Source organism: Gymnoscopelus microlampas, assembly GCF_963454915.1.
Source record: "Gymnoscopelus microlampas genome assembly, chromosome: 22".
Lineage (NCBI taxonomy): Eukaryota > Metazoa > Chordata > Actinopteri > Myctophiformes > Myctophidae > Gymnoscopelus > Gymnoscopelus microlampas.
Window position 1 is genome coordinate 30,124,469 of NC_139959.1, and position 144,179 is coordinate 30,268,647.

The 144,179-nt window shown below is 42.0% G+C and overlaps 4 protein-coding genes across 4 annotated transcripts in view; 3 read left to right on the top strand and 1 right to left on the bottom strand.

Moving 5' to 3' along the window:
- Window positions 1-18,154: 18,154 nt before the first annotated feature.
- On the top strand, window positions 18,155-28,317 carry spag6 (sperm associated antigen 6; the record flags this gene model as incomplete). The annotated part of the gene is made up of 11 exons (XM_084048158.1): window positions 18,155-18,179; window positions 18,525-18,620; window positions 19,852-20,018; window positions 21,466-21,649; window positions 22,387-22,592; window positions 23,171-23,344; window positions 23,797-23,949; window positions 24,275-24,466; window positions 25,433-25,549; window positions 26,974-27,119; window positions 28,251-28,317. The coding sequence occupies 11 exons, from the start codon at window positions 18,155-18,157 to the stop codon at window positions 28,315-28,317; spliced, it is 1,527 nt and encodes a 508-aa protein (XP_083904284.1).
- Window positions 28,318-40,246: 11,929 nt separating this feature from the next.
- pip4k2aa (phosphatidylinositol-5-phosphate 4-kinase, type II, alpha a) lies at window positions 40,247-110,249 on the bottom strand. The gene is made up of 10 exons (XM_084048636.1): window positions 109,468-110,249; window positions 71,041-71,138; window positions 69,422-69,518; window positions 65,723-65,875; window positions 61,574-61,720; window positions 60,080-60,118; window positions 44,230-44,343; window positions 42,520-42,760; window positions 41,473-41,576; window positions 40,247-40,915 (listed from the first exon to the last, which is right to left on the bottom strand). Exons 1-10 carry the CDS (start codon window positions 109,606-109,608, stop codon window positions 40,835-40,837), a joined length of 1,215 nt encoding a protein of 404 aa, XP_083904762.1. The 5' UTR covers window positions 109,609-110,249; the 3' UTR covers window positions 40,247-40,834.
- A 10,791-nt stretch (window positions 110,250-121,040) lies between these two features.
- armc3 (armadillo repeat containing 3) lies at window positions 121,041-139,371 on the top strand (the record flags this gene model as incomplete). Its single annotated transcript, XM_084048159.1, has 17 exons — window positions 121,041-121,088; window positions 121,197-121,314; window positions 121,939-122,064; window positions 122,868-122,936; window positions 123,487-123,662; window positions 123,880-124,077; window positions 125,156-125,342; window positions 128,422-128,577; window positions 128,797-128,905; window positions 131,446-131,698; window positions 132,134-132,270; window positions 133,516-133,684; window positions 133,841-133,935; window positions 135,524-135,589; window positions 136,656-136,850; window positions 137,986-138,148; window positions 139,165-139,371. 17 exons carry the CDS (start codon window positions 121,041-121,043, stop codon window positions 139,369-139,371), a joined length of 2,472 nt encoding a protein of 823 aa, XP_083904285.1.
- A 2,549-nt stretch (window positions 139,372-141,920) lies between these two features.
- msrb2 (methionine sulfoxide reductase B2) overlaps window positions 141,921-144,179 on the top strand; it is a gene marked incomplete at both ends in the record, with an annotated part of 5,666 nt that continues 3,407 nt past the window's right edge. Inside the window, 2 exons of the mRNA XM_084048160.1 lie at window positions 141,921-142,041; window positions 142,928-143,025. Of these exons, the coding sequence (XP_083904286.1) occupies window positions 141,921-142,041; window positions 142,928-143,025 (219 nt within the window). The remainder of the gene's footprint in view (window positions 142,042-142,927; window positions 143,026-144,179) is intronic.

Below are 144,179 nucleotides of genomic sequence, written 5' to 3' on the forward strand. Positions count from 1 at the left end.
ACATAATAATAATAATAATAATAATAATAATAATAATAATAATCACATTACTGGTCGTAGGGTTAGGGTTATATGTGATGTGGATTTATGTGATTTTGTGATTATTTCACGACATTTGCGGATAGCTCGTCATTCACATCGGTCGGCAATTTTTTCTTTTAGGCGAGGTACACGCCGTTGTTTACAGTAGGTCAGAACAGGGAGAGATGTAGGGCCATCATTCATATCATATGCATTTAATGACTTTGGTTATTCCTGTTGCTTGTGTTGTATGTTGTGTATTAATGTCATTCATAGTGTTGTATATTGTGTACTAATGTCATTCATAGTGTTGTGTACTAATGTCATTCATGCTGTTGCTGTATTGCTGACAAATATTGGCACAATTGATTTTGCGTTGCGTCATTTGCGGTAAAGCTTAATCACGCCAATCCACATCGCATATGACCAGTATGTGATGTGAAGGTGTTTGACGGATGTCGGCATGTGCATCACGTATAGTTACTCGTTATTTGTGCCGTCATTTGCGAGTAAAGCTTCATCACGTCAATCCACATCACATAATAATAATAATAATAATAATAATATAATGATATAATATAAACGATACATACAACCATATTACCAGTATGTGATGTGGACTTCGTTTCACGTTGTTTGCGTACAATGCTCGTCATTTGGCCGGAGAATAATGAAGAAAATGGACTGATGCTGGACTGAGACTGATGCAGAGAACATGAAACAAAGAATGCTGCTGCCATTGCGTCATATGCGCCTCGTATGATTTATGTCAATCGTTCACAAATGATGTAAATTATACGAGTCTCTCTATCTATCCCTCTCTCTGTCTCTTCATCCCTCATCTCTCTATCTCTCCCCCTGCTAAGTATGTTGGTGAATGTAATGCACATTACAAAGTGCTTTGGTTAAAGGTACTATAGATAAATGCACCATTTAAATTGAAACTTTGAATTGAACTCATAGGCATCAGCTAGCAACCACTGTGACACTGTGTAAGAGGCAGTTCAGTCACTGTAGACTGTATTACTTCTGGAAAATAAAATAAACATTAGTCATAACTGTGTGATTGCATTCTAAACATTACAGTCATAACTGATGTCATTCAAAATGTGTAAGCTCTATATTTAACAGCTAACAGGCATTGTGCCACTGCAGAGGTTCCCAAACCTTTTAGCTCAGGACCCAAACTAGTGAAGATAATAGATTTGCAAGCTCACAACGAGCATGTAAATCTATTTTCACAACCTCTTTTTTTTGTTTGTTTCTAATTTATTGCTTAGATTTGTTTTCACGAAATAGCACATGTTCTATTTTGCTTGCTTCTTATATGTGCTTTTAATTAATTTTCATTTTACTATTTGACCCCAGAAAAAATTGTCACTGTTTGAATATGGATCTGAAATTATCAATAAACAAGCAATGGCAAAAACACACTGGAATGTAAACATTTCAGTGTAAAGATTTTCATAAGGTTTTAGCTCGAGACCCAAAAGAGAAATGTGATGTCTCCCTGGGACCTAGTGAGAATAGCAGATCTACAAGCTCGGCTTGTAGATCTGCTATTTTCATTACTCTTATTTCAATATTTTAAATTGAATTTCTTTGATTTTTGAATTTTTGATTTTTAAATGTATCGGGTTCTTTTGAAACATAAGAACGTTTTACTACTCTAAATATTGTATTTTATTCATGTAAAACAAATGTAGGATGCTAAAAGGAAAGGGGAATATTCACTGACTGATCTCAAAAACAAATTAAAACTGGCAGAAATAAAGACTCACTCCATAAAAACCTTAAGGAAAACTCCTCAGACAGAGACTAAGAACATATATTTTTATTTTATTTTTTCTATGTTCATAAAGTGCTCCAAGTGCTCAAAGTGAAAAGTCAGCGACACACATTTAGGTCGTAGGACCATCGTCAGTGCAATTAAAGCTTCATCACGTCAGTCCACATCACATAATGACCGTAATGTAGTGTAGTGTAGTATGTGATGTGGATTTCTGTGTTGTCATTTGTGGGTAAAGCTTCATTATTCATGCCGGTCAATAGGCGAGGCACTGACGATGGTCCTTTGACCCAAACGTTTGCTGCTGCACTTTTCACTTTTAGCACATGGAGCTCTTTATGAGCATGAACAAATAAAATACTAATATATTTTTTTAGTCTCTGTCTAAGGTGTCCATTTGTTGCCTTAAATGTATGAGGTTCTTTTGAAATATGAGAACTTTTTATTTCTGTAAGTGTTTTATTTTAAAAAAAATGTAGGAAACTTAAAGGAAAAAGAGAAAGATTGATAGACAGATTAAGAAAATCTATTTTTGTTTTATTTGTTTCATGATCATAAAGTGATCCAAGTGCTCAAAGTGAAAAGTGCAGCAACACACATTTAGGTCATAAGACCATCGTCAGTGCTATATCATCAGATCTAATCATTTGCGGTTAAAGCTTCATTACGTCAATCCACATCACATAATGACCATAGTGTGTGTGTCTGGTGTAGTGTAGTGTAGTATGTGATGTGGATTTATGTCTCGTATCATTTTGCGTAATTTGATTTGCGTCTCGTCTTATCATTTCACGTCACTTATAAGTCATTTGCAGGTAAGTCTTCATCACGTCAGTCCACATCACATATGACCATAGGCGCTGTATGTGATGTGGATTTATGTGTTGTCATTTGCGGGTAAAGCTTCATTATTCACAGCGGTCAGTAGACGATACACTGATAATGGTCCTTTGACCCAAACGTTTGCTGTTGCACTTTTCACTTTTAGCACTTGGAGCTCTTTATGAGCATAAAAAATTAAAACACTAATATATTTACTTAGTCTCTGTCTAAGGAGTTTTCCATAAGGTTTTTGTGGAGTGAGTCTTTTCTTCAATCGGTTTTAATTTTTTTAAAAGATGTTAACATAGCTACCCATTTATGGTCTGTAAATGATTACATTATTACAAATTTTAAAAATATAAAATTGGTTGGAGGAGTCAAGATTTGATTTCACACTTGTAAGTTTTGTGGACATTTTTGTTTTTTGATAACAAATATGATCTATATGACATTTACCCGATTAAAAGCATTATCAGGTTTTTATTAAAACAAAGTAAAACAATGTCCACAGAGCTTTAAAAATTGTTAAATAAAATAAAGTTCCTCTAAAAATGTCAATCTTAATTGTGAAACTTAATTACATGTTGCTCATGTACTTAATCCATAGGGTTAGGTTTTCATCTGCCGTAGTTGTAGATCTTTAATTAAATGTTCATGTACAGAGTGTTAATCCATAGGGTTATGTTTTCATCTGCTGTAGTTGTAGATCTTTGAAATGTGTAAATCAGTGGTTCTCAACCTTATTCTGGATCTGACCACTTAACATGGCAGCCGTGTTAAGTGGACAGATGGGTGGGCCTTTTCAGGTCATGTTTTAAAGACCAATCAATCCATTGGTACTAACTTAGTATAAATTATTTATTTAGTATAACTTTTTTATATTAAATCTTAATGTTTTTGCCAAATATTTAGGAGGAGAACCACTGGTTTAAATTTCAACTAAATGTAAGTTGTATGTTAAACAAATGATTCCCCTACTTTATGGACTTGCTTCTTTTTTAATTTACTTTATTAAATTAGTTTGAGCTTGTAGATCTTCACTCTTGTAGATTTTCATTATTTTCTTTTCTTTATGGAATTTCTTATTTAGCATTTTCCTAAATTACATTATTTTGAATGTTTTTCTTTATTTTTGTGACATTGATCTTGTAGATCGGCTATTTTCACATTGTATAATGTTTTTTGGACATCAACAATATTCCAATATGTCATATCTGCTCTATTCAGAACAAACCAATGTCATTTTCAAATGTATTTAATACATTACAATGTTCAATGAACCGTAATCCACAGGCCAATCACCTGCTGGAAGCTTTGATTGAATACTTTATTAACAGGTTCGGGGGAGGGGGGGGGGTTTATTTACTCATGACCCAAGAAAATGTGTCCACGACCCATTATTGAGTCCCGACCCATAACTTGGGAAACAGTGGACAAGGGTCCATTTTGTTCCATGTTTCCTTAAATATATGAGGTTCCTTTGAAAAATAACGTTTTATTTCTGTACATTTCTTTCTTTTTTTTTTATTGTAGGAAACTAAAAGGAAAAAGAGGAATATTTACTGACTGTAGCTGGTCTCAAAAACAAAGCAAAACTGGCAGAAAAAAAGACTCCTTCCACAAACTCCTTAGACGGAGACAAAGAAAAGCTATTTTTATTTTATTCGTTTCATGATCATAAAGTGCTCCAAGGGATCAAAGTGAAAAGTGCAGCAGCAAACATTTAGGTCATAGGACCATCGTCAGTGCTATATCATCAGATCTAATCATTTGCGGTTAAAGCTTCATTACGTCAGTCCACATCACATAATGACCATAGTGTATGTCTGGTGTAGTGTAGTGTAGTATGTGATGTGGATTTATGTCTCGTTTCATTTTGCGTAATTTGATTTGCGTCTCGTCTTATCATTTCACGTCACTTCAGTCATGTGCAGGTAAGTCTTCATCACGTCAGTCCACATCACATATGACCATAGGCGCTGTATGTGATTTATGTGTTGTCATTTGCGGGTAAAGCTTCATTATTCACGGCGGTCAGTAGGCGAGGCACTGACGATGGTCCTTTGACCCAAAAGTTTGCTGCTGCACTTTTCACTTAGCTCTTGGAGCGCTTTATGAGCATAAACAAATAAAATGCAAATATATTTTCTTAATCTCTGTCTAAGGAGTTTTCCTTAAAGTTTGTGTGGAGTGAAAACATGGCTACCTATTTATGGCCTGTTCATGAATTTTCCATGGCCAGTCATTTGGGATCAATAAAAGTAGGACAAAAGTCTGTTATTCTAGTCCGGACTTGTCCTTTAACATGGCAACCTTGTTAAGTGGATAAACTAAATTGGTAAATGGATGAACTGTGACGGGATAGATGAGGGAGGTCAGCAAGAGTTTTTTTTGTGCAAATATTAATTTGAATATCTGTTAGTTTATTGTATCTTATCTGTATTTTGTTTTAGTTTTTCTCCTTTTTTATTGTAATGTTAATTATTGACATGTATTTTGGGTTATTGTTTTCCTGTTTTCTTCTTGGTCGTCATGACTTCATAGGCTTGTCAAAATTACATAATAGCATTAGTCTTGGATATGGATAATATCATTGGAAATGATGTAATATTTGCACAAAAAATATTTCAGTTGTAATGTATGTTTTGTTTTAACTTCCATTTACTGTATTTGAATGTGATTGTATTCTATGTATGTGTTTACCTTGTTTATTGTGAGTCACTCTGGACAAAGAGTATAGATGAATATCTACATTGAAAATTGTGAAGTGACTTTACTGTTGAAATGTAAATGAGTGAATGTTACCATGATTTGTAAATAACAACATAAAAACAAAGGCTCTGGTGTGGTTCTCCTGGTTTACCGGGATGGGGTTCAATTCCCTGCAGTGCCCTACTCATAGTGTTGTATTTACCATTTTATATTGTCTGTTTTATTTATGTTCATAGTGTTGTATTTACCCTTTATGGTTTTATGTTTTATTCTTTATGTTCATTGTGTTGTATTTACCCTTACATGGTTTGTTTAATTCTTTGTTCATAGTGTTGTATTTCCCCTTATGTGGTTTATTTTATCTTTATGTTCATAATGTTGTATTTACCCTTACATGGTTTGTTTTATTCTTTATGTTCATTGTGTAGGGTTGGGATCCTTCATTATCATTATAATTGTTGATGACCAAATGGACCATTACAGGTCTGTAACTCTTTAGTGTACAAATGGAACCAAATGGACCCGTTCGTAAAAGTTTGAGGACCACTGGTATTGTAATGGTTTATCAGACGTGAAGTCCACACACCAGCTCTTACAGTGTGATGGATACGGTTCCAAATGCTAACGCAGCTACAAGCTCTTAGCCTGTCTCAAAGTGGGGTCCTTGGGGGGATTTCAGGGGGTTCCCAGCTAGAGTAGTTAAGGTAGCATCATAAACATTTTAACCACTTTATCCATTTACTAGAGTCTCGGGGGACTACGCCCCCCGAGACCCCAGCCGTTGCGCGGGGCTTTGCGTTCGCTGGTGCCTACGTGTGTCTGTCTTTGTCTTAGTGTCGCTGTAGCACAGAGTGGGCATTAAGACGGGATGTATGCTCCTTTAAGGGAGGTGGATCGTGGGATTCTGTTGTTTGCAAAGAGGCGTTGTGAATATTGGCTCATTGCAGACTCACCTTATTGCCACCTGATCGTGTGAGTGAGTGTTGAGTGTACGTAGGGCGGAATAGCTTGCAAGGTTGTGTGCTTTTTTGTTTGCTACTGGGCCTTGCATAGGAATGGATATTTTGAAAAGATGTGTTGTGATGACATGTGAGAAGGAAGTGCAATAATGTGAGATAAATGACATAGACGGAATTGCATGTGACGAAGTGAGGAGTTTATTTGCATGAGATTTTGTATTTGTAGAAAATGATGTAGGAGTGAGCAGGTGTTGCAGACAGTGGCAACGTGCTGAGGACGACAGCTTGTCATGGCTGGGCCTGCGGAATGGGAGAGAAGGAGAAGGCAGGAGTCAAGCACGCAGTCTGGCATGTCCATCAGGGAACAGGTGAAACGTAAGCTAGTGGTGTATTAGTGAAGTGGTGAGAAGCATTGTCTGCATCGGTGATGTGGTTCAATGAGATATGGAACAGGTGACAATGCAACAGATGTACCTAATTTGTGAAGGAGTACTTCCCCATGAAGGAATGTTGTGAGGGATGCAGTTTCCATCGATGGCATTCATGGCAGAGCCAGCAGAATGGGAGAAAGGCAGGAAGAAGGACATAATGTGGATGGCCAGCATAGAGTATGTAACAGTAAAGGAAGCGTCTTTTGTGTGAAGTGGTAGGCCTTGACAATTATGTAGTGCAAGCATAAATGACACATGGAAGAATGCAACAGATGTACCTCAATGGAGAAGAAGCAGATGTCCATGATGAAAGGAAGTTGGCACGTCATCAGGTTCCAGAGATTGGCAACGCAGGGCCTGCAGAATGGGAGTGAAAGAGCAGCCAGGAATCAACCACACAATGTGACATGTTGAAGAGGGATTATGTGAAAGGAAAGGCAGTGATATGTGTGTGAAGTGTTAAGCAGCAGCACTATTAGTTATGTGGATTTATGAGAAAGGAATGTAACAATGCATGAACCTTGCCTCAAGGGGGACGAAGCAGTAGTCCAGGAAAGAAGCTGCAAGGCCGGCAGGTGGCGCAGGTTGTCATGAGAGGCTCTGCAGAATGGCTGAATGGCAGCGGTGACTTTGATGACAGCGGTTGTGGTGCTGTGTGATGAGCAGAAGGGGGTTGTGACCTATGTGGTGCCAGAAGTTGTTGGAACAGTGCGGGATAAAAGTGTATCCCTGTATCACAACGACTTTGGCAACCACCAATTAGTCAGCTCATCGTCACGTTGATTAGGGGGGAAAACTGTAGTAATAGTAGTGTTTTCAAGTGGATTGTTTGTTTGACGGGGGGCCACTGCAGGTGGTGGAGGACTGCTGTGAGATGGTCTCTGGAACGGGCGCTGGTGTGCGGGCAAGGCAGTGAAATGTCTGTGAAGTGGTAATTTGCGTCATTGTCAGCAGCACTTATGTAGATGAATGAGAAATGGCACATGTGACAATGCAGCAGACGTACCTCTTTGTGAAGGAGCACTTGACCATGAAGGGAAGTTGCAACGGGCTGAGGTTACACAGATAGTCATCCATGACAGAGGCTGCAGAATGGGAGAAATGGAGAAGGCGGGAAGGAAGCACACAATGTGAGACGTCCACTATGGATCATGTGACAGTGAAGACAGTGATTTGTGTTTGAAGCGGTAGGTATTGTCAATTATGTAGAGCAATTACAAATGGCACATGGAAGAATGCAAGACTTTTACCTCAATGTGGAAGAAGCACTTGTTTGAAAACCACATTTTCAGTGTGGTATGTCTGGTGCGGTATGGCAAACGTCATGGCTGCTGGGTCACCCGTCCTTGAACTGGCAAAATAAAGCTGTCCGTGGCTGAAGACAGGGGACTGTAGCCAGACTCCCGCTCTTCTGAGGGTCTGCCCTTGGGACTTGTTGATGGTGGTGGCAAAAGCAGTGCGGATCGGAAACTGTCGTCTGGCCCAGTCAAAAGGGAACTGTCCAGCTTCAGGAAGGAACTTGATGCGAGGGATCAAGACTTCCTTTTGTGTGGCTGCGATTGTGCACAGCAGGAGCTTGTTGTTGAGGGACCTCTGGAAGAAGAGTTTGGTGCCATTGCACAGTCCGTCTTTAGGGCTGATGTTGCGGAGTAGCATCAAGGGCATTCCAGGCTTGAGGGTGATGATGTGGCGGGGAAATCCACTGGGGCAGAGGGTGTTGAGATATTCGATGGTGAAGCGCATACCATCTTGGTAGTCCACCAGGGTGTCAGCACTGGTGAGCTTGGTAGCCATACCTGGCATCCAGGTCTCCATGATGTCATTGATGGTGTCCACCTCTTTGTTGGTAGGGGCAAGCAGTGATCTGCCGTGCAGCCAGTCAGTGCGTGCGTAGTTGGTAGGCAAGGCTGGAAACACTGTGTTGCAAAATTCTTTCATGGATGTGGCCTCTGCGACGTTGTTGCGATCTGTGTTAGGTTGAATGTGGAAACGCATGCTTTCAGGGATGGAGACGAAGTCGTTGGCATCATTTGCTGTGCCATCGCCAAGGATGAGGGTCCACGTGTCGAAGTCCTCCAGACGTGGGTCTCCACTGGCCTTGACGCGCATGTTTTCTGTGAGGGAGCAGATGGAGAATTTTTCCCAGAGTGTGGAATTGTTCAGGCAGCTGTCTATAATCTGGCCCTCATTGGCCCCTCGAATCACTGGGAGACACTGTCGGAAGTCACCTGCCAAGACAATAATTTTGCCACCAAATGGAGTGTTTGGCTTCTGGAGTAGGTCTTGCAGTGAGCGGTCAAGTGCCTCTAGCAGGTGGCGGTGCATCATGGTGGCTTCATCAATCAGCAGGAGGCGTGAGCGGCGTAGTAGTTTGGCCAGGCTGCTCTGTGCTGTGATGTTCAAGGTAGTGTTCTTTGTGAGGTGGAGAGGAGCTTTCAGGCGCGAATGGAGCGTTCTGCCGAGGTGAAGGAGTTGGGCTGCAATGCCAGTGGTGGCCATGGCAAGGGCAATGCAGCCACCTGGTTCCAGACTCCGCACTGCATCTAGGAGGGCATTGAGCAGGAAGGTTTTACCGCAGCCTCCACGTGCAGATATGAAGACTTGTAGGCTTTGTTGTTGTGTGACAGCTGACATGACTGTGTCGTAAATCTGTTGTTGTGCTGTAGTGAACTTTGGTATTGTTGCCTCCACAGTGGCGGAGATCTCGCGCACATCGTAGTTCATTTCTTCACGGATGAGGGCGTCTTCCATGTTGACCAGCCCATGGACAGTGGCCTTTTCAGCATCAGTCATTGGTTCCAGGAAAACGTTGTGGAGGTCCTGGTGATGTGACTGGAGTGAGGCTTGTAGATCCACTCGGACCATGGTTTTCAGCTGGTCCTCAGTGAAGGAGAGATTCCTACGCTGTGCTGTGCGCTTGAAATCATCAGTCCACTGTGACCAGTTGTCGTTGAACAGTGTTTTGGGGTCAGCTGGTTGGCAGAAGAGGAGGATGATTACGAATAAGAGACGCATCTGTGGGCACAGCTGTGTGATTGCAGCCTCAGTGAGGACAGTGGCCCACTCGTTGTCATCATCCAATAGGCCGAGCTCCCTGCACACTTCCTTGTAGGTTTCCAGGGTCCTGCCATTGAGGGAGTAGAGGTCGTCAAAACTTGTTTTCCCTCTGCAGTGGTCATGGTGGAGTAGCATTCTCAAGTAGAAGACGTCGCCTGCCACGGGGTTGACGGTGTGGACCCGACTGCCTTTTTTTTCTGAGCTTCCATTTTTTGGTTTGTGGTAGGTAGGTGTATTTCTGAGGCATGTCAACATAGCGCGGCATGGTTGTAGGGTCGAAGTGTGGACCTGCGAGGGCTTTCTGTTTGTCATTGTTGTCGAAGAAAGCAGTCAACTCTGTGGCCCTCTCCTGCTGCACCACAGTCTCCTCATGACCATGGGCAAAATAGACTTGCTGCTGCTCTTTCAGATGCAGGCGGAGGGCTTTGACAGGAGGGTGGTTCTTTGATATGTTGAAGGAGAAGAGTTTCCAGCAGGCCTCACTGGATCCAACTGACCGCATGTCCACATACTCGCGAATCTCATCACGTGCCGGTTGGACGCCATCCGCTTCAGCAGATACCATTGCACGGTCAGGCCCTTTGGCAGGCAAATGTAGATAGGGGTGTGGGTGGAGAGAGTAGTACATGCAGGCGTTGCATGTTGGTGTGTATGTAGTGTGGTGTGCTGTTTGTGGAGGGGGAAGCAGTGTATTAGTTATAGGGCATGTGTGAAATGACTCTGCCGTCATGTGGAATGTGAAGTGCATGGAAGTGCAGAGGAGGGGCAACTGAGGAGCAGAGATAAGGGCAAAGAGGGCTGTGTGTTGCAGACAGAACATGCACACACACACACACGCACACACACAATGCACAGGGAGACACATACCCAGACTGTGTGCATGTATGTGGTGTGTGAGTATAGGGTGTATGACAGTGCAGTGGAGAGAATGTGTGCAAGAGTGGAGAAGAGCATAAGTGTTTGTTTGGGAGACAGCTGCAAGGAAGGTTGTGCTGTGGCTGCAGCCTGGCGCAAAAGTCTCAAGGAGCGTCTCGGTGTGTTGGGCTGCGGTTGGTGCTGCTGGCAGCGTGTGTTCTTTGCGAGGAGTTGAGCTGAGAAGTGAAGACAGTTGGCTATGAAGTAGTGTGAGGAGCAATTATGCAGTGTGGATGAGAGGTGCGTGAATTGGCAGTAAGGCAGTCTGTGTGATGTAAGTGATAGATATTGGGGGCTGGTGTAGTAGGTAGCTAGTGTTCAGTGTGAAGATGTACACTGCTCAAAAAAATAAAGGGAACACATAAACAATACAATGTAACTCCAAGTCAATCACACTTCTGGGATATCAACCTATCCAGTTAGGAAGCAACACTGATTGTGAATCAATTTCACCTGCTGTTGTGCAAATGGAACAGACAACAGGTGGAAATGAGAAGCAATTTGCAAGCCAACCCCTAAAAAGGAATGGTTTTGCAGGTGGTGGCCACAGACCATTTCCCTGTCCTCATCCTTCCTGGCTGATTTTTGGGTACTTTTGCATTTTGCCAGTGCCCTCACCACTAGAGGTAGCATGAGGTGCTTTCTGCAACCCACAGAAGTTGCTCAGGTAGTGCAGCTCATCCAGGATGGCACATCAATGTGCGCTGTGGCAAGAAGGTTTGCTGTGTCTCCCAGCACAGTGTCAAGAGCATGGAGGAGATACCAGGAGACAGGCCAGTACACCAGGAGACGTGGTGGGGGCCGTAGGAGGACAACAACCCAGCAGCAGGAGCGCTATCTGGTCCTTTGTGCAAGGAGGAACAGGAGGAGCACTGCCAGAGCCCTACAAAACGACCTCCGGCAGGCCACATGTGCATGTTTCTGCTCAAACTGTGAGAAACAGACTCCATGAGGGTGGTATGAGGGCCCGACGTCCACAAGTGGGGCCTGTGCTCACAGCCCAACACCGTGCAGCCCAATTGGCATTTGCCAGAGAACACCAGGACTGGCAGATTCGCCATTGACACCCTGTGCTCTTCACGGATGAGAGCGGGTTCACACTGAGCACATGTGACAGACGTGACAGAGTCTGGAGACACCGTGGAGAACGTTCTGCTGCATGCAACATCCTCCAGTATGACCGGTTTGGCGGTGGGTCAGTGATGGTCTGGGGAGGCATATCCTTGGAGGGCCGCACAGACCTCTGTGCTAGCCAGAGGTACCATGACTGCCATTAGGTACCGGGATGAGATCCTCAGACCATCACTGACCCACCGCCAAACCAGTTTGAGCAGAAACATGCACATGTGGCCTGCTGGAGGTCGTTTTGTAGGGCTCTGGCAGTGCTCCTCCTGTTCCTCCTTGCACAAAGGACCAGACAGCGCTCCTGCTGCTGGGTTGTTGTCCCCCTACTCTGGGCCCTATTCCTACTCCTCCCCCTACTCTGGGCCCTATTACTCCCCCGGGCCCTATTCCTACTCCTCCCCCTACTCTGGGCCCTATTCCTACTCCTCCCCCTACTCTGGGCCCTATTCCTACTCCTCCCTCCTACTCCTCCCCCTCTTTACTCTACTCACTACCTCCTACTCCTCCCCCTCTTTACTCTACTCCGCCTACTCTACACACCCTCTATCTATCTCAGTAACTGAGACCGAATTGGCCAGATTCGGTCTCAGTTACTAAGGTGGTGACTGGATTTGAACCAGGACACTCCTACAAGTTATTCTACGGATATCAGTCAATTTATGCGCTGCCCCAATTACCGGGGACTTGACGTTCGTGGGAATCGAACCCAGGACCGCTCGGTCCTGTGTTGAACTGGATTTGAACCAGCACACTCCTACAAGTTATTCTACGGATATCAATCAATTTATCCGTTGCCCCAAGTTACCGGGGACACTTGACTCGAGTGGGAATCGAACCCACTCAAGTCAAGTCAAGTCATGTTATTGGACAGACGCTCTACCAGTTGAGCTATGCTGTTGGCTGAGAGTTACAGGTTTCCTTGTGGTTTTAACTTGTTTTTCTAGAAGTTAGTCTGCAAAGGGAAGCATCACTAAGGATATCAGTCAATTTATCCATTGCCCCAAGTTACCGGGGACACTTGACTCGAGTGGGAATCGAACCCACTCAAGTCAAGTCATGTTATTGGACAGACGCTCTACCAGTTGAGCTATGCTGTTGGCTGAGAGTTACAGGTTTCCTGGTGGTTTTAACTTGTTTTTCTAGAAGTTAGTATGCAAAAGGAAGCATCACTAAGGATATCAGTCAATTTATCCGTTGCCCCAAGTTACCGGGGACACTTGACTCGAGTGGGAATCGAACCCACTCAAGTCAAGTCAAGTCAAGTCATGTTATTGGACAGACGCTCTACCAGTTGAGCTATGCTGTTGGCTGAGAGTTACAGGTTTCCTTGTGGTTTTAACTTGTTTTTCTAGAAGTTAGTCTGCAAAGGGAAGCATCACTAAGGATATCAGTCAATTTATCCGTTGCCCCAAGTTACCGGGGACACTTGACTCGAGTGGGAATCGAACCGACTCAAGTCATGTTATTGGACAGACGCTCTACCAGTTGAGCTATGCTGTTGGCTGAGAGTTACAGGTTTCCTTGTGGTTTTAACTTGTTTTTCTAGAAGTTAGTCTGCAAAGGGAAGCATCACTAAGGATATCAGTCAATTTATCCGTTGCCCCAAGTTACCGGGGACACTTGACTCGAGTGGGAATCGAACCCACTCAAGTCATGTTATTGGACAGACGCTCTACCAGTTGAGCTAAGCTGTTGGCTGAGAGTTACAGGTTTCCTGGTGGTTTTAACTTGTTTTTCTAGAAGTTAGTCTGCAAAGGGAAGCATCACTAAGGATATCAGTCAATTTATCCGTTGCCCCAAGTTACCGGGGACACTTGACTCGAGTGGGAATCTAACCCACTCAAGTCAAGTCATGTTTTTGGACAGACGCTCTACCAGTTGAGCTAAGCTGTTGGCTGAAAGTTAAAGGTTTCCTGGTAGTTTTAACTTGTTTTTCTAGAAGTTAGTCTGCAAAGGGAAGCATCACAGTAAAGACACCAGTGGGATTTGAACTCATGGCCTCTGGATCATGAATACTGCGTCTCAACCCATTGAGCTAACTGTTGGCCAAGAAATACAGCCTTCCTGGTGCTTTGACTTGAACAACAAACAAGACAAATACATTTATTTTTTCCACCATTGTGTCACTACCGAAACGAAAGTTTGTCACTACCGAAACGAAAGTTAAATCCGAAAAAATCACTAAGTGTGGAGGCCAAAATCGTCCCCCCAAAAACCTGTTAGGAGTACGTTTCAGGCAATTTAGAGTTGATTGGCAGTACTTTGTAGTGGAGTAAAAAAAATGTTTCACCATTGTGTCACTACCGAAACGTTTTTGTGTCACTACCGAAACGAAAGTTAAATCCGAAAAAATCACTAAGTGTAGAGGCCAAAATCGTCCCCCCAAAAACCTGTTAGGAGTACATTTCAGGCAATTTAGAGTTGATTGGCAGTACTTTGTAGTGGAGTAAAAAAAATGTTTCACCATTGTGTCACTACCGAAACGTTTTTGTGTCACTACCGAAACGAAAGTTAAATCCGAAAAAATCACTAAGTGTAGAGGCCAAAATCGTCCCCCCAAAACTTTGTAGTGGAGTAATTTTTTTTGTTCACCATTGTGTCACTACCGAAACGTTTTTGTGTCACTACCGAAACGAAAGTTAAATCCGAAAAAATCGTCCCCCCAAAAACCTGTTAGGAGTACGTTTCAGGCAATTTAGAGTTGATTGGTAGTACTTTGCAGTGGAGTAATTTTTTTTTTCACCATTGTGTCACTACCGAAACGTTTTTGTGTCACTACCGAAACGAAAGTTAAATCCGAAAAAATCACTAAGTGTAGAGGCCAAAATCGTCCCCCCAAAACTTTGTAGTGGAGTATTTTTTTTTTCTCACCATTGTGTCACTACCAAAACGTTTTTGTGTCACCACCGAAACGAAAGTTAAATCCGAAAAAATCATTAAGTGTTGAGGCCAAAATCGTCCCCCCAAAAACCTGTTAGGAGTACGTTTCAGGCAATTTAGAGTTGATTGGCAGTACTTTGTAGTGGAGTATTTTTTTTTTCTCACCAGTGTGTCACTACCGAAACGTTTTTGCATCACTACCGAAACGAAAGTTAAATCCGAAAAAATCACTAAGTGTGGAGGCCACAATCGTCCCCCCAAAACTTTGTAGTGGAGTAATTTTTTTTTCTCACCATTGTGTCACTACCGAAACGTTTTTGTGTCACTACCGAAACGAAAGTTAAATCCGAAAAAATCACTAAGTGTGGAGGTCAAAATCGTCCCCCCAAAAACCTGTTAGGAGTACGTTTCAGGCAATTTAGAGTTGATTGGCAGTACTTTGTAGTGGAGTAAAAAAAATGTTTCACCATTGTGTCACTACCGAAACGTTTTTGTGTCACTACCGAAACGAAAGTTAAATCCGAAAAAATCACTAAGTGTAGAGGCCAAAATCGTCCCCCCAAAAACCTGTTAGGAGTACATTTCAGGCAATTTAGAGTTGATTGGCAGTACTTTGTAGTGGAGTAAAAAAAATGTTTCACCATTGTGTCACTACCGAAACGTTTTTGTGTCACTACCGAAACGAAAGTTAAATCTGAAAAAATCACTAAGTGTAGAGGCCAAAATCGTCCCCCCAAAACTTTGTAGTGGAGTAATTTTTTTTGTTCACCATTGTGTCACTACCGAAACGTTTTTGTGTCACTACCGAAACGAAAGTTAAATCCGAAAAAATCACTAAGTGTAGAGGCCAAAATCGTCCCCCCCAAACTTTGTAGTGGAGTAATTTTTTTTTCACCTTTGTGTCACTACCGAAACGTTTTTGTGTCACTACCGAAACGAAAGTTAAATCCGAAAAAATCGTCCCCCCAAAAACCTGTTAGGAGTACGTTTCAGGCAATTTAGAGTTGATTGGTAGTACTTTGCAGTGGAGTAATTTTTTTTTTCACCATTGTGTCACTACCGAAACGTTTTTGTGTCACTACCGAAACGAAAGTTAAATCCGAAAAAATCACTAAGTGTAGAGGCCAAAATCGTCCCCCCAAAACTTTGTAGTGGAGTAATTTTTTTTTCTCACCATGGTGTCACTACCGAAACGTTTTTGTGTCACTACCGAAACGAAAGTTAAATCCGAAAAAATCACTAAGTGTAGAGGCCAAAATCGTCCCCCAAAACTTTGTAGTGGAGTAAAAAAAAAATCTCACCCTTGTGTCACTACCGAAACGTTTTTGTTTCACTACCGAAACGAAAGTTAAATCCGAAAAAATCACTAAGTGTGGAGGCCAAAATCGTCCCCCCAAAAACCTGTTAGGAGTACGTTTCAGGCAATATAGAGTTGATTGGTAGTACTTTGTAGTGGAGTATTTTTTTTTCACCATTGTGTCACTACCGAAACGTTTTTGTGTCACTACCGAAACGAAAGTTAAATCCGAAAAAAACACTAAGTGTAGAGGCCAAAATCGTCCCCCCAAAACTTTGTAGGCTAGTGGAGTATTTTTTTTTTCTCACCATTGTGTCACTACCGAAACGTTTTTGTGTCACTACCGAAACGAAAGTTAAATCCGAAAAAATCACTAAGTGTTGAGGCCAAAATCGTCCCCCCAAAAACCTGTTAGGAGTACATTTCAGGCAATTTAGAGTTGATTGGTAGTACTTTGTAGTGGAGTATTTTTTTTTTCACCATTGTGTCACTACCGAAACGTTTTTGCGTCACTACCGAAACGAAAGTTAAATCCGAAAAAATCACTAAGTGTGGAGGCCAAAATCGTCCCCCCAAAAACCTGTTAGGAGTACGTTTCAGGCAATTTAGAGTTGATTGGTAGTACTTTGTAGTGACTTTTTTTTGGTCCCTAACATTCATCGAGCTCTGGACTTAGTACATTTATTTTTTCACCATTGTGTCACTACCGAAACGAAAGTTGGTCACCATCGAAACGAAAGTTAAATCCGAAAAAATCACTAAGTGTGGAGGCCAAAATCGTCCCCCCAAAAACCTGTTAGGAGTATGTTTCAGGCAATTTAGAGTTGATTGGTAGTACTTTTTAGTGACTTTTTTTGGTCCCTAACATTCATCGAGCTCTGGACTTAGTACATTTATTTTTTCACCATTGTGTCACTACCGAAACGAAAGTTGGTCACTACCGAAACGAAAGTTAAATCCGAAAAGATCACTAAGTGTGGAGGCCAAAATCCGAATCGTCCCCCCAAAAACCTGTTAGGAGTACGTTTCAGGCAATTTAGAGTCGATTGGCAGTACTTTGTAGTGGAGTAATTTTTTTTTCACCATTGTGTCACTACCGAAACGTTTTTGTGTCACTACCGAAACGAAAGTTAAATCCGAAACAATCACTAAGTGTGGAGGCCAAAATCGTCCCCCCAAAAACCTGTTAGGAGTACGTTTCAGGCAATTTAGAGTTGATTGGCAGTACTTTGTAGTGGAGTAATTTTTTTTCCCACCATTGTGTCACTACCGAAACGTTTTTGTGTCACTACCGAAACGAAAGTTAAATCCGAAAAAATCCCTAAGTGTAGAGGCCAAAATCGTCCCCCCAAAACTTTGTAGTGGAGTAATTTTTTTTTCTCACCATTGTGTCACTACCGAAACGTTTTTGTGTCACTACCGAAACGAAAGTTAAATCCGAAAAAAACACTAAGTGTGGAGGCAAAAATCGTCCCCCCAAAAACCTGTTAGGAGTACATTTCAGGCAATTTAGAGTTGATTGGTAGTACTTTAAAGTGGAGTATTTTTTTTTTCACCATTGTGTCACTACCGAAACGTTTTTGTGTCACTACCGAAACGAAAGTTAAATCCGCAAAAATCACTAAGTGTGGAGGCCAAAATCGTCCCCCCAAAAACCTGTTAGGAGTACGTTTCAGGCAATTTAGAGTTGATTGGCAGTACTTTGTAGTGGAGTAATTTTTTTTTCTCAATTTCCCAGAATTGCGACGCGTCTAGTAATTGTTGAGATGGTAACAGGAAGAGTGGGCACCTCGATGTAACATTGGCTATTTGGTCCAACATGTTAAAAAAGAAAATATTTAGAAAACGGTCTAAAGTAATGTAAAGTAGGCTACACGTGATAAGATTTAAGCATTTAAGATCTAATATTTCTACAATTTCTGCAAAAATAATACAAGGCAAAAACTACCCCTAGCACTAGTGCTTCCGGTTTGTTGCCAAGGCAACAGTAATGCCAACTAAAGCTTGAAAGGAGAGGAGATCTGCGTCTAGTCTAGCCTGTTATAAACGCTCTTTTGGCTAAATTGGTGTCAAACAAATCCAATTAAACGTAGTTTTAACATTTAACGTATTCAAATAAGTGTTTGTTTGAACTTATCCTGCAATAATGACTCAGAGACAGATTTTACAAGGTGAGATTTACAGCAATATTCTTTGAACAGGAGGAGACATTTTTCTATGATCTCTTGAGCAGTGGTGGATGTTTTGTAATAATAATAAGAATCTACAAAGTAACTATAGCCTCGTTCCCAGCCCATGCAAAGTAACTAGTAACTAAAGTTTTCAAATAATTGTAGTGGAGAGAAGTGTAGTAGAAGTAAACGTACAGTACGTACTGCAAATTGGAAATACTCCGGTATAAAAATGACCTCAAAAGTAGGCTACTTAAGTAAATGTACTTACTTAGTTACTTTACACCACTGCTCTTGAGATAGTTGACGTGTTCAATGCCATTGATTTCCATCTCTGTTGTGCAGCTTTTGAGCAGTATCAGCAGTCCAGGATGCAGTTTGTGCAGACTGTTGCTGAACTGGCAAATAGACCGCAGAACATACAGACGCTACAAAACGCAGGTAAGAAACGAGTTTGCCCAGTGGTGGAAGAAGTACTCAGACATTTTACTTTGGTAAAAGTATCAATACCACAATAAATAAATAACATACTCTGCTGCTATAAGTAAAAGGCCTGTGTTCAAAATGTTACTTGAGTAAAATAGCTACAAAAGTATTGGCATCAAAATATACTTAAAGTACCAAAAGCAAAAAATGTACTAACATTTTTTTAAATAGCCATGTATAAAATAGGGCTAAAGTGGTTAATGTATGTTTTATAATATAATAATGTATATCTGCAAAGTAACTAGTAATTGAAGTTTTCAAATTATTGAAGTGGAGTAAATAAGTTATTTGCCTCTGAGATGTAGTGGAGTAGAAGTAAAAATAACTAGTAACTAAAATAACCAAATACGTTTTTGAAAAGCTTTGACATTTTCTTCAATGTATTGACATTGTTGGATTTGAAAAAAAAATGTTTTGAAATGATTTGCCTATATATAATGACATGACCAAAATAGGGACGACCGGTTGAAAGTAGGCTAGTTAATGCTCGCAATTGGGCTCTACACACAGCTGCTATATATTGGAAAGAAATTCACAGGTGTTACCATTTTGTGCACTCTCAGAGTTATGGGGGTCCTTGAAATAAAAAAAAGTTTGAGAACCACTGTGGTACACGAAATGGAACAGAGCCTTCATTAGTAGGCTATCATTGGTAACACCTGTGAAGGAAGTAAGGAAGAGGCCCAATTTCTTTCCAATATGGCTGTTGTGCACAGAGCCTGTTGTTGAAATAGGCTCTATGCACAGCAGCCATATTATCACTTCCTTCACAGGTGTTACCAATGATACTAATGAAGTCTCTGTTAGTCTAGCACAGTGGTTTCCACGACCCCCATAACTATGAGAGAGAACCCTTACAGGTGTGTAACTCTGAGAGTGTAAGTTACACACCTGTAAGGGGCCATTTGGAAGCCCATGAGGGTCCCTGGACCTCAACTGTAGACCCACTGGTGTAGCAGAGTGTTTCCAGTGAGCCAACATGCACAATATCAGCACCCTGACTCTGTTTGACCAGAATGGAACAGAGCCTTCATTAGCACCGGCTTCGAATGCTATCAATACATTGAATGGGAGATTATCACGTTTTAGGTGTAATTAGTATCATTGGTAACACCTGTGAATGTCTTCATAATATGGCTGCTGTGAATAGAGCCTATTTGCCTCCTCTCCTCTCCTACTGCTCCAGGTGTAATGTCCCTGCTGCGCCCCCTGCTGTTAGACGTGGTGCCCAGCATCCAGCAGACAGCAGCCCTGGCCCTGGGTCGGCTGGCCAACCACAGTGATGACCTGGCGGAGGCCGTGGTGGAAGGAGACGTCCTTCCTCAGCTGGTCTCCTCACTCGCCTCGCAGAACGTCAGTGTCTCGCGTTGGGCTTTTCTTTACAGTTGTAACTAACCCGTAACTCTTTACAGGATTATATATGTCCTCCTGTCTACTATCCGGGATTTGAACCCGCAGGCGGGTCCCCCACCCACGCAAGTGGCATACTTTCTACTGCTGAACGCCTATTTTGTGCAGAGAGCACTGTTTCCCAAACGGTGGGTCGGGACCCATTTTCGGGTCGCCGGCCCATTTGTATATTAGTATTTAATATTGCTTTATTTTTCGTTTCCTACGTTTTGTTTTTTAACTATTAACATAATGTCAAAAGATTTTAAAACATATTCCCCAAAAACATGTTTCTTTTCATTTATACTTTTTTTCCCAAAATATTTTGTATTAATAAAAATGAAAAATAAATAAAAGTAATTCCATAAATTGGAAAAAACTTAAAAGTAGTGAAACTAGCAGATCTACTAGCTCACGACTCCACGTTGTGGAAGCTTGTAGATCTGCTATTTTCACTAGTTTGAGACATCAAATTTGTCTTTTGGGTCTCGAACGAAAAAGTTTGAGAACCACTGTGGTACACGAAATGGAACAGAGCCTTCATTAGAATCATTGGTAACACTTGTGAAGGAAGTAAGGAAGAGGCCCAATATTTTTCCAACATGGCTGCTGTGCATAGAGCCATCTTCTTGTTGAAATTTGCCTCCTCTCCACCTCAACCACCTCAACCACCACAGCTGTGTTAGATAGAACGCGTTAACATGCTCTTCCATTGTGTGTGTGTGTGTGTGTGTGTGTGTGTGTGTGTGTGTGCGTGTGCGTGTGCGTGTGTGTGTGTGTGTTGATGATTGGCTGGGTGGATGTTTGCCCACCCACTGAGTGAGGTCAACTTATATTCTGTGATGTTTATTGTACTACACATATAGGTAAATGTAACGATTATAATACACTCCATTCCATAAGCGTTCACCCAGACCAAGAAGGGGGGGGGGCCTAGGGTTAGGCGTTCACGTTCAGGTTCTTGAATAGAGTTGTGCCAGCTTTGGCATTTTGCCTGGGAGCCACTTCAGAACTCAAGAGCCCTTTGCTCTTGCAAAAAAGAAAGGCTAAGCCTTTCTTTTTATTCATCTCTGAGTTTACGTCTCTCTGACTCTCCTCTTCTCTCTCTGTATCTCCCCCCTCCTCTCTTCCTTGCACAGGCCCTCTTGAAAGCGTATTATAATTCATAATGTTATTTATTTATTACCATCTGATTTGGTCTCTGGATCCAGAAATGTACAGAGGATGCACAGAGGATAATGTGCCTTGCCAATAAAAGTACAGATAGGTAAACTTTCTGATTTGAGATTTCTTTTGTGCACTGACAAATGTGTGCGTGCGTGTGCATGTGTGTGTGTGTGTGTGTGTGTGTGTGTGTGTGTGTGTGTGTGTGTGTGTGTGTGTGTGTGTGTGTGTGTGTGTGTGTTTGCAGAGGTTTTATAAGAAGGCCGCAGCATTTGTGCTCCGAGCGGTTGCCAAGCATTCTCCAGAGCTAGCCCAGGCGGTGGTGACCAGCGGTGGGGTGGATGCTCTGGTGCTCTGCTTGGAGGAGTTTGACCCCGGGGTGAAGGAGGCCGCGGTCTGGGCTCTGGGATACATCGCACGACACAATGCACGTAAGACAGAGCCCACAGACATGTATGTGTTATAGTATAGTCCATATCTGCCTTTACCGTCTACGACAGTGTTTTGCCAAGGACCGCCCATACCTTCTTCTTATTGGTTAAAATGAATGAACAGGAACTGGCTGTTTCTACCCCTTTCTTTCCGCCGATTAAGTACGTTTTTTGTCTGCGACAGAGGCGCGCTGTCTGAAGCAGACTTGAGACTCGAGAGGCCGGGCGAGCTCAGGTGAATGAGTCGCTGTGCTGAACATTGCAAAGTCTGCTTCAGCCGACTCAGTGCCGTGCAAGTTATGTTCCGATAGAGACAGAATCATGAATCATGTTTTGGGGTGAGCGTTCGGCACAACTGCCAATCAAAGTGACTACTGGCCAATGACAGCGCGTCTTTTCCGGGACTTGGCAAAACACTGTCGTAGATTGTATATACGTATAACGTATATAACATCATAACGGAACGTAACATAACGTAGCCTAACGTGGCGTAGCGTAGCGCTACAACATCAAGGATATGTTAAGAAGGAGAGGACATTTTCAATGTTTGTGAGATAATTGGTTCAGGAAAATAAAAAGAAGGCTTCAAAAATAGAAGCTCCACAAGCTCGAAAGCTTGTAGATCTGCTACTTTTGCTATTTTTGAATTTGAATCCTGAAAAGTAACAGTTTCGGACATATGAGGTTTCCACCCAACAGAGATGATATCATAACACGTTTCTCCCGTCCCTGCGTAGAGCTGTCTCAGGCAGTGGTGGATGCGGGTGCTGTCCCCCTACTGGTGCTTTCCGTGCAGGAGCCTGAGATGGCCCTCAAACGCATCGCGGCCTCGACCCTCAGTGACATTGCCAAACACACCCCAGAGCTGGCACACACCGTGGTGGACGCCGGAGCCATCGCCCACCTGGCACAGATGATCCTCAACCCCGACGCCAAGCTCAAGGCAAGGCCGCTAATATACAAGGACACGCGACTTTCATTTATATGCCAAATGTAACTTATGTACAAATAACGAGCAATGGTTTTTTGAATTCCTATGCTTCCTTGTAAAATATCGATAAATCGGAGTAATTCTCTGCAAATTCATTATTTTATTCATTTCTGGGAAGCACATTAATACTGCAATTTGGAAAAGCATTCTTCTTCTTCCACAATTTACAATTTAGGCATTTAGCAGACGCTCTTAATCCAAAGCCATTTACAGTAAGCAAGGAAAACGCAAGGTAATACATCAAATGCATAGAGACAGTGTAGTGCCTCAGTAATTTAGCATCATAGGTAAACCAAGAACCTCCCATCAGTCTAAACATTATTGTAGCAAAAAAAAAAAAAAAAGTACATTGAAACTATACAAACTATAAGATGTCAGGTCAACAAATGAACCTGGCATCTGTCTAAATTACATTTTAACCTTTGCATAAGACTAGTGCTACGGGCTGAGGTGGAGTCTGAAGAGGTGAGTCTTCAGATCCTTCATTTTATCATCATCCTCATCGTCCTTCTCTCTCCGCCTCCGTGCAGAGGCAGGTGCTGTCGGCTCTGAGTCAGATCAGCAAACACTCCGTCAGTCTGGCGGAGATGGTGGTGGAGGCAGAGATCTTCCCCGCGGCACTGGCCTGCCTCCGGGACCCCGACGAGTACGTCAGGAAGAACGCCACCACCCTGATGAGAGAGGTGGCGAAGCACACGCCCGAGGTACATATCTAACACCCAGCATCCCAAGGAGGAATCCCCCCCCCTACAGCTTCGGGCAGGGATTCCATTACATAAACACTGTCAGGATTAAATTAATTCTTAAATGAGTGAATTGCAAATAGAAGTACAGTGGAAGTGGAAGTCATACCCGAGTAAAAGTAGGCTAGAGATATCACAACGCTCACCACGTCTCGCATCGCGAGGCGTTGTGAGCTTGTAGACCGGCTATTTTCACAATATTTCTCTGTGTCAAACAAAATTTAAGGCCTACAATTCCAAGTGCTTGTCAGGGTGGGGGGTCCCCAGTTCAAATATGATTATTTGAACTGGGCCTGAAAAGGTTGAGAACCACTGCTATACGCCACTGAAGACACAGACATTAATCTGTGTGTGCGTGTGCGTGCGTGTGCGTGCGTGTGCGTGCGTGCGTGCGTGCGTGTGTGTCCATCCAGCTGTCCCAGCTGATTGTGAATTGTGGCGGTGTCGCGGCGGTGGTCGACTACCTGAGCGATAGCCACGGAAACGTGCGTTTGCCGGGGATCATGATGCTAGGATACGTAGCAGCTCACACCGAGACCCTTGCTATGGCTGTGATTGTCTCCAAGGTTTGTGTATCTCTGTCTCTGTTACTGTGTGTGTGTGTGTGTGTGTGTGTGTGTGTGTGTGTGTGTGTGTGTGTGTGTGTGTGTGTGTGTGTGTGTGTGTGTGTGTCTTCCATGTGTGAAATGTGTGTTTTTCTGCATGTGTATGTATGTCGTGTATAATGGTGTATGTATGAATCAGGCTTAAAAGGATCCCTGATGAGGGCATAGACTGCTCTATGATTAATCCAAGAACCTTGTGAGAACATCAACACACTTGAGTTTGAGAAACCAGTGTGCCTGTTGTCAATTAAACCCTTTGTGCTGTGTGTACCCTCCCATCCCTCAGGGGGTGCCCCAGCTTGCCCTGTGTCTGTCCGAGGAGCCCGAGGATCACATCAAGGCAGCCACAGCCTGGGCCGTAGGTCAGGTGGGGCGCCACGGCCCCGAGCACGCCAGGGCAGTCGCCACGGCCAACCTGCTGCCCAAGCTGCTGGAACTCTACATGGACGCCAACAGGTCAGAAGACCTGCAGGTCAAGGTGAGACAAGACAAGACAAGACAAAACTTTAATTATCCCTGAGAATTCTTACTGTCAAGAAAAACGTGTCATCAGGACACCTACGGTCATTTTGGTAGTTGTTTCCCATCCTGTGGCCTGGCGCAAACAATCACAGGAGGGGTGGGGGTTGAGGCCTTGTCTAAAATTTGAAATATGGCTTGCCACCAGGGCAGGAATTTCAGGGAGGCCACGAAGGCCATGGTCGTCGTTGCCCCTCAGTTTGGCCTTGTGCCCCTCAAAAGAATGGCATGCCCTGAGGCCACAGTGGCCTTAATGCCCCAGCTGACTGTACCACTTTCTCCTCTGTCTCTTTCTTGTCAATATGTAGACACCAGTGTCTCTTTCTTGTCATGTAGACATCAGTGTTTTTCGTTGAGATTCTGGAATTCTTCTTCTTCTAATCCCCTGAGTCCCCATCTTTAAACCAATCCAGTAACTTTGATTGGTGCAGGGCTGAGCATGGATCAGATTGTAAATACCATAATGTATTTATTTCACTGCAGATAGTCTACATATTAAATGTAAAATCATCCTTAACCCTTGAATCCAATGAATTATTTCAATGGACTAAAATCTTGTTTTATTTGATGGCATTCCCGCCCTGGCATTTGGTCTTTGTGCCATCAAAACATATACAATACCAAAGACCAAGTGGCATTGCCCCTAAAATGTTGTGAGCTTATAGATCTGCTATATTTGTATCTGTCATACAAGAAGTATTATAGGGCTTACAGTAAGTGGTTAATGTCTGAAAAACAAGTGTGCGTTCGTGTGTGTGTGGGGTCTCAGTTTGTCAGATCTAAGAAGGTGGGCTCCCAGGAAGAAAAGTTGGGAAACACTGATTTAGGTGGTTAGAAAAAAAGGGGTGTATTTGTTCCACAGAATAAACATGTGTGTTTTGTCATGTTGTCTGTGTAAGAAGAGTGTGTTGTGTGTTGTTGTCAGTGTAAGAAGGCTCTGAAGGGTGTCCTGCAGAAGTGCACGTACCTCCCAGCCCTGGAGCCTCTGCTGTACGATGCTCCCAGCAACATCCTCAAACATGTGGTCTGCCAGTTCAGCAAGGTGGGTTCCACTGCATGCATTTCAGGTTGGTGGGTTCAACCAGCGATGGAAAAAGTACTCACTTTCCTAGTAAATCAAGTAAATTTCACGTAAATGTAGCAGTACAACGATGTAGAAATACTCAATATTTTACTTGAGTGAGTGTTGGCAGCAAAATGTACTTTTAAGTACCAAAAGTAAATGCAGAATGTCACATTTCTTCAAAAGTTTTCAGAATTTGTAGATGGGCTATTTTAAAATTGCCAAAGAATAAAATAGGGCTTAAGTGGTTGGTTTATATATGGTTTTATAATAATAATAATATAGTATCAAAATCAATTTAACCACTTTAACCTGGGCTATTTGAAAAAAGCTGATGTACAAGCTCAAAAACACCATGTGACACGTTGTGAGCTTGTAGATCAGCTACCGGTATATCTTTTTAAATCATGAAAAAAATTAAAGATTTTGAATATTTCTGAAACATTTTAACAACACAAATCTTGTATCGAGGTTCCTGGCACAAAACATTTTCAGAGGGAGAGTGGTTAGTCATCATCCCTTTGTAGTTTATTTGATTTTATTAAGATAATAGTTATGAAAGCTGAGAAGGAAGGCATAGATGGAGCAATTTGTAACCCTGTTGTGGAAATTGCTTTTAAAAGGTACTTTGTACCTTCGCCTCACTGATGGCTTTGAACTTTTCAAAGCATTGGACCATCAGAGACAGACAGATGCTTTAACAATGTCTCAGAAAAACATACCTCTATAATGCCTCCTTTCTAAATCGTGTGTGGCTAGATTTGACCCAGGCAGAGTACCCCCGGAAGGGGGTGTTTTTCAGCGGATGATAAAAACCTGCCTCAGTTGCAATCCTGTAATACAAGGGAATGATTCACATAAATGTCAGAGCTTAAATTGGCACGCAAATGTGAAATACATATAAAAATATATATTTATTTCTACATCAGCCGTTCTCAAACAATGAGTTGCATTGGCAACTGAAAAATAGATTTTCTTTTTTATAAAGAAACGGAAAAAAGTGTATAAAGACTTTTATTGTAGGCTGTTACGTACTGCTAGGTGGAGTAGAACTAACATCTAGCCTGTCTCGGGTCTGTAATATCTCGGAACAAATCAATCTCCCTTACGTAAGCCCATGTTAACCACAGAGCTTATAGGCATTTAACCAAAAACTCATAAAAAATATTGAGAACCAGGAGGTGCAAATGCTAAATTGTTTCCAGATTTTGGTACACAAACTCTATACCAGTGGTGCTCAAAGTGGGGTCCGGGTCCTTATGGATCGGTTCCATAGGGTCCCCAGCAAAATGTGTTACAATGGCTATATAGCTTGTACATCTGCTATTTTTGAACATTTTAGAAAAATCGTTAAAGTGTTTGGAAGAATTTGTATAATTGGGTTTGTCTCGTGTCCTCTGTAGGTGCTGCCTCATGACAGCAAAGCCCGCCGTCTGTTTGTGACCAGCGGGGGTCTGAAGAAGGTCCTAGAGGTCAAGGTTGAACCCGGCTCCGCACTACAGGACTACATTAACACCATCAACGGCTGTTACCCCGAGGAGATCATCAGGTTGACACACGCACGCACGCACGCACGCACGCACGCACGCACGCACGCACGCACGCACGCACGCACACACACACACACACACACACACACACACACACACACACACACACACACACACACACACACACACACACACACACACACAGACAAAGCCTAGCTAAGCCCCCCCTCGAACTGTTTACTGTACGTGTTTCAGTTTTTCTGTTTTCAAACTGTTTTTATGTTTTGAATAATAGTGTATATCTGTCTGTCATTAAATTTCTCTATGAATTGAGTACAAAGGACCCCAATGGAAACAAGCCATAGGCTTTCTTGGGTTTTAAATCCTCTTAGCTGACCTTGTATTGAACTGTTCTTTACAGTGCTTTTTTTTTTTGCAAACTGTTAATAAAGCATTCAATCAATAATAATAATAAAAAAATACAATTCCCTGTTTAACAATAATAATAATGATAAAAAGCAATAAGAGGCATAAAAGCGTGAATGAAGCAGAATGGCAGAATAAGGTTTATTCATAGTATAGCTGTGCAAAGTCTGACTTTTGGTTTAGACTGACCTCTGGTGGCCGTTTCTCCTCCATCCGTCCATCCATCTTTTTTGTAAGACTTTTATGTCTTATCCTTTTAACCTTAATGTCTGACTGTACCACGTGCTGTTTATATTTCTGACTAATAAAGTATTCAATCAATCAATCAATCAATCAATATATCTAGCCATCTATCTATCCATCTATCTATTGTGTGTATATAGACTAAAACAACAAAACATTGGAGATAACGAAACCCAAGATCTTTTAAAATGTGAAAGCAATTACATATATAGCAATTTTAAGCGAACATTTGTAACTCAAATCTTTGCTTCTGGGGGTCCCTGGAACAAAATATTTGAGATGGCCTCTGCGGCTAAATACATGTAATTTTGGGGGTCCTTGACATGAAAAGGTTTGAGAACCACTGCTCTATAGGCAGTGAAAACTCAGCGATAAAATGTGCTTTAATGAAAACCAAACTTGTGTTTAACACTCGTGGGGCTCTGCATCAAATAATTACTATTCTCTGCATATTATAGGCCTAATGCATGTACATTGTGGTGTGTGGGCCTATGGTAACATTGACTGTTGTGTTGTTGCAGGTACTACTCCCCCGGCTACTCAGAGGTCTTACTGGCCAGAGTGGAGAGCTACCAGCCGGGAGCCTGATCCTTCAGTGTTTTTTTTTATTTCAAGGACCCCCGGAACTCTCAGAGGAATACTAGAATGCTTGCCCAAAAACACGCTTTGGCGTGTTTTTGGGCGGAGACCTCAGAACGGTCGCCACCAGGTATTCCTAAGCGTAACCTCAGTGAAACTATGCCTGTATCTAACCTTATTCCTAAATGTAACCTCAGTGAAACTATTCCTAAACCTAACATTATTTCCTATACGTAACCTCACTAAAACTATGCCTAAACCTAACCTTAAACCTAACCTTATTCCTAAACGTAACCTCAGTAAACTATGCCTAAACCCTAACCTTATTCCTAAACGTAACCTCAGTAAAACTATGCCTAAACCTAACCTTATTCCTAAACGTAACCTCAGTAAAACTATGCCTAAATCCTAACCTTATTCCTAAACGTAACCTCAGTAAAACTATGCCTAAATCTAACTGTTCCTAAACGTAACCTCAGTAAACTATGCCTAAACCCTAACCTTATTCCTAAACGTAACCTCAGTAAAACTATGCCTAAATCTAACTTTGTTCCTAAACGTAACCTCAGTGAAACTATGCCTAAACCTAACTTTATTCCTAAACGTAATCTCAGTAAACTATGCCTAAACCCTAACCTTATTCCTAACCTTAACCTCAGTAAAACGAATACAAGAGCTGCTGGGGGCGAGCGGTCTGCGGAAAAATGGGGGCGAGTGTGTTTTGGGGCGAGCGTTCTGGTTACCTTTCAGAGTTACAGACCTGTAAGGCTTCATTTGGAACACGCTCAAGGACCAGCCTAGACCCCACTTTGATAACCACCGGTCTAACACCGCCCCCCCCATTTCATTTCCATGTTACGGACTATGAAGAGTGATGTATGTATGTATGTATGTAGTATGTATGTCTCAGCCTTATATCCATTAAAGCAGATTCTTTTTTTCTTTCAGCTGTTTGCGTTGTGAGCCATTTGTTCTGCAGTCAGCTACTGTTAAGCTACAGTTTGTTTTGCAGTATACAGCAGGTCCAGTGGTCACCTAAACCTTGTGAGAACCTCAACATTAAAGCCTCACTATGTAACTTTTTTTTATTGAATACATTTAATTTGTCCAATCTGTATGGTAGAGTAGGCTATATCTTATACAATTCTGGTTGTATTTTGTCTCCCTGCTCTTCTATTGAGACATTTAGATTGTGTAAAAGGTCATGTCTCACCTGAACACAGGATCTGACACCAATTTTGACCTGATGGTCAAGTTTCGATTTATCCTCTGAGCAAGCAGGCCGACTCTATTAGCTCAATGGTAAAAATGTCAGAACTTAAGCAGATAACCAGGTTCACATCTGGGGTAGAAGAGGAATGTTACATAGAGCTGATTCAAATTAGCTGTTTTCTACTAAATGTAAAAAATAGGAATATATGATTTGAACCCCACAGTAAATCATTATTCCTGAAATTACTGGATATCAGTAATCAGGTTTTGTAGCAATTTGCAGCATTTTAATATTGGGCCTTAAATTTATATAAAGAAAAAAATATATATATATTATGTATTTGGCCCCTCATTTATAAAATGAATGTAAAATCAAATATAAAATGTAAAATACAAAATCAATGAATGTATTTTTGAAAAGGTGCCCAGAAATACCAGGTTCCCACTGTTCCGGTTACCTTTTTATATGGGTTATTCATGCATGCATTGGGTATATCTAGGCCAATAGTGTATATCTGCACATTTCTAAAGTGACAATAAACATGTTATCACTTGATTTGTTATAAGATTGGCCAGCGTTGGGAGCTTGTAGATCTGCAATTTTGAAGTGTTTTGTAGGCTACTAATAATAATCAAAATCCACAAAGGCTAAATAGTAACTAAAGTTTTCAAATAATTGCTGAGATGTAACGGAGTAGAAGTAAAAGTACTGACATTTGAAATACTCAGTACAAATACCTCAAAATTGTATTTAAGTCATACAGTACTTGAGTAGGCTACGTGGACTTCTTTCCACACAGTGCTGTTTGATTTGTGGGTGAGACTGCCCTCTGTCGGCCGTTCGTCACCATTACATCTTAACTGCAACAGCTGTGGCGCACATGGCGACCTTTCTTTGTTTATTGTCTCCAGCCGGTTTATATGGTTGTCTTTGCTTGTTCTGCAAATGGTTCTGACGGGGGAAAAGATGGTTCCGAGGGAGTCTGGGGTCTATTAATGTGTTCCCTGGTACATTTACACTCACCCTAACAACAACATTATGATAGAATGTGGTTCCACCCCCGTCCACGGACCGAGTGGTTTTGGAATCAGATTTAGAAAGTAAAGTGAATTATGTCTTAATATGGAACCGATACGGTTCATCAATCTGTGTCTGAACGGATATAGCCGTTTTTCATCCTTTCAAAAACAACCATAGGTTGTTTGTTGTGATAGGCTTGTATGCCTACTATAGTAGTGATTAGCTGAGAATATATGATGCTCTTATTATTCATTTATCTATAGCAGCCTACCAAAAAACATTTAGCTTACAGTTTATTCTATATCTAAAATATAATAGGCTAATAATAATCATTATAATAATAGGCCAACTGAGTCCATCTGGAATTGTGCCTTCCTTTTGCTCTTTAAATGTTAAATAAAATAAATACCCTAGCTATCTATTTTTTTTTTTGGTGATATGTCATTCAAGGTGTTATTAGGCTACTGTTGTGAACCTTCTGAGTGTGTGTATTGTTTGTACATTTAGCAGGCTAGTATCTTGTGTAGGCCTGTATATTTCCAACACACACATTATATCCTACTTTAAAAGCTATAATAATAATAATAATAATAATAATAATAATAATAATAATAATAATAATAATAATAATAAATAATTAATATAGGTAGGTCCAACAGTGAGGAACATGAAATAGATAAAAGCATGAGTCTACCGCTGGCTGTCAGATTATTTATGACGTGGTTTGATCAAACACGCACAGCTGTAGCCTGTTAGCCCTGATTTGATCTCTAGGCTACTACACAAAGGTCACCCTCACTATGATGTCCACAGTATTGGTGGAATAACAATTAGCCTGCTCATCTATGTTTTACTTAGGTAAAAGAAGCAATACCACAACCACAATATAAAAATACAAATAAAATAACTGTATTCCCAAACTTGAGTAAAAGTACAAACGTATTGGCATCAAAATACAGTGAGCTACAAAAGTAAAGCACTTTTTTTCGAATAGCCCAAGTATTAAATAGGGTGATAATGTTGTAGTGAAGAAAAAAATATATAGGCCTATATATTCCTCAGATTTAACCTAGTGGAGTAGAAGTAGCCTATAGGCTACAGTATCAAAAGATGGAAATACTCAAGTAAAGTACATTTACCTCAAAATTATACTTAAGTAAAGTAGGCTACTTGAGAGTAGGCTATAATATAGCCTACTACATCTATAGAGCAGTCACAGTGGCATTAGATGGAAAAAACAGCGGATTGATAAAACAGTGTCCCACGTTAAACCCTCCTCTTTCATAGCAAACCAACACCAACAGCCTACTGAGACGACGGATATATTATAACTATTACACATCTGCAGATTTATTATTGTTTCAGGGTATTTGATCAAAAAAGCTTAACGTTAAAATCTGCGTAGCCTATTGGTTTACATTGTAGGCTATTATGTGATAATGGAGAAAACAGTTCATAGAATCTGTATCATATAGCAAAGGTACATTGCTTAAGCAACGGATCGATCGAGGCGCTCCTCTAAAAAAAATGCATTAAAAAATAACATTAAGAAAGAAAAAGAAAAGATTGGCTTGACAGATTCTGAAAGCTTGCATCGGGCATCAGTGGTGTAAAGTAATTAAGTACATGTACTCAAGTACTGTATTAGTACAATTTTGTGATACTTTTATTTACAGGGGTATTTCAATTTCTATACTTTTACTTCTACTCCACATCATCTCAGAGCCAAATATTGTACTTTTACTCCACTACAATTATTTGAACATTTTAGTTACTTACTTTGTAGATTTTGATTACTAAAACACTTACATTAACAACTTCAGCCCTATTTAAACTTTGGCTACTTGAAAATAAAACGATATATTTTTTTTAAGATAGTGAAAATAGCAGATCTACAAGCTCACAACGGGTCACATTGTGAGCTCATAGATCTGCTATTTTCAAAATATTGTAATACATTTTAGACATATGATACCTTGTGAAATAATGAGTACTTGATCCCAATACTTTTGTACTTTTAGTAGTCTACATTTTGATTATCAGACTTTTACTTAACAGAGTATTTCTACATTACAGTATTGATACTTTAACTTAACTCTTTAACTGCCAGAGTATATACATTAATATACTTACCCACTGCCAGTGATTTTTGTGTTTTATAACCTTTTCAAGTAGTCACAGAATATTTATCTCCAGTATAATCAATCCCCTGATGGTTGCTAATCACTGAGGGTTTCACTGTGTGGTTTCACAAATGTCAACTAGGTCATCGCAACCTCGTTGACATTTGTTGTCTGCCTTTGAAAATAGCATGTCTCGACCAAAAATACATAGTAAAAAAAAAGTACACAGGAGCCGAGATACAGGATTTTTATGTAATAAGTTAACCAGGGAGGGAATGGAGCAGTAAATCTTCAGATCGCGTTATCTGTGGTTCTGTGTGACATTTTTTTTTTTTTAAATACATTTTCGTCCTTGGCAATGAGAGCCATTGCAGAATCGGACGGGAATTCCCGTCCTTGGCTTAATAAGTAAAACATTTGAGTACTTTTCCACCACTGTCGGGCATGTGTGTTAATAAGCCTACAATGTGTTAGAATTTTGTCTATAGGCCTATTTCACAGCGTGTGTTTCACGTTCTATCTATTCATAAACCTATTGACTCATGATGAAGAATCTCGTGATGAAACAAACTGGATTGACACAAAATAGCCTAATAACGAGAACAATATCTGATCCAATAAATCTAAAACAAGACAATCATTACCACCAATCCCTGACGTCCTCGTTGACATTTTATTTGAGGCATTGCGTTTCATTTACTTAATGATACATTTACAAACATCTAGATTATTTAACTGAAGGTGTCAGTTGGTTCCATTTCTAGAAATACATCTGACAGGATGTTGTTTTATTCTTCCTCACAAACATTGGAGAAAGCACGTGACTAGCGGTAAAGCAGAGGTTTTTACTTTAGGAAATGGACAATATTCTCTCTTAGCTTTCCTCTTTGGTGGGAAAAGGACTCAAATGTTTTACTTAAGTAAAAGTATCAATACCTGAATGTAGAAATACTCTGTTACAAGTAAAAGTCAGGTAATCAAAATGTACTTGAGTAAAATTACAAAAGTATTGTCATTAAAATATACTTAAAGTACTAAAAGTAAAAGTACTCATTATGCAGAATTTCCCATTTCACAAGTTTTCAAATTTATAAAATGTATCTTTAGAAAAATAGCAGATCTACAAGCTCACAACGCATTGCATCACGACACATTGTGAGCTTGTAGATCTGCTATTTTCAAATGACTGAAATGCATACAGAGCTGAAGTGGTTAATGTATGTTTTGTAATAATAATCAAAATCTATAAAGTAACTAGTATCTAAAGTCAAATAATTGTAGTGGAGTAAAAGTATAAAATTTGCCTCTGAGATGTAGTGGAGTAGAAGCAAAAGTATTGAAAATGGGAAATTCTCCAGTAAAGTAAAAGTACCTCAAAATTGTACTTATTAAGTACAGTACTTGAGTAAATGTACTTACGGTATTACTTTACACCACTGCTGTCTTCCCTACCATCTCATAAAAAAGAAACGTTGGATTAACAGTAATGTGTATTCTAAGGGATATTTAAAGAGTCATTGCATCCCCTGCAATGACTCCTATAGAGTTCGTGGACCCCCTGTTGAATAGCCTCAGGGTTTTTTGTTTTATCCTTTTAGCATTATTGTATAACTGTACCTCTGTACTTCTTGCAAACTCTTAATAAAGTATTCAATCAATCAATCAATAAACTATTTCTAAACGGAAATTCAAATGACAGCATGAATAACATTTGAGAAAACTAGTTTTAGAGCCTCACTATCTAACTTTTTCATAATGAATAAAATGTATTTTGTCCAATCTGTATGGAGTATGTAAATACAATATCATTTATACAATTGGGGTGGTTGTATTCTGTCTCCCTGCTATTCTATTGAGACATTTAGATCGTGTCAAAGGTCATGTCTCACCTAGCCACAGGATCTGACCTGATGGTCAAGATTCAATTCATCCCCTGAGTAGGCAGGCTCCATTAGCTCAATGGTAAAAACATCAGCACTTGTGCAGGAAACCGGGTTCAAATCCGGGGTAGAAGAGGAAAGTTACTTAGTGCCGCTTTAAGTAGGTCACAGAAAAGAATAAACCATGCAGGCTACAATAAATCATTCAGGAAGAGAGAGGTTTGATTTGGTTATATGGTAATCCGCCGCAATTATGATGATTTAGATGCAGAGGACAAATTCCAGGTATATGCAAACATACTTGGCAAATACTGAAACAACTAAAGGGGACACAATTATTATAATACATTTTTTCTCTTGATTATGCAGTATAAACATGAGCCAAAAGCACAAACCACCTCACTAGACTTTGCTTTGAGCAGAACAAGTGCTTTAATTGGTTTGAGTGAACGCTTATGGAATGGAGTGTATTATTATCGTTATATTCATCAATATATGTGTAGAACAATAAACATCACAGAATATGAGTTGGCCTCTCTCATGGGAGAGGGAACGTCCACCAAAACAACCATCATCTCAGACCACGCACGCACGCATACACACACACACACGCGCGCACACACACACACACACACACACACACACACATACACACACACACACACACAGCAATGTTAGCTCTGGGGAGGCATAACCTATAAGGGGGTTTCCTTGCCCAAGTATCTCACAAGTTTTTTTTTGTGCAAATTCAACAGTTTCGTCTCCAATAACATTTTGGAGACATTTTTGTTTCGTAAATCGGAGAGGGCCAAAGGAAATTGCCGCAGCCCTGCCAGATTTTGCCTGTCCCCCCGGTCACCTATAGTATGTATTTACAGTCTCCATTAATTCCCTTAAGCACTTGACAAATTAAATCCCATGTCAAACACACACTTTGTTCCCTGTAACTTGTACAAATCCCACCGTCTCCCAAGCAAGTACACGTTAAAAAAATAAATTCGATTCAAACAAACATATACATTACACACCGTACGATATTCTTCAAGCTAAATGTAGGTTACGTGGCAGAATGCTCGGCGGTTAGGTCAACTCGGGAAGATTTCAGCCCGACTCATACTTTGTCTTACGATGGGGGGTTTGCGTGTCAAAAAATAGCAGATTGTGTGTTTTTTTTGGGCGCTCAACAACACCATTGTATGACGGAGTATAAATTGTCAAGACTTTGCGAAATTGCGAAAATAGCCGATCAACAAGCAAAGACCCGCTACTTTTGCCATTCGACGTACTTGAACCCCAGTGTCCATATTCTGGGTGGAACATTAGCCAAAAATAGCCGATCTACAAGCTTGTAGATTGTCTATTTTTGACTGCGATATCGGGTGGAGACGGAAAAAGTGGTCACGGTACAGTCGTAACTCAAGTCCGGTTCTCTAAGACTACAGGGGGTTCAAGTGAGGTTAAGCACTAAATGAACACTGAGCATTTTGCGGCGTAGTTTTGACTCGTCAAGTGGGATGGATGCTGGTTCAGAAGGAGGTGGGGGGTGGGGTTGCGGGTGGTGCGGTGAGGGGGTGAACACGGGGGCGGTGCTGATGATGAGTGCAGCGGGGCAGGCGAAGGGTGTGTGTGTGTGTGTGCTGCACTGTAATTTGCGTGCAATCGTCCGTCATTTGTGTCCGTTGACGTCCGACTGCCTTCTTTTCCACCGATGCATCACGACAATACCCATCCGCCCCCATCCCCCCTCCTCACCCCCCCAACAACGCTTACAAGAAAAGGGAAAACTCGCTCTCCCAGCATGCACTTGGCTCTGTTGTTCTAAAAAGTGAGCTTGCACATTTTATTTTTGTGACTACAGGAGGCCTCCAGGGCCAAACAGAGCAGCAGAGTGGGACTGGAAGTCACTTGTGACCCTTCTTGATGTTTATAGTAATTGAGTAAAAAAAAACATAAATAGCCCGTTTTAGTGAAAGCCGAAAAAGAAAAGCATCCAAGCACAGACTTCAGGTCAGATGTTTCTTGTATGAAACGTAGCCATTCACAGGGCGGGCAGGCAGACATGTGATCATCTGGACAACATGAATCCAGGTTAAAAGTAAAAGTGCAAGAAGGTAAAAAAAGAAAAACAACAGTTGCAGTTTTTGTTAGCAATAAAATGTGGTTTGAGTAACACGTAGGAAAACCCCATCCCTGATGCGTGACATTGTCATCTGTGGCTATGCCTGTACAGTATGTGGAGATATCAAGATGGCGGATAACACACTAACACACACACACACACACACTCGGACAGGGGTTTAACATGAGCACAGAAGCTGTGTCAACGACAACGGAGGTAGACGATGTCCGCAGATGAACTGAATGATCAGATTGATGAATGGCCACAGGATTTACCTCAAAACAACCACTAAAACTGAGACCTGAGATCAGACCTCTGAACCTTCAATTCACAGACAAAGACAGTCAACTCCTTTTCGTCGCCGTCGGGCAGAATCCTCTTATCACCATATTTTATTCCCCCGTAAAATAACGCCCTACTTGATCATACTACCAGCATCACACAAAAGCATCAAAAGTATCAGATCCGCAAGCTTAAAACACGGCGCGAAGCGCCGTGTTTTAAGCTTGGCGATCTGCTATTTTTGCTATTTTTTAATTTGATGAATCCTGAAAAGTAACAGTTTAGGTCTAGGAGATATGTGGTTTCCACCCGACAAGAGACGTATTGCTTGTTTTGTTTAAAACATAATTGTCATCAATGCCTTTTCTTGTTGTTGTTGATCACTTTGATTAACATGAACGCAAAAAAAAACTGAACACATACGTTCTGGAACAATGGGGGGTGGGGGGAGCTGGGCGGGGCATAAAGTCGGGAATAATAATACATGTTAAAGTAAACACCCTATTATTAAAATAACCTTTGTTCAAAAACAAGAAGAAAAAAAAAGAATACAAAATTAAATAATTCTTGGAGTATAAAGGCACACCTCTTCCACAGTGTATACAATGAAAAACAAACAGTTATTTAAAGCATGGCAGGGACTGATTATTATCATCAATATTATTCATATTATTATTATTATTATCATTACTACACTGAAGAGGACACAGAGAGGTTAAAGTGGTACAGATGCAGGAAACAGCCAACAAACACAGACTTGAGGGGGGGGGGGGGGGGTGCAGGAATCTTCATCCTGCGACATGCATTTTTTTGTTTTACTCTGAATTTTTTTTTGTCTGCCTTTTGTTTTTAAACTTTACAGTACATACAGTATAATAGTAAGCCATTTCAGAACGCTTCTTCATTTAAACCACGACGCCACATTCACTCACAAAGATGGGTTCGTCTTTCACTTCTTTTACATTTTATTCGTTTTTTTTGTTTTTCCACTCGTTTTTAAAATACAACTATGTTACACGACTAAAATTGCAATGTAAAAATATAAATGTGGATATAATCTGTGATATCTGAACTAAACGTGGCTGCGGATGGAAGTTTTTTTTACGTCGTTTATTTTTTTGCTTGTGTGTGTGTGTGTGTGTGTGTGTGTGTGTGGGGTTACAGTCGTTGAGGGAGGACACCAACATTAACCCATTAAAACCGGGAAGGTCGTCTGTGTCATTTTAGATTTTAGCGTTGGCTATTCAAAAATAGTAGATACACAAACTCACAGCGTGTCACCGCACTGCGAGCTTGTACATCTGTTATTTTTGAACTTTTTTGAAAAAAAAGTGTGAGAACTGCTGACTTTTGGAAGGCATTTGTAGAATCGGCCTCGGGTCTTAATGGGTTAAATCCCGTCGACTGACACACGCGCCAAAAGGCTCTCCTCACGTACGCACAGGTAATATTGCATTTCCCTTGTTTTAAGACCACATGGACCGATCGGGATAATCATATGCATAAACATTTGGTTCCTTTTCCTTTTGTGCAAAATATACATAAAAACCAAAACACACGCACACACAGAATCAATCGATTCATAAATCCACCAAATTCAAAAACACAGGGTAAACCACCTTTCAACAACAACATCATCATCATCATCAACAACACAAACATCGATGAAGAACACAAACTCACAGCCAGGTTAGAGAAGAGGTTAATGGGGGGTTGGCGTGACATAACCGCTTTAAAAAAAAGAAAAAAGCCTGATTCGCAAAATAGCAGACCTAGAAGCTCACAACGAGTTGCATCCGCAACACGTTCAGAGCTTGTATGTTGGCTATTTTTGATGCGCAGTGCCGGCATGCGATTAGGCTGAAAACACCTATATTGTTCCATTGCAGACTTCTACTCTGTCCTTCCGCTCTCTGCCCCTTTTTCTTGCCATCTTTTCTCCTGGAACACTGACACACACACACACACACACACACACACACACACCATCGGCTGTCATCAAAGGCTCATGTATACTGGGTCATACGACTCTGTCGTATGTCAAAAAATGAATTTTGTTGTTGTTCAAATCATTGTCATTTTTGGTCGGACAATGCGGTCATTTGATGAAGTTTAAATGAGCCTCGTTTTGTGTGCCGCGGGTAACAATGCTGGCGTTAAAGAGGCGTTTGTCTATCTTGGAAGCACAGAGTGGCGTGGCGAAGTGGGGTCTGGTCCCCCACTGTCCCGAGATTTAAATGAGCACTCAACAGGATTTGAACGTGTACTCGCCCTATCAAATATTGCCATAAAGTTTATTCCATCCAGTCCTTTCAGACGTATATTAATGGTAGAAAGGACGGCTGGGCCTGCGAGATTGTATTATAGAAGCGCTACTCTTCCTTTCGCTTGGCGCTTTTTGCCGCGGTTGCACGTAACAAGAGCTCCTATCCTTTAACAACTCATTTGGAAGAAAAAAAAGTGCAATCTTTTTGTCTTTTATTTATAAGGTGCTGAAGTCAATGGAAAGTTAAGGGGCTGATGACGTTTCAAAATGAAACCCTACGATGAGACGACCTCAAACCAGTTACTAAACCAAACCCCCGTGGCCTGCCAAGACTTCTGGGAAGTTTCCCACAGTTACGAGGAGCAGAGACCAGTGCCAGCACTATGACGGCGTTCATTTCAAACTTTGATATCACTTGCACTCACTGTGAAGCTCGGTTAATACTTCGTTTGCACGATGCGACGCGGTGTGAGCTTGCAGGTCTGCTGTTTTCGGCGCGTGACAACGTCGTGCGACGAAGCAATAAATGAGTCTTAAAGCTGCGGTCGTTCCCTCAGTGTCACAGTAAGGCTGCGCAACGCAACGAGACAGCAGAGTCAAAAACACAGAGACACAAATAGCTGCTATAGACAAGCATTACGGTATGACTCGCTGGACATAATGGACAGCAACTTAGTAGAGGAGGGGGTGTGCGTTTTGAGCGCAAGTGTGTGTGGCAGGACAATAACCTGGGAGTCTGATCCGGCGCCAATTGTAAACGGGCGAGAGAACATTTTGTCAGGGAGGGGAGGTGCTAGCAGGTGATTGGTGGGATGAGGGGACGAATCGTTTTGGCTGAGAACATGTATGGCGATTGGGTGGGGTTAACTGGCTGTTGGCCCATTGGAAGACTGCTTCCTGCTTCCCTTGACGCGAAGCGATTGCATTGGACGAGGCTCAACGTAAACGCCCTACTACTACTCCTACTTGCTGCAAAAAAAGTGACCTCTGAACCCCCCCGTTGACCTCATCCCCCCCTCCCCCAACATCCACCTCACCTCGGAAGGGAAAAGACAAACAACAACAAACGAAGCGAAACAAAACAAAACAAGAAAAAACACTCCATGGATGCGGGACGTCGCGTTAGAGGCAATAATAAAAGCCATATTTCCCAAACATGAACAATCAAGACAGACAAAACAAATTATAAAAATTAAACAAAAAAAAAACATGACTTGAACAACCCACAGCTCTCCTCATCGAACGTAACAAAAGATAACCAAAAAATGAAACAAAACAAAACAGAGGAGAGGAGAGGTTAAATGTAAACAAATGATGTTTTTTTTTTTCCCTCGTAGCTGCAGAGCGCGATGCCCCCCCTTTTTGAAAGGAGAGAAGGATGAAAGGGACAGAGGGAATGAGGGAGAGATGACAGGAAGAGGAAGAACAGGTTGAGGGAGAGAGAGAGAGACTGATACAAAGACCATCACAGCACCTAATCCTCTCAACGTGGGATGTGTTTTCCTCTCCTTGCTCCCTGCTTTTCTGTCCCCGTGGGTGGCGACCCCCCCCCCCCCCCAACCTCCGGGAGCGGCGGCCTCCTGTCGCTCCTGTCGTGGGGGGTTGGGGGTTGGGTGTGCGGGGCTATGACAGGATAGTGGTGATGAAATCGTAGAACCTCTTGGAGTATTGCTCTGGGTTCACCGTGGAGATCTCTGCTCCAGCCTGTGGGACAAACACACAAGAGTTTTTTCTTTTACCAGTTATTAAAGCTCAGTGGTTTTCAAATGTTTTTCCATGTCAAGGACCCCCACATTAATATGTATTACTATTAAGCGTATACTTCTGTATGAAATAATGACAGTGTTTAGATTTTAAAACACATTGGTGGCTGCCATGCGGTACGGAAACGACATGCCACAGTCAGATATATATATATATACATATATATATATATGTATATATATAGATATATATATATATATATATATATATATGTATATATATGTATACATATATATATATATGTATATATATATATATGTATATATATATATATATATATATGTATATATATGTATATATATACATAATACATATATATATATATATATATATGTATATATATATATATATAATACATATATATATATATATCTATATACATATATATATCTATATAATATGTTGTGTACTCCTTTCGACATGACGGCCCTGAATACAGTACTTGCGCTGCTTCACTGGCGCAAGTAATGACAGATAGCACAGGGCTCCATACATACCCCATGTTTGACGGTCTTGGCAGCGTGGGCAGCCTTCTTCTTGGCATCGTAGTGCTGCAGGATGTCTATGACCGCCATGAAGTACACCTCCTTCCTGGGAGCATCTGGAGATGTACACAAGCAACACGCATTACAATTTACCAGTCTGCACTAGGGCTGGGCAATTCGCCGAAAAATATATCAAAACCCATATTTAGAACCAATAACCGACTTGTAACCGTATAATGGAGAAGCACGTTTTTTTTCTTATTATATCAGCAAATCAAAAAAAATATATATAGTACATTTTTCTAATTGACTACATCGATTAGTCTGATTAACCACTTAACCCTGTATTATACTTCATTGTACAATGGTGGTGTACAAAAATAGCCGATCTACAAGCTCACAATGCATCACAATGCGTTGTGAGCTTGTAGATGGGCTATTTTCACCATCAAAAATATCGTTTTTTAATCGTAACCGAGGCAAAAATTTGAAATAATCATGATATTGATTTGAAGTCAAATAGCCTAGCCCTAGACTGCACGATACCACCAGCAGACCTGATACGCAAAAGAAGGTTTGAGCACAGCTGAATCTAAAGAGTTTCAGTACAGAATCGAGCAATGGATCAGGAGGTAGAGCGGTCCGCTTTGGAGCCGGAAGTTTCCCGGTTTGATCCCTGCAAGATCAGCTATTTTCGCCCAGCACAGTTTTACAACATAGGTTGTAAGTGGTTAATCAGACTAATAGATTCCTCTTCAGGTTGTCCTCGGTTTATTATATACATTTTTTTACTGATTACCTGGTATTCTATAGTTTCAATGTACAGATTATTATTTTGATCTATTGTTTGGTCTATTGTTTAGACTGATGCTAGGTTCTTGGTTTACCTGTGATGCTAGTTTACTGAGGCACTATACTCTGTCTCTCTGCATTTGATGCCTGTGTTTACCTTGCTTATTTTAAAATAGCTCTGGATAAGAGTGTCTGCTAAATGCCTAAATTGTAAATTGCTAATTGTAATCGGTGAGAAGATCATCGCTAAAGCACAGTCACACTCACTGTCGTTGCTCTTGATGGCGTATACGTCTATGGTGGGGTCAAACTCCCCGGGCGACAGGGGCTTGGTGCTGTCCAGCGTGTTGCTGGGGCTGTCGGGGGGCGTCCCGATGCCGCCGCCGTCGCTCTCGCCGTCGTCGTCGCCCTCGTTGTCCTCGCTCTCCACCTCCTCCTGCTCGGCGCGCTCCACGTCGTGGATCCCCACCAGCAGGCTGTAGTCCATCAGCTTCAGCTGGGCCAGGAACTGAATGGAAAGGAGAGCGAGAAGAAGCCACTTCAAAATACTACTCACCACCTACAAGCCACCGGTGTTAGTTTTAGACATATTTTAGTCATCTGAAATGTTTTAGATTTCGTCTAGTTTCAGTCGACTAAATATCATAAAGATTATAGTCGACTCAATCTGCAGTTGATTCAGTCGACTAAAATGTATTTTGGTGGGACTTGATGGCGTTGTAATGGCTGATTTTACACTTGGTTGCGTGCTGAAAATAGCCGATCTACACGCTGCAACGCGTTGTGAGCTTGTAGAGTGCAACCAAACATAAAATGACTTGCCTTTTAGTTCTACTGGATCTCTTCTCCAGTCGTCCCTCACTAACATTTTAGTCAAGTTTTGATTTGTTGAAATATATTTAGCTTCGCTTTTCGTCAGTGAAAAAAGGTCGACGAGCATTTTTCGTCATAGTTTTAGTCGACGAAATCAACACTGCAAGGCACTGAACAATCTGGCTCCCCCCTACCTCTTCAAACGTCATGTCCCCTCCCACACCCTCAGGTCTGGTAACATCAACCTCCTTGAGGTCCCCAAGACCACATACCTGTACCTGGGGCGATAGGGCTTTTGCTGCCCCGACTGTGTGGAATGCACTCCCCATTACTATCAGAGAAGCCCCCCCCCACCCTCCAATCCTTCAAAACTGCTCTCAAAACCCAGCTCTTCAAAAAGGCTTTCCAAAGATAAAAGCACACCCTTCTGTTTCAGTGATCCACTGTTTTGATTTTATTCCATTGGGAATAAAATCTAAACAGCTGGGGATCCCCCAGGGTCTTAGCTTTTCTTTGTCTTTTTCCTAATAATGTTGCTTTTCTTTTGTTGTTTTCTCCTTGCACCCCCCTCCCCACACATGTAACGCGTCCTTGGGCACTTAGAAAAGCGCTATATAAATTTGAGATATTATCATCATTATTATTATTAGAGGAGTTGGGAGGAAGAGGAGATATAGGCTCTATTCGCAGCCATATTATGAAGACATTAACAGGTGTTACCAATGATACTAATGAAGGCTCTGTTCCATTCAAGTCAAACAGAGTCAGGGTGCTGATATTGTACATATCTACAGTTGGGGTCCAGGGACCCTCATGGGCTTACAAATGGCCCCTTACAGGTGTGTAACTCTGAGAGTGTACAAATGGAACCAAATGGACCCGTAAGGTTCCATTTGTACACTCTCAGAGTTATGGGGGTCGTGGAAACCACTGTGCTACACTAAATGGAACAGAGCCTTCATTAGTATCATTGGTAACACCTGGGAAGGAAGTGATAATATGGCTGCTGTGCATAGAGCCTATTGGGGCAGAGAGATGATGGCTAAAAGTACATAGACAAGTGTCATCAGTTTCACATCAGTAAAGAAACTAAACTTGATGTACATATTGTGCGTATCTTTCCCACCTTAAGTCGGTCAATCTAACCAAACGCATGCATCATACCTCCACGTCTTTCCTCAGCTTCTCCAGGAATATCTTCTTGTTCTCGTCGTCGATGTGGATCTTCTGGCCGTCGTTGATGAAGTCGTTGTCCTTGTACGTGGGCAGCTCCTTGGACTGGTGGATCCGTTAATAGTAGCGGAGCGGAGACGGGAGGACCACCCCCCCGGTGAACAACAACACACAGAAGCAGTCAGAACCATGACATCTTTCACCGTTCAGACCATCCTGTTGGTTGGTCTGGCAGGGAGGGAGGGGGCTCTGCAGACCTGGGTTCAAATATAGCTCGTCCCCGTTGCCGACACAAATCTGTAGCTTCTAGGGGTGCAGCGGTTTTATCGATCTAATAGGTTTTGATCCGACTACAAAAAAAAAGAAGAATTGATTTGAATGAAATAATCGATTCTGGGAAAACATATATTTCCGCCCCAAAAAGGTTCCAAAAATAGGCGACTAAAAGCTCAGTTTCAGGACTCCAATCTGTTAGCATTAAAATCACTCATTTAACATCAAATCATAGTCCAAACTCCCATCAACATATAAATCCATGCACAGGGAGTGCACATTAAAATCGTGAGGCCATTTTTCTCACGTGAATTTGAACACTCAGGATTTTACTGGGTAGTAACAAAGCCAAACCCAAAAAACTAAAGCGGCGACAGCATGATCCATCTAAATCATCATGCATGACGTTTTAATCGAAAAGTATATCACTATATTAGCCCAGGTCTGGTATAGGCAGCATGGAAAACATATGCAGAGGCGTGGGATTTCAAGAAGCACAAACTACAAGTCAGCTAGATGCAAAATAAATGAATTCTGAATTTGTATTTTAACCAATTAAACCCTATATATTTAGTTGGCTGGGGGTCCCCCAGGGTTCTACACTTGGTCCCCTCCTTTTCCCCCTCTACACCAAATCTCATTGCCAAAAATAGCCGAGCTACAGTAAAAGCTTACTCACAATGCTACGGGTTTGTGAGCTTGTACATCTGCCATTTCCGGCAGAATGAGGATGCTACTGTATGGTTCATGTTGTTAATTACTGGATCAAATAAAAACATACATTCAAATATTTGACATGATGCTCCATGGTTACCTACAGTAGCCGACTATGTATTCATGCCTCATTGAAACCCCTCGCATATCGTTTTGTTATTATTACATACACCTGTGTTTTATTGATTATTAACATGCGTGTCTGTTTCAGCCAAACGTGTGTAGGATAAAAACAGAAGTTCCAAACTGCCAAACCAAAGCTTTGACCTCGTTCCAGACCGGAACAGAGGAGGCTTGTGGAATGACTTCACGTGTTCACATGCATGCTGCATGCACAAGTTTAACGCATAGATCCACCTGGTGCATTTTTTTCATACTTAAAAAAAAAAGATAAATGTTTTTAGCATTAGTGTGAAACAAACTCTGAGCATTATTGTTGCCTATCGTTGCTGTCGGGCAGAAACCTCTTTATGTCCATATTTAAAAAAAATATATTTTTCCATAAATGAATACCCTACTTTCTTCATGCTACAGTCAGTGTCACACAAAAAAAAGTAGCAAAAATAGCAGCAGAAATACAAGCTCAAAACGAGTCACATCGCAAAGCGTTTTGAGCTTGTAGATGTGCTATTTTGGATATCTTGGGCATCTTTGAATTTGAATTCTGAAAACCAATAGTTTTAGACATATGAGGTTTCCACCGACAGACGCTAGGGAATGTGTAGAGATGTCTCTGTAGTTTTTCTTTTACATTCATTCTCTGTGTTCACATCCCAACGTCCCAGCTGGCTGACAGGTGTCATGCCAAAAGGTGACCGTCTGCCAAAAAAAAACAATCGGCCAGTTTACGTACATATGTCTACACCTGTGCTTTTATCTCGATCAAACCTTCGTGATGTGAAAACACACTTAACTTCCCGACCTCTGGGGTAATAGCAATGGTATGTCTTTGTGAAACTCAAAGCCTGAAACATACTCCGTTGCAAGTAAGTAAACGCTTCACGCCAACGCAAGATCGATTTCACGCGTCGTTGCGTTCAGGAATTTGTCACCAGAAAAATCAGAACGCCACGCCAAGCTTGCAGAGATGGTTTCTGTAGCAGGCAATATCCTTGTTTCGGCCTACGTTTGGAAACTAATCTGAAAATGCATCTGCCAACATAATACTATAGTACTGCCTTTAATAACATAAATGCCATGTCTGAGTGTGCTAGAAACTGCAAATACAACATTTGTGATTATTCAGTGACAAGAAACATTACAGTTTGAAAAAGACCTACATTTACTATCACCACAGACATAAAGTGATGTGCATTTACACATTTGATCCAAATGAACACAGCTGTAGACATATGAAGTACATATAAATCATTTTGTCTACAAAAAAAAAAAGGCATCTGGTGGAACCGTACACTTAAGCCAGATTTATACTTAGCCATGCGGCGGTGCCGCGCATCAATAATAGCCGATCTACGAGCTCACAACGGGTGGCGAGCTTGTAGATCTACCATGTTCAGTGCACGACGCCAGCTCGCAACAGACTGTAAATCAGGCATTAGCTGATGAAAAGCCATCTGAATGGCGTGAAATGTCCTCATTTAAAATTTTCCTGGGTTCCCAAGAGCATCCAAACTTATAATGTATACATACAGGGACGAATGTCAAGATAAGATGCATTTGGGGAAACCAAGCTTGTGGTTAATTTTGTTTTGGCCCCTTTATCAAAAAGACATTTCACAGTTCAGATAATGTTTGGCAGGAACTCTCTAAGTCCATAGTGTTCTCCTACATCCCCCACATCGTTCAGCCTAACGAAAAGCAAGGCTGAAGCCGTTTTAAAAAAATGTTCTTCGTTGCAATACCGCCAATGGCCTGTGGAGGGCAGATGTGTCATGTGAGGTAGGAAGGGGGCGTACGCTCTGAGGCTCTGAGGAAGTAGAGAGCAGGAAATGAGGTAACAAGGCAGCAGTTTTTTGCCACTTGTAAGCGGGAGAAGGGCAGTCACACAACAAAACAGCACTAGAAATGAGCCCGAAATGACAGAAACACACACACACACACACACACACTTCTCACACGGACAACATACAATACACAGGGACATACAAGTACACAAGACAACACAGATAGGACCTTTGAGCACATATATACACAGACATAGACCTTGGATTGGGCTGGGAACGAAAAGAATGTGATGTGGTGCGACTCACTAAGGCTGAGATATTGAATAAACAAAGGTAAAAAATGTGAATGCAATGCAAGGCTCGACTGCAAGGACTGCCGCAGACAAAGAAAAAGCACTTTGCAGAACTGTCACCTCAACTTGACAGTCTATTTCACTTATTCCAGACGCTCTCTCTCGCTCTCTCTCGCGCTCTCCCGTTCAACAGTCCTCCTATGCATCCATTCATCCCTCCTGCCATCTGTATTCTTTTCTGTGCCGTGGGCGCTTAGGACTTTTCTAAACCCCTGCCTGTTTTTAATTCCGTTCTTACATTTTTGTTCTCTCTCAGACAGGCGTGGGATTCGATCACCCGGGGAGTTGTCGTTGATTTTCCTCCCTTACACTGACTTGCTTAAAAAAAAATAAAAAAAAACTTCTGACTCCAGAGTCGTGTGCGAAACAGAGATAGGTTGAGACAAAAGAACAAGACAAGAAATGGAAGAGAGACAGGAAAAATCAAAGGCACTGTACTAAAAATAAAATACAGAGAGACAGGAACAAAGGGAAAGTTCGGGAGTTGACAGACAAAGCTCTTTTTATACCTGGTGTAAACTGTGTGATGTGACAACAAACCGAAGTCGAGTTGAAGTTGAGAAAGCCCTAGAGTATAACAGACGAAAACCTCTCCGAACATCAAAAGCGTATTTCATGTTGCTACTCTGGCTATTTTTTAAAAACCCTATATGAAAAAAAAAAAGAATAATTTATTTTGGGGGTCCTTTGCACAAAAAAGTCAGAGAACTACTGATTTAGAAGGAATACATAATTTGTACAATCGGCCTCAGGTCTTAATGGGATTTTTTTGCATGAACCCTTGATGATTTTACATAGGCTGTTATCTTTTTTCCTTCTTTTCCCCCCAGCACATTTGAGAGTGAACTCTCCACACAGAACAACAGTACCAGGACGCTCTGAATCATGTTTTCAAAGCAGAACTACACTGTAGGATTCAGGTTGATGAAGTGGCCCTTTAGATCAGTGGTTCTCAACCAGTGGTCCGGGGACCATCAGTGGTCCTTGAGGGGGTTCCAGGTGGTCCCCAGCTAATATGTCCAAAACTGTCACTTTCCAGGTTTCAAATTCAAAAACAGCAACGAGCTTGTGGAGCTGCTACTTTCGATGTTTTCGTGTGACACTGTTGAATGAACATATATGGAGATAAAAGATTTCTGCCCCGACAGCAACAATAGGCTCTATTCACAGCAGCCATATTATGAAGACATTCACAGGTGTTACCAATGACACTAATGAAGGCTCTGTTCCATTCTGGTCAAACAGAGTCAGGGTGCTGATATTGTGCATGTTGGCTCACTGGTGCTCACTGGTGTACAAATGGAACCAAATGGACCCTTACGGGTCCATTTGGTTCCATTTGTACACTCTCAGAGTTGTGGGGGTCGTGGAAACTGTGCTACACTAAATGGAACAGAGACTGTTCCATTTAGAAACAGAGCCTTCATTAGTATCATTGGTAACACCTGTGAAAGAAGTGATAATATGGCTGCTGTGCATAGAGCCAATATGCATTTGGCTGCATACCCCCCATTTGAAACCCAAAAATATTTATAGGCCCCCCTCAAGGATCCCTGGGGATCCCCAGACCCCACTTTGAGAACCACTGATCTGTGTCAACAGTAGTTGGCGCTATTTGCTGTGTTTTTTTTGCCTACTAGTTGACACAGCCACCCATCAGCGTCATGTCAGGCTGTCAATACAGAATCTGGGTCAGCCGCGACCCCTGAGCTATAGAACTACTACACTCACATACTGTACTGTCATACAGATATAATTAACTGTTTGGGTGAGTGTGTGTGTGTGTGTGTGTGTGTGTGTGTGTGTGTGTGTGTGTGTGTGTGTGAGCATGCACATGCATTGCTCAAGGCTGTTTTGCAGTTGCAAAAAGATTGCAACATGGGAAGAGTGTGTGTGTGTGTGTGTGTGTGTGTGTGTGTGTGTGTGTGTGTGTGTGTGTGTGTGTGTGTGTGTGTGTGTGTGTGTGTGTGTGTGTGTGTGTGTGTGTGTGTGTGTGTATACTGTACATGCAACAGTGGTACTTAGATTTCATTTTGTTTCTTAACCCCATTCAATCCGGGAACGCATATACTGTGTCATTTTAGATTCTAGCTATAGCCACTATTTAAAAATAGCAGATCTACAAGCTCATAGCACATGAGCTTGTAGATCTATGTAAAAGTACACATATGGCCCATTTCACAATCATATTATTGGATCGTTATTAGTTATGTATTAATGTGCTCATCACTTCACTGTTGCCAACTGGTAAAGGTGTGGCTGATTTGAATGACTTTATGTGATGCTGGGTAGCTTAACCTATGATAAAACATCATCATTTATCATGTTTTGTATTTGTAAATCTGAAAAGTAACTAGTAATTAAAGCTGTGTCCAATATGAGTGGCGGGAAAGGCACAATATCTGCATCGGAGATGTAGTATACGTTTACAGAAAAGTAAAGTATCACAAAATGTAAATACTTAAGTAAATGTACCTCTAAACATTACTTCCGTACAGTAATTGAGCTATTGTAACTTAATCATTTTCCACTACTGTGTGTCTAAGGCACTTGGTGTGAAGTAGATGCAATTATATCTCAATGGCGTAGTCCTTACCCCGACAGTGACACCAATTTATGGCAATTACCAAATGTCTTCAATTTGAATGATTCAATTATTGGTGACCGAGTGGCACCAGAACAAACTTGTGCATAATGTGTGCGCAACTCGCCAACACGAGTTTGCAGGAAATGCGGCACAATATTGGGAGTGTTTCCTAAATAGCAGTCTTGTGTTTAAACTACTGACATCAAAATAATACGTTGCTGTTGGGCGGAAACCTCTTATCTCCGCATTTTAAATGTTTGTGGTTTTTCATAAATTAATGCCCTACTTGATCATACTACAGCGTCACACCAAATGTATCAAAAGTAGCAGATCTACAAGCTCGAAACACGGCGCGAAGCGACGCGTTTCGAGCTTGTAGATCTGCTACTTTTGCCATTTTTAAAATCAGAATCCTGAAAAGTAACAGTTTTGGACATACAGTATGAGGTTTACACCCGACAGAGACGAATAATGACTTGATGGGTTCCTGAAGCATTATCATATCTGTCGGGCAGAAACCTTGTATGTGTCAACTTTTTATGTTTTTTATTAAAAAAAAATTGTGCATTAATGCCCTATAGTCGTAAGAGACGAGTGTTGCACAAAAGTAGCTTTTTCCGCGGTTGGTTAAGTGTATCTGTTGGGTTTTATAAATATTTAATTGAAAAAGAGCCTGTGCCAAAATTATAACTACATTGGATCTATTGGAATATGTCCCCATTTCCTGAAAAGTAACAGTTCAACAGTTCGCCAAGTGACGTAATACTGACTTCTTCAAAATCCCCAGGACTATAATCAGTATAACAGCATTTTAGGAGATTCATTCTATTGTTGGTTTGCTTTTTTTCCCTTTGGAGAAAAGCTCTAGTTCTAACTCTTGCCTCGAGGAAAACAGTAAATGACTAATCTCTTAGTCTGGGCTCGGAGCTGTTTGTCCTTAGCCAACAACTTGTTGACTGTGAAATAAATATTGCATTGCAAAACAGAGTGTGTAGGCGACAGTGGATTGCGGGCCAGACAGCCAAAGCACATTAACGGTCTCATTTCAACACTCCTCCACGGCAAGGGACCTCTCCGTTTAGCGTGCCAGCATTACAGGGGCCAGACAGAGACACTAGCGCAAGCTTTTTAACTGACTTACTTCAAACTTTTGAGGGTCAGTGCAAGTGCATTTGTGGGTGTGTCTGATCTCTTGATTGGCTGATTGACACAAAAGCCAATCAACCAATCAAGAGCTCTAGCTCTCCGACAGTTTTTCTAAACAACGATCTCCATTTCATTTACTCACTGATGCTTCACATGTTTGTTTTGTTTTTTTCTTTTCTTTTCTAACCATCCATTTTATTATCACGATCTGTCTCCTCTATCACCCACCCAGCGATAAGATGTCTGAATAAAGATGCTGACGTCTGGTGCAATTTGTTCGGTGAAGAAGAAGAATGAACTGTCGGGCGAGATAAATAAAACAAGTAGACGGGGGTGGGCTGACAGAGGAAGAGCGACTGCAGATGGGAAACAAAGGGTGTGTGTGAGAAGACGTGTCTTTTTTTAACCCATTAAGACCGGGAACGCATCTGTGTCATTTCTAGATTTGATCTGAAAAGCATTATTTTACACTTTACAAGCTCATAGTGCCGAGTGCAGCGCTACGAGCTTGTAGATCTGCTATTTTTGAAAGATCTTGACAATCTGAGCAAATCTTTGAATGTACTGTAAGTATGTTTTAAAGCGAACATTTTTAACTCAAATCTTTGCTTCCGGGGGTCCCTGGAACAAAATATTTTGAGAAACCAATTACCAATTATGAAAAAGCGTGGGAACGACTGATATTGCAACGTACGCTTTTTAGAAAACATTCGTAGAATCGGCTTCAGGTCTTAACGGGTTAAAGTCACAGCTGCGTCCGCTTGGGGGAGGAGGAGGAAAGGTTTGGGAGGGTAGAAATAAACAAAAAGGCGATAATAACACAAACTTTAAATTCTTTGATATAATAATAATAATATAGATCATGCCTGGTATATGAGCCCTGGTTCCCTTACATCTCTTACGTGTTTCATAGCGCAGTAAAAGCGCGTGGCGATCCGCAGCGTTTGCAGCCTTTGCTGAACGTTACTCGATTTGGGGCGCAGGGGCGCATCCTCTGGCGGGCGCTGAGGCTAGAGAGGGGGGGTGAGGGTAGGTGTCGGGGGTGGGGTGGTGTTTTTGGGGGGTTGGGGGTGGGGGCGGGGCAAGGGAGGGGGGGTGTAGGAGAGCAGAGGACAGAAGAAAGGGAAAGAGGAGGAAGGGAGGAAGGAAGGAAGGAAGTTGGAAGTAAAGGCAGAGTGTTTAAGAGAAATACAGTGTACACAACCGATTATGGAGACGAGAAGAAACAGAGGAGGAGGTTTGAAGTTGTGGCTGGCCTCGAAACTCCCAGACCTCCAAGCCGCCCCCGATGGCTGGGAGAACATGGAGAAGCAAATGCCCTCCTTTATCGACAAGCACAGAGAAAAGACACCTTATTTATTATCTTAATGAAAAGAAAAATGAAGAAGCAAAAAAAAAGGTATCTAAACCGTAAAATTCTTGATCTGGTTTTGTTTTTTCATCCAAAGCAGTCAAAGATGTTGCTCATTCACAAAACAAATGTTTCTTGTGATCCATCAGTGATGTTTTCTGCATGCATGGATACTTTCCTGTCTGTGTGCATGTGTGTGTGTGTGTGTGTGTGTGTGTTTGTGTGTCCCTGCAAGTTTTTTTTGCCTATGCTGTAAGCGTTGCTGGCATGGACGCCCGGCCCGGCAGAGAGAAGCTGGCAGCCTGGCACATGTCCAGTGGGAAGAAGCAGAACTCGGGTCCACTGTGCTTACAACCGGGCTCATTTGCATGGAGTGAACCTACTGAACCCACAGCACCCCGACATTTAGCAAAACTCTACCAGGGGTCTTCAACAAGGATCCAACATGAATTGCTGTCAAACAAGTCTATTAAGCTATCCATGAAATCTATGAAACGCTTAATCTGCAACACAATTTTATACAATATGTAGTGGGCGAGGGGGGGGGGGGGGTGGGGGTCCCTGCTTCATCTCTATCAGCTAGGGGGTCCTCGGTCTGAAAAATGTTGAAGACCCCTGCTCTACACACAACCGGAGGTGGTGAGGTATTTTAATTCTATTCGATTTCGTCACTCAAGACCGATTCCCCTCGACAAAAATCTCATGCCGTCGCAGTGTGTGACACAGTTTTCAGCTGAAAATACGGCATTTGAGTGGCACTTGCCCAAATGGTTAGCGGCAAGCTATATCATGTAGCTGTTTAAGACGGAGAACAGATCACACGCACCGCCATGTTAAAGGAGTAATTCACCCCAAAAATGTCTTATTTCCTATAAATTACACACATCATGAAGCCTTGAATGAATGGAGATTGTTTTGTTTTTGTCACATTCCCGAGCCAGTAATTTGATGACTCAATTGAGTCCCCTACTGAGCAGCCACCTGGTCCTCGGGATTATTGGCTTAGGAATGCGACGAAAACAAAACAAAACATTAATTCAAGGCTTCATGGGGTGTGTAATTGATAGAAAATAAGTACTTTTTTGGGTGAACTACTCATTTAAATCCATGAACCCGCACCAGAGATGCCAGCCGGCCGGCGGTGGCATGGCAAGCAAAGGGGAGCGTAAACAACAAATAAGCAACAACAGCAGAGAGCTACAGAGCTGAAACCTGCTGCAGACACAGGCGGTGCTTCATAAAGCATCGACCGCATACAACAACAACAACAAAAATAATCATCTGCAACTGTTCCATAACCACTTAAGCCCTACATACTTTGGCGTACGACGAATAGCCAAAATAGCCGATCTACAAGCTCACAACGCCTCGTGATGCGATGCGTTTTGAGAGTGTAGATCGCCTATAAATGACCTGCCCCAAAACAGGGACAGCAAGTTAAAAAGTGGTTAAAGACTATTCTATTTGTTGGGGTTTGAAAAGGACCACAATGAAAACAAGCCTACAGGCTTTCTTTTTTTAATTTTTTTATCTTAAATTTAATTTTCAATAAACTGCTCAATCAATCAAACAATCAATCAATATCATGCATAAAAAAACGTTCTTGACAAATAGTAGCCAATATCTGCTGAACACCATTCATTTCCATTAGCATTGCTACAGAGCGCCAACAGTCTTCCGGCGGACATTTCACAGCAACCGTCGTGCCGATTGCGAAAAATGGTTTTCAACCGTTTGCCCGGGACCTTGGAATGCGCGATATCAAACACAAATATAAAAAGACTGAACTATCCCTTTAAAAGCTGGGTCGCCCCCCCCCCCCCGGAGCTAATCATGTCCGGATGGTTGGGCGCCCAGTGCCCACATGAAAAAGCATTGGTATGTTTAATTAAACTAATTTTGGTGTTTGAGCTTGTGGCCTAACAGCATACGAATAAATGTACCCTTACTGTACAAAACAAGCCAAGTCGCCATGGGGAGTAATGTTGTCATAAATAAAGAAAAATAATAACAGACCCTAAGCGGAGGAGATGTAGAGTAGATGATTAATTCGATGAGTCACATAAGTCAATGGCAGCCTTGCTTTGTGAAATACTAGGCCTGCAGTAGACCGAGTTGACCTCGGAGCAATCCGCTGCTATTGGCTAGCTGCGCCCGGGAGCGCCAATAGGCTCTATTCACAGCAGCCATATTATGAAGACATTCACAGGTGTTACCAATGATACTAATGAAGGCTCTGTTCCATTCTGGTCAAACAGAGTCAGGGTGCTGATGTTGTGCATGTTGGCCCACTGGGAACACCAGTGGGTCTACAGTTGGGGTCCAAGGACCCTCATGGGCTTCCAAATGGTCCCTTACAGGTGTGTAACTCTGAGAGTGTACAAATGGAACCAAATGGACCCACAAGGGTCCATTTAGTTCCATTTGTACACTCTCAGAGTTATGGGGGTCGTGGAAACCACTGTGCTAGACTAAATGGAACAGAGCCTTCATTAGTGTCATTGGTAACACCTGTGAATGTCTTCGTAATATGGCTGCTGTGAATAGAGCCAATTACCGAAAACCCACATCTACTGTATATTTCGTGGTAGAAATACACCAAAACAAACAGAGTATAGATAAAATACTGTACATGTTGTAAGTGAAGTAATAATAGGACATGTCCACAACATGCAACACGATGTGGTTGGGGGAAACGGGTTTACAAATAGAGCCACAGATATAAAGGATATATACCGTGCACACGCATGCATGGGAGGGAGTCAGTCATGCAGTCAGGAGAGAACTCTGCTGTGCTTGTTGTGTATTCGTGTCTGTGTGTCCGTGTGTGTGATACAACACCGACACACACTGCACAAAACCCCCCAAAAAACAAACGCATATCCATATTCTACATGGCACACACTACTGTTGTATGCTAATCCTCACTTTGGAAGTACAGTGTGTGTGTGTGTGTGTGTGTGCGCGCGCGCGTGCGTGCGTGCGTGTGTGAGCGAGCCGCACTGACAGGCAGGAGATCTATGTGAAAATGCAACACATTTTGCAACGTTGCCAGTGGATTATCAGTGCGCGAGTTGCTGTGTGTTGTGCTTAGCTGGCATATTGTGTGTGTGTGTGTGCGTGTGTGTGTGTGTGTTCGCGCATGCTCACGTGCATGTGTACTGTATGTGAAAGAAGGTAGTGTCCTGTGGAGAAGCAAGCTGTCACTTTTCCATTCTCTCTCATGTGATATCTAGGCCCTTAATAGTAGTTGTGTCTTGAAGGTCATTATTAAACCAAAAATGCCTATATCTATGTTGCATAATGCATCCTTAGTTGACTGGTTACTGCTAAACACTGTGGATCAGCAATTATCATCGATAATGACTACTTCGTAACATAATTCATAACCTGTATGGTTAGCAAAAATAGCTAATGTAGCATAATTCATAACCTGTATGGTTAGCAAAAATAGCTAATGTAGCATCAATTTAAACACTTTATCCATTTATATGCTGGCTATTCAAAAATAGTAGATCTACAAGCTCACAGCTTGTACATCTGTTATTTTTGAGTTTCTTTTGAAAGAATATCAAAAATGTTTGGAAACTTTTGAATGATGTAGACTTGTTTTTAACATGAATCTATGTTTTCTGAGGGTGTACCTGGCACAACACATTTTTGGATGTCAAAAGCAGAGCTCAACCACAGCAATTATCATGGATAATGACTCATTAATAACGCAATAATTCATAACCTGTATGGTTACTGGTTAGCATCACTTCAGAGTCAGTGGCGATCAGCTCTATGTGTCCACAGTGTCTCTCTCTTTCTCTCTCTCTCAAACACACACACATTTCTATCACTATACTATACATTTTTTACCATAAGCCTAAAGCCGAAAAATTGCCCATCTACAAGCTCACAACGCGTCGCACTGCGACGCGTTGTGAGCTTGTAGATCGGCAATTCTTCGGTGCACGGACTCCAGCGCGCAACTAAGTGTAAATCCAGGCACAACTCTTATCTCTAATCCCTAAACCTAACTTCTAAATTAGGGGTTTAATAATCCTCAGGTGTTCCAAAGCCTTAAGCCCTAAGAATTATTTTCATATTCTATAGTTGTGCGGAAAGTTGGTCCTCACAAGTATAGTAATACGCGCACACGCACACACACACACACACACACACACACACACACACACACACACACACACACACACACACACACACACACACACGGGGATTTAATCCTCAGGTGTTCTGTAAGTATTTAACCCCCCCTCCATTCTATGTTTAGCTTCTATTTAGATGGAGGGGCAGGGGGGGGTGGGTTTCCCCCTGGAGTCTGCTCTATGCTCTGCTGCTCCCAGATTAAAAGCCCCCTATTACAGTAACAAGGTCCAGTGGAAAGTTAAGACCCTTCACGGTCAAACCATGACCCTGCTCAGAGAGACCCACTATAATATTCACAACACAGCCAGTCGAACAGACACCAAGGTTATTATGGCTTTCCTTTTTTCCATTTAGTTTTGACTCCGTGTTTAGCAATTTCAGTTAGTTTAGATTGTTAAAAGTAGATTTATTTTAAAGCAGGTGTGCTAGTTTAGTTTAGTTTATATTAGTTTACATTTTGTGAAATAGAAACAGATTAAAATTGCAGTCAACTAAAAGGTTTAGTCAATTAACTATAATAACTGACAGCCAGTACATTGCACACAATAAATCCCAAAACAGCGAATGATCTGCTTCTGGAAATCATTTGATTGAAGCATTTCCATGCATAGCATTAGTGTGATTATGGCAATAACCTGGGTTTACGTGCTTTACTCTGAAGTTGTGCTTGTAAATTCCTTTGACAAGTTTACCTGCATTCTATTAACCACTTAAACCTACGGTACTTTGCTGACCGGGATCTCCCAGGGCTCTATAGTAGATCGGCTAGTATTTCCCTCTACACCGAATCTCTTCGCCGAAAAATTGCCAATCTACAAGCTCACAGCGCGCTAGCTGCGATGCGTTGTGAGCTTGTAGATCGTCTATTGACGCCGTATGTTCGCACCAGAATAGAGACGCTATAGGGTTAATGCTTTCTTAAGGATGTGATAGGAAAAGTCTATAAACTTCCTGCCTGATTGTTCTGCATTTTCAGCACTGAGTTTCCATTCTTCATTTCAGTAAACATGAAGAGCTTCCTCTTCAGTCCAAAAAAAAAAAGATTGTTGCCTGTCAACATGATGTTTGTTTACTGGGTCCGTCCAGTTAGATTCGAGCACATGTTTGTGCACACGTGGAAACTAAATGAGCCAAGTGAACAGTACACATGCACTGAATCAGTAGGAGAACCTAGCTTTGGTTTCACATGATGGGATAATACTGGCCTTTAATACTGTAGACGAAGAACAAAGCACTGTGCAAAGAGCTTTGTCCCTCGGGTTATCAGAGCCCAGAACAATTACCTCACTGCCAGGTCAATTAAGCAATATTACACGAGAGGGTGTGCGTTACCGTGAGTATTGACACGACAGTGATGTGGTCAGGAACGAGCTTGAGGCGAAGAGCCAATAATCCGATAATCACGGTAAAGCCACCCTTGAATGTAATATTGCGAATATACAAAGGTTACCATCAAAATAAAACAAATACAAATGTATTCATATTCTGCATGTGTTGTCTCTATTATCCTGGAAATACATGTTGTGGTCTGACAGAGACAGAGTCCCTGTTTACTCAGCCAGTCCAGACCCAACATTGAGATGGTTGTGCGCTATAGACAATTTTTCCCATCTGAACACATAAAGAAACAAAAGTGTCAGCTCAATCTCATTGTAATTAAGATATCTAATAGAAATTCAAATAGTTTTAATGGCAGATTTAGCTGCAACGTCTGCAAACTTCCAATGCAAAACTGCTAGCCTAACCGCTTAGCCGCTCTGCTCTGCCGAGCACAGCTGATTTTCATATTTTGATTAGTTTCATTTAAGAACGGCTAGGTGTGCTGTCATGCTCGTTTGAGCACGGGTAGAGAGCCCATTTCAACCAACCAGAGTGCTTGGTTGGAACTACCTGTTGTATAACTGTCTTTAACCTGTAAATACTTGCTCACCAACAGAGCACACACAGTATTTTTTATTCAAGAGGTTTATTCTTGACTTAAGCGGTACTCTTGTCGGTACGTTATATCCAAAATCCAATGTATCCATTTGTAACTGTAAGCTGGCAAAATGTGTTTTCTGAAATTGGCCAGGTTTCCAAAAACACTGAGCAATTCAGACGTGAAAGGAACTACTGCTGCCTCAGTGATTTCAATGACATCACTTTCTGGAGACAGATGGCTCTGTGACCAAACCACTCCATCAAACTCAACGACTTAAAATAACCTTCCTCCAAACTATGAAACATTTCCCAGTGCTGTAAACCGCAAACTCTCTCTCACACACACACACACACACACAAACACACTCACATATACACACACACACACACACACACACACACACACACACACACACACACACACAAATGAAAGCACGGTTACGTTGACACAGTCATCCAACCATTCTGTGGCATGGTACAATCACCGTACACTCCACAGTCAGGGAGGACTCCAAATCAGCACGCACACAGGCACGCACACACACACACACACACACACACACCTCAAACCACTTTCAATGTAGTGTTTTTAAATTATTTTCCAAAAATAGCCGATCTACAAGCTCCTGACACGCTGCAACGCATCGTCGGGAGCTTACATCAGCTATTTTTGGACTTTTGTGAACAAGGGCTTAAGTAGTGGTTAACACACTCAGTGTCCCCACACACACACACACACAGAGACCACAAGCAGAGGGACTCATGGGAGACAGCTGAAGCACAGGTTCAAAAGCAAGGAACGGGGAAAAAGGGGGGGGGGAGAGACGACACACACACAACGTCACCAGAGCGTGCAGGAGGGCTGGACACAAAGAGAGAAGAGAGAGAGGGAGAAGGAGAGAGAGCGAGGGAGGGATGTGGCACAATGAGTGGTGGCATGGCTATAAGGGATGGCGATGGATATCTGCTAAAAGGGGATGGAGATGGGTATCTGCTATTGTCATCCCGTGCCAGACGTTCGACGGTTCCGTTCTGAGAGTGATGACAGTAGACACGGGCGGTGGTGGTCGTCTACTGTAAGAAAAGCACAGACGCTCCCCCATGGCTTTCATATCGGAAACATGGAGTGGCGGGCAGTTCATCCACAATCAATGACTTTCATTATCAGTGTAGCTTGATGGGCACACCCAGGCTGACGGTTGAGGATTGGGTGCGTGTTTGTGTGTGTGTGTGTGTGTGTGTGTGTGTGTGCGTGTGTGTGTGTGTGTGTGAGAGAGAGACCGGGGAGGGGGGGAAAGGATGAGGTTAAACAGGTTAAAAAGTTTGTGAGTCAAGTACGTTTCAAGGTGTGTGTGTGTGTGTGTGTGTGTGTGTGTGTGTGTGTGTGTGTGTGTGTGTGTGTGTGTGTGCGTGTGTGTGTGTGTGTGTGTGTCTGTACCTTCTCCTTGTCGCTGGCCTCTCTCGCCACAGTGGAACCCTACACCAAAAGGCAGGAAAAGAATACATGAGTCATGGCGGCTGAGATGCTGTTTGGGGGCATGGGGGGATGCTTGCTTTCCTCTCCTGACTCATTCCTCCCTTCTTCTGTCTCTGGATGTGAGGACTACCGCCTGCCCGCCCTGCAGCCATTTTGCCAAGTTTTATATATCGTCGCTGTCGTGGCAGAAACCTCTTACAGTATCTCTGTATTTTATTTTTTTGTGTTTTTTTCCGTAAATTAACGGCCTACTTAACCCATTAAGACCTGAGGCTGATTCTACAAAATGTCTTCTAAATCCCAACAATTTTCTGAAAAACCTATGTTTCTATAGCAGTGGTGCTCAAACCTTTTCATGTCAAGGACCCCCAAAATGATATGTATTTGGCCGCCGACCCCCATCTCAAAATATGTTGTTCCAGGGACCCCCAGAAGCAAAGAGTTGAGTAAAAAATGATTGCTTTAAAAGAATATAAATATATTAATTTGCACATATTTTCTCGATTTTTCAAAAATAGCAGATCTACAAGCTCGTAGCGCGGCACTCGGTGCCGCGCTACGAGCTTGTATATCTGCTATTTTTGAATAGCCAAAGTGTAAAATAATGCTTTTAAGCTCAAATGAAAATGTGACACAGATGCTTCTTCAGATCTTAATGGACTTAATCATACTACACACGTCACAGAAAAGAATCAAAAGCAGCAGATCTGCAAGCGCGAAACGTGCCTTGAGCTTGTAGATCTGCTACTTTTTGCCAGTTTTGGACATATGAGGTTTCCACCCGACAGAGACGATATATTATGTATTTTGTGTCTTTATTTTTTAGCGTTGTTTTGCTTATGATTTAAATGTTGAAACTGTGGTCAAGTACAGCGCTCTACAAATAGGGATGAACGGCATCGGACACAAAAAAGCTGTCATCGGTTGGGCTCTTGGTTTGTCGTCTGCCTTGAATTTGTGTCGGGGGGGGGGGGGGGGGGGGGGGGGAAGGTTATCAGCTAAACCCCTGTTTTCCAAATTGTAGGTCGGGACCCAATTTTCGGTCGAGGACAGATCTTTATGGGTTACAAGTACATTTAAAAAAAAATCTAAAGATTTTCAAAAAATAAATTGAAAAAAATTCAGTTTTTTATACATAAAAAATGAATTCAAACCATTTTCTAAAGAATAAAATTATAACAAAATAAATTCCACAAATGTAACTTTTAAGCGGAAGTGAAAATAGCCGATCTACAAGCTCACAACCCGAATTTCTGTGAATTTTTGTGAGCTTGTAGATCTGCTATTTTCACTAGTTTGGGTCCCGGGGAGAGACATCAAAATGTCTCTTTTGGGTCACAGGCTAAAAAGTTAGGGAACCACTGAGCGAAACAGTCAATGGCAGTAATAAACCTCAACAGTCATCTATTTCTCTGTGAGCCTCCACCCCCCCCCCCCTCGGGCCGGCCGTCTTACCTTGAGGTCGTATTTCTTGAAGACGGAGAGACGGTGGGAGAACACGTTGCGCGTGACGATCATGTAGGACTCGTCTCCGTCCACCGTGAGGCGGTACATTCCCAGGAACTGAGGCAGCAGCGTGTTGCCATGGCACTCCACGATGAACTGGTGACCACGGGAAAAAAAAAAAAAAGACGAGAAAGAAAATAACAAACACATCAAGATTTTCAGGAAATTTTCACAATTTTGCAGATCTACAAGCTGATAATGTGCTGCGATGCATCCGCGTTGTATTTATTAAGAGTCTAATTTCTTCTGTATATCTGTGTGATGTATTGTTGACGTGTCGTGGGTTTGTTATGCTGACATGCTATGAAAAAGGTCCTCGATGGAAATAAGCCCTCGAGCTTTATTGTGTTTTCATCTCGGTGATACAATGACTGCGTGTCGGAAAGTGCTTTTGTGCTCTTTTGTTAATGACACCAAATAAAGTCAATCAATCATGCTTGTACAGTAGATCTGCTGTTTTGAACATTTTGGAAATGAGGTTTAAGTGCCTAAAAAAGGAGGACTTCAGTGTGTATGTGAATGAAACTTAAGAAGAGCGAGAGAGAGAGAGAGAGAGAGAGAGAGGGGGACAGAGAGAGAGGAGAGAGGAAGAGAGAGAGAGAGAGAGAGAGAGAGATCTGCTGTCTCATGATTCATCGATCAGCAGCAGAGGGATATGGGGTGTTGTTGTCATTAAGGTTGACAGTGCACCACCAGTACACTGCACCGTCCTACGGAGCTGCCTGAATCCCTCCCTCCCTCCTTCCTAACGTTACACCCACGCACCGGTGCACCCTGGGAGCCCATCAGATTGTGTGTCTGTCCGTCGACCATAAAACTGGGGGTTTTAATTATTTTTTTGGGTGGGGGTCCCCAGATCATTAGCTTATAATGTGCAACACTGTTTTCCACTCCCATTTCCTCCCAACTCTCTCTCTCTCTCACACACACACACACACACACACACACACACACACACACACACACACACACACACACACACACACACACACACACACACACACACACACACACACACACACACACACACACACACACACACACACACACACACACACACACACACACACTCGCTGATTGAGCTCTGAACTGACACTTGCATAATCCAGCTGGTACAGCATGTACATGAGGCTAATAATAATAATTATTATTATTATTAACTGTATTTATATAGCACCTTTCATGACATGAATGCAGCTCAAAGTGCTTTACAGAGCAAACAATGCGGTGAAGCAGCATTCGTAGAAGCAGAATGCTGCTTCGCCGTGTTTTTTATAAGCCATTGCAGGCACTTGGAGCAGGTCAGCACTGGAGGACCTGAGGGGGCGGTTTGGAACATATCTAGACAGGCAGTCATAGAGGTAGGAAGGGGCCAGACCATCAACATTCTTATATCATTGGGTGTCGCAAACCCAAACCCTTGCTGTCGCAAAAGTGCTTGCTCAGGGTGGGACAATGTCGGGTCTCTGCTCTACACGAAAAGTGTCTTGAGACAACTTGTTGTGATTTGACACTGTAATAAAATGTAATTGAATTGAATAAGGTCAGACAAACAAACAACAAAACGCAAGAGAAGCGGTTGCCGATTTGCGCTGATGTCGGGGATCTCCATATATGGGCATATTATAGGCACATAGACACACAAACACACACACACACACACACACCGACAATGTCGACTTTATCTCGAAACGCTAATCTACAAATCTCTGTGTGTTTGCCTTCCTAGATACGGGTACTGACGTTAGACTGCGGTACATAGAACCCGCTGACAATAATAATCATTCTAAATAAAGATATCACTTTCATCGCACTCGGTGTGGGGTTACCTGACCTGAGAGAGATGTAACAGCAACATGGACACCGTGTGAATATATGTTTATTTGCTCATATTTCTGCGTGGTTGACAGTATTATTATAAAAGGATTATCATAAAAGGTTATTCACACGTTGCTCATCATGAATATCAAACAAGATGTGGAATAGATTAGAAGGAAGGTTTATATTACCCAAAGTGAAAACATCTGTTAGACAGAAAACGGTTCTGAAAATGTACAGAGCTGTGGAAGGTGGAATTCAGTGCCAGGTTATATTATTCAAGCCAAAACAAAAGAAGGATTCAAAATTATGTTAAAACAGTATCTTCCAATATTTCATGAACTTGACTAATTTTAGTTTTACCCTAATTATAAAGTTTTATAGATATTTTATTCGAGTTAAGTTGATAAATCCGTAGGTTAACGAAAAGGAAAAAATGATACTGAAATGTATAATATAATATTATACTACAATATTGTTGTAAAATATAAACATTTCTGAAATGTATTTCTTTTCCTATACATCATGTAGCCGTTTCTTAACTTTTGTAGGTCAACTATTGTCCGTTTGTTGTATCTGCTGTACGTTGTGTATGATGTGTATTTGGGTGTGAGGGACCCCAGGAAGGATAGCCATGCTTAGGCAAGCATGGGGGTGCATGAGTCAGTGACAGAGAGTGGGAGTTGGCCAGTGAGTATCTTGGTTGGCGTGTATGTGGCAGGTCTGTGTGTGTGTGTGTGTGTGTGTGTGTGTGTGTGTGTGTGTGTGTGTGTGTGTGTGTGTGTGTGTCTGACAGAGACAAGAGGGACTGAGGGCAGACAGAAGTGTGTTAAGACGCATGAGTCCACCAACAGAAACAAAAGAGAGATGAAAGCAGAGATAAGGCCTTGGATCAATATGTACCCTGGATAGATAAGCTTAGGCTGTCTGTGTGTGCGTGCGTGCGTGTGTGTGTTCCAGCAATACTGTGCATGTCAAAAGAGAGGAATTTTAATTCAATCAACAACTTAGCGTGTGGGATTCCTAGAGAATACTGCGTTTATATATGAATATATATATGTATATATATATTCTATATGTGCAATTACTGTACATATAGAATTAATCTAATTGTAAGACAATTAGATTAAGCTTTTTACGTTGGTTATTTATAGTACTATTCCATTCATTTTCCCGTCGTACTGAGCAGTCTGATTATTGACTGTCAACACCCCCTCCACATCATAAATACGTTTACATGCATATGACACAAAACACCACAGACACTGATGGTTATTGTTCATGTTTAAAATGACCTTCAATAATGTGACCAAATGTGCAATATACTGCAAATTGTAATTTGATTATGTTATGATTATATGTTTATTATATATAATCTGCTTTAAAGCCATTCTGCGTAACATAGGGCTGGGAGAGAAGCTGTCAAAAAGCACATTTATGTGGAATGGTTATTGAGAAAAATATACCAGTGAAAGATTATCAGAAATAACTTGGGTACTTACTAGGGTAAGTGATATTGTTTTGGTCAAAACAAAAACCATTTTCTCCCATTGCTATAGACTATAGAATGTTTGTTAAAGAGCTGGAGAGACAGGGAGAACCCTGCTACTGAACAAACAGAAACAAATAATTCAGGTAGGTGAAAACATTTCAGCCAATCAGGAGAGTACCCATTTATCGACTGAATTTTTATAGTGTTCCAGTTCCAATTGTGTCATCACTTCAAATTTCACTTGTTTAATCTGTATCCTGACTGAATTCTCTATCCTGATTGGATAAAATTTGTGAATTTTCTGTTTAATAAAGAGCTTGAGAGACATGGAGACTCCTGTTACTGAAACAAACACTCTCTATAGCAAAGAGTACTATCAGAATAGCGAGCTGTTTAACACTTATTTTAACCAAAGAAAATCACTTTACCCTACCTTTAACACATTAACTGCCAAGATCGAGTTAACTCGATTTTAGCAAAAAATAATAATTTAAAATTATTTTTTTTTTTTTTTTTTTTTTTTACTTTTTTTGTATTTAATTTGACCCAAAGACCAAGGAGATATGAATTTTCGAAGATCTTTACTCTCATCCACTTGTTAACTTAAAACTTAAAAATTAGTACTTTTTTTTTTTTCATTGAAAAATCTCTGGCAGGAATAACAATAGGCACTTAGGCAGTGAAAACAATTCAGGCAGTCAATGTGTTAATATGGGAATATTGCAGTGCATGAACGGCTACATAATGCATTATGTTTTGAACTGTGATTAGTGACGTATGAGCAGCACCTGGTGATACTTCTTGAGGATGTTGTGCATCTCGGCCACGTCCTCGCCGGTGATGGTCTTGATGACGTAGCGCTTGTCGTAGGAGGTGTGGAAGCGCGCTCCGCTCCGCCCTTGAGCCTCGCTGATCAGAGGAGCGCTGCGCGTCAACGAGTTCTGCACAGAAACAAAAAAAAAAAACACCAGAGGAAACAAGCTCAATTACCACCGTTTGGTCCAGGATCAGGGCCCATATTGGGTGACAAAGGAATACTGGGAATGCGATATTTTGCTACCGTATGCAATATTTGTTCACAGCATTGGAAAAGGGCCACAGACAGAACAACTTTCTTTTAACCACTTATACTATATTTGGTTGACCAGGGTTCCCCTAGGGGTTTGTACCCTGGGGTCTTAAACAGGGGGTCCGGGACTCCTAGGGGGTCCTCAGAGTAACTACAAGGAGGCCGCCAATGGCCCGGACCACTGGCGTAGCGGTCCGGGCACCTAGGCCACAATGTAGCCTGACAGCGCGTCGCGGGTTCGAGTCCCGATCCCGGCGGCCTTTGCTGCGTGTCACTCCCCATCTCTCTCTCCCCATTTCCTGTCAGCCTACTGTTCTATCAATAATAAAGGCATAAAAAGCCCCAAAATAAATCTAAAATATTTTTCTGTGATAGGATATATATATATATTTTACATTAACCACTTGAACCTTAGCATCCCTAATCTGAGGGGAGCATTAGGCGAACAGTTGTTTGGTGTAGAGGGAAAAAGGAGCAAACCAAGTGCAGAGCCAAAGGTTAAGTTTACTAAGTATTCAGGGTTTAAGTGGTTAAATGTTAAATGAAAAAAGCAAAGACCATTAATTTACACAACACTGATGATAGCGCTGTCAAACAAGTCTAAGAAGCTATGTCTGAAATCTATGAAAAACTTTAATCTGCAACACAATTGTATACAATAAGTAGTGGTGGTCCCTGCTTCATCTCTCTTTCAGCTAAGGGGTCCTTGCCATGAAAAACATCAAAGACCCCTGGTCTACACCAACACCATCGACCATTACAATAAACACGCTCTGAAAATGCACGCGGCCCACACCCATCTCAACACGTTGCCGAACATAGCAGATCTACAAGCTCACAATGCATCGCAACGTGTTATAGATCTAATATCTATAGCTTTAGAGTATATTTGGCAGATGTTTGGCCCAAGAATACGGACGCTGGGATGCATGTGGTTGAAGTTAGCTGTTCTATAGGGAATACAAGGCCCTTAAATAAAAGGAGGACCTGAACCTGGCAACCTTTTCCACGGCCCACAAGCAGCGTCCGACTCTACACCTGCTGCCCAGCTGAGCCTCCATGTGCACACACACACACACACACACACACACACACACACACACACACACACACACACACACACACACACACACACACACACACACACACACACACACACACACACACACACACACACACACACACACACACACACACACACACACACACACACACACACACACACACCAGTGGTGGAAAAATTACTCAATTGTTTTACTTAAGTAAAAGTATCAATACTGCAATGTAGAAGTACTCTGTTACAAGTAAAAGTCCGGAATAAAAAATGTACTAGTAAAAAGTACAAAAGTATTGGTATCAAAATGTACTTAAAGTACCAAAAGTAGCAAGTACTCATTGTGCAGAATGGCCCATTTCACAAGTTTTCAAATGTGCAAAATGTAAAAAAAAAAACATTTGAAAATAGCAGATCTACAAGCGTAGATCGGCTATTTTCAAATGGCCGAAATGTATATAGGGCTGAAGTGGTTACTGTATGTTTTGTAATAATAATCTAAAACTACAATGTCGTTTTCAAATGATTGTAGTGGAGTAAAAGTACAGTATTTGCCTCTGAGATGTAGTGGAGTAGAAGTAAAAGTATTGAAAAACGGAAATACTCCGGTAAAGTAAAAGTATCATAACATTGTACTTAAGTACAGTACTTGAGTAAATGTACTTAGTTACTTTACACCCCTGACACACACACACAGATGCTGACCATAACACAGAGCACAAAAGTAACCTGATCCAACATGCCTTGTGGAACTCTCTGCCCCCCCTGGCATCCTCTGAACCTTATCTGTAATGTTATCATTTATACTGTTAGTATTATATTTCATCTGTATTATGTTCAATGAACCCATTCAATCCGGGCAGATAGCAGATCTGTAGCAATCTTTCAAGATTTTGCAGTCACTTTTGGGCCAATTAGCAGCATTTTTCCAAAAAACGATTTAAAATAGTATACAAAAACGCTCCGATTTTTGGTGTGTTTAAAGGTAGCAGCTCCGTGTGCAGTAGGTCTATGTCAGAGGTCCACTCGGTACAGATAGTGCAGGAAACACAATGGTTAATAGTCCTTAGGGTGGTTGTATTCCATTGCCTAACCTTCTTTTATCGCAACGGTTCACAAATCTTGCCGCTGTGTTCGCACATTGTTGTATTCCCCCCCAGTAGGTTCTTTGTCATTATGTTCATGTTTTCAAATTCAACATCGTGCCATCTTTTTACCCCGAACAAACCATGAAGCGCAGGCGTTTATTATCGCCTCATCTCTCTTTTCCGCTCATCGCACAGATCAAATGCCACGTTAACATTATTAACATACCTCATTAAAACCAATTGGTTCTGCTACAGTTAGCTTGTCTTCTAGCGAGCTAGCTTACAGCTGGCAAGTGCCCCCTTTGGTTATTACACCAAAGGAACGCTGCCAGTATATATATATATATATATATATATATATATATATATATATCGAGGAATAACGCCAAAGAGACGGAATTGGGTTGATTATGATGTGGAAATGTGGGAAAACCTATTCCCTCAATAACATGAGACAGACGCCTGACAGAGACAGATATTAGCCGGACCGAGAATGTACAAACGAACGCCGTGCTCGTCCCTGAGCCGCTAAGGGCGTTCTCTCTCCTGACATCCACCCACTGCCCGCCGGCTGGAGTCAGCAGCGCGTTAATGTAAACACCAGAGAACGACAGCTGCACGGGGACGCTCTGACCTCCACCACGCACTGCCAACTCACTGCCTCGCTCTGGGAACGGGACTTTACTGGGAGAGAGAGATAGAGGGGGGAAAAAAAGAAAGAAGGAGAGAGAGAGAGAGATAGGAACCGAGAGAGCGAGAGAAAAAGAGAGCGAGAGAGAGAGAGAAAGAGAGAGCGAGAGAGAGAGAAACAAAGGAAGTAGAGGAAAAAGGAGTGAGGAGCAACAGCTCAGTGCTGATAGGCCAGGAACAATAACTGTTGGAAACTATTAGTAGCATAATAGGCTTTGAGTTTTAACCACTTAACCATAACCATTTAAACCCTCTATACTTCGTGATGCGTTGTAAGCTTACAGATCAGCTATTTCGGCAATTTTTAAAACAAATTTTAAAGTATAAATGATTAAATATGGCAGTAATTTCTTTGTATATTTCAGTTATTTGTCATGTCTGCCCTGTGCAACTTTTGAATACGAAGCCTGAAAGGCAAACAGAAATAAGAAATGTATTCATATGTTCCAATGCTCAATGCCAAAAACACAATTAAAATCGGTAATCGCAATTATTTGTGTGACAATTAACTGTCAACTTGAATTTTGTAATTGTGATGGTGTGTGTGTGTGTGTGTGTGTGTGTGTGTGTGTGTGTGTGTGTGTACCTGGAAATCTTGGTCATCGATGCCAAACCTCTCTCTGAGGTTCCTGAACACCAGAGGGCAGTACTCTTTGAACTTGAAATGGCTCGGCATGTTCTCCCTGGAAAAACGTGCACACGCGCACGCACACACACACGCACGCGCACACGCGCGCGCACACACACACACACACACGCACGCCACATCAGACAGTGGGACAGAGGCCTCCACAATAAAAGTCATAAAAGTTTGGCGTAACCGTATCGGGACATAAATCACAATAATCAGAACCTCTTTATTTGTCAAATAGGAATTTGATTTTGGAGAACAAATGCAAGAGCAGAGAGCATTCCAACGACTTCACAAGACAATGGATAGGGTGCAAGACAGAAGACTTATCATAAAGTCTAAAGGAAATAAGCTGCAAAAGACAATAAGTGCAAGATAAAGTGCAATAAAATCAGATAAAGTAGTTTGAAGGGCAGACAAAAGCACATCGTAGCTTGAAGGGCAGACAAAAGCACATTGTTGCCATATCCTCCATCCATCTCCAAATTTCAACTTTTTATGTTCTTTCATAAATTAATGCCCTACTCCACCATACAAGAATGTCACACAAAAGTAGTGAAAATAGCTATTAGCTAAAATGTTATTAAAAGAATCCCTGGCTAATAAACCTTATCGGCCTTAATACATCATAATTGCCCTCTATAACTAAAATTAAAAACACCTTAAATATTTTATTCATTTTAGAAACAGTTCAACTTTTACTCAAGAGGGACAATGCCCGTTAATTATGTCATTTGTCCATGTGTGGTCCAGTCCTTCAATGTATGGAATGCATATGATAATAAAACATACTGTATTTAAATATATTGATTTGATCCTCGTTATTAACCTTAGGAAGTATTACGTTATTTTCTAGGTCGAAATTCATGTCAGATCCTGTGTCTAGTTGAGACATGACCTTTGACACGATCTAAATGTCTCAATAGAAGAGCAGGGAGACTATAGGCTCTATGCACACCAGCCATATTGGAAAGAAATTGGGCCTCTTCTTACTTCCTTCACAGGTGTTACCAATGATACTAATGAAGGCTCTGTTCCATTCTGGTCAGGGTGTTGATATCGTGCATGTTGGCTCACTAGAAACACTCCATTTTGGTTCCCAAATGGCCCCTTATGGTGGGTGTGTAACTCTCAGAGTTATGGGTGTCCTTGAAAATAAGACAACCACTATGCCACACTAAATGGAACAGAGCTTTAATTAGTATCATTGGTAACACCTGTGAAGGAAGTAAGGAAGGGGCCCAATTCATTCCCAATATGGCTGCTGTGCATAGAGCCTAACATACTCTACCATACAGATTGGACTAAATTTGTTAAAAAACAAGGAACATGCTTTGGACATGCTTTGGACATACAAGGTTTCCAATGATATTCAGATGAAACAGACTTGTTTATGGCGATACTCTGTGTGTGTGTGTGTGTGTGTGTGTGTGTGTGTGTGTGTGTGTGTGTGTGTGTGTGTGTGTGTGTGTGTGTGTGTGTGTGTGTGTGTGTGTGTGTGTGTGTGTGTGTGTGTGTGTGTGTGTGGGGTGTGGTTGCGTAATCTAGGAGGCAGGGATTAAAAGATGACTCACTTGTTGAAGAGGTGGTTGTCCACTTTAATCTTGGAGTACGCCTTGAAGTCATCTGGCATAAGCATGATGGGAATCTGAACATGGCTTAGCTCGTTTATCTGCAGGGAGAGAGAGAGAGACAGAGAGAGAGAGGGGGGGGTTAGGGATGCTTTTGTTTCTTAGGCTTGTTTTTTCTTGACCACAACGTAAAATGCAATCTAGATAGCATCTCATTTAGACAGATGCAAGGGGGTCCCCAGCAGCAGTAGTTAACACAGCATCACAATCATTTCAACCACGTTATCCATTTATACGTTGGCTATTCAAAAACAGCAGATCTACAAGCTCGCAACATGTCACTTAGTGACGTGCTGCAAGCTTGTAGATCTGCTATTTTTGAAGATTTTGTGAAAAATATTGAAAATGTTTGGAAAAAGTTCGATTTTTATTTTTTACATTAATCTTCTATTCTGGGGGTCCCTGGCACCAGATTTGGGGGCCTGTGGCCAAAATATACATATCAAAAGCAAAAGCAAGGATCCCCCGATCGCACCACCCCCGTGTCTCCCTCTCCTGTCACTTTTCCACTGTGGGCCATCCATCAAACGAGCAGAAGACCTTAACCACTTAAAAACCCTCCAGAACGGTGGTTCTCAAACTTTTCCGTGTCTAGGAGGAGGACCCCCAGCACAAATGTATTTGGTCGCGACTCTGCTATCTGAAAAGGTTTTGTGCCAGAGACCCCCAGAAGAGAACAATAGGCTCTATGCACAGCAGCCATATTGGGAATGAATTGGGCCCCTTCCTTACTTCCTTCACAGGTGTTACCAATGATACTAATTAAGGCTCTGTTCCATTTAGTGTGGCACAGTGGTTGTCTTATTTTCAAGGACCCCCATAACATTTGTACACTCTCAGAGTTACACACCCACCATAAGGGGCCATTTGGGAACCAAAATGGAGTGTTTCTAGTGAGCCAACATGCACTACAGAGCCTTTATTAGCATCATTGGTAACACCTGTGAAGGAAGTAAGAAGAGGCCCAATTTCTTTCCAATATGGCTGCTGTGCATAGAGCCTATTGTGTAAATCCAATGTGGTTGCATCCAGCTTTGTCAGGCGTCTACACGTCACGAACACAATTGGCCTGTGTTCGGGGGGAGGGAAGCCAGGCAGGGAGGGTGATATTGGTCATTGCACGTACTCCTACCGGCTGGGGAGGGGCGGCACCTGTCAGCGGGATGTGTTGGGCGGGAGGAGTAGGACAAAGGCCCTATACGTCCTCCCGGTGGGGGCTCCTCACTGGCAGGTGAGTCAGTAGGATACGACAGCAGTGACAACACAGAAATGTGTGTGGGGTTGGAATTAATTGGCGTAATGACTAAATTGGAGAGAGAAAGGGGGTAAAGAATAATTGGCTACTTTAAATTATAAAAATAAAATAAAAAACGATCTTGAAAGAATTGGAAAATGTTGAATAATTTTGCATAAATTATTCAAAATTTTCCAAAAAAAATAGCCAATATATAAATAGATAGGGGTTAAAATGATCGTACTAACACATTTAGCTAGGGGACCCCCCCCTGGAACGGATGCTGGGGTTCAAGTGGTTAGAATAAAAACTAAAACAACAAAACACAAAAGCAAGAGCCTCAGAGAGAGAGAGAGAGAGAAAGACTGGTGCCTGGATTATTCAGCTCTCCTCTTACTTAGCGCTGTGTGGGAGGAATAGTAAATCAGGGCTAGGGGGACAGGGTGTGTGTGCTGCAGTAGCACACGCCTCATCATCACATCCACAGAGCAGGGCTTCTCAAACTTTTTGGGGCTCAAGGCACGCACCCCTACAGGCTCTATGCACAGCAGCCATATTGGAAAGAAATTGGGCCACTTCTTCCTTCCTTCACAGGTGTTACCAATGATACTAATGAAGGCTCTGTTCCATTCTGGTCAGGGTGCTGATATTGTGCATGTTGGCTCACTGGAAACACTCCATTTTGGTTCCCAAATGGCCCCTTATGGTGGGTGTGTAACTCTGAGAGTGTACAAATGGAACCAAATGGACCCATAAGGGTCCATTTGGTTCCATTTGTACACTCTCAGAGTTATGGGCGTCCTTGAAAATAAGACAACCACTATACCACACTAAATGGAACAACGCCTTAATTAGTATCATTGGTAACACCTGTGCAGGAAGTAAGGAAGGGTGCCAATTCATTCCCAATATGGCTGCTGTGCATAGAGCCTATTCCCCGGGTTCCCGTCCCGGCCCCACGTTACGTGTCGAAGAGTCCCCTGAGGTAGAGACTTAACCCCTAAATGCTCCCTGAGGCGCTGCCCCCGTAGCACCCAATGCCCCTGATACTTCACCCATTTAGACCTGAGGCCGATTCTACAAAATAACGTCTTCTAAATCCTAACGTTTTTTTCTGAAAAACCTATGTTGCTATATCAGTGGGGCTCAATAAACCTTTTTCATGTATTTGGCCACCGACATCCACCTCAAAATATTTTGTTCTAGGGACCCCAAGAAGCAAAGATTAGAGTTGAAAATGTTGCACAAATGTTCAAGATTTTTCAAAAATAGCAATCTACAAGTTCATAGCGCAGACAGAGACACATTACTGCAAAGGAGTGTGGAGTGGACCTAATGATGATGATACATAATAATTATTATTACTATACAACACAAGTACATATGTTTGGCATGCTGTACATTTACAAACATGTTGGCCAAAAAAAAAACATGGTAAATACTAGAGAGACAAGACACTGATGGCAGAGAAAGGGAAAGACAGAATGGAACCAAGCATGTATGTTGTGATTATGTGGTTGACTATCTGGTCATGTGAACCCTCAAACTACAAACATACAAATTAAGACATACTCATCAACATACTCATCAACATACTCATCAACTCAGAGGGCTCAATTAACCTCTCTCTCACACACGCACACACACACACACACACACACACACACACACACACACACACACACACACACACACACACACACACACACACACACACACACACACACACACACACACACACACACACACACACACAGAGGAGGGTGGAGATCATGTGGCAGAGTTTCCATTTGGAGCTGGCCACCCACCACCCACAACCTGTCACACACACATGATCCAAAGCCTGGTCAGTCTGTGTGTGTGTGTGTGTGTGTGTGTGTGTGTGTGTGTGTGTGTGTGTGTGTGTGTGTGTGTGTGTGTGTGTGTGTGTGTGTGTGTGTGTGTGTGTGTGTGTGTGTTTGGGTTAGGTAAAAATGGCAGTATAAATTGCTTAAGACGTCCTCAGTAGTACGAGAAGTGTGTGTGTGTGTGTGTGTGTGTGTGTGTGTGTGTGTGTGTGTGTGTGTGTGTGTGTGTGTGTGTGTGTGTGTTTGGGTTAGGTAAAAATGGCAGTATAAATTGCTTAAGACGTCCTCAGTAGTACGAGAAATGTGTGTGTGTGTGTGTGTGTGTGTGTGTGTGTGTGTGTGTGTGTGTGTGTGTGTGTGTGTGTGTGTGTGTGTGTGTGTGTGTGTGTCTCTCTCTCCCGTGTGGCAGGGGGTGCTGGAGGGGTTGCTCGAGTCTTATAATAGACCCTCTTCAGCCTAATTCATACTTTGTGAGCAAAGCTGTGGCTCATGGCTCATAGCTTCAGCATCAGAGCTATGAACCATGAGCCACAGGCTTGACTCACACAGCACCAATTCAACTTTAACCCATTAAGACAGGGAACGCATCTGTGTCAACGTTTTTTTTTGGCTATTCAAAAATAGCTCATAGCGCGTTTTTTGAAAAATCTTGAACATTCGTGGAAATCTTTGAATATACCCTCTAAGACCCAGCAATGCTTTTTAGCAACAATTATATTTTATAAAGAAAGAGAGTTTAAATAATTTGTTTTTCTGTTATTTTTTCATTTTTTCACCTCTAAATCCTCATTGGGTCCTATTGTTTAGTCTTACAATGCCATTGGCCAGGATATTTGCATATAAATACCCCCCACAGAGCCAGGAATCATCACAACTTGAAAAGAATCCGGGTCTTACAGGGTTAAAGCAAACATTTTAACCCATTAAGACCTGGAACGCATCTGTGTCACTTTAGATGTCTTTGGCTATTTTTGAAAAATCACGAAAAAAAAAGATAGGATTTAGAAAACATTTAGGTCCACACATGTTTTTTTGTTGAAATATAAATAAATACTTTAATGACAAAAAAGAAAGAGATGGGGGTCCACAGCCAAAGAGATCATTTTGGGGGTCCTTCCTTGACATGGAAAAGTTGGAGCACCACTGATATAGCAACATACTGTTAGGATTTAGAAAACATTTTTAGATATGTATTTGGCCGCGGACCCCCATCTCAAAAAGTTTTGTTCCAGCCTCCAGGGACCTCCACCCAGAAGCAAAGATTTGAGTTACAAATGTTCGCTTTTAAAAAAAAAAGCCGATCTACAAGCTCATAGCGGCGCTATGAGCTTGTAGATCTGCTATTTTTTAAAAGCCAAAGAAATCTGAAATGACACAGTTTCCGGTCTTAAGGGTAGCAGCAATAGCTATGCTGCAAAATCCTGAGTGAGTGAAATGAACACTCAATATTTCGCAGTGCATACGCTCAAATCAAAGTAATCTGAAACGTGCCCCCAAACACTCATTCAATAATCTACACGTTAATCAAAGAAGTGTGTGGGTTTTATGGAAAATGGTTCTATTCATAATGCAAGTTTGACCACTTCAAATGTTCTAATCTTTGAAAAATAATAGGCATTGAGAGCTTGTAGATAGACTTCCATATAGACAAATCTCTCTGAGCGCTGCCTGTAGCTGCGGTGTCGCGGTGCAGAGCGGCACCCGCGTGCCACCGAAGTTGTTTGCCGCTCTGTGGATTCGTCTATACACAAATCCACGGAGCGCTGCCCTGTAGGCAACCATTGCTGCGGTGCCAGACTCAATCAGCTGCTGCAGTGGAGTCAGTCAGCGGCAGGCACTGACTGCTCACGTTAACTCTTTTACCTGCTTTTTACTAACTTTTACTAACATTAACTTTACAAAGATGTGCAGAAAATCGGGACGAACCACCTACGTCACGTGCCAGTAGGCTGGTTTATGGCTGCTCTGCTAACGTCAACAGATGGACAGAACCGCAGCAGCAGCTGTCTGACACAGCAGCAATGGCGGCGCCACCTACAGGGCAGCACTCCGTGGACTCGCGTATTCACCTGTTTCCTAGGCTGTGTGTTTTCCACTTCCTGTCGATTTGATCCAATGAAATCCAATGAAACTGGTCAGATGACCAATGATATCCAATGAAATCGACAGGAAGTGGAAAACACACAGTCTAGGAAACGGGTGAATAGAAGACATGCAGGCTTCTTTGGAATCCAAATGAGCTTGTAGATAGGCTTGATGCAAGTAACGTTAACGAGTGTCAACGAGCATCAGCTCTACAGTGAAACTGACACACACACCCCAGATGTGTTGAACTGAAAGTGACTGAAGATAGATACTGGCTTGTAGATATGCTTGTAGATAGGCTTCCATAGAAGACATGCTGGCTTCTATGGAATTAAATGAGCTTGTAGATAAGCTTGATGTAAGTAACATTAACGAGTGCCAACGAGTCAGCTGGACCGTGACACACCACCTCAGCTGTGCTGAACTGAAAGTGACTGGAGATAGGCTTATAGATAGCCTTCTATATAGAAGACATGCTGGCTTCCATGGAATCCAAATGACTGAAATCAGTCGTGGCGACTGAGAACCTTAATCTGTGTGTGTGTGTGTGTGTGTGTGTGTGTGTGTGTGTGTGTGTGTGTGTGTGTGTGTGTGTGTGTGTGTGTGTGTGTGTGTGTGTGTGTGTGGGTGCTTTCGTGTTGCTCCAAAGCATAGCCTCCAAATGTGCTTTCAGCTTTCCATTGCTCCTAGCCATGGCAGTGTGCAGGCAGACACATGCAGTTGTATATCATCGCTGTCGGGGCAGAAAGCTCTTATATACCCATTCAAACTTTGTGTTTTTTAATGAATTATTAACGCCCTACTTTATCATAATACAGCATCACACAAAAGCATCAAAAATAGCAGATCTACTTGTTGATCGGCTAGTTTTGATACTCTCCGATGGTCTGGCAAGGCAAGACTAAGCTTTGATTGATTGATTGAATATTTTATTAACCCTTTAAGACCGGGAACGCATCTGTCATTTTAGATTTGAACCACTTTAACCATTATTTTATACTTTGGCTATTCAAAAATAGCAGATATACAAGCTTGTAGCACGGCACTTGTAGATCTGTGCAAAATGCAAATCTTTGAATATATATTTATTTTTTAAGCGAACATTTGTAACTCAAATCTGTAGGTTCCTGGAACAAAATATTTGACAAATGTTCGCTTTAAAACATATATATATACAAAGATTTGCACATATTTGTGAATGTATCGCGACGCGTTGTGAGCTTGTTGATGTGCAACTGTTTTTAATGGATGCCTATCATAGCATGACCAAAAATAGGGATGACACGCCAGTCTGAAAGTAATAAACAGTGATACCATGTATGTGTGTGTGGACAGAGCCTAAGAAACAGAGAGGCAGACAGGAGAAGAGAGAGAAAAATGTGTGTGTTTGAGAAAGAGATTTGAGTGAAGACCCTGAGAGAGAGACAGATAGATAGATAGAAAGAGAGAGAGAGGAAGAAATCGTGCATGAGAAAGAGAACATACAGTATGGGAAATACATTTCTGAGCGGAGTGGAGTGCTAGTGAGCAGAGTGTGAATCACGTCTGTGTGGCAGGATGGGATGAAAGTAGTAGCCAGTCAGTAGCTGTGCGTGTGTGCGTGTGTGCGTGTGTGTGTGTGTGTGTGTGTGTGTGTGTGTGTGTGTGTGTGTGTGTGTGTGTGTGTGTGTGTGTGTGTGTGTGTGTGTGTGTGTGCGCTCGCGCGTGCGTGTCTCAGAGCCTCGTCGTGACAGGCAGAGACGTCACAGTGGCTGCCGTGGCACAGATGCATTGTGGGTGCTCAGCGGGGAGACATCGCCAAAACAACAAAGGCCCGTCTCACAACGGAGGTAGGAGGAGGAGGAGGACAATGCCTCATGCTACTGTTATGTTACCACACACACACACACACACACACACACACACACACACACACACACACACACACACACACAGTCCATTGATAGAAATACTGTAAGCAACTCACAAGCACACTCATACAGACACTACAATATACCTGCAGGTACATGCTGCACAAATACACACACAAGTGCAAATACATGCATACACACACAGGTGAAATGTGGCCTGTGTTAGAGGATATACAAATTGCTGATTATTTTGAAGGTTACAAGAAGAAGGTTACATTACAAATGCAGCACACGCACACACGTGCACACACACAGGTTAAATGTGGTCTATATGGAAGGATATACATATTGCTCCGTACTTTTGAAGGTTACATCAAAAAGGTCACATTACGAAAGCAAATTGCTGAAATGCTAATATTGTTCAGCAGACAAAATCTAATTCGTACTCGCCGGGAGAAAGTGATACTTAATCAAGATGGACGACTCCCCACTAGGGTTGACACGATTATGAAATTTAACTTATGATGATACATTTTCACACAAATAATTAGATTTTATTGTGTTTTTGGCATTGAACATTGGAAAAAGTTAATAATAAACAAAAGGCCTTTTTAGGCTTCTTAAACAGAAGTAGCACAGGGCAGCCAGATATGATAAATAACTTAAACGTACAAAGAAATGACCCCCAGGGGTCCTTGAGGGGGTTCCAGGGGGTCCCCCGCAAAACGTTAATAATACAGCGTCACACTCATTTTAACCTCCTTTATCCATATTTTATAATACGTTGGTTATTCAAAAATGGCAGATATACAAACAAAGTGTTGCGCTGCAAGCTTGTACAACTGCTATTTTTGAAAATAAATATATATATATCAAACATTTTGGAAACAATTTTTAAACATAAAATCTTCTCTTCCGGGGGTCCCTGGCACTTTCAGATGGGGGTCTGCGGCCAAATGCACATCAATTTGGGGTTCCTTGGCATGAAAACGTTGAGAACTAACTGCCTTAACCCAATCAATCCGGGAACGCAGCTGTGTCATTTTAGATTTTAGCATTTTTTGAACCATTATTTTATACTTTGGCTATTCAAAAATAGCAGATATACAAGCTCATACCCACCACTGAGCTTGTAGATCTGCTATTTTTGAAAAACCTTGAACAATTTTGTGCAAATATTTGAATCTATATCTTTGGGGGGTCCGCGGCCATATCAGATGGGGCGTCCGCGGCCAAATACATATAATTTTGGGGGTCCTTGACATGAAAAAGTTTGAGAACCACTGATATAGAAACTCACGTTTTTTTTAGAAGACATTTGTAAATGCGTTCCCGAATTCAATGGGTTGCGCGTCCTCCCATAATCCTAAACGTTTCAATTCAGCAGCATGCGCCACTGTAGCATGCTGTGAACATGCGTGTTCTTTTAGAAGAACTAAATAATTAACCGGTAACCGTTGTAAAAGGCCTGCTCCCATGCTAGCCCTGAACAGAAGAGACACACGTCTCCTCCGGGTGCTCTGACATTCAGCCTGGCATAAGCTGCAAATGAGCACCACCTAGAAAGTTATGGCCTCCAGGAGGAACACTGGCAGGAACGTCGGGCCCCCAAAGGGCCCGAGCCTTTTTCCCCCTAATTAGGTCTAAACACTGACTGTTGTTGTTTACCTGCTCTGGATGACATCCACTCTGTGTGTGTGTGTGTGTGTGTGTGTGTGTGTGTGTGTGTGTGTGTGTGTGTGTGTGTGTGTGTGTGTGTGTGTGTGTGTGTGTGTGTGTGTGTGTGTGTGTGTGTGTGTGTGCGCGCGCGCAGTGGTGGAAAAATTACTCAAATGTTTTACTTACTTTAAGTTAAAGTATCAATACAACAGTGTAGAAATACTCTGTTACAAGTAAAAGTCTGGTAATCAGAATGTACTTGAGTAAAAGTACAAAAGTATTGACATCAAAATGTACTTATAGTACCAAAAGTAAAAGTACTCATTGTGCAGAATGTCCATTTTACAAGTTCAAAATGTAAAGAAATCCAGCCGATATAAATCTCTACAAATCAGGCATTACGACGCTATCAAGGCCCTCCAAAAATTAGTCAACTAAAGTCTCAAGAAAAACTAGACTAAAACATTTCAGATGACTGTCAAAATGAACACTGGTGTGTGTGTGTGTGTGTGTGCGTGCGTGCGTGCGTGCGTGCGTGCGTGCGTGCGTGCGTGCGTGTGTGCGTGCGTGCGTGCGTGCGCGCGCCTGTGTGTGCGTGTGTTGATTGCATTTAAGCCGTATCCCAGCCAGTTAATGTATTTAGTTTTTAAAGGCTCATATACATTAAACCTTCCAAGCCTTAGTTTGCACGCAGAGAATAGCGGATCTACAAGCTCACAAAGTGTCGCACTGCAACGCGCGGTGGAGCTTGTAGATCGGCTATTTTCCGCTGGTGCACAACAAAAACCAGGCCTTGCAAACAGGTTTGCAAGGAGATCATACCCACTGAGGCAATAAAAGAGAGAACTCTTGAGTGCATTGTCCTTTAAACTCGCCATGAACTCAGTAATAAAGTTAATCTTGCCATAAAGTTAATGTATTTTCAAAGCTTGTCGCTGACTGTATGTTTACAGAGGTCCTATGAGGACAATGAGGATTTAATTGGGGGCGATGCAAAAGAAAGGAGAGGAAAAAAAGAAAGAAAAAAACCCCCACCACAACATCAACTTTGAACGGCCCGTACTGGCAGGAAACCGGGGGAATGGACCCTTCATTAGAGATGAATGGGTGTTGCGAGGCCAAAGGATCTGACAAACCAGCCGGTGTGAGAGGGAAGGGAGAGCCGTCTCTCTGTGCCGCATGTTATTATGGCCCCAGTTTTTCGTCGTGATGGATGGGATGTGAAAAAATGTGATGCCAAGATCTCGAAAAAAAAATCTAAATCCTCTACTTGATTGCGGTGGTGTAAAGTACAGTAACTAAGTACATTTACTTAAGTACTGCACTTAAGTACAATTTTGAGGTACATGTACTTTACTTGACTATTTCCAATTTCCAATACTTTTAATCTCAGATCCAAATATTGTACTTTTCTTTTACTCCATTACAACTATTTGAAAACTTGAGTTACTAGTAGTTATTTTGACTTTGTAGATTTTGATTATTATTACAAAACATACATTAGCCATATATACATTTCGGCCATTTGAAAATAGCCGATCTACAAGCTCACAATGTGTCGCATCGAGCCGCATTGTGAGCTTGTAGATCGGCTTGTAGATCTTTATACACTTCATACATTTGAAAACTTGTGAAATTGGACCTTCTGCATAATGAGCACTTTCTACTTTCGGTACTTTAAGTACATTCTGATACCAATACTTTTGTACTTTTACTCAAGAACATTTTGAATTCCGGACTTTTACTTGCAACAGAGTATTTCTACATTGCAGTATTGATACTTTTACTTCAGTAAAAACATGCGAGTACTTTTTCCACCACTGCTTGATTGTATGTTTGGGGGGGGGAGAGATAAGGAAAAATTAATTGTCGGAATGTTGGAATGTGTTTTCCCCTTTCAGCCATGACCCTTTCCTCCTACTGCTGCTGCTGCTGCTGTGGCTGAACCTCTGAAGACACCGGCCTTATGGACGGAGTGAGTCACACCGCTTGTTTGTGGCATTATAGGCTCTATGCACAGCAGCCATATTGGAAAGAAATTGGGCCTCTTCTTACTTCCTTCACAGGTGTTACCAATGATGCTAATGAAGGCTCCGTTCCATTCTGGTCAGGGTGCTGATATCATGCATGTTGGCTCACTAGAAACGCTCCATTTTGGTTCCCAAATGGCCCCTTATGGTGGGTGGGTAACTCTGAGAGTGTACAAATGGAACCAAATGGACCCGTAAGGGTCCATTTGGTTCCATTTGTACACTCTCAGAGTTATGGGGGTCCTTGAAAATAAGCCAACCACTATGCCACACTAAATGGAACAGAGCCTTAATTAGTATCATTGGTGAACACCTGTGAAGGAAGTAAGGAAGGGGCCCAATTCATTCCCAATATGGCTGCTGTGCATAGAGCCTATTATGTGTTGAGACATACTAACCCATTTAGACCTGTACGTCGTTATACCTTTCAACGCCTCTGGGAACGCCTCTGTGTCATTTTAGTTGTGGCTATATATCGCTGTTGTCGGGCAGAAACCTCTCATCTCCATATTCTACGCTTTTTTTCTGTAAATTGACGCCCTGCTTGATCATACTACAGCAAAAGCAGATTTTTTTTTATTTGAAGCCTTAAAAGTCACAGTTTTGTTGTTTCCACCCGACAGAGACAACAATATATAGCAACGTTTTTTCAGAAAACTTTAGAAGCCATTTTTAGAATTGGCCTCAGGTCTTAATGGGTCTTAATGCATTGTGATAAGACCGTAACCTTTGTAAAAGGCCAGACCGCACCAATGCAACTACTGTAGTCGCAACTCCTTGCAACAAAACAGTTTTAAGGCCAGTCCACACCAACTGGCCTTAAGACCCAGGTGATGCAAATGTTTAATTAAGAAATCACCTTTCGTTGCCCAATATATATTAGTTCTAATGCATCTAGTTCAGGCAGACAACTCCAAGCAGCGACAGGTCCTGACCACGTGATCGGTCACATGGCATGCACACTTCATCTGACTGGGGCGGGCTATAGGCTCTATGCACAGCAGCCATATTGGAAGGAAATTGGGCCTCTTCTTACTTTCTTCACAGGTGTTACCAATGATACTAATGAAGGCTCTGTTCCATTAAGTGTAGCACAGTTGTTCTCAAACCTTTTAATTGCAAGGTCCCCCATAACTCTGAGAGTGTACAAATGGAACCAAATGGACCACCATTTGTACACTCTCGGAGTTACACACCCTCAAGGGGCCATTTGGAACCCTCTCAAGTATTTCCAGTGAGCCAACATGCACACTATCAGCACCCTGACTGTGTTTGACCAGAATGGAACAGAGCCTTAATTAGTATCATTGGTAACACCTGTGAAGATGTAGGGAAGTGAAGTAGGGACGGGGCCCAATTTCTTTCCAATATGGCTGCTGTGCATAGAGCAGCTCTAAACCCCCCTGCTTACTGCTCAATCTGCCTGCTGTGCCATCTTTGCTGCGCTCTGCTACAGTATGCTGCTTTACTTTGTGCTCTGCTCTATGAAGTTTGTCACTCCAACCATCACCCAAGAATCCACCTGTGGGCTCTGTTTCTATACGATTCCCTTAGAGGGGTTGGGGGGGGGGGGGGTCTTGCTATTTCATTCCCTGTAATATCATATCCATGTGGCAGATCATTTATTCATTATAGTTTCATGCTTACAGGGAATGAATGAGCTGGAGACAGAGCCTTGCACACCAACATATTGCTTATAGATGTTTCTACTCAATAAATATTGTCTCTGGTCGGGTGGAAACCTCATATGTCCAAAACTGTTACAGCGATATACAGTACTGTATATTTATTTCGGTCCAAGAGCGGTCTCACTGAACTAGTGAGACTAGCTGTGGTTCTTCGGTTCTCTCTCCCTGGCGTTGTTGCTTTAGCCCGATCATGCTATTCTAATGTCAATGTCAAGCCTTTATCTCCTTGCAGCTATCTGCCTATCTGCAGCCAAGTTTCACACCGCAGCTTCCTGTTTGTCGCCATGGCAACAAACGCTTGTTTTCCGGCCCTCCGGAGCGGAGCGCTGTTGAGCCCTGTGGCAGTGTTGCCAGATTTTGGACGAGAGAAACAAGCAACCGGGTCTATGAAAACAAACAAGCCCAAAAGCGACTATTCAAGATTAGTTTAACCACTTGGAACCTATTGGCTATTTGATAATAGCTGATCCACAAGCTCACAACGTGTCATGGTGTGACACGTTGCGAGCTTATAGATCAGCTATTTTCAGTTTGTAGATCTGCTATTCGACAGAAATTTTGAAAACAAACGTGAAGAACACCACAATATTGAACGGGGGTCCCTGGCAAAAAAAAACTTTTCAGATGGGGGTCCACAGAGGACCCCCCCATATTAATTTGGGGGTCCTTGACATGAAAATGTTTGAGAACCACTGGTTCAAACAACATTTAGGAAGCAAGCCCCAAATAAGCACAACTACACTTTAGAAACAAGCCCCCCCCCAAAAAAAAACTCAACCCACAACTACCAATATTTTACAAGCAACTTTTAGAGGAAAACAAGCCCAAAGTGTCTTATAATAAGCAGACTTGGCAACGGTGCTGTGAGGCTACGTAGGACAGGAAGTGGATGTGTAGTGAGCGTTGCACAGTCAGCATCCACACGGCCGTGGGTTATCAGCGTGGAACAATGACATAACAGCCTCGGAGATGCTTGCTTCCTCCCTGATAACGCTGACAGCAGAGAGAGAGAGAGGCCTTGTGACGCTCACTTTTTCACGTCCATGCTGAAAGGCATTGGACGCGGAACGTTTAGTAACAGGGGGTGCAACTGCAACAGTTAACCCATTCAATCCAGGAACGCATGTACAAACTGGTTTCTGAAAAACCCAGTTTGTACGCGGACCCCCATCTCAAAATATTTCGTTCTAGGGAACTCTTTATTCTCAGAACTCTAACCCTATTCTCTATTCTAGTTTCTATTCTCAGAGCTCTGTCCTAAGGGGAAAAAAATGAAGGAACCAAGTGTGTGATCAGTTATTTATGTCATTAGGATGTTCCACCTACCTAGGTGTTCATCCAGTGCATACTGAACAGGAAAACCCCCTTTATCTACGTCCGATTCCTGATACCAGTCGTTATGCATGATGTAGTGGATGTTATGCCTGGCCGATAGGCCATTTACCAAGTCACCGCAGGAATGTGCCCAAGTTCTTCATTAGGGCTGCATACATTATATTAGCTATACATTATGTTCTTTGCCATTATTCTAGTGAGAATACTTTTTCGATGAAACGAATAATCAAGAACAAATTTACCACTTAGATAAATGTGCTCCTCATGGCTTTCCGCCAGAGCAGGTAGGTTATTGTGGGCCAGCAATATTTCATGGCAAACGGACGCTGCGACCATGAATCGAGGCATTTTGTTCCAAACGGGCCACTCTTGCAAACTTTAGAAGACAATCTTGGCCAATCAGGATGGAATATGAAAAATCTGACAGGTCGGTCTTGAACACATGACTATAGAGATAATGTGTACTGATTTACATTATGTTTGGAAGATCTGTAGGAGTAATATTTAAAAACCGACTGGTGGAGCTATAACAGGCAGATGTGAAACATTTGGGGCAGAGGCTCTGCACTGGCCTCCAGGCAGTGTGTGTGCACAGTGTCATGCCGATCGGTCCAACGGTGCCGGAGATTAGCTGCTCAAAGACGGACGGCCTGGCGTAGACAATTAACTGTGGCACCCCTATTCTCCATGAAAATGACCAACCTCGTCACATGGCCTGCTGTGCTGTGGTTTCAACATGGCATACTTAACATTTCAAGGATCTGCGAGCTGTGATCAAACAGTCACTTACACAGCATGACAATTAGCATCAGCCACCAATTAAGTGCTATACTCAATTGTGATTGTGTGTGGCGACTACTCTACCAGCCTCACATCATGGGGAGGTTCCCAAGTCTGACTTGATAAAATACATCTATGATAGTCTTGAGCTTGTATTTGCAGAACGGCGCATCAATAGGCTCTATTCACAGCAGCCATATTATGAAGACATTCACAGGTGTTACCAATGATACTAATGAAGGCTCTGTTCCATTTAGTGTAGCACAGTGGTTTCCACGACCCCCATAACTCTGAGAGTGTACAAATGGAACCAAATGGACCCTTACGGGTCCATTTGGTTCCATTTGTACACTCTCAGAGTTACACACCTGTAAGGGGCCATTTGGAAGCCCATGAGGGTCCCTGGACCCCAACTGTAGACCCACTGGTGTTTCCAGTGGGCCAACATGCACAATATCAGCACCCTGACTCTGTTTGACCAGAATGGAACAGAGCCTTCATTAGTATCATTGGTAACACCTGTGAATGTCTTCATAATATGGCTGCTGTGAATAGAGCCTATTCATATTCCGGGCCAAATCAAGGGCCAAATCAATAACTTTGCGTTTGCCTGTGCATCGTCTCAGCATATTAAATCAAGATGTGGACACAGACTACAGCATAAACATTTGTCGTTCATCAGATCCACTTCATGTGGGGGGGAAAAGAAAGCCGGTCGGTGGTGTTGCGTCACTGAAACAATGACTGATAGACAGACATAAAGAAGAACAAGGACTGTTGCGGTTGTAAATAGCCAGAGTGACACAGTCAATCTCAGACACCTGACTTCATATTTTGAGGAAACTGAACCACTGGCCCGAAGTTTGAGAACCACTGCTTTAGCACACACATTTCATGTCAAGGACCCCCAAATGTATTTGGCCACGGACCCCCCCATCTGCAAAGGTTTTGTGCCAGGGACCCCCAGAAGAGAAGTGATTAAAGCCAGGAACAGTTATGCCATGTCACTATATTACAATATCCAAAATCCCAGGTGATATCTAGAGCCTCATCACGATATGGATATAATATGGATATATTGCCCCAGGCCCTCAAGGGAAACTGCACAGAACGTCAAACCAAATATCATTCTATTTTTACAGGTTATCATGCGTGACTTTGGCAAACGTTTTGGGATCCTGCACTGGTTCGAACTTTCCACAACTCAACGTTGGGTCCTAATAGTCCTGCAGTCTTCCAGGACAGTGGTTTTCAACCCTTTTCATACAAGGTCCATTACTTATTCGGCATTTGAGCAACGGACCACCGTTTGATGAGATTTAGACTCTCAGACCCAAGACTTAGAATATTTTGTTATCGCAAGCTTGTAGATCTGCTATTTTTGAATAGCCAACATATAAATGGATAAAGTGGTTAAAGTAATTGTGATGCTATGTTAACTACTTTTGCTGTGGACCCCCTGGAACCTCCCCAAGGACTGATGTACAAGGGATGTTTGTGTACCTGATGTGACCCGTATCATGTATGTGTGTGTGTGTGTGTGTGTGTGTGTGTGTGTGTGTGTGTGTGTGTGTGTGCCTTACTGGTGGCTGTGATGAAGATATAATCAAGACTGATGACTGTAGCTGGCAGACAGACTCGTTACAAACCAATCCAATTTATCCACATTAGGTCCAATTATGTACTCACCCAAGCCATCACATTATTACATAGAAGAGACTAGCCCGCACAGTGAGTCGACAAGCAAGCTCTACTGCCACAACACTAGAGAGAGCGACCATGATCTGGTACCACCCAAAATGTAGAACAAACAAGTTCTCATTCTACTGCTCTGCCACCAAAATGTGGAATGCCCCGACGCCATCCATTAAAGGATGCGTTCTTTCAAAATTAGCCTAAAAGAACATCTATCAGGAGACCAAAAGGGGAGGTAAATGGAATGTTCCCGTCTCTTTTTTTTGTACATAATAGTGTTTGTATTTGTTGATGACATGTATTATTGGGTTCATTTTGTAGGCTACATGTTGATGAATGTCCCCAGGATTTTTTTTGTACCACGTGCTGCTTATATTTCTGACTAATCAACGTACTGTATTCAACCAATCAATCAAAAAAGCTACAAGCTCTATGACAAGACAAGGTCTACTTACTGCATCCAATGCAATCTAATCTAATCCAATTCAAATATATCCAAAGGCAGAAACCTCTCATCTCCATATTCTAACTTTTCCAGTTTTTTTCCCGTAAATTAATGCCCTACTTGATCATACAACAGCGTCACACAAAAGTACCAAAACTTATTGGATCTACAAGCTCGAAAAGTGACTGGTCAGCAGACCTGAGTGACTTGCTGGGAATGTTATATGTGATGTGTAAAACATCAGAGAGACCGGTTGGACGCAGCGCGAGGCGCTGTGAGCTTGTAGAATAGGGATGCTAAGGTTAACCCATTTACCTGAAGCCGATTATAAATGTCTCCTAAATCTCAACAGTATTCTGAAAAACGTATGTTTCTATATCAGTGGTGCTCAATCTTTTTCATGTCAAGGACCCCCAAAATTATATGTATTTGGCCGTGGACCCCCATCAAAATATCTTGTTCCAGGGACCCCCAGAAGCAAAGATTTGAGTTAAAAATGTTCGCTTTAAAAATAGATATATTCAAAGATTTGCACACATTTTCACGATTTTTCAAAAATAGCAGATCTACAAGCTCGTAGCGCGGCACTCGGTGCCGCACTATGAGCTTGTATATCTGCTATTTTTGAATAGCCCAAAGTGTAAAATAATGCTTTTTAGCTCAAATCTAAAAATGACACAGTTCCAGGTCTTAACCCATTAAGACCTGTGGTTAATGAAAAAAAAAAAAGAATCCTATCACACAAAGATTTGGCGGCCCACCCTGTAGTAACTCTGAGGACCCCCTAGGAGTCCCGGACCCCCTGTTGAAAACCCCTGCTATATCCCATTATGAACCAAACAGACATACAGAACAATGTCACAGCAGCCAGATGCCAAGACTCTAAAGGTCATGTGCTATAACTGCTGCAATGATGTATCAAGTCTGAACTTGACCTTTTATTGGCCAATTAACAATGCAATTTCCTCACTAACCTGACCTGTTGCATATAGCCCAGAGGCATTCACTGAATGGCATGAAAATAAAGCTAGCCAAACAAAGCCATCTGCTGTATATGTATTATACTGTTCACATTGTTAAGTATAAACTACTGTTAGGCTTTCCTACTACGGTAGTAACGGTACATGCTATACCCAGCAAAAGAATGGTAACTAGGTGGGGGATCCAGGGGATTGGTTTTCCCATCGGCAGTGCAGTCTATGAAGGAGATCTCCCTCGTTTAATTTGGCTGTATGGAACAGTGAGAGATCAACAACTTTAACAGTTACAGTTACAGACCTAGTCTACATCTAACAAGTCCACATCGAGCCTATCAATTGCTTTCTTTGTGATTACTCTATCGATTTTTTTTATAGATTTTTTTATATATCAACAAATCAGCACTGAAAAAGTATAAGTCGATTACTCTGATTAAAGGTTTTCTTTGGTTAAAATAAGTGTTAAATAGCTCTATATTCTGATAGCACGCATTGCTATAGAGTGTTTGTTCAGTAAAAGAGTGTCCATGTCTCTCCAGCTCTTTAAACAGAAAATACATTTTCAGGTCGGGATACCAATTTTATCCAATCAGGAAAGAGAACTCAGTCAGAATACAGATTAAACAACCCCAGGGGCCCTCCCCAAGGCCCCCCCTTACCCCACTTTAAGAACCAACTCTATAGGCCTAATATATCTTGCTGATATAAAATAGGGCCTTTGAGCAACGGCTGTTTATGTCAAAAAAGTGCTTGATACAGCACCTAGGGTAAATTAGGCCTATAATAGATGCTGACTGTAGCCATGGCAAAAGCCCAGAAAACATTTATTGCGTAACCACCGCATGGGTTTTGAGTGCTACTACATTGGCACCCTAAAACGTTCCAAGCCACATTCCCCGCGATGACATCTCCCATCGCCGTTAAATGTGGTCTGACCTCAGGCAGAACCTTAACCCATTAAGACCTGAGGCCCATTCTAAAAATGTCTTCTAAATCCTGTTTTCTGTTTTCTGAAAATCCTATGTTTCTATGTCAGTGTTTCTCAATCTTCTTCATGTCAAGGACCCCCGAAATTGTATGTATTTGGTCGCGGACCCCCATCTCAAAACATGTTGTTCCAGGGACCCCCCAGAAGCAAAGATTTGAGTAAAAAACGTTCGCTTTAAAAATATATACATTCAAAGATTTGCACACATTTTCACGATTAAAAAAAATAAATAGCCGAAGCATAAAATAATGGTTAAAGTGGTTACACACAGACGCGTTCCCGGTCTCAATGGGTTAAAGGGCCGGGCGCGCTCTGGGTGAGATCATTTCACGCAGTTTTAATGCTCCATGGAGTATGGTGTGGGAGTTTTGAAGCATGTGAAATCACTAGATCCTGCATTTTTTACCACCACAATGCTGTTCTCTGTGATTGTTTTCGTGAGTCATGATGAGAGTCATAAATGTAACATGTCGGGAGCGCAACATTAGCTAACTGTGTGATTTTTAGGCAAAACATTGAGTTACCCGACTACTCTTTGGCTTGAAAAAGGTTTGGTTCCCTCTGTCATGCACCCGAGTCGAGGCCAAGCTGCACACGGATTAAAGCTGAAACTAATCTCACAACTGACAAATTATTTTATGCCAAAATCTTTATCCCCAATCTGTGATTTAACACTATGTAACTGTCCTCTTCTACCCTGGATTTGAACCCGGTTTCTTGCGCAAGTGCTGAAATCTTTAGAGCCGGCCTGCTTGCTCAGGAGATAAATGTACCACCCGGTCAAAATTCGTGTCCGATCCTGTGTCTAGGTGAGACATGACCTTTGACACGATCTAAAGGTCTCAATAGAAGAGCAGGGAGACAAAATACATCCTCCCAAATCTACAAGCTCACAACGCGTCGCACTATGTTGCTTTGCATCTTCCTGTCGCTGGCTTCCACTGAAAATGACTGTATCTTTGCATCTGCCCCATGTGAACGTAGCATGAGAGAAAGCCAAGAGAAAGACATGTTCACTGTATCATTTGGTTCTCAGTCACACTGAGAACTTTAATCCGTGCATGCGTCACGCTAGTCCCAGCGCTCTCACCTTTTAGCAATGTGCAGGACGATTCAAAACATCTGGTGCGTGTGAAAATACACATGACACTCTATGTTTAAGCTAATCCCTCACAGTTTCAGGGTAAGTGCGCCAACCCTCGCTGCAGTGTGCGTCTTATTAACAACCATAAGTCATAATGGGTTCATAGAGCAAGCTCTCCTTTGTTCCTTTGTCTCTATTTCTGTGCTGCTCATGCCCACAGCATGTGGTGAATGGCCATAGTGATCGTACTGTTGTATGATGTAGTATACAATAGGGATTAAGTGATTAATCAGACTCATTTAGTCTATGACACTTTTCTTTTGTCAATGCACATATACAACAAAAAAAAAACTAGAGGTTCCCGCCGCTACGCGGCCCTCACACACCGCCGATCCGACCAATATGTCTGAGTCACAGTGGCAGGGGCTAACAAAAATCCCCACCCATTCACTTGTATGGAGTTGCTCACCCAGCGCATACTTCCTTTTCACCCCTTCTTCCGGGTTGGGAAATGTGACGGGCGGGGCCTATTTGGGGCCTGTGTGACGTGTTTGGGTCACTCTGCGCGTCGGCTCGCATGCACAGTAGTGTCACCTCCGTGCGCAAGCTTGTGAGTCGAGCCAGTGTGTCTGGCCCCAGCCATAATAAGCTGCAGTACCTATGATTGGCCACCGTGTCCGATGCGCTTCACTGCTCCCTCTCGGTTCTGGGAGCTTGGTATATGCCCGTACCCAGTATATTGGCATGCCCATATATGGGCATATTCTGTGGTCCTGCCTACATATGGGTGTATCGGGCTGGTTTATGGTTATGTCTGAGTCAGAGTGACGTGGCCGTGGTCCTGCCTATATATGGGCGTTTCGGGTTTGTTTATAGTTATGTCTGAGTCAGAGTGACGTGGCCGTGGTCCGCCAGCTAATTTTTATATAAGATAAAAACTATCAAATAAACCCACCTCTCTATTTGATTAATCCAAAAAGAATAAATCGGCAAGAAAATAATGGATAGTTGCAGCTCTAGTCCTTGCACTCAACATTGCGAGGGTGAGACGCCAGGACAGAGCGATCGATGTGCAAAAAAGGGACATCCTTACTCAGCCAAGCCTCATTTAGCAACATCAATTACTCATGAGGTGTTGCACAGCTGTATCACCTGTCACTGTCCTTCTAATGGATCATTCTGTAGAGTTTTGTTCCCTTTAGTTTATTTTGTTCAAATTAAAGTTATTGCCGCACAAGTTTACCCTTTTCATTCACGTCCTTCCAAAACACGAGACGTGAAAATAAGATGAAATATGCATAGAACTGTGTCTCTTCTTAATTGACTACTGTTAACCAATTAAACCCCAGGGGTGTATACCTGGTCCCCTCCTTTTTTCCCCTCTAACTCTTTGCTGAAAATAGCAGAACTACAAGTTCCCAAGGCATTGCAACACACTTATAGATCTGCTATTTTTTGTTTGCATATGAACTATGACAGTGACACGCCTAGAAAGGGCTTATTTGGGTTTCTTTCCTGATGGTGTTTAAACCAGTGGTTCTCAAACATTTTCATGTCAAGGACCCCCAAATTAATGTATTTGTCCCCGGACCATAATAATCTGACAATATTTGGTGTCAGGGACTCCCATACAAGATTTGTGTTGTTAAAATGTTTCAAAATAATGTTTCACTTTTTCTCAAGATTTGTTTTGAAAATAGCTTGTAGATTGGCAATGTTCAAAGGAATAGAAAGGGATGCAAGGATTCAGGTGATTAACTATGCACCGCCAAGCACTACCTTGTATATATCGCTTCTTTTTGGCAGCGACCCCTGTCACACTATGGAGTAAAGACTATAAGGCTATCTTTGTGTAAAGTGAATGTGTATACAGTGTGGAGACAGTCGTCATTGATGAAGAACAATGTGATCTCTTGCACCTGTCTAGCAGTACCATTAACAGCTTATCACAGTCTATTCTGCCACTGACTCATGAGACGTCTGAACCACCGCAGCAATTAACGCCCCCCCCCCCCCCCCCCCCCCCCTTCATGTTCATGCATGCACGGCAGGCACGCACACGCACACTCACACAGAAACAGCTGCTGCACACAAGCTACTACATACTAAGCAAGACCTGTGTAACACGGCAATGCCGTTCAATGTCAAGGCGTCCTATGGCGTAACGCATGGCCTGGAACGGAGCTTTTTATGAGCATGCAGCTCCACACACACACACACATGTTGAAACAGCTCTGGAGCTTGGTCCCAACGCTAATCATACAACCAGATGCTAGGGCATGGGGCTGGGCAAGGTAGGGCAAGTGACATTTTTTGTTTGAAAGGTTAAAGCACTATATTCTGATAGTGAACAAACACTATATAACAATGATTATCACTAACAGGGGTCTTCCCCGTCTCTCCAGCTCAACAGAAATTTCATTTTCAAGTAGGTGACACAATTTCAGCCAATCAGGAGAGAGTATCCATTAATCAGCTTCATTTTGATAGTATTCCAGTTCCAATTGTCTGCTTATTTGTCAAAATGTAAGAAATAGTGTAATTAACAGATCTGTGAGATTCTAGATTGGCTATTTCCACTATTATTGTTTATTTTTAAGTATGAAGTAATTAAATAATTATGTTATTTGTCACATCTACCCTGTGCAACTTCTGTTTACGAAGCCTAAAACCCAAACAGATTTTTTTTTTATACATTATGCTCCAATAATGTTCAACGACAGAAACACCATTAAAATCGTTAATCGCAATTATTTGAGTGACAACTTATCGTCAGGTAAAATGTAATAATCGTGACACATATGCCCTACTCCATGTCACACTGCTTTCAACCCATATCAGCAGAGAGCCTGTGTGGTTAATAGCAGCAGAGGACACACACACACACACACACGTACTGTTATGCATGATGTACATGCGTATAGTATATGCTGAAGAAGCAGCACACACAAAGGATCAATATCGTGCAATCTGCAGATGCACATATTGGAAGTGCAAGGGCATTCGTGCGCGCACACACACACACACACACACACACACACACACACACACGCACACGCACACGCACACGCACACGCGCCTGTGTTTGATTCTCTAGAAAGACAGTCTTATTTGTGAGTTCTCATCATCTCCTCACCCATATTCATCAAATCACATTAGCTATAGGTCGGCTCCTGTGGATATTTATAGATTACACCCCCCCCCCCCCTCTCTCTCTCTCTCTCTTATGCAATCCACAGACACTCTGAGTCACACAGAGAGAGAGAGAGAGAGAGAGAGAGAGAGAGAGAGAGAGAGAGAGAGAGAGAGAGAGAGAGAGAGAGAGTAAGGAGATGATTGAGAGACAAGAGATCCAGGCTGAAGGAAGAGAAAAGGAGAAAATAAAAAAGGAGAAGAAAAAGGTTGACAGTTCAAATGCATCATTGAGGACAGCTGGCCAACAGCCGGCTTGTCCATAAGGCCCATGTTGACTAAAGATAAAATAACATTTAATCATTTTCTTCAAAAAATAGCAGATATACAGCTGGCAGCGCGGCATGAGGTGACATGCTGTGAGCTATAGTACATCTGCTATTTTTGAATAGCCAACGTATAAGTGGATAGATAACGTGGTTAAGGTCCATGTCAACTAAAGATCAAATAAAACGTAAAAAAAAAAAAAAAGAGAGATTATGTCGGAATGGATTATTTATTTGGATGTTTAACGGTTAAGAAGACATTTAATTTCCTACATTAAGCCACCACCGCTTGCCATCGATCCACACATTATTTTCATTCTAGAAACGCAGGAGGTGTTTGAGGCTCCCTAATGTTGCGTGACTGGAAGATAATGTTACTTCACACAACAGGTTAAGATCGGGCAGAATGAATCTATCAATTATTTGAATTGCAATTATTCTGTCGATTACTTTTTCGAGAACTGTGTTTTTCATATCTTCCTATATCTCTCCGTCTGTCTTGCTTGGTTCTCCCTCAGTGGCTGGAGCAATTGATCTGAATTTACACACGGACATTGACCATTAGCATATGCACAAAATAACGACGCCCCCTTTTTCACTTACTCAAAATGTAAGCCGTTTATTAGCGTTTCATTTACGGCCTGTGTCCACACACACACTGCGTTTTATGAGCAGGAGGACACTTTGGATATCGTCTTCATAGCACTAGCACGCAGATTCACACACGCAATGTTCTAACCCAGGTTATGTTATTAGCACACATAGCTTAGTTAGCTCAAAGAGCTTAAACATCAACTTCTCATGAATGACATACATGAAAACACACAGTTAATAATGCTGGACTCAAGACGTTCCATGAACTTGTGTGTGAGGCAAAGTGTGGTTAGGTCACATTTCCAGAACGTTTCCAGAACGTTTCCCCATCGCAATACGGCAATACTTCTGCAACAACTAAAACGTGCTTGGCTGTGCTAACTCAAAACAACCCGACCAGAATGGTGTTGGGCAAGCAAGCAATATCAGGTTTTTCCCATCAGAGGCTTGGGGCCTCTAGATCGATCACTGCGCTTTTTTTTTCTTTTAATGAGAACAGCATGGATTCTAAACCAGACTACTTCATTTTTCTCATTTCTCTGTTCCAGGGTAAGAAAGAAAAGATCCATTCCAATCCATAATTGCAGGTGAGTAAGTAGGGTGTATATGTTTTATGCACGTTCAAATTATGACATTTCCACTGTTGGCCGCATCTCGCGGTCAGATCCGCAGGTCCATTTTTACCCTTTAAGTGGACATCGTTTCTCCTTTGGACATATTGCAGCAACAGTGTGGTTTGTTTTTTCATTTTCAGTCCAGAAACGCTCTCTGTCCCTTTTCCAATTGTGAGACGAGTTTCAGATCAAACTCTCCTTTGAACGCATATGTTAAACACTGGCACTGAGGGGTTAATGATTGCTTATTTTTTCTTTTTTTACATACAGTAGCTTTAGCGACAGTATCCCTAAGCCCGACTTATACTTGAGTTGCGTGCTGGCGTTGCGCACCGAAAATAGCAGATCTACAAGCTTATGACAGCAGCTATTTCTGGTGCGCGACACCTGCTCGCAACTGAGAATAACTCAGGCTTTACTGCCACTGCCTGAAAGTAGAGGAAAAACTGGTCAGGGATTGTCTGTGATGTTGTGGTTCTTAACAGACCTCTCTTGCTTCAGAGCGCCCGATCCAACCCAGGCAAGGAAAAAAGGGTCCATGTGGGCTGCAGACAGTATACTTGGCGTCAGTCTAAAGAGAGTTGGCACCAGGCCCGCTGGGTTGCTGGTTCTATTTCAGCAAGCACAGCAGGCGGGCGCCTCTATATCCTCTGGGTATTCAGTGACTGAGAGACAGAGAGAGAGAGAGAGAGAGCAGCTATTCTTTCTTCATGTGTGGACTGATTTGAAGGTGAACGCCACTCAAGAGAGAAGCTGACACATTATGCTCATGGCCGAATTTTGCACAAATTAGGGCATTAATTTACAAACAAAAAAAAACATAAGTTGAAATATGGAGATACAATGTTTCTGCCCGATCGCGACGATTTGTGAATATAACCCGACTCTCTGTGATGTGAAGATGATGTTAGAGTGGACTCAGAGTTCTCATTGTGGACGAATGGCACCCATGATGGATATGAGACAGAAGGCTGGCTTCCATAGAACAATGGACCATACAATTCTTTAACCACTTAAACCCTATATACACACACCGCATATACAGTATATATACATATATATATATATATGCGGTCAGGCAGAGATCTCTTATCTTCTTTTAGTGTTTTTTCGTAAATGAATGCCCAACTTGATCATACTACGGCGTCACACAAAAATTGTAGATCGACAAGATCAAAATGCGGCGCAAAATACATTTTAATCCAGAAACGTAACAGTTTTGGACATGTGAGGTCTTTGCCTTAAAATAGATGCATTGTGATCTTATTATTTTTGCAGAACGTTAGCCTGTTTTGGCTGGTAAATGTTCACCTATTGTGACATGCCCAGAATAGGGACGCTAAGGTTCATATGGTTAGTAGTACAGAGGGGGCAGTTCACCCAAAGTCCAAAAAAACATGTTTTTCCTCTTACCCTGAGTGCTATCTATCCACTTCAGTCTGATTTAACAGATGCTTGGAGAGAGATCTGCCGTCACCCCAACCCAATACAATGGAACTCGGCGTGGTTCTGTGGCGCTCAGAAACAAAACGTAACATTTGGAAAACTCTTCCCGGAAATCATGGCGTGGTTACTCGTGAATATTCACAGATCTCCATATTTCAACTTTTGGTGTTTTTTCGTAATTTAATGCCCTACTTCAGTGGTTCTCAACCAGTGGTCCGGGGACCACCAGTGGTCCTTGAGGGGGTTCCAGGTGGTCCCCAGCTAAATGATGGAGAGTTGGTAACCAAATGGACCCTTATAGATCTTTAACTCTTGAGAGTGTAAAATGAAACCAAATGGACCGTTATGGGTCCATTTGGTTTCATTTTACACTCTCAAGAGTTAAATTATTGTTAAACATCTGCATTACTGAATTACAGAATTGTTATTTTGATCAACGTTTGCCTGTTATCTCTCCTATGGTACCAACATCAATACAGCATGGAATTGTGGACAAAATCGATAACAAAATATTCATTTTTTTGGGGTCTGAGAGGGTAAATCTCATCAAATGGTGGTCCATGGCTAAAATGCCCTACTTGATCATACTACAGCTTTACTACAGCTTTAACTGCTGCACCCCTAGATCCAAGTGTGTGCGCTTCCTTCTGCCCTCAACTGTCCGTCTCTCTACTTTCAATGCAAATCCAGAGAGAAAACGGCCTCCAAAAGTTATATCAACAATCAAGATTCAAGAGGGGTTTATTTGTCACTCACACATACTGTAAGCAGTGAAATGTTGGCATGACATGGTTCGCAAGACGGTGCAACAATAGCAATACTATACAAGACAATAATAGGAATAATGTAACGAAATAAAACAAGAAATAAGAAAAATAATATAAGTAAAAAAAGGGAAACCCTCTAATCCATTTTAGCAGCAGCAAGGCATGTGCAATGGGAAATGTGCAGAATTAGAATGTAATAGAATGCAGGGCTAAATAGATATACAAATGTGTACGTCAAGTACCATACTCGTACATCTGTGCAAGTAACTTTCACTGATATTACGATGAACATTTTATACTTATATTTAATTTCCCTGGCTCAAGGACAGTGCCGTTACAGTATGTACGAATTGATCAACTCTCTCTCAGAATTAGGGCAGAACTTTGGACAGCAAAGTGTAAAGTCAAGCAGGGTGACACAGCTATGGGAGTTGCTCCAGTGAAGATGAATGGGGGTTTAGTTTTTTATGATCGTGTCGTTTGTTTAAGCTTTTACAACTGACCTGAATGTTCCACTGAATGGAATCTTTTCATCTTTGCACTCAATACTTAATCCCTGGCTGTAAAGACTTGAGGCATATTTACACGTCTGTGATTTAATCCCAAATGTTGGGATTAAATTCAAATTGGGCTGCCTGCCTGCCTGCCTGCTGGACCGGTCCAGGAATGCCATTCGTAACCAGCTGTCGTCATCTTAAAATCACGCTGTGCTCTGCAGTGCCATTCAAACACATCTCCATCCATTCATTATAATTGGTTTAGAATAGATGGTTGGTTACGTAACCTCAATCAAGAGTATGAACCGGGCTGTCCAAGGCAATACGGCAAATGATGTTCAGGCTCTGCTATACATTACTCTCGTCTCAGCACATTAGAACTTAGAAGACAACCATTTAAGAGCAGGGAGATATACTACATCAACAACTCCTCCCCTGGGGAGAAAAGCAGAACCCTTAGGGAAAACGGAGCATACTGGTGGTGCTGGGGTGGTGGTGGTGCTGGTGGGGGCAAACAAAGTGCATACACAACGTTCAGCGGCACTGACAGCAAGAGGAAGTACAATGAATGACGTGAGATTAAATAAACCGCTAATATGGTCAGCTGCTTTGACACGTCACACATGCATCGCCCACGTAGTGCTGCCCATGTGTGTAAACCTCTCCAGTGTAATCTTGCCTGAACTAGCTTCCAGGCATCATTTCTTACATCATGTTGTGGTGTGGTGCCTGATTTCAGTGTGCGTTAAGAGCTTTGGTTATGGTGTAACAGACGGAGGCACCGTACTAAGAGCTCGACCGATTGCCAGATATTTGGGTGCAGTGCCACCGATCCCAATTTTGGAGACCACCGATTACAGATGTTTCGACCGATATTTTGTCCCCAAAAGTAACGGGATACAACCTTTTGTATTGAATTTGAAAGCTTAGATTTGATTTAAGTTTCTATTTGAGAACATTTGAATGATAAATACACTACAAAAATTAATTAAAAAAACACCAAGAACTTTTTGATAGATAAGTAAAATAAGTAAGTATATATTAAACTTCAATATTTTACGACATTTACCTAAAATGAGCAAGCAAAAAGGTAAATATAAATACACAAACTGTGTATCATATCTTTTATTTGACCACTTAAGCCCTATAAAAAACAATACAAGCTCCCATCTATGAAAAAAGTTCAAAATCAGCTGCATGATTCTTGATACCGATGGAGTCAAAAAGAAGTCAAACAAACGGCACAGATTATCAGCCAAACCAATGAATCGGTCTGGCTCTTATCTAGGGAGGTATAGCATATGAGGCCGATTTAGTTCATCTACAAGGAGCTGAATGTCCGGTCCTGCTTCATGGCATCACTCTAGCTTCCCATGCATCACTCGCTGGCTGCAAGAATGCAGCGAAATGGCTGGTTTCCAGAGAGCGGACGCGTTTGATTGATAGGCCCCCGAGGAGATAAGAGAGGGTGTGTGTGTGTGTGTGTGTGTGTGTGTGTGTGTGTGTGTGTGTGTGTGTGTGTGTGTGTGTGTGTGTGTGTGTGTGTGTGTGTGTGTGTGTGTGTGTGTGTGTGTGTGTGTGTGTGTGTGTGTGTGGCGTCTGCAGCAGTCACTGTGCGCCGGCTTGTCGAGTTGCATTCTCGGACCGCCCCCTCCTTCTCCATTCCTCTGCAGAATGCTGTCGTTAGCAGGCATTGGCCGGCTGACCCCTACTCCAACCTGGGGCAGAAGAGGCCCACTTCCTCCAAAACTCTCTGAAAGCAGACCTCTATCAACAATGCCAAGATGCAAAAGCCTTCTTAGGCCTCGGCTATACTTAGTTGCGTGCCGGTGTCGTGCTCGGTAAATAGCAGATCTACAAGCTCGAGCTTGTATATCTGCTATTTACGGCATGCAACTGACCTACAAATCAGGGCTTTATGCATTCTCAATGACGACATCACTTGAATGTTCACGTTTAAGTTTTGGAAAAGTCAATTTTCACGTTGCCCGTGGTGCAGGAAAACGAGCGCCTTATCTGCCGTGATGATGAGAAAAGCAGGAGGCACGAGTAGCCTCAGGCATGAAAAGGAAATATGCGGGGTCTGTGTTATGCAATGCTGAGAGAACGGTTTGAACATGTAGCCTTGTTGCCCAATTCATGCAAGTTCTTAAAGTCCGGGAGTCAGGGCTGCGTTTTTCGCCCCGCCGAGGCTTATCTCTGACACTCTGGGGAGACCACGGAGAGTTTAGGACTTACAGTAGACTTGCATTCTTGATCCATTGAGCAGGTGTTCGCACGCACGCACGCACGCACGCACACACACACACACACACACACACACACACACACACACACACACACACACACACACACACACACACACACACACACACACACACACACACACACACACACACACACACACACACACACACACACACACACACACACACACACACACACACACACACACACACACACACACACACACACACACACACACACACACACACACACACGTGGAATGAAAGATGCTGGCCCAGCCCAGACACTGTTCAACATTGGACAAGAATGATGCCAGAAACTCAGCCTCTACCGTAGGGAGTCTGTGGCTCGCTTAATAACTAGACTATGCTTGTGCAGAAGTTTGCCTACTTTCTTGGCCGGCAACTGTTAACAGTATACTGTAAGCAGTGGTGTAAAGTAACTAAGTACTCAAGTACTGTACTTCAGTGCACTTTTGGAGGATTTTTTACTTTTACTAATTTGAAGTGTTTCAAATTTCCAATACTTTTACTCATCTCACAAGGCAAATATTGTACTTTTTACTCCACTACAATTATTTGAAAACATTAGTTACTAGTTACTTTACAGACAAAACATACATTAACCACTTCAGTCCTATGTATACTTAGTCTATTTGAAAATAGCCGATCTACAAGCTCACAACGCGTCGCTTGTGAGCTTAAATATCGTCTATTTTCAAAGCATTTTTAACATTTTGGAAACTTAGTACTTAAGTATATTTTAATGTGAATATTTTGTACTTTTACTCAAGTAAATGTTGAATGCCTGACTTTTATTTGTAACAGAGTATTTCTACATTGTGGTACTGGTACTTTTACTTGAGTACAAAATGTGAGCACTTCCTCCACCACTTGAGTATAAGCCTAACTGAGGACTTCTCCGAAATGAAATGTTCGTTCACAACTGAGGGCACAAGGGGTTCGTTCAAAACTTCATCCCTCTAAGGCATTACAAAAGACAAGGCAAGATGCTCAGGGAGTGATTAATGTGTTGCTGCTGCCTCTTGTGTAACTTTGTATTGTTTTTTCTCTTCAAGGCCTAACACCACAGCAGGGTGGACTGAGGCCAGCCTACGCCAAAACTACAGCTCAAATATTGACTGAACTGCTTTGGAGGGTGAAGTAGCCTTGGATTTAAGGACACCAGGCTCTCTAGGAACTGCGTAATCCATCACCCTCGACATTAGGCCCAACCTTCAAATGTGGCTGACTAAATTGATCAAGATTAAAAGGAAAATCCATGTACCGCATCCTTATTAACCAATTCAATCCAGGAACACATCTGTGTCATTAGCAGATATACAAGCAGATATAATACCAGATATACAAGCTCATAGCGTGGCACAGAGTGCCGCGCTACTAGCTTGTATATCTGCTAAAAAAATAATAATAATTTTGTGCAAACTTTGAATATATATATTTTTTTAAAGCGAAATTTTTAAATAGCTAAATCTAAAGTGACACAGAAGCGTTTCCGGATTGAATGGGTTAATTTATATAATTGTTGTTTTTTTGCTTAGAGATACCGAGACAGGATGCTGAGGGTAGAGAAGGGTTTATCAACGAAAATATCACTCATGGCTTACAGTTCTGTCACATTTTCTTTTTTTAAATCACAATTTAAAACAAAAACTTTTGCAGTGTGCTTGGTGGCTCAGCCAGGTAGCACAAAGACCATGTGCTACTGCGTGTGAGGCACGAGGGCCCGAGTTCGATTCCAACTCCCAGTCTTGCCTGGCTTGCATCATGTCTCTAGCTTTCTCTGCCATTGGTTTCCTGTCTTTCTACGCTCTCCTATCTGAGAAATGAAACATAACAATGCTGAAAAAATAACTGGAGGAGGAAAAAAAGCATTTTGCTTTGAAGAAAAATAATGCTTTGTTTGAAGCAATCTTTCATTGCGTTTGAAATAGCTGGAGGACTGAGGGGGTTGGGGTAGGAGACATTGTTGCAGTATGGTACTAAAACATCAGAGAGGCGTATAATTAAAATAGTATCACTATGAAGAATTCCACTACATTCCAAGGACAAATACTCTTTTAGGTGTAAAGACAAGTATTCCCTAAACGGCCATTATGAAAAGACAAAGACAACTAGAAAAACTGCTCCTCGGAGCACAGGTCTCCGCCAGGTCAGGTAGGTTATTGTGGGCAAGCAATGTTTGGAATTCGCCAATCAGGATGGAATATGAAAAATCAAACAGGAGTGTGTGCGCACAGTTTTGCTGCGATCAAGCCAACGGTGCCGGAGATTAGCTGTACACAAACGGACACACGGACGGACAGACAGGGTGCAAAACATAGTCTCACTCTCGGCCATGCCTTTCGGCCTGGCGGAGACAACCAGAAACCACATTTGTTTACAGCGCTGCCTGGATTTATACTTCGTAACATGGTGGCACGCTGCAGAAATAGCCAATCTAAAGTCATGGGGGAGTATTTGGCGCCTTGGAGAATGGACACAGGGTTAGAAAAACAAGTTATTTCTGTTCTTCCAGGCAGAAACCTCTTATCTCCATATTCTAACTTTTTGTGTTTTTTTTTGTAAATGAACGCCCTACTTGATCATACTACAGCGTCACACAAAAGCATCAAATAGTAGCAGACCGGCAAGCTCGTTTCAAGCTTGTAGATCTGCTACTTTTGCCATTTTATAACAGTAACTGTTTTGGTTTTGGACAAATGAGGTTTCCACCCCGACAGAGACGACGATATGTACCTGAGGAACAATCACTTTCGTTTAAATAAAAAAAGACCAAGGGTCCAAAAGACCATAAAAGACCAAAAAAAGATCATAATATTAAGTGCAGAGTCCTGCAAGTGCGATGGCCCCTGGCCAAAGGTTGATGTAACGCATTGTGAGCTTGTAGAATGGCCATTTTCGCCAAACAGCATGATGTAAATATAAATCAATCTTAACCCATCCAATCCGGGAGGCGGGAACGCATACTGTGTCATTTTAGATTTTGTTTTTGCTATAAGCTTTATTTTATACTTTGGGCCATTCAAAAATAGCAGATACACAAGCTCATAGCTACGAGCTTGTAGATCTGCTTTATTTTTTTGAAAAATCGTGAAAATTTGTGCAAATCTTTGAATATAAATGTTTTCTTAAAGTGAAAAGTTTTTACTCAAATCTTTGCTTCTTGGGATTCTACAAATGTAAGTTAAAAAAAAAAACTTATATCGCTGTAATATCAGTGGTTCTCAAACTTTTTTCATGTCAACGACCACCCAAAATGATATGTATTTGACCGCTGACACCCCCCCCGCATATCAAAATATTTTGTTCCAGGGACCCCCCAGAAGCAAAGATTTTAGTTGAAAATATATATATTCAAAGATTTGCACAGATCTACAAGCTTGTATATCTGCTATTTTAGAATAGCCAAAGAAATCTTAAAATGACACAGATGCGTTGGTTTAACTCATTTAGACCAGGAGGGGTTTTTACCTTTCGTGGGGTTGCCATGTACAGTGTATAGCAACATAATCTTTTTGTAATTTTGGAATAAATATTTGAAGTTTTTCAGAAAACTTTAGGTCAGGATGTAGAAGGCGTTTTTCGAATCGGCCTCAGGTCTAGTGGTTAAAACTGGTATACTGTTACATCCCTATACCGGGGATGTGGTCAGTCGCTGCAATGTCCGGTCAGCTACAGTGTGCCATATCAATGTCCACTCTATGCCTCTCTAGAGGTCAGCCCTCTACTGGAGTGTTTCCCAAACAATGGGTCGGGACCCGTTTTGGGGTCACGGGGGAGACAGTCAAATTGAACAAATAACAGTTACAAGTTAAGTTATACCATTGAGTTTGAGAAAACATGTTCTTGGTGCTTTTCTTGTTCTTATGTTACCAGAAGCTGCTCCTCTAGTGTTGTAACCAATGTCATAAGTCATATGTAACTGGTGAGTCAAGCTAGACGGTGCTAATAATGTTCCGCAGTAGCTTTAGAAGACTCACTGATAATTTCTGTTCAACCATTAGTCATGCCAGATGTTCATGCATATAGCTATTTTGTCCTGTATGAACAGCCTAGTCCCAGACGAGCCGCTTTATTCTGGGCAACCTGTAACTTTTTCTAAATCAGATTATGTTGCTGATGACCAGATTACAGGACAGTATTCTAAATGAGACAGAAACCAAAGAGAGAATAACTGGTTTCATTATGGAGGGAGTGATGAAAGTAGAACACTTCCTAGACCTAGTCATACCGATTCCTCTTCCCATTTTGATGACAATATTGTTAATATGTGTAGACCAAGATAATGTGCTATCAATAGTTACTCCCAGAAGTTTTATTGCGTTCACTTGGTCAATTTGTGTGGTGCCAATTGACACATTTTTGACCAACATGTGTCTAAAAGAAGACTCTCTGTTATCTCCCAGAGAGATAATGAATGAACCATGACAATGCATTGGAGGTGAAACCATAACACTGTAGCTTATCTACAAGCAAGGTATGATCAGCGCCTACTAAATTCTTATTATCCATGCATGATAACCTGTAATCACTCATTTGTAGTGCAGTGCTTGACTGCTTGTAGAATGGCCTTCACTGTATGCATGCAAAGGTTGAGAGGTAGATTATTGGAAAAGTTAGTCCATGACCTGCTTGAATAGTATTTGTTCTATTATTTTGCTTAGCAACGGTAAAATACTCATAGGACGGCTGTTTGGTCCATTGAATGTTTTATTTGTATTTTGGAAGTGGGATGATTTTAGCTTCCTTCCATACTGACCCCACTGATTAAACACTGGTTGAATATATAACATATAGGAGTAGCTACAGAGTCACAATTGTTAGTATTCTACTGTCTAAGTTGTCTATACCAGAGGAAGTGGAATCTGCTTGTGACATCATCAATTTCAGAACCGTTTCTATACAAGGTTGCTGATGCTCTGTGCATGTCTGTTACATACAGGCCTAAAACACCACATCACCATCTCTGACCTCACAACGTAAGTGTCCATTAGGTCAGTGGTTCCCAAAATTATCTAAAACAAAATAGCTTATAATGTGCAAAATAGTTTTCTCACTCAATAGTAAACAAACATACAGTATAAGTGTATACAGGGTATCTATATGCACATTTCTTAAGTTACAATTTAAGGACTTTTAAGACCTTTTTAATACACACTTGTAATGCCCACAAGTCCAAGTGCTTGTCAGGGTGGGGGGCCCCAATTCAAATAAGATTATTTTGAGTGGTCGCGGCCTGAGACGGTTGGGAACCCTTACATTACGTCACATAGATGCACAAAATAACAGCATTCAACTGTCTATTATGCATTCCTGCCAAGGGAGAAAACTTCCTCTGCTCTGGCGAAAGCAGACAAAAGCTGGATTTGAATATTCTACCGTTATGTGCACACACAGCCATTTAACTAACACAACAGGTCTCCAAAAACATGTCACACACACACCACCACCGCCAATCAGCACTAACCAACACAAACTGACATGGATCTAATAGAACAGAGAGACATCCCAAAAGAAACACTAATATTATTTTTTGCTCCACTTGCCAATCATATCCCTTACAACCATATGCTTGGCCTACATGGAAATCATGTCAGGCCGCGTGAACCGAAATGTATAAACCGACATGATAAATGAGCCGCTAAACATCTTTGTTTACGTTTCAGAAGCCTTTCTGTCCAATCCAGCATACCTCATTAAGACTTCCAGTAAACAAACCGCAGTGTGTGTCTGTCTGTGCTGCTTCTGCTGAACCGAAACGTTGAAGGGTAGGCCGTTTGTTATGCGATTAAAGCACGCTCCAAGAATGAACGCGATTGAAACAAAAAGCGCTGTTATTATATACATCATGCTTGATATTTTGTTCAGTATGCCTGTGTGGTATGTTTTGCCTCATTATATAGATAGTACAGAGGACAGTGAAAGGGGGGGGATGGTTGTGAACGAGCGTTGAACCTACAAAACCGCTATGAGCCTGTATGAAAATAACTGGTGCATCAGTTATTTTTGGCAAGCGACACTGACATTGGTAGGCCTGTCACAATTATTACATAGTGTTATCACCTAATCGCAATTATTTCAGATAGTCCCAATTATATTTTGAATAATCATCATAATCGTTTCCATGAACATTTTTCATATATATTTCAAACATTCTGGAAAATTGTCGAAATAGCACAAAACGTGTCACGTCATTACCACTATTCATGTTTTTTGTAGTTTTGTAGTCAAGTATATCAAGTATATATATATATAGTTATTTATGTCATATGTGCCCTGTGCACCTTAAAGCCAAACAGAAATGTATTTATTTATTTATAATGTTCCATAATGTTCAACGACAGAGACCCAATTAAATCGCTTTATCGCAATTATTTGAGCGACAATTAATCGTCACGTAAAGTTTCAAAATCGAGACAGTCCTAGACATTGGGGCGATGCTGTATATAGAGTAAATCAACCTTTAGACAACTATGCAACTTTTTTTTTATGAATAAAATGTAAAGTTGTCCAATCTGTATGGTAGAGTATGTTAACACAATATAAATTATACAAGTGGGGTGGTTGTATGTTGTCTCCCTGCTCTTCTATTGAGACATTTAGATCGTGTCAAAGGTCATGCCTCACCTAGAAACAGGATCTGACACGAATTTTGACCTGATGGTCAAGATTCAATTTATCCCCTGAGCAAGCAGGCAGCCTCTATTAGCTCAATGGTAAAAAAAAAAAAGATCAGCACTTGAGCAGGAAACCGGGTTCAAATCCGGGGTAGAAGAGGAAAGTTATATAGTCAGGGGTGCACATAACTTTTTAGGTCTGGTACGCAGAAGAGCACCTGGACATGTGACTTGGTGCGCATGGCGCCCGTCCCGTTTTGTCAACGGGGGGGGGGGGGGGGGGGGGGGGCGGGTTCAGCACGGACGGTTTTGTCAACGGGGGGGGGGGGGGGGGGGTCAGCACGGTGCCCACCGGACAGTTTTGTCAACGGGGGGGGGGGGGGGAGAAAAAAAAGGACGCTCTGCTTCTAAAGTACGCCGATTTTCGCCGTTTTTTTTTCTCACGCTGTTAGATAAAGCCCCCAAGGTTGGTGCCCTGTGCTGCTGCGCTGATTTTATCCGCCAGATTGGGACGTTCACGGCATATTTTGCACCATTACGGTGCGTTCATCATCGGTGACGAGTGCCTCTAACAGCCGCTGCTGGCTGCGTGCACGCAGCGAAGCAATGCGAGGCGATGCGAGGCGACGCAAGTCATATCTCTACCCCTGTGCCTAATGGCTGTACATGAGCCGACGGGTGCTTTAGAGTGATTGTGTGAGTGTGGCTTCAGGAAGTAAATTCCTAACCTCGATCTCCAGGCTTTTATTTTTTAGTTTTGCTAAAAAATAAAAGCTGGGAAATTCCTGTCCCAGCTGTTGGTGCGCAAAAGCGCCTCGCGTCGCCTGATGTGGTGCGCATTTTTTATTTTGGGTGCGCATGCGCACCTGCGCACCAGTTATGTGCACCCCTGTATATAGTGCATGGCTTTTATGGCTCATAACTTTTTATTTTATTTTTTGTGGGAAAACAAAAAAAACAAATGGAGATTAGAAGATTGCTGACAAGGACTTTTTTGTTTTACAGGCCTGCAAGACGCAACTCTGCCAAACTCACAATCTTGTCTCTTTCTGATGTGACCGTAGCTGCTGCTGCGTCTGAGAGTATTCATTGAGGAAGAGCCATGGAACTGAGATAAGCCCTCTCTCTCTCTCTCTCTCTCTCTCTCTCTCTTCCCTCTCTCTCCTTGCATGGGAAGAACAGTTCTCTCATGACATGCAGGGGCCTCAGACTCAGAGCTTATCCTTACAGTACATGTGCACAACAGGATGCAAGGGAGAGAGACTAGGGTTCGCTTCTGGGAGGCACACGCACACACACGGCCCTGAGTGTGCCTGCCTATCACAAATCATAACAGTAAAGCAGTGGTTCTCAAGTGGTTTTTAATTTCAAAAGACCCCCGTAACATAGGCTATACTGACCTGTAAGGCTAAGGAACACCCCTCAAGGTCAAGGAACCCTGAGGGTCCCTTGGACCCCTTACTGCAGAACCACTGCGGTACAGAATATCGTCTGTCGGGTGGAAACCTCATTATGTCCAAAAACTGTTACTTTTCAAGATTCAAATTAAAAAAAATATTTAAAAAAAACCCAGCAGATCTACAAGCTCAGAACGTGGATGCGTTTCGAGCTTGCAGACCTGCAATTTTTGATACTTGTGTGTGACGCTGTAGTATGGTCAAGTAGGGCGGTAATTTACAAAAAAAATAAGTTAAAATATAGAGATAGGAGGTTTCTACCTGACAGCAAGCCTTACTAGAGCAAACACATAAGTGCTGTTGTTAAAACACACACACAGACACACACAGACACAGACACACACACACACACACACACACACACACACACACACACACACACACACACACACACACACACAGTCAAAGCCACACATTTGCATTGACAGCGCTGTCACTGTGTGCTACCGCTGGACAGCTGTCATCTCTGATTCGTCTAACACACACAGGCTTGGTACACACATACATCCTCAGGCCCTGGACCCTTGGAACTCTGTGAGCCACACAAATGGAATCAAATGGACCCCAGAGGAGGGGGGGGGGCTCTACTAATAAGGGTATTTTTATAGGGACCCTTGTGGTCTATCTATTTGCAGCAGTGTTTAACCCCAGCATCCGTATTGTGGGGAAAGCCTTTGCTGAAAACAGCAGATCGGCAAGCTTGTCGATCTGCTTGTTTTCAGCAAAAGCTTTCCACCCAAAAACAGAAAACATGAAAATACACTAGCATAGAGCCCTGAGGCACTCCGCTCAACCACATGGGGTTAACTCTGAGAATGCATACATGGACCTGCATTTGCACATTGTCAGGGATTTCATTTTTTGCTGTGCAAGGATCATGGATCATTGACTGATTGGATGGATGATGAATGATGATGAATGATGATGATGGGTCACTGAATGACAACACTCACCGAATGGTTGACTCCCCACATGACCACGCTCAGCAGGGGGTCACTGGCACGGAACAGCTTGACTTTCTGAGCCACGAAGTGCTTCTTTTTGGTCTTGGTCTTGCTCGCAATAGATGCGGCAATGCTGCTCGCCGTGGCCATCTTTTTATTATTAGTATGGAATAATAATAATAATAATAGTAATAGTAGTGATGATAGGTGAATTCCCACCCGGCTTCGCTGTTGCAGTCGTGTGTGTGTGTGTGTGTGTGTGTGTGTGTCAGTCCACGATGACAGCTCGCTGCTGGCAGGCAGCAGTGACTGTGGTGTGTGTGGAGGCAACCCAGCAGTATCTTCAATGGAGACGGGCTCTAGACATCATCATTCTGTTTAAAAGGCTCGAGGTTCCAACGCGATAAAAAGGCGGTATAGAGAGTCCTCCGCCGAGCCCCAGGTTCCGAACCTCTCTCCCGGGGTTCCCGGTGCGGTCCAACGCCGCTGCACTGGGTCTATCAGGGGCGGTATATATATATATATATACACTGGCCCTAGTGCTGCTGTTACACTACTGCCGCCCCTGACACATACAACGTTCCGTTCCCGTTCCGTTCTGTCCCGTGCGGGCGAGGAAATAAATACCTATACACGCGTCTCCGTTTTCAGCTGATACTGATGCGCTTGCGTTCGTTTATCGATGCCACGCTTCTCCCTTCATCGTCGGTCCACATCATAATTCACCTCCTCTTCCTCTCTTCCTTCCTTCCTTCTCTCCAGCTCTCTCTCTCTCTCTCTCTCTCTCTCTCTCTCTCTCTCTCTCTCTCTCTCTCTCTCTCTCTCTCTCTCTCTCTCTCTCTCTCTCTCTCTCTCTCTCTCTCTCTCTCTCTCTCTCTCTCTCTAGCTCACTCTCTCTCTCCTCTTCACCACCACCAACCACGTCTGTCTCACACACTCGCTTCTCGTCTGCGTCAAGTCAAGTCAGGCGCGATGCGAGATGCGTTTCCTGTGAGTAGGACTTCAAAGTAAGATGCGTGTGGCAGTGGCTCTCAACCTGTGTGTCGCGACCCCCAGGGGGGTCCTCACATGATTTTTGGGGGGTCCGCAGATGACAGTATAGTGACCATAGGCTCTATGCACAGCAGCCATATTGGAAAGAAATTGGGCCTCTTCTTACTTCCTTCACAGTTGTTACCAATGATACTAATGAAGGCTCTGTTCCATTCTGGTCAGGGTGCTGATATCGTGCATGTTGGCTCACTAGAAACACTCCATTTTGGTTTCCAAAGGGCCCCTTATGGTGGGTGTGTAACTCTAAGAGTGTACAAATGGAACCAAATGGACCCGTAAGGGTCCATTTGGTTCCATTTGTATACTCTCAGAGTTATGGGTGTCCTTGAAAATAAGACAACCACTATACCACACTAAATGGAACCTTAATGGAAATGGAGCCTTAATTAGTATTATTGGTGACACCTGTGAAGGAAGTAAGGAAGGGGCCCAATTCATTCCCAATATGGCTGCTGTGCAAAGAGCCTATTGAAGGACTTTCAAGACCTTTTTAATACCAAAAACAATTAAAAGAAAGAAGACCAGTTCTACATCAACAGTAATCAACAAACTATACTATAAAAACTGGTCAAACTTTGACTTAATTGTCAAATAATATAAGAAAGAAGCAAAAACTGTGAAAATGGCTGAACGCCTCGCAACGTGAAGCGTTGTGAGCTTGTAGATCAGCTATTTCCACAATATTTATCTGTGGAACTGAATCTAACTAAATTGAATGCCCCAACTCCTACTTGTCAGGGTGGGGGGTCCCCAGTTCAAATATCATTATTTTTGGGGGTCCCTGTTTGAAAAGGTTGAGACAAGTACAGGTCACGTGTTGCGTTATAATGAAAAAGCTGTGTTTATCTTATTAGGTACATGTTATAAATAGTAAAACAAAACATAAAATATAAAAGTGGCCAAGATAAATAGTTTTATATGGATGTAGACAATTATTTTGAAAGTAAAATCAATCCTATTTCCGCTTCAACTGTCAGTTTGATAGGTGTCATTGACATAAGGCTAACTAGATAGGCTAGCTACGTTCCACGATGCGGCTTTTCTTTTCTTTAAAAAAAATATGTACACATAACAACTGCGACAGACGAAGTCAACCAAAACGACGCTTTCAAATAATACTTCGTGCAGCTGTGGGCGGTTGAAAACGACACCATGTACGCTACAAGCAAACATGAGCACTCGTCTGTTACTGCGGGTCTCTGCCCGACCTTCGCTAGCAAGCTACGTTAACATGCTAACATCTACACAACAAATGTACCAAGGATGAGTCCGTGATGTCACGAGTGAGCGCCTTCTAGCGGAAGTGCTACAGATTCACCACCACCCATAGTTTTAAATAAGCCACCACCCCTTTTCCAATGTTAGTTATTTGAAATTAATAATAAACGAAAACATAACATTACAAGCATCAAAAGGGGAAAGAGGGAAGAGAGAGAATATTGGTCTAAATTCAGTCACTGTAGAAGTCTCTAAATTCATATTGATGTTGTGTGTGATGATTTCAAAGTTTCACATTAATGAAAGTTTCCCCTTCACGACTTAATAACAATAATAGTTGTAATAATAATACAATAATATTAATGAAACTTCCCAAAATTATCAGGATGATGACTTGCTCTGTATAGGCTTACTTGTATAAAAAAAAAATTCTGGTGACATTGTACGATCCTTTCGCTTACAAAAATGTATTTGCAAAAAAATAAAAAAGGGGAAAAAGAATGCTTCGTCTGTCATTTGAGTTGAAAATACACATTTGTTGTCTAACAACCTGCACGTAGCATGGATGATAAACAAACATGTTGTGATGTCAATGTCTTATCCTTGGTATCTTTATTCACTAGATCCTCCTATACGTTAAGGCTGTAGGGCAGGCGTAGTAGATGATGATGACATAAGCTGTCACCGCTCACTCAGTCATCCCCTGAGCCTCCCACGCCTTATGTGTGGTCACTATTTAAATTAAAACGCCTATAGGAGCAGGTGATCCACTTTAATATTATCCAACAATGAGATTTTCTCTCTCTCTCTCTCTCTCTCTCTCTCTCTCTCTCTCTCTCTCTCCCTCTCTCTCGACCCATTTGCTGTAGACTATACATTAATTGCACTATCTTATAATCCTACAATATTACACCATTCTTTTCCTCTTTTTTTTTTTTAATGATTGCAGATTATTGCAGAATGTGTGGGCATTTGGGTTTATTGCTTCACATGCAATTAAATAAAGTATAACCTGTTGTGTAGTGACTATTTTTCTGTTGTATTAATTAATTAATTTCATGTGTGGGCATCCATGCTCATTTTAAGTGAATAGGCTATGTTAGTGCCATTGGCCATTTTGCAGCGTATATGAATAATAATAATATTAATAATAATATGAATAACCACTTAGACCCCAGCATCCGTATTGTGGAAAAAGCTTTCGCAGAAAATAGCAGATCGACAAACTCACAACGTTGCAACGCGTTGTGAGCTTGTCGATCGGCTATTTTCAGCGAAGATAACATAAAAGACACTAGTATAGAGCCCTGAGGGACACCGTATGGGGTTTATGTGGTTAATAATATAATAATAATGATATGCATTCGCTGTAAAGCATGAACATCCCATCCCCCATCCTTGCATCGGGCTGATGAGAGTGTAATCTGCTGAGAGACAGAGGTGATGTGGTAGAGGTCATTGCATATACTGTAGGTGCAGACAGAGGCTGCTGTTTGTTCTCACTGCCACAGTGCTGCTGCTGCTGCTGCTGTGTCACTGTGTCACTACGACTCCAGCAGTGGCGCAAAGTAACTAAGTACATTTACTCAAGTACTGTACTTTGAGGTACTTTTACTTTACTGTATTTCCAATTTTCAAAACTTTTGCTCCACTGCATCTCAGAGAAAAATATTGTATTTTTTACTCCACCACAAAATTGGGCCTCTTCTTACTTCCTTCACAGGTGTTACCAATGATACTAATGAAGGCTCTGTTCCATTCTGGTCAGGGTGCTGATATCGTGCATGTTGGCTCCATTTTGGTTCCTAAATGGCCCCTTATGGTGGCTGTGTAACTCTGAGGGGTCCATTTGGTTCCATTTGTACACTCTCAGAGTTATGGGGGTCCTTGAAAATAAGACAACCACTATGCCACACTAAATGGAACAGAGCCTTAATTAGTATCATTGGTAACACCTGTAAAGGAAGTACAGCAGGGGCCCAATTCATTCCCAATATGGCTGCTGTGCATAGAGCCTATTAGGCCTATTTGAAAACGTTAGTTATTGATTGATTGATTGATTGATTGATTGAATGCTTTATTAACAGTTTTGCAAAAAAAGCTCAGAGGTACACATTTGTACAAAATAATGCTTCAGCGGCCAGTTACAAATTGCAGACACTTGTAAGTGCTCTTTTAGAGCAGTTTTGAATGAGGGTAAGGACACGGAGTCACACTTTTTTATGACTGTTGGCAGGGCATTCCGCTTTTTGGTGGCATAGCAGTAGAACAAATTTAACCCTTGTTTGAGCCCATTCTGGCTTGATGGAAATTGGTGGAGCTCCCTCTGGTGTTGTGTTTGCTGACGTCTTTAACGTTTTTGAAGTAGTTTGACAGGTATACATGGGTGTCTTTGTGATGTAGTGCACATTACCAGGCCCATTGCAAGTGGCTGTACTTGGTCCTCTACCCTGAGCATTCCCACCCTAGCATAGTGAGCAGGGGTTAAATGAGTTGTAAGGCATGTAAGGCCATGTAAGGCATGTAAGGCCAAGCAGTAGCCTGACCAGTTTGTTTTGGGATGTCTGGAGGCTTGTTTTTAAAGCCGGCTTTGTGGTGCTATGGCCTTATAGTGCTTGGCAACGTGTCGTCACCACGGGGGGGCGTGGCATAGTATCTGCAGACATAGGCCTACTGGTGGGGGTAAATGTTACAGTAAGTCAACCTGTTCATCCCCCACTCCAAATGACACTTGTTGACGCGAATACAAGAAGACTCACCTCAAGACAAACTCACCTCAACTGAAAAAGGAATACTCACCTCGGGGGTAGGAACAGTCACCCCGGGGGGTGGGTAAACTCACCTCAGGACCTGAGAAAACTCACCTCGGAACACTCACCCCGGGGGTAGGAACACTCACCCCGGCCGGGGGTAGGAAAACTCACCCAGAAAAACTCAATGGTGTAATGTACAGTGAGTTTTTGTTTTGTGGGTGGGTTTAACCTTTCCCCTCTACACCAAGTCTGTATGTTTAAAAAAGGCACATCTACCGGCTTGTGAGCTTTCCTTTTTCACAGAATGCTTTCATAATGAGACACGTTTAATCCATACTGGATTAAATTCTGTCTTTGAAGGTATAGAATTACCAAATTATGTTGTTCAATGATATATTTGTGTTTAAAATACACACACACACACACACACACACACACACACACACACACACACACACACACACACACACACACACAAAGAGTAAGGCATCAAAATGTACCAAAAGTAATATTTCTAAAAACTAAAGTTCTCAAACAATGCATGTGTGCAATGCAATGTTCTATGCTGTTATCATTTATACCAGCAAAGTAGTAGGTAACTAAATATCCTAGGTAAAAATAGGGGAAAGTGTTTAATGCATGTTTTACAATAGTGAAATGTATCTAATAGTAACTAAAGTTCAATAATGCTTACTATAGTGAAATGTATATCTAATAGTAACTAAAGTTCAATAATGCTTACAATAGTGAAATGTATATCTAATAGTAACTAAAGTAACTAAAGTTCAATAATGCTTACCAAAAGCTTTTCTCACAAATGTGTTCACACAGAAAACAAAACATTATACCTGTGTTTTACCTTCACTGGAGTTTTTCTTCATTTTTCTTTGTTAAAGTATTTGTTTGCATTATACACATTGGAATGTTCACTTTTCTGATGAAATCTACCTTGTATTTAAAGCACTTTAATTAGCTAAATGTAATTTAACAACATACATTGACATTGGAATGTTCATTTCTCTGGGTTCCTACCTTTGTTTGTTTGTTTGTTTGCTTGTTTGATGGGGGCACAGGAGTGAAGGGGAGGAGGGGGGTTGACCACTTAACACTAATATCCCATTCCACTTAATGATTCATTGTTTGATATCTAATAGGTGGATGGGGCAAGGTGACATTGGAATGTTCACTTTTCTGATGAAATCTACCTTGTATTTAAAGCACTTTAATTAGCTAAATGTAATTTAACAACATACATTGACATTGGAATGTTCATTTCTCTGGGTTCCTACCTTTGTTTGTTTGTTTGTTTGCTTGTTTGATGGGGGCACAGGAGTGAAGGGGAGGAGGGGGGTTGACCACTTAACACTAATATCCCATTCCACTTAATGATTCATTGTTTGATATTTAATAGGTGGATGGGGCAAGGTGTGGAGCTGGAGACACATAGCAAATGACCATGCTATTTGCTATTTGCATTCCTTGTTCACTTTTCTGATGAAATCTACCTTTCATTCATTCTGTGAAAATGGAAAGCTCACATTATGAAAGCATTCTGTGAAAATGGAAAGCTCACAAGCCGGTAGATCTACCTTTTTACCTTTTCTGATGAAATCTACCTTGTATTTAAAGCACTATTTAAAGCACTTTATTAATTCTATACCTTCAAAGAAAGAATTTAATCCAGATATGGATTAATCCAGATATGGATTAAACATCATTATGAAAGCATTCTGTGAAAATGGAAAGCTCACATTATGAAAGCATTCTGTGAAAATGGAAAGCTCACAAGCCGGTAGATCTACCTTTTTTTAAACATTGGGGTGAGTATTCCTACCTCTGAGGTGAGTCTTCCGAGGTGAGTTTTCTCAGGTCATGGGGTGAGTGTTCCTACCCCCCGAAAATCTTGGGGGTGAGTATTCCTACCTCTGAGGTGAGTCTTCCGGGGTGAGTATTCCTACCTCTGAGGTGAGTTGGTTTTGAGGTGAGTCTTCTTGATACCGTTGACGCCCCCTTCAGGAGTTTTTGCTACGCAGTATACTAGTTACTCTGTATTTAAATTATTATTACAAAACATACATTAACCACTTCAGCCCTATTTAAACTTTGGCTATTAGAAAATAGCAGAGCTACAAGCTCACAGCGAGCTTGTAGATCTGCTATTTTCAAAACTGGACACTATGCATAATGAGTAGCCTACCTTTTACTTTTGGTACTTTAAGTATATTTTTTATGCTAATACTTTTGTACTTTTACTCGAGTACATTTTGATTACAGGACTTTTACTTGTAACAGAGTGTTTCTGCATTGCAGTTTTGATACTTTCACTTACTGTAAGTAGGCTAAAGAAATGGAATATTTTTCCACCACATGGTCTCCAGGCGAGAGGAAACATCAGCGTGCCGATCAGTCACTTTGTTTTAGGATTATTTACAACCCCATCATGCCAAGACATCATGCCCCGCACGACACGACAGTGACACCACCTGCTGCTGCTGTTGCCTGCTGCGAGAGATCAGCCATGCAACACCGCTTCCTCTCGCCTGCACAGTCACCAGGCTGGCACGCACGCACTGAGAGCAGTGGTGGAAAGTAACTAAGTACATTTACTTAAGTACTGTACTTAAGTAAAACTTTGAGGTATTTGTACTTTACTTGAGTGTTTCCAATTTCCAATACTTTTACTTCTACTCCACTACATCTTGGATTCAAATATTGTACTTTTACTCCACTACAATTACTTGAAAACTTTAGTTACTAGTTACTTTTCAGATATAAATTATGATATAATGAAACACACATTAACCACTTTAGCCCTATTTTATACATATGCTATTTGAAAATAGCCGATCTACAAGCTCACAACGCCTTGTAGATCTGCTATTTTCAAATATTTAGTACTTTCACTCTTGGTACTTTAAGTACATTTTGATGCCAATACTTTTGTACTTTTACTCGAGTACATTTTTAATTCTGGACTTTTACTTGTAACAGAGTATTTTTATATTGCAGTATTGGTACTTTTACTAAAGTAAAGAATTTGAGTACTTTTTCCACCACTGAGAGAGAGAGAAAGAGAGAGAGAGAGAGAGAGAGAGAGAGAGAGAGAGAGAGAGAGAGAGAGAGAGAGAGAGAGGGAGGGAGCAAGAGGGAGAGAGAGAGAGAGAGAGAGAGAGAGAGAGAGAGAGAGAGAGAGAGAGACAGACAGACAGATACAGAGAGAGAGAGAGAGAGAGAGAGAGAGAGAGAGAGAGAGAGAGAGAGAGAGAGAGAGAGAGACAGACAGACAGACAGACAGACAGACAGACAGACAGACAGACAGACAGACAGACAGACAGACAGACAGACAGACAGAGCAAGCATCTATCTTAGCATCAAACCACGCTACTCTGTAAACTTAGTAGTAGCCTACAGTTAAACAACGCAAATACTGTCTTATGCAAAACATGCCCAGGGGCCAAATTTTGGTAACCGCCCAACTCACTCCAAATCCAACTCACTCCAAATCGCGCCCAACTCACTCCAGCCATCTCCCTCCACAGCAGAGCCCAACTCACTCCACACACTTGCCCAACTCACTCCACACACTTGCCCAACTCCCTCCACACACTTGGCCAACTCACTCCACAAATTTAATTTGCACAACTCACTCCACAAATTATTATTGAGGAAGACATTTGTGCTTAAGTACAATATTGAGGAATTAAGTACAATATTGAGGAATTTGTTACTTTTAACTCTATTCTGTTTTAGGCTTGGTTAAAGTTCAATGAATGCAACCTTGTGATGAATGCACCAATGTGATTAATCCACTGTTGGATAAATAGTAGTTATATACATAACTTTGGGACTGTGAAATGCATAGGAAAGTGTTGTTAATTGTAAACTGTAGACAATGAACATCTATTTTGATATAAAGTTATACCTAAATAATTAGATGTTACTTTACAAGGTGAGGCACATTTTATTTATTTTTTAAATAAAATGAGACATTTTGAAAGTAGCCGATCTACAAGCTCACTTTATAGGAAGATGAGCACTTACTCCTATTCAATGAAACATCCATTACAATGAGGTGTTGATTAATGGGTCATGTGCCTGCATTATGCAATGACCAGGTGATAGGCTATATATGCAGATAAGGTGTTGATGTGAATGGAAAATGTGTATGAAGTCAATTAATTATTCCAAGAATAATGTAAATGGCATGAAATGGGGGAAAAACACACATACACACACACTATAATATTATAATTTATAGCTGCAAAGTAACTAGTAAAACAAATGCATTTAGTGGAGTAAAAAAACAATATGTGGATCCAATATGTAGTGGAGTAGAGGTAAAACCATTGGAAGTTGGGAATACTCAAATAACGCACAAATACCCAACATTGTACATAAGTACAGTACTTAAGTTAATGTACTTAGTTACTTTACACCACTGACACATTGAACCAATATTACACTGGTGACATTGCATGGAGTGAGTTGGGTTTGGTCCTGGAGTGAGTTGGGTTTGGTCCTGGAGTGAGTTGGGTTTGGTCCTGGAGGGAGTTGGGTTTGGTCCTGGAGTGAGTTGGGCGAGCCCTGGAGTGAGTTGGGCGAATATTTCTTAAGTCTTCATGGAGTGAGTTGGATTTGGAGTGAGTTGGGTGGTATTCCAAATTTTTCCGTTACATAGGCTAACATAAATTAACAACCCACACAAAGTAGCCTATAGGCTGCATTTAGCCTATATCTTTTTTTTAAAAGCCTTCAAGAAAGGAAACGTTCCTTTGTTTTTTCTTTGCTCAGGCTAATAGTTCACATAAGGTTATATATTGAATATAAATAGACATGGGAAATCTTAAATCATGCTGCTTCAAGTTCCTCCCTCTTTGGGACCAACGTGGCACCGTTGCCTAGCAACGTAATGTCAACGTCAACAAAACAGCGCTGTTTTGGTTGCTATGTCTGGCTGAAGAACAGGTAGGCCTATACTAATGTGTCATTATTTTTTTCTTTCGAATTGATGTGATTCTTCATGGTTTCCAAGCGTCATTAATACTGTAGTCTCTAATCCAGTGGTTCTCAACCTTTTCAGGCCGTGACCCCCCCTCCAAAAATACTCATATTTGAACTGGGGATCCCCGCCCTGACAAGCACTTGGAATTGTAGGAGTAGAGGCACCGCATTACATTTAGTTTGACTTGGTTCCCTAGATAAATGTTGTGAAAATAGCAGATCTACAAGCTCACAACCTGGCGTTGCGAGGCGTTGTGAGCTTGAAGATTGCATGGCTATTTTCAAAATGTTTACCTCTTTCTTAAATTATTTGAGAATTTGGCCAATGTATGGCTAGTTTTTGTAGTATAGTTTGTAGTTTTTATATAGTATAATGCGATCTTTTCCTTTAATTTCTTTAAAAAAAAAGGTATTAAAAAGTTCTTAAAAGTCCTTAAATTATCACTTTAGACATCTGGGGACCACCCAAAAATCATGTGGGGGCCTCCCTGGGGGTCCTGACCCACAGCTTGAGAACCACTGGTCTAATACACTAGCAAAGACCATTGGCTAAACATTGCCTTAGGAGCACAAGTGATATTTTTAGCTTAGCTGGATTAGTAGCCTAATTGAAGTTAACAGACACTGACAAGCCAAGAATTAAGCCTGATTTATACTTTTTCCAGCCGTGACATCAGTGACATTAATTGAGTAAGTACAAAAGTATTAGCATCAAAATATACTTAAAGTACCAAAAGTAAAAGCACTCATTATGCAGTATGTCCCATTTCACAAGTTCGTCATGTATAAAAATATTTTGAAAAAAATATATTTTCAAATAGCCGAAGTATATATAGGGATAGGGTTGAAGTGGTTAATGTATGTTTTGTAATAACATCAAAGTAACTATAAAACTAAACATTTCAAATAGTAGTAGTGGAGTAAAAAGTACAATATTTGTCTCTTTCTGACTAATAAAGTATTCAATCAATCAATTAAAATTGATGACACCTAAACACTGTAGGTACCTCAATGATAAATTGGCAAATCTTTCCCCCAAATGTAACAAAAATAAAGAATAAATGTATGCTTTGGCAAACGGTCGGAAATAGGCTATAATGTAACCTATGCATGATTCATTTTGAACATCACAGTACATCATTGCAATTTGTTGCAATTGTAGAAATATTAGGCCTTAAAGCGGCACTATGTCACTTTTTAATGAATAAAATGTGATTTTGTCCAATCTGTATGGTAGAGTATGTTAATACAATATCACTTATACGATTGGGACGGTTGTATGTTGTTTCCTCCTATGTTGAGGAAAGTTACATAGTGCAGCTTTAAACAATGTCATTAAAAAAATGATTATATGTACCCCCCCCATAACATGTATGTAAATATAAATACAATATATGTATTACATATATATGTGTATAAATGTAAATATAAAATATAGCCTATAATAAATATCAAGAAAATGGTGCCCATAGTTTGCATGCAGGTGCCCACTCTTATATAAATTAAGCTCCCCATGTGCCAGGTATCTTCAAACAAAGCGTCGTTACTCGCTGCAGAATGGGAAAGAAAGTGAAGAAAGAGAATGATGCCCTTTGCAAGGACACAGTAAGTGACTCAGACCTCTTGATCTCTCAGTGTCAGTGTAATTCACCTATAACACAACATGATAAGCGAAGCATGCAGCTTTTCAAATCTCTGTTGTTGACCCCACAGTTTGAACCAGTGCCCATTGAGAGTAAAAAACCAGCCACTGTGGTGCTGATGCTGAGCTCTCCTGAGGAGGACGTCCTCATCAAAGCCTGTGATGCAATCTATACATTCGCAGAGAAAGGTACGAAATATTACTGTATACACACATCATTGTTGCATTTAATTTCTTGGCCAGTTATTGGCCATTATTGGCCATTATTGGCTTTGGTGCTGTCTAGTATACAGCAGTGGTACTCAAACTTTTCATTAGGGACCCCCAAATTGATACGTATTTGGCCGCGGACCCCCATCTGAAAATATCTTGTGCCAGGGACCCCAGAAGAGAAGATTTATGTTGAAAACAATATTAAACATTTTCCAATCATTTTTGATAATTTTCAAATACTTTCAAAAATTGCAGATGTACAAGCTTGCAGTGTGGCACAAAGTGATGCTCTCTGGTGGGGACCTCACGGACCCCACTTTGAGAACCAATGGTCTACAATACATGCTTAATAACACTACACTATACTACAACACAACAGAATGGTGGTACACAAGGTCACACACACACACACACACACACACACACACACACACACACACACACACACACACACACACACACACACACACACACACACACACACACACACACACACACACACACACACACACACACACACACACACACACACACACACTTTCCTGTCCAGCCACGCTTAAATAAACACATCCACTGCTCTCTGTCTCCCTCCGGTGGCAGGAGATGAGAACAAGCTATGTCTGCTGGGGCTGGGGGCGTTGGAGCCCCTCTGTGAGCTGGTGACTCACCAGGACAAGCTGGTCAGACGCAATGCTGTCATGGCGCTGGGCATCATGGCCACCAACGGTGCGTGAGATTGATTGATTGATTGAATACTTTATTATAAGTCAGAATAATGTTATCAGCACGTGGTGAGTAGTTCACTCAAAAAATGACTTATTTTCTATCATTATACACAAAAAAAATTAACACAATCATCATACATGTCATCAACAAAAAATAATATATGTACAAAAGAGATGGGAAAATGTTTTGGTCTTGGTCTTTTGGTCTTGAAGTAGATATTCCTGATAGATGTTTTTCAGGCCAATTTTGAAGGAAACCAGTGTTACACATGCTTTAATGGATGGTGTCAGGGCATTCCACATGACTGTCACCATGGGAACCCAAATTGAACTATGCTTAAGACCCAAAAGAGAAATTAGACCTTTGCTGGGGTCCCAAACTACAGAGAAAATGGCAGATCTACAAGCTCACAGCGTGTCGCTTCGTGCTGTGAACTTGTAGATCAGCTATTTTCACAACTTCTTGAACGTTGTTTTCATTCATTTATGGAAATTATCTGTTTTTTTATTGTATTTATTAAATACTTTTGAAAAATGTTGGAATAGTTTTTAATTGTTGAAAAGTTTAGATTGTTTTGCGTGGCACAAAGTAACACGCTGTGAGCTGGTATATCTGCTATTTTTAAATAGCCAAGGTATAGAATACCTTTGGATAAAGTGGTTCAAATGATTGTGATGCTGTATTAATAGCAGACTGACTGATCTGATCTTCTGGTTAGTTGGCTGAAAAGCCACAGCCGGTGAGAGTATAACGGACTGAAGGTCCATATTTCAATTCACCTTTGTTTCTGCTTTCATTGACAGGTGATGTAACGAGTGCTCTAAAGAAGCTAGACGTCATCCCGTCAATCATTGATAAACTGTCACTTGAAGGTACATCGTGGTCCTCGGTGTGTTTAGATCAGCTGCTGTTTAATAGTCAGCAATTGTAACATAACGAATGAATGCGAGAGTGAGTGAATGAGTGAGTGAGTCAAATATTCCTTCTTGTATGAGTATGATTGAAACACTTAACCAAAGGGGGAACCCAAGCCACTCTTCTGGTGAAAAAGTTCTATTAAGGTGGCTATATCCTCATTGAATTGAGTTAAAAACTGTGACGGAGATAAGCCACGCGTAGCCGCCCCGCACGGCCTTCTCCTATATATATACTTAGTTGTTTGGTGTCCCCCAGGGTTCTACTGTAGGTCCATTAATTTTTCCCCCCTCCTCTACACCAAATCGCTTCACCAAAGATAGCCGATCTGTAATCTCACAACGTGTAACACTTTGACCCGTTGTGAGCTTTAGGGACAGAATAGGGACGCTATTGGATTGATGTGGTTATAACTTTACCATGTGTAACATAATGGTGATGATGGCTTTGGAACATAATATGTTGTTCACTTTCTGTTTTGTGTCATTGTGTCATTTTATTTTCCAGAGGACACAGTAGTACATGAGTTTGCTACTCTCTGCCTGGCCTCTCTGTCGGTGGATTTCGACTGCAAGGTGAAGATCTTTGACAGTAAGGGGCTGCCTCCTCTGATCCATCTTCTGTCCAGCCCGGACCCTGACGTCAAGAAGAACGCAGTGGAGACCATCTTCAACATGGTTCAGGTGTGAGCAATAACGTACAACAACATGTGGAATCAATCGGTGCAAAAAATACTAAAAGCAAACAAGCAAAGAAAGAAAAAAAGCAATAAAGAATATCGTCTCTGTCGGGTGGAAACCTCATATGTCCAAAACTGTCAGATCTACAAGCTCAAAAAAGTAAAAGAAATATGGAGATAAAAGGTTTCCGCCTGACAGCTAACGATATGACAATGTGCAGGACCAGCCCAGTCGTCAGGGGGTCCGGGAGCTGGACGGGATCCCTCCACTGCTGCACATGGCGACGTCATCGGATTACCCCGACATCCAGCGTCTGGCCCTGAACGCCCTGGACGTCCTGACCGCCGAAAGAGACGCGCGCGCCGTCTTCAGAGACCAGCGGGGCTTTGAGAAACTCATGGATCTCCTCAATAACAAGGTTACGATGATGATTGATTGATTGAATACTTTATTAACAGTTTGCAAAAAGTACACTAAAAGCCCTGAGTGCTTATTTTTCCATTGTGGTCCTGTTTCTTCAATTTATCAAGACATATACAGTAAAGACATACAATACTATCAATACTATGAGCAGTAAAAGTATATTTCCTGAAAAACAGTGGGGGGTAGTTTCTTTAGGCAAGCTAGAGGACTTGTCTAGGTCCAGCTGCGAAGGAGGGTATGGAGTCACACCTTTTGATGGCTGGTTGTAGCTCCCCTCCGGTTGATCGATCCTCTCACAAGGTGTTATTTTTCTTGTACAGACATTATTAGCGCCAATGCTTTAATGCCATCAATGCCAACATAAATACAGTATACATTCATTTAGTACTAGCATTCTCACAGAGAACAGTGATAGAACAAAACATACAAGCAAATACACTTAACAATATATACCCCATTGCCCGCATCAACACTGGGGCAACAAATCTTGAACTCTTCTTTAACCTTGATATGACTCAACAGCAACGCTTTTGCTTGTTGCACGTTTGAGTACCTCTGCCTCAGCTCTGATAATTAACAGTGATCTAATCACCTTTGCTAATTAATGATCTGCTGCAGCTGCTAGAGGTTAGTGTGACCTCAGTCACTATCAAGAAACATAAATCACCTCAATACACAGTAAAACAAAGAGAGAAAAATAGAAACATGAATTGACCAAAACAAAAACATTATGAACTTCTTAACTTATTAATAAAAAACAATACTTTTAATTCTGATGGCAGCAACACTGGTAGTATATAGACCAGGGGTAGTATATAGACCAGGGGTCTATAGGGCATTCCACATTTTGGTGGCATAATAGTAGAATGAATTCGTCCCCATGTTTGAGCCGAATCTGGGGGGAATGAGATCAGTGCATGCTCTTGCCTGTGTGTGTGTGTGTGTGTGTGTGTGTGTGTGTGTGTGTGTGTGTGTGTGTGTGCGCGCGCGTGCGCGTGCGTGCGTGTGCATGTGTTGTGTGTGTGTGTGTGTGTGTGTGTGTGTGTGTGTCTAACATCTCGTCCCTCTGCCAGGACTTCAGTGACCTCCATGCCGAGGCCTTACAGGTGGTGTGTAACTGTGTAGAGGACGGCGAGAGTCTCCGATTCGTCCACAAGGTGGGAGGCGTGAGCGCGCTGATGCAGTTTGTCCTGTCGCCGACCACCACGCCAGAGATCCGCTCCAACGGCGTCAAATGCATCGCCCGTACCGCACAGAGCTGTAAGCAAACACACACATACACACATTATGCACGCACGCACGCACACAAATATGTCTGCATGTAGACAGGCAGACATAGGGGATTAGGTGTCACGTATAGTCTCGCGAGACAGACTGTTGGCTCCGACAATTTTCAAATGCTTCCATCATACAGTCTGAGGCACGGAAGCGCTGAAAATGATAAAGCTATAAAGCGGATGTGAAGCCTCCTCCCCGCTTCCGTTTCGTCTTTACAGTCACGCAAATTTATCCGGATATAAATCAAAATCACCTAAGCATATATATTCAATTTCCATTTCTGCTTAGCAGCAAGCTATATGATATAGCTTGCTGCTTAGCAGAAATGGAAATTGAATAATTAAATGTAAAGAATAAGATATTTTAAGATATATTTTCGTGAACGGAAATGACGAACGGATGACAGCTTCCAGACTCGCATTCGGAGCTTGTGGAATAGTAGTCTAGCTATAATTTATTAATAATGGTGGATATACTCAGCTCTGGTATTTGGCTCAGGCCTTCTCTTTAAAAATATATTTGTCCCTGATCTTTGACACAGCCACAGTCATGCCTACAGTCAGAGGACGGACATTGCTGACTGTGGATGTGTAGATTCACTGATACCTGAGAGAGAGAGGTGTTAACTGTGTAGAAGATGGATGTGATTCTCTGTGCGTGAGAGTTGCTCCAAGCTCAGCACGTCTCCTCCTCAGTTCAGTAACCTCCTGCTCCACGCGCCTCCTCGGTTCTTCAGCGCAATTAACGTCACGTTTCTGCTGGTTTCTGATCATCTCCCTCACCTCAGATTGTCTTCTCTCAAAGGAAGTGATCAGCTCAATAAAGATGGTGTCACCAAAGATGGTTAATTTATGAAGATACACCATCCCAATTGAAGCCACTAGAGGTCTGATCTCACAAACGTCCAATGTTGACTGGTGCTAGATCCCGCAAGAGTGCGTTGCTGGGACAGAGAAAGGTCGATAATAAAGTAGATTTTGTCCTGATTTGTCTCTCTAAAAAAATCCATTTTATTATGAAAATCTTGGGACTATTGTGTGGCTTGTGACGATCGGTTCCAATATTTAGTTCAGTGACCATGGGGCTAAAGAATGGTTCAGAAGATTCACGTTCACTCTTCCATTGGAAATAATAGACTCCAACCTGCTTCCGGTCTCCTAAAAAGGTGGCCACATATACTTCACGCAGATACAGGAAGTAAACTTGAGATGGCATGTATTTCACTTTTTTTTGTCTTTGACAGCGACTGATGGGCTCCACCTCCTGGTGAAGCACTTTCACATATGTCTCTCTCTCTCTCTCTCTCTCGTGGATTCTCTGCCGGATGATCTGCAGATGATCAGTATGGCAGAAAATCTTCCTCGTGAGATGAGAGCAGATGTTCTCCTGAAGCTCGGATGAGGCTTTGGCACAGCTTGTGTTTCTTAAAGGCAGGAGATTGATAGCGAGAGCTGGAGATTGAGTGTCACAGTAATGCTGCGTTCACACAGGCAGATACAAAGATACCATTCATTTTCAATGGAAGCCAGCGACATGGAGATACAAAGCAACATCCGACGTTTGTAGCTACAAAAGATACAAGGATACAAATTCAAGTTGAGCTGGTTTCAACTTCCAGATACAAAGATACAAAACTACAACTGTGGCTCCGATGACGATGACTCTGACGACGTCAACGACCATGTTGAACAACACAGATACAGAGCGACAGAGCATTATTGTGTATTTTTGTGTCTTTGTATCTGTCCGTGTGAACGCGGCTTAAATGTCCAGACACTGAAGACACGTCTTCACAGCTTTCAGTTTTTATGCCAGAAATCACAGGCCACATATATCCAGGTTCAGCATTAGCAATAAACAGGAGAAACACCAAACCTCCACCACTTGAGATGATGTTTTTTTTCTTTTTCAAAACAGGGATTGATTGATTGATTGAATACTTTAGTCAGAAATGTAAACAGCACGTGGTACAGTAAGACATTAAGGCTAAAAGGATAACACAAAAAAGTCCCAGGGACTTGTTTCCATTGTGGTCCTGTATGTATTCAATTCATCAACATAGCATAACAAATTTACATATTACATTTACCCCCCCCCCCTTGTTGTCTCCTGATAGATGTTTTTTCAGGCCAATTTTGAAAGAAACCATTGATACACATCTTTTAATGGATGGTGTCAGTGCAATGAGAACTTTACCATGTTTGTTCTACATGTGGGTGGTACCAGATCACGATCGCTCCCTCTAGTGCTATGGGTGTCACTGACTTTGGACGATGAACATCTTGTCTGTATGCTGTGGACAGCTGAATCTTCCTCTCTGCTCATCTCGACACACACACACACGCACGCACGCACGCACGCACGCACGCACGCACGCACGCACACACGCACACTGCAGTAGTAGCGTCCACAGGGAACAGTCCATGGATGCTTCAGCAGACCCAGACAGATAGCAGAACAGCACAACTGTTCACGGTCTAGCTGAACTCCCTGCTGTGTCATTTTGCAGCCCAATGAGAAAACAGACTGAGGTTTCGGTGTCATTCCCTCAGAGATCACATGATGTGTGTGCGCGCACGTGTGTGTGTGTGTATAGTGAGTTTAAGGAGTTTTATAGTGAGTTTAAGGAGACAGCATTCCCTATAGATATATGACTCCTATACAAAGCCCAAGTGTACAGTAGTAACTATGCCAAGATCAAACTGATAAAAAATGCTGTTTCAACTGGCCAGACAATGGGGTTGAAGGTCTTTTAGCTGTATTTGTCATATTGCACTGATTGTTCATGTATTCATGAGGTAATTGTTTATCCCCCAAAACGTGTTTGATTTGACTTTGAGACATATAAATAAACTCAATGTTGACCAAAAATGTAGTTACACTATGTTTTGAGCTTGCAGATCGGCTACTTTTGTGTGTCATTGTATGATAAAAAAAAAACTAAAAAGTGAAAATATGGATAGCAACGATATAAAACCTCAAAACACATACAATTAAGAGTGCATTCTTTTTGTGTCACTGTGTGTGTGTGTGTGTGTGTGTGTGTGTCTCATGCGTGCAGCTGAGAACCGCAGGCTGCTCCATGAGCAGGGTGTGGAGGGGGCCCTGGTGGAGCTTCTGTCTGGTGACGGCGGGGACCACGTCAAGATGGCCGCCTGTCACGCCGCGGCCGCCATGAGCCTCCATCTATCCAGCAAAGACACATTCAGAGAACTGGGTCAGACACACACGCGCGCGCACACACACACACACACACACACACACACACACACACACACACACACACACACACACACACACACACACACACACACACACACACACACACACACACACACACACACACACACATACATAACAGGCCATACTACAGCAATAGACATGCACATACAGTACTAGTAGCATGTGTGTTTGTGTGTGTATGTGTGTGTCTCAGGTTGTATTCCTGCAGTGGTGCGGTTGCTAGGCAGTGACAGTGTGGAGGTGAGAGAGGCGGCAGGCCACGCCCTCGCTAACCTCACACACAACCACCAGCCCAACACCTTGTGAGTGACCTATGACCTGGCTACCTAACACTGACACGCCCAATCTGACCCTGATTAACCCAGTAAGACCGGGAAAGCATCTGTCATTTTAGAGTTTATAACCACTTAACCATTATCTTATACTTTGGCTATTCAAAAAACAGCAGATATACTGTACAACATTTGTGAACATTTGTGCAAATCTTTGAATATATTTCTTAAAGCGAACATTTTTAACTCAATTCCTTGCTTCATGGGGATTCTACAAATGTCTTCTAAAACTTATGTTGCTATAATATCAGTGGCTCTCAAACTTTTTCATGTCAAGACCCCTAAAATGATATGTATTTGTCTACACCAGTGGTTCTCAAACTTTTTCATGTCAAGGACCCCCAAATGGACACTTATTAGCCCGTGGACCCCCATTTGAAAAGATACATTCTAAGGACCCCCAGTTTGACATGCATTAGGGCTACGAACCCCCATTTAATGGCATTTCTATCTCTGGGACCCCAATTCATGTTGTAAAATCAATGTTAACTTAACTCTGAGAGTGTACAAATGGAACCAAATGGACCCGTTAGGGTCCATTTGGTTCCATTTGTACACTCTCAGAGTTACAGACCCATAAGGGTCCATTTGGTTCCTATCCATTATTTAGCTGGGGACCCCCTGGAACCCCCTCAAGTACCCCTGGGGGTCCCCGGACCCCACTTTGAGAACCAATGGTCTACACCCTCCCCAAGACCACGAAGTATAGGACAGGGACTATACACACAAGGGGGGGAAGTGGCATAACAACAAAAAAGAAAGAAGAAAAACAAGTGAAGGAGGTCTTTTGCAAAACATGTAAACAGGTTATTATGTTAATCATCACGCTAATGATATTCACACAGTATAAACACTTCAATTTAATTACTACCATTACCTAATTATTCCCAGTAATTGGGGGTATTACTGTGCACGTCCCTTCTTCTCGATCAGAAAACACGAAAAGTGCATTGCCCTCTATGCTGCAAAAGATGGCGAAAATATACACAGCGACGCTTGGAAATGAGTGTGAAATCAGCATTAGCGACGCTCCTTGTTTACAGCCACGGTTGTAAAGCCATGCGTGACCAGTCTACACAATGTCTAAAAAACACTGAGGTCTGGGAACGTTGATCGTTTTCAAGCGGTGGTGTAAAGTAACTAAGTACATTTACTCAAGTACTGTACAATTTTGAGGTACTTTTACTTTACCAGAGTATTTCCAATTATCTATACTTTTACTGCTACTTTTACTGCTACTCCACTACATCTCAGAGGAAAATATTGTACTTTTACTCCACTACAGTTATTTGAAAACTTTACTAGTTACTTTGCAGATATAAATATATTACATTATAAAAACATACATTAACCACTTCAGCCCTATTGTATACCTAGGCTATTTGAAAATACGAAGTAAAAGTACTAAAATGTTTGAAAATAGCAGATCTACAAGCCTCGCGACACGTTGTGAGCTTGTAGATCTGCTATTTTCAAACATTTTAGTACTTTTACTTTTGGTAATTTAAGTACATTTTGATACCAAAACCTTTGTACGTTTACTCAAGTACTGTTACCCAAGTGCAGAGTACTTCTACATTGCAGTGTTGATACTTTTACTTAAATAAAACATTTGAGTCCTTTTTCCACACACTGTTTTCAAGTAGGAGATGTTTAGGATTCATGCTTCATTACCTGTCTTGAACAGGTAATGAAGCATGAATCCTAAACATTTCCCACAACACAGGTAGACAGGCTGTCTCTCTACCTGTGTTACCTGTCTTGTCACTTTGTCACAATCCATCATTCACTGTCTTATTAACCCTTTAAGACCTGAGGCGATTCTTAAAAATGTTTTCTAAATCCCAAGATTTTTCAAAAATAGCAGATCTACAAGCTCATAGCGCGGCACTCGGTGCCGTATATTGTATTTTGTATTTGTTTTTCTTTTTTCTTTTAGCCTAAGTCAGATTTAATCCTATGTAAACCTATTTAAATCTCTTATGTTACATAACTGTCAGATTGTGTTATTTCTATTTAAATACTCATAATTTGTTATGAACATTTTGGGCGAAATGATTAAGAAATATCATATAGTTTTGTTTTGGATCAATTTTTTATTTTTCCTAAAAAAAACTTTAAAAAATGACTTAGGCCATTAGTTTAGCAAGGCGACGATTTGCTATTTTGTCCAAAATGTTAAAACATTTAAGTCATTTAAGTAATGTAAAGTATGCATAATTTGAACATGCACAGTACAACATCATTATCATACTTAGATTTACCCTTCAACTTCTTGTTTTTGCCCAAAATGATTGGATATAGTGTACAGGTTTTGTACCAATTTGTAGCAATTGTAAAAATATTAGACCTTATTTTGTCAAACGTTCAATCACGTTCTATCATGTATTGTGTGTGTGTGTGTGTGTGTGTGTGTGTGTGTGTGTGTGTGTGTGTGTGTGTGTGTGTGTGTGTGTGTGTGTGTGTGTGTGTGTGTGTGTGTGTGTGCGCGTTCGTGTATTGTCTTCCAGTGCGGTGCATGAGGCAGACGGGGTCAAGGCTCTCGTGCGGCTGCTCGGTGGCGGAGGCTCTCCTGGGTCGGTGGTCCACGCCGCCGCCGCCCTCGCCAACATGGCCGAACAGGAAGCCCTGCGAAGCCACATCCTGTCGCACGGAGCCGTCCAGGCCCTGGTGGAGCCGCTGCGGTCCAGGAACACACGCATACTGGTCCCAGTGACGCAGTGCCTGGCTGTACTGGCCAGCAACGCAGAGGCCAGGGCACAGGTGTGTGTGTGTGTGTGTGTGTGTGTGTGTGTGTGTGTGTGTGTGTGTGTGTGTGTGTGTGTGTGTGTGTGTGTGTGTGTGTGTGTGTGTGTGTGTGTGTGTGCGCGTGCGTGCGCGTGCGCATGTGCGTGTGCGTGTCGGGGGGGTGGGGGGGGGGGGATAAACCATAACAATATCCTATTCAGTCCATATAAAAACCCAGAATCTGCAGCAATATAAAGAAAAGAAAAAAGAGAATTTACTCTAAATCATAATCCTGAATTATTTTACTTTTATTTGACTTTTTAAGGCTTTATCGAACAACAGTTCAAAAACATCACGTGCATTAAGTATCAGTGGAATCAAACATATTATCAACGTTTCTGAACAAACATTAATAATGTAATCATTTCCGATTCTTACTGTATTCCTCTGTCTGTCTCGTGACGCGTTAAGCTGAGAAGTGCCGGCGCCGTCCCTCCATTGGTCAACCTGCTGCGCTCCAACCACACGGAGGTGCGTTGCAATGCATGCTGGGCCATCAGTGTCTGTGCCAACGACGAGCCTACTGCAGTGGAGATGTGGAAACATGGGTGAGAGAATTAATGTCACATATCATTGCTGTCGGTATCTCCATATCTTTTTCGTAAATTAATGCCCTACTCGATCGTACTACAGCGTCAGTGCGTCACACAAAAGCATCAAAAGTAATAGATCTGATACTTTAGCTATTTTTGAATTTGAATCCGGAAAAGTAACAGTTTTGGACATACATACTTTAAAATAAAGCTTAGATTGAGTCATCTCATGCCCAACAGCGTAATTTGTTGGCAGCAGTGCAGTTTGCTGAACAGCCAGTAGATGGTGGTAAGACACAGTATTGAGTGTTAAAGGGATATTTCACTTTCAAAAAAACTTTCAGTCATTTTATAGTTTACTCAGGCTTTTGTGAGCACCCCAGACCGTTTTTATGTTGTGTGATTCATTATTTAGATATTTAACATTCATTTTATCAGACACGCCCCCTTCCTATACAAACCCATTATAACTTCAAACTCCATTTTTAACATGTTAGATTCATCAAAAACACCCGTCCTTTTTTCTGGTGACTCTCCCTGCCCTCCTAATACGCGAGGGGGCCGTGTTTTTTCGATTACCTTTTTCATTTATTTTATTTAATGTTTTTATTGTATTTACTTTTTTAAATTTTCAAAAAAATATATTAAAAAGAAATGAAAAAAAATATCGAAAAAACACGGCCCCCTCGCGTATTAGGAGGGCAGGGAGAGTCACCAGAAAAAAGGACGGGTGTTTTTGATGAATCTAACATGTTAAAAATGGAGTTTGAAGTTATAATGGGGTTGTATAGGAAGGGGGCGTGTCTGATAAAATGAATATCAAATATCTAAATAATGAATCAAGCAACTTAAAAACGGTCTGGGGGGCTCACAAAAGCCTGAGTAGACTATAAAATGACCCAAAGTTTTTTTGAAAGTGAAATATCCCTTTAAGAGAGAGCGTACCTCTTTGCTGTAGACAGTCTACAGGAGTGGTTCTCAAAGTGGGGTCTGGGGACCCCCAGGGGTCATTGATATTTTCAAATATTATTTGAAACTTTTTAACACCACAAATCTTGTATGGGGGTCACGGGCACAAAATATTTATGTGTATAATGTGTATAATGTGTGTGTGTGTGTGTGTGTGTGTGTGTGTGTGTGTGTGTGTGTGTGTGTGTGTGTGTGTGTGTGTGTGTGTGTGTGTGTGTGTGTGTGTGTGTGTGTGTGTGTGTGTGTGTGTGTGTGTGTGTGTGTGTGTGTGTGTGTGCGCGCGCGCGTCAGAGCCTTGGAAGCATTGCAGGAGATCAACCAGTCAGTGAATCGTAGGAACCGGTTCAGCGAGGCGGCGTTGCTACGGTTACTGGACTCCAACCTGTCCGTCAAATACAGCCTGACCGGCCGACTGGCCTCCACCGACATCACCACCGACGGCTTCTATGACGCTGGACAGGTGTGTGCGTGTGCGTGTGCGTGTGCGTGCGTGTGTGTGCGAGAGAGAGAGTGAGAAAAAGAATGAGAGAACAAGAGTTTCTACAACAGAAGCAAACTAAATGTTAGCAACCACTACTGATGTAAGTCAATGTCTGTCTTGTGTTATGTCTCTCAGGTCTGTGCGGGTCAGAAGGTGCTGCCGCTAGAGGAGCTGTCCAAACAGCCGGTCAACCAGTGGCGGCCCGTCATCTTTGTCAACATAGCGGCAGAGTATATGAGCTTGTTTACATATGACTGAATGTCATGACGACACGTTTGCATTTCATCATTTAAATCAGTGATTCTCAATCCGTTTCATTTCAAGGACCCCCAGTTTCATATGCATTAGGCCGAGGGTCCCCATTTTTTTCAGGCTGCGACCCCCCCAAATAGTCATATTTGAACTGGGGTGGGGACCCGTGGGGACCCCCCACCCTGACAAGCATTTGGAATGTAGGCGTTACATTTAGTTTGACTCGGTTCCACAGATAAATACAAGCTCACAACGCCTCGCACTGCGAGACGTTGTGAGCTTGTAGATCGGCTATTTTCAACAATATTTGCCTCTTTCTTACGTTATAGTTAACAATTTGTCCAATTTGGAATAAAAAAAGCTATTAAGTCATTAAATTGTAACTTTAGAAATGTGCAGATACCCTTTATACACTTATACTGTATGTTGGTTTGTTCACTATTGAGTGACGCCTATTTGATATCATGTGGGACCACTGGGACCTCAATCTACAATTCACCAATGTTTGGTCCGGGGACCACCAAGGGTCGTTGAGGGGGTTCCAGGGGGGTCCTCATCAAACGATAAGACCTATTTATATCAAATACATATCAATTTGGGGGTCCTTTGGGGGCACAAAAGCGTTTGAGAACTATACTGATTTAGAAGGCATTTGTAGAATTGGCCACAGAGCGTATAAATGCACTCAAATGTACTAATTATTTTACTGTGCACCCTCCCTTCCTCTGTTCCAATTCAATTCACATGCCCCCCCCCACACACACACCGTTAGGCGCCCGTTAGCCCCCCGTTAGGCCCCACAAGACCAGCGAGCCCATTCCTCCAAGCCAGGGACGGACCCACAGCTAAAGAGCCTTTGTGTTAGAAGACTGTTGAAAATACATTCACTCACTCACTCACACTCACACTCACACACACACTCACACTCACACACACACACTCACATACACACACACGGAGAGCCATGCACAAGCGTTTGTGTTCTTGTCCAAGCCTTTAGCATTTTTGATTAATTAACTTCACCAAAAAGAGAAGTGCCCCCCTGAGGGGGGCCTCATTCACACCCCGTTTTGTTGCAACACACCCGCACACACACACACACACACACACACACACACACACACACACACACACACACACACACACACACACACACACACACACACACACACACACACACACACACACACACACACACACACACACACACACACACACACACACACACACACACACACACACCAGGTATCCTCAAGTGGTCAGTTATGCAATCCATCCTGTTCTCTGACCCCCGGTTAACACTGCTCACATTAGAACATACCGGTATTTCATATTTAAAGGTTCTGCCATTTTGTGTTTTGCTGCATGTTAAACAGCTATCTCCTAGGGGAATGCTGGGGGAAAGGACAATGCTCTTTCTCTCTCTCTCTGTAAAGTGTACACACACACACGCACGCACGCACACGCGCGCACGTGTAACATACTCTACATGCATGTTCATTGTGGCTGTACATGCTCTTCTAATAATGTGTTACATAATGCCAACCCATGTGACTGTTCATCCAGGGTGCACGTGGACCCTTCGGAGGCGAGGTCGGACAGCCCCCCCAGCACGCGCACCAAAACTCCAAGGTTTGTATGTGTGGAGTTGGGGGGTTTGGTGTGAGTTAACCACATGGACCCTATAGCGTCCTTATTCCGGGGGAGAACTTTGAAAAAGACAAGCTGTGAGCTTGTAGAACGGCTATTTTTGGCAAAGACATTTTGTGTGTAGAGGGAAAAAAATTGCGGCCCTAGTATAGACGCAGACTTCTCTTCCTTTTCTCTAATGTATGTATTTTTGTTCAGCACCCGAAAAGTTTTTTTGGGGATGTGCATGCTTCCTACTGGGCCCTAGTATAGACCCCTGGGGGACTCCGGTCAATGAAGTATAATAGGGTTTGAGAGGTTAAGGACCTTGCACCCAGAGTCGCACATTTAAAACAAACGCTTCTCGATGACCTCTTGCACACCTACTCCGAAATTGCTGTCCAACAAGTGGCTGCATAATTTTTTTCATAATGGAACCAGCCAGGCAGTAAACTGTCGCTGTGGGAACAAACACACCTTCACGTTCCTGCGTGTTTCAGGATGCGTTAAAAAAACAATTGCATCAGACTGACAGAGTGTACAATAGGGCAGTGGTTCTCAAACTTATTTATGTCAAGGACCCCCAAATTGACACTTATTAGCCCGTGGACCCCCATTTGAAAAGATATGCCAAGGAGCCCCTGCCGTAAAAATCGATTTTTACGGCATCTTGACATGCATTAGGCTACGAACCCCCAATGAATGCCATTTCTATCTCTGGGACCCCAATTTACATTGTAAAATCAATGTTAATTTAACTCTGACAGTGTACAAATGGAACCAAATGAACCCGTTAGGGTCCATTTGGTTCCATTTGTACACTCTCAGAGTTACAGACCCATAAGAGTCCATTTGGTTCCTAACTATCTATCATTTAGCTGGGGAGTGGGGACCCCCTGGAACTCCCTCAAGGACCCCTGGGGTCCCTTTGGGAACCACCACTATAGGGTGCCTGCTTGGATCGAAAAGATTGATTCGCAAACACAATTCAAATATTTTAATTTGTAAATCAGTTCAGTCAGTCAGTCAGTCAGTCAACCTCTCTTTCTTTCTCTCTCTCTCTCTGCAGCAAAGGGAAGAGCAAAGGGCGTAGAGACGACGACAAGCGTAAGGACGAGAGTACCGCCAAGCCGGAGGAGGAGGCCTCCACAGAGAAGCCATGGAAGGTGCCCTTTGACCCGTCGTTCCAGACCCTCTGCACTGAGGCCACCAGCTCCGTCGTCCCACTGAGCGACCACGGTGACATGTGTGCTGCCTTAGCAAGGTGACCGCCTGCCCCCTGACCATCAGCACACCAACCACTTAAACCCTATATGGTTGACCGCCCTGAGTCCCCTCAGGGCTCTATACTAGTGTCTTTTCTGTTTTCTGTTATAGGCTCTATTCACAGCAGCCATATTATGAAGACATTCACAGGTGTTACCAATGATACTAATGAAGGCTCTGTTCCAGTCTAGCACAGTGGTTTCCACGACCCCCATAACTCTGAGAGTGTACAAATGGTACCAAATGGACACTCTATTTGTACACTCTCATTTGTACACTCTCATGATCTGCAAGCTGAGTTAGTAGAACGCTATTTGACATACTGTATAACAGTTGGGTTTTACCTCTTAAACCCTGTTTAGGCTCTATTCACAGCAGCCATATTATGAAGACATTCACAGGTGTTACCAATGATACTAATGAAGGCTCTGTTCCATTCTGGTCAAACAGAGTCAGGGTGCTGATATTGTTGCATGTTGGCTCACTGGAAACACTCTGTTACACCAGTGGGTCTACAGTTGTGGTCCAGGGACCCTCATGGGCTTCCAAATGGACAGGTGTGTAACTCTGAGTGTACAAATGGAACCAAATGGACCCGGGGTCGTGGAAACCACTGTGCTAGACTAAATGGAACAGAGCCTTCATTAGTGTCATTGGTAACACTTGAGAAGGAAGTGATAATATGGCTGCTGTGCACAGAGCCTATTGACGCTGTCGGACAGAAATCTTCTACAGCATCACACAAAAGCATCAAAAGTAGCAGATCCACAAGCTCGAAACGCGGTGCGAAGCGACACGCTTCGAGCTTGTAGATGTCTACTAAATTGGTTAACTCATAAAGCGCTAAGCTTATTTAAAATGAGTTCCCACACAAATCATGATGACATACTGTATAAGAGACAGACAGATATACACTGCTGCACAGAACGTCATACAATCAGCTTAGGGTTGGGTGTGATTAAGTGGTGTGTTCTATAGCCTAAAATGATCCTTTTAGTGATTCAAATAAATAAATTGAGCTCAGAATGGAGCTTTACATATTAGGCTATGCCACCTCTGTAACTCTACATGGTTTTCATGTGACTGTCAGTCAAGCTGCCTATACACTACCTCGCATTGTGATTGGTCGTCAGACTGGTGAGCGAGGCCATGGGCGGGGCAGTGGAGAGGGAGAGGTGGGACGAGTTCTCCTGGGAGCTCCACCTCAGCCAGCTGAAGGTTGACCTGCGCTCCAACGCCGTCCCCGTCGGTCGTGTCTGCAAGGGCATCTACTGCCACAGGGCTCTGCTCTTCAAGGTACACACTGGAGACCTCTCCTTCTCTACCTCAGGGGTCTTCAACATTTTTGAGTGGTGCTAGTCCAAGGACTGACTTTGTGTGTGTGTGTGTGTGTGTGTGTGTGTGTGTGTGTGTCCGTCCGTCCGTCCGTCCGTCCGTCCGTATGAGCACGGCCTCAACAGCTCTGTGTCTGTATGAGCACGGCCTCAACAGCTCTGTGTCTGTATGAGCACGGCCTCAACAGCTGCAGCTGATTGCAACACAAAGACGCAACCAGCACACTAATTAACTCATCAGAGGAACCACTCTCTTCACACTGGGTGTGATTTTTCAGGCTAAGGACCCCTTAGCTGAGAGAGAGATGAAGCAGGGACCCCCACTAAAATGAAGTACAGTATGGCTTAACCTTAAAGCGGCACTATGTAACTTTTTTTATGAATAAAATGTATTTATTTCCAATCTGTATGGTAGTGTGTAATATAATATAACTTGACACATTTGACACATACAGTATGACACATTTAGACCGTGTCAAAGGTCATGTTTCATCTACACAAATTCTGACCCAAGATTTAATTTATCCCCTGAGCAAGGAGCCTGGCTCTATTAGCTCAATAGACTTGCGCAGCGCAGGAAACCGGGTTCGATTCCGGGGTAGAAGTGGAAAATTACATGGTGCAGCTTTAAGTAATTAAACTTCATCTTGTTCCACAGTGTTCCTTCCCTGACCTGAGTTCCTCACTAGAGCCTTACCTCTCTCTCTCCAGTGTTGCCAGATTCTGTGAGAGAAACAAGCAACCAAGTCTAGGAAAACCAGCCCAAAAGAAGCGACTATGGGCTGCATGAGCACTTTAACATATACATCAACTATTTGAAAATAGCAGATCTACAAGCTCACAACGCATCGCGATGCGACGCGTTGTGAGCTTGTACATCGGTTATTTTCAAATAAAATCTTGCGGGGAAATTATAATAAGCAGATCTGGCAACCCTGTGTCTCTCTCTCTCTCTCTCTCTCTCCGGTATCTCTGTAGTGTCTGTCTGATCGTGTTGGACTGAGCTGTACTCTGGTTCGAGGCGAGTACAACCGGGCCTGGAACGAGGTTCTCCTCCCTGAAGGGACCCCCCACATCGGTGGGCAGCGCACCCCGCTCACCGCCTACATAGTAGATCTCATGCACCAGCCTGGGAGACTGCTGAAATCCAACACTCCGGCTGCCATACAGTACCAGACTATATAGATCTGTAATTATGTCACGATGTGGATGGATACATACATTTAACACTGTATTGTATGTGACTATGTGGTGATCGTTGTGCAGCACACTTTAGAAAAGTTATTTTTTGATGTTGTTTTTTGAAGACTGGAACAATGTTTGAATTAAAGTATTCAAAGATAATCTGGTGAATCCTGTAGGGAACGTTTAACTGGCCATAAACAAAAGAAAAAGGCTCGCACACTGACAAACAACGTTCTCTTTGGATGCAAAAATATAGAATATTTTAATTCTAAAAGTGCAAAAAGTGACACAGAGAGTTGATGTTTCTGTCCTCAGACCATCATCAACACTGAATGTTGGCCATAAGTAGGCAGTAGGCCTATTAGATGTAACCATTACCACTGTTGAGGCCCACTGGCCTGCAAGAAAATTAACACCATATAGAGTAGACATATACTGTACTGTATTGTATACAACCCATAGAGCAAACAAACATGGAATCAATCCAATATTATCACTTCACTCTTAAAAAAGAGATAATTATTATTTACAAGTCATCAATACAACTTTGCAACTTACAAGAAGAATACATTGCAACAATACAACTTCAAAAGTATAGAAATGACAAGAGTTTTTGGTGAATATATTCACTTTAGGGGCACAGCTATAGAGGACCTGAAGAGAAATGGAGATAAACTCAAAGTTACAAAAAGCAAGAGAGAGAAAAATCTTCATGGCCATCTGGATGTAATATCTTCAAGTTACATTCAGCTTGAAACAGTCTCTGATTGACATCGCTCCCTCTATCTGTTCAATGACACAAAAGGAAAGTGTTGAGACATGATGACTGGCTTCATGGAAGTGTCTGGCAACAGGTGATTTTACATCAGAGGTCTTCAACAGTCTTCAACTAGGGGGTCCTCAGAGTTACTACAGGGGGTCCGCCAAATCTTTGTGTGATTTTTACATTAACCACTTCAACCAAGCATCCCTATTCTGAGGAGAACATTAGCCAAAAATAGCAGATCTACAATCACACAACGCCTCGCGCTGCGAGGCGTTGTGCGCTTGTAGATCTGCTATTTTTGGCAAAGTGGTTTAGTATAGGGGGGAAAAAGAGCAGGCTAAGTACAGAGTGAAAGGTCAGGTATACTATGTATTGTTTAAGTGCATGGTTACATGTCTGGAAACCCACATTAACATGAATCCAACATGATAGTGCTGTGAAACAAGTCTATGAAGCTGCCTATGAAATGTATGAAAAAATAAATATTCAATACAATATATAATGGGGGTCCCTGCTTTATCTCGCTCTCAGCCAAGGGGTCCTTGGGCTGAAAACGTTGGGCTGTTTTACATCATTTCATAATTAACTATACAAAAAGTTTTTTTTTCACTCAGCACTTGTGTGCACTCATTTGATTTCCCAGTACAGTGGCAAATTCTATAACCTAAAAATGCTAAGCATTTTCAACTGGCGTCCCTATTTTGGGCATGTCATTGTAGGCAAAAATAAATGTTTGAAGCTTGAAGATATTTTTGCTATAGAATACACGTGTGCCTTGAGATTTTGACAGGCCCACATGTTGGCACAAAAAGTTTGAAAACCACTGGTCTAGTATGTTAGTGAAACATTGCAGCTATAAGCTATGTTGTAATTGCTGACACTAGGTCAGGCCAGGGCAAACAATGTGCAAACCAGAGCCAAAGTCTGCAAGTCAGTGCAGGTTACATATTATCTGCTGTTCAGCATTCAAATGCTGTTTTCAAAGGCTGGAAAATGGATAATGATACATACTACTTAATGGTTATATGGTAACATCTTAACTATAGTCATTATGTATACATATCTCCCCCCCCCCCCCTTTTGAGGTATTTTTTACTTTACTGGAGTATTTCCAATTTTCAGTAGCTACTTTTACTTCTACTCCACTACATCTCAGAGGCAAATATTGTGCTTTTACTCCAGTACAATTATTTGAAAACTTTAGTTACTAGTTAGCCTACATTGCAGATAAAAATGATTACATTATAAAGCATGCATTAACCACTTTAGCTCTATTTTATACCTATAGGCTATTTGAAAATAGCAGATCAAGCCCACAATGGGAGGCATTGTGAGCTGCTATTCTCAAACATTTTAGTACTTTTACTTTTGGTATTTTAAGTATAGTTTGATGCCAATACTTTTGTACTTTTACTCAACTAATTTTTTTTAAGCAGGCCTTTTACTTGTAACAGAGTATTTTCTAATATTGTGGCATTGCTACTTTTACTTAAGTCAAATATCTGAGTAGATACTTCTTCCACCACTGATCTAGTACTTATAGGTCACCGGCTCTTATCAACAGTGACCTACATAATAGAAAGTATGAAATGATCGTAGGATACTGCTGCTGCACAGACACACACACGGTGCAGAACAGACGAGTAAGGACCGGTGCAGACCCAATAAAGGCTGTGATCGTTCCAGATCAACAGAGTGTCCACTCTGTGCCCGCAGCGCAACCATTGAGCTCAGCACTTGACTCTTTACCCAGTGGAACCACAGCACAGAGGAAAGAATCAACATGTCTCGTTTGATCGCCCGTGTTTCCCACGTCATTTCTCAGCGAGCGACAGCCAAGTCCGTGGTATTATTACCAAGGAGAATTCCTGTAGTGTTCATCCGTCCTGTCTCCACAAGTCAAGGTAAAGGAATGGTGCATATAATTGCAAGTGGTGGAAAGTAACCAAGTAGATTTACTTAAGTACTGTACTTGAGTACAATTTTGAGGTATTTGTACTCTACTTGAGTATTTCCAACTTCCAACACTTCCAATCCACACTACATCTCGGATCCAAATATTGTACTTCTACTCCACTACAATTATTTGAACATTTTAGTTACTAGTTACTTTGTAGATTTTGATTATTATTAAAAAACATTCACCACTTCAGCCCTGTATACATTTCGGCCATTTGAAAATAGCAGATCTACAAGCTCATAATGCAACTTGAAATGGGACATTCTGCATAATGAGTACTTTTAATTTGGTACTTTAAGCACATTTTGATGCCTAGCCTATACTTTTGCACTTTTACTCAAACACATTTTGAATTCCGGACTTTTACTTGTAACAGAGTATTTCTATATTGCAGTATTGATACTTTTACTTAAAGTAAAAAATGTGAGTACTTTTTCCACCACTGATAATTGCCATATTTTCTGCCAGCTTCAGCTTGAGCTGGAAAACCCTTGGCCTCAGGCTGCAGTGCAAGTGCAAGTCAAACCCATCTGTACGATTATTGTGCCACTTGTGTAGGCTACCTCCAGGGGAATTCTTTCGTAATTGCACAGTGTGGTTAAATAAATGCACTGTTTAGCAAAGCTTTGATGATAAATAGGCAATTCTACTCTTGTGTAACAGATTATTTCAATTATGCAGAAGGAGAAAAAAAAACTTGAAGTGAGTTGCCAAACAGCCATCTGTCACCACTGCCAATGAACAAAACAGTATATAGCCTTGGAAGAGCTAATGTGTTTTACTGAATCCTGCAATTGACTTGAGGCGTTCATTCATTGTGTTTTGTTCAGGCTTGAAGTCCCTCACTAGATATGATAAAACTGCAGACTGGCAAAAGAAACTGACGCCCGAACAGTTTGTGGTCACCAGAGAAAAGGGGACAGAAGAGGTGAGTCTCTCTTCTAGGCTCTATTCACAGCAGCTATGATGAAGACATTCACAGGTATTACCAATGATACTAATGAAGTTCCATTCTGGTCAAACAGAGTCAGGGTGCTGATATTGTGTGCATGTTAGCTCACTGGAAACACTCTGCTACACCAGTGGGTCTAAAGTTGGGGTCCAGGGACCCTCATGGGCTTCCAAATGGCCCCTTATGGGTGTGTAACTCTGAGAGTTACGGGTCCATTTGGTTCCATTTGTACACTCTCAGAGTTATGGGGGTCGTGGAAACCACTGTGCTACAGTAAATGGAACAGAGCCTTCATTAGTATCATTGGTAACACCTGTGAAGGAAGTGATAATATGGCTGCTGTGCATAGAGCCTATTCATTCTGTCTGTCTGTCTGTCTGTCTGTCTGTCTGTCTCTCTCATGCACAAAGCACAGATAAAGTCCCAAATTCTCATGGACTGTTTAAAAAAAAAAAGAAAACAGCATTGTGATCATGAATGAACCTACCCTCTCTCACGGGCAGAGGTTTTAACCTCATAAACCTTTCAACACAGGGCCACTGAGATTGACACAGTTGGACTTTGAGAAAAGTTCAATTTTTTACAAGGCACTGACTATCCTGCAGGCGTGTGGACATCTTGAACTATAGCCTACAATGACCAGCTTATGGCATTATGGTGCTATCCATAATGTCACACCGTGTAACACTATCTTTTCATAAAACCAAATACAGGTACTGTATGTCCACTGCAGATGATTGTAGGTCAAAGTAATGACAAAGTCCAGTTCTGTGCAAGGATTGCACACACACACACACACAAAAAAACCCGACACAAGCCTGGTCACATGACTTTATTTAACCAATGACCAGGTACCAGGGATCATTACACGTTTTTCTGTGTAATACACCACACCAGTCATTAACAGCTGATTCAATGTCCTACTTAGCCTATAAAAACCTTTTCAGTATCCCAGCCCGGACCAATCCAAGAGATAAATAATTAGTTAGTCAATTCACCTTTAAATGTTAAGAATACATGCATGCATCAATGGTAAAAGCTCTTCTCAGAGAAGCACAGTGTTTGGAGAAATAAAAGGCTACACCATTTTTTCCAGTTTATGGAAAGTCCTATCCTATTATCAAAACATC

What these genes read in the sequence shown, in the direction of transcription:
- pip4k2aa (XM_084048636.1), bottom strand. Translation starts at nt 109,608, where the DNA reads ATGGCCACGGCGAGCAGCATTGCCGCATCTATTGCGAGCAAGACCAAG. An exon ending in TCAAGAAATACGACCTCAAG is followed by an intron (nt 60,119 to 61,573) that starts GTAAGACGGCCG and finishes CTTTTGGTGTAG; the next exon opens with GGTTCCACTGTGGCGAGAGA. An exon ending in AGCTGAGGAAAGACGTGGAG is followed by an intron (nt 42,761 to 44,229) that starts GTATGATGCATG and finishes CTTTCCATTCAG; the next exon opens with TTCCTGGCCCAGCTGAAGCT.